The 144179-nt window shown below is 41.8% G+C and overlaps 1 protein-coding gene, 1 long non-coding RNA gene and 1 pseudogene across 7 annotated transcripts; 1 reads left to right on the forward strand and 2 right to left on the reverse strand.

The window, feature by feature from the left end:
- The first annotated feature begins 23420 nt into the window (after positions 1-23420).
- DCUN1D5 (defective in cullin neddylation 1 domain containing 5) lies at positions 23421-101650 on the forward strand. 4 transcript variants are annotated; one of them, XM_059708036.1, is made up of 8 exons: positions 23421-23634; positions 26944-27067; positions 30868-30928; positions 74295-74365; positions 74777-74868; positions 97663-97771; positions 97861-97965; positions 101304-101650. In XM_059708036.1, the coding sequence occupies exons 2-8, from the start codon at positions 27050-27052 to the stop codon at positions 101472-101474; spliced, it is 627 nt and encodes a 208-aa protein (XP_059564019.1). In that variant the 5' UTR covers positions 23421-23634; positions 26944-27049; the 3' UTR covers positions 101475-101650. The 4 variants fall into 4 exon arrangements, with proteins under 4 accessions (XP_059564019.1, XP_059564020.1, XP_059564017.1 ...); XM_059708035.1 differs by lacking the exons at positions 23421-23634; positions 26944-27067; positions 30868-30928 and adding exons at positions 64962-65337; positions 67381-67472; positions 99977-100079; XM_059708037.1 differs by lacking the exon at positions 23421-23634 and having other exon boundaries at positions 30865-30928.
- LOC132240617 (uncharacterized) lies at positions 52264-64870 on the reverse strand. Of its 3 annotated transcripts, none has more exons than XR_009454363.1 (4): positions 64741-64870; positions 61757-61860; positions 61475-61620; positions 52264-55350 (listed from the first exon to the last, which is right to left on the reverse strand). It is a non-coding gene; the product is annotated as an uncharacterized LOC132240617 (long non-coding RNA). The 3 variants fall into 3 exon arrangements; XR_009454361.1 differs by having other exon boundaries at positions 61475-61667; XR_009454362.1 differs by lacking the exon at positions 61757-61860 and having other exon boundaries at positions 61475-61667.
- Positions 101651-125556: 23906 nt separating the features above from the next.
- LOC132241733 (PAT complex subunit CCDC47-like) lies at positions 125557-127404 on the reverse strand (annotated as a pseudogene).
- Positions 127405-144179: the final 16775 nt, after the last annotated feature.

Raw genomic sequence — 144179 nt, forward strand, 5'->3', positions numbered from 1 at the left:
CGCAGCCTCCGCAGTGCTGCAGGACACACACAGTAACATGTGCATCGCAATTTCCATAGCTAATTTCCTGGCCCCTTGGCAATTCCAGACGGGTGCAAACCATTATTTTCTCTAGAAGCCTCAGTAAATGTTTTCTGTAAAGCGTCAGACAGAAAATGTTTTTGGTTTTGTGAGCTATTTGGTTTTGTGAGCTATTGTAACCACTCCACTCTGCAGTCTTAGTGCAAACATAGCCACAAACAAAATGTAAACAGAAGAGCATGGGTGTGTTCCAATAAAACTTTATGGGAACTGAAAGGTGATTGTCATATCATTTTCACCTGTCACAAAATATTCTTTTTTTTTTTCAGTTACTTACAAATATAAAAAGCATTCTCAGCTCATGGGCCCTAAAGGATGACGCTGGATTTGGCGTGCAGACCATAGTTTGACAAGCCTTGCTCTAGGATGTAAGAGGGGTACATATTTGCCCCTTGTGCCATGCCTCTTCAAGGATGATGGGTAATACGTCCTAGCCTCACCATGGGCTCCAGGGAGTGGTGGCGATGTGGCGGAGTTGTGTACTCAGCCCCACTTGCCATCAGAGCTCAGTAGCTGACAAGGTCTGCCCCATCCAGTGACAGAGTAGGAAGCTGCCTTTAGAATGAGATTTTGGAGGTCACCAAAAGTGTTACACTCCTCCTCCCCAGGCAGACACCCCAAGGAGCTGGACAAGAAAGTCCAGAAAACTGCTGTAAACTCCGCTAGAAAAAATGGTTGCAGAACTTAGCCAATCTCAGGTAAAGGTTGCACCCAGTTATGGCAAGCAAGCCTTTGCCCCCATCCCCTTCCACTCTGCAGACATCACCAGAGGATCCCTTCTCTACTGAACCCACAATGCTCTAAGCTAAATCCTGCAGGGTGGAGGCTGAACAGCATAAAGGCATTGATTTGTTTTCCACCTCCATCTCCACTGAGACCAAGATCAAATGACAACAAAACAGAGGTAGTCACACTCAACCCCAGGGGTGAGAGTGCCCAGACATTACTGGAGGCTATTTGTCATGCCTGCTGCTGGGAGTATGCTGACCCATCTGGTTTGCACACCAGACACAGGGCCACCCCAGACACAGGGCAGTTCCAGACACAGAGCAGTCTGAAAATGCCTTTCTCTGACTGTGAATCCTCTGAGGTTGTAGAATTTGCCTTTGCCTCCTCTGTGCACAAGGAGCAGGCAAAGTATGAGGTGGTGGAGAAGAGGGGTAAGAAGACACTGAAAGGGAGTTTAGAACCCTCTGTGGCCACATCATCCCTCCCACAGGTCCCTGCAAATTTTTTCTGTAAATAGTCAGAGAGTAAATATTTTTGGCTTTGTGGGCTATACAGTTGCTTTCACAACTATTCCTCTCTGCTCTTCAGGCCTGAAAGCATCCAGAGACAAGATGTCAATGACTGGGTGTGGCCATGTTCCAATAAAACTTTATTGACAAAAACAGACCATGGGTCAAATTTGGCTGACAGGAGTTTGCTGATTTCTGATTTAGGCTCCTCTCCTAAACAGATTTCATACCTCTTGCAGAGGAAATGCACAAGCAAAAGATTCTTTGCGGTTAACCCTGTGTGGCTCCAGCCGAGGAGAAAAATTAGCCAAGGATGGGGTTATCATTTCCACAGGGCCTGAATGTGACCTTGAGGATGAAGGGAGAAAAACCAGAACGCCCTCCATCACCAAATAATCTGCATGGTGTGGTCGAAAGAGGCACATTCTCTGGAGCCAGACTACCTGGGTTCCAACCCCACCATGCCAAGGATCAGCTGTGCAACCCTGGACCCTTTTCTTAAGCTTCCTGGGCCTTAGTTTCCTCCTCTGAGCAATGGGGGTGGTGATGGCAATGGCACCTGTCTGGGATAGCTGTGGTGAGGATTAAATGAATCAGGACACAGAGAGCATAGAAGTGGGTGTGACACACAGTGGCACTCAATACACGACACCTACCATTGCGCATGGAGCACTTGTCACATTAGATGGTTGGTGTATCTTCACATGAGTCCTCAGCGCATGATCCTGGCTGGGGTGCTGTTAACCCCATTCTACCGACCAGGAAGTGACCTGGAGAGGACAGGTCGCTTGGCCCCATGGCAGCGGCAGAGCTGAATGCAGTGATGTGAGCTTTTCTCTGAACCAGTGGTTCTCAGCCCGGGACAGTTGTGCCTCCAGAGGACGTTTGGTGACATCTAGAGACACTGCTGGTTGCCACAATTTGGCGGATTTGCTGCCTGGACTCTAGTAGGTGGAGACCAGGGATGCTGCTCAATATCTTACAACGGACAGGACAGCCCCGTCACAATGAGCTGCTGCATCTGAGAAGCCCTGTAATAAAGAAACAGGCTTAGCTGGGGTTCCTCAAAGGCAGACAAGGATTCCAGCGCATGGAGTCCATCTGGGAGGTGTTCCCAAGGAGCCCGAGGAGGGGAGAGCTGAAGTGAGAAGGGAAGGGGAGGCAGAGAGTAAAGGCTTAGTTATCACTCCTGTTACCACTATGGGCACCAAGGACTGGATCTCCTGGGGGACCTCTGGGAGACAAGCAGATGCACATTTCAGAGATTTCTCAACTGAGGGTGAGGGAGCTTGGTGCCTGTTCCCCACCACTTCCCAGTCACTGGTGAGGGCTGCTCCAGGGAGCACTGATTCCCTGACATTTCTCTTGTGCCCCACCCCTTGTCAGAGAGATCCTAGAGGCCAGATAAATCCCTCAGGAAAGAGACCCTGAATCTGGGAGCTGGCATTGGGGTGTTGTGCACAGAGCAGGGGAGGTAGGCACAGTCAGCGAGTGTTCCACTGGGACATGCTGGACCCCCAGAGGCTAACGTTGATATCCCACAAATAAGGGATGTCCGCACCCAGCCTGGCTTCCAGCAAGAGCCTACAGTAATGTGTTGGGGGATGAGCCCCTGTGGAGAGATCTGTCAGGGAAGGTGGCACAGGGCAGCTGGTCCTCGCTAATGAATCAGCTCTCTGGCGGGGCTGTATGCCATGGGCAGGCTGGGTGCCCCAGACCCTGATCCAGTTCAGGAATGGGCATGGCCATGAACACCTCAGGACACTCTGAGGCTCTTAATGACACAGGAACATGAGACTTGTCTCCCACCCGGCCATAAAGGACTATATGGGTGAAAACACACTAACCCCAGCCATGTAAGTCCTTACCACATAGCCTTCCCCACACAATGGTCAAACTCAGCGATGGACGAGAGGAGGAGCACTACGCCGCCGGGCATGGTTAGATCAACCTCACCAGGAAGGACATCTACTTCCAAAAGGGCCTCTCTCTGCCCAGCCGAGGTCACTTTAGCAGAGGGAGGCTCAGAGCAATTATCCCTCTGATGGTATCAGTGGGGCCACTGAGGGTGAAAGAAAATGAGGTTAACAAATGAACCTGTAACTAATACTGATCTGTTTAACAGACATTCATACTGTGCCTAAAAAATGCCAGGCCTCCTTCTAAGAACCTTTCAAATATTAATCCACTTAATCCTAACAATAGACCAGGGGAATGATGATCTTAACAGCAACAGCCTTCATTCACTAGCATCTGTCTCAGGGCAGTCACCAGGCAAATTACTAAACATATTATCACATCCTGTGTAAATGCCAAGTGCTTCCTTCCTCTCTGCTGCTTTGCCGACCACTGATTGAGTGTCGACCTGGTGCAAGGCCGTATTCTATGGGCTTCATATTGAACACGTCATTATCTCATTGAGTCCTTTCAACAATATCTTGAAGTGTAATAACAGCATAATACCAGCTAATAGTCGGGTGTTTTCTCTGTGTCAAATACCTTATCTCATTTAATCCTCACGAAAGCTCTATTAAATGGGTGCTATCAACATCCCCACTTACAGATAATGAAACCAAGTCACCAAGGTGAAAAGGTAGCTGGCCAAGTTCAATCAGGATTCCAGAGCCCATGTCACTGCCACTACCCCATGCCAGCTGCAGGCCAGCCAAGAAGATAGGGGTTACTTATTAGCTCAGAAAAGAGTGGTTGTTTCTCATTGGAGGAAAACTGAGGCCACAAAGATACACACTTCCTGATTCCAGGTCCCCTGCTAGTCCCCGAATCCAGACCTCTTGTCCTCTAGTTCCAAACTGCTGGGTCATATTGGGGATCAGGTGCACCAACAGGGCAGCTTACCAAATTCGGACTGCAGCCTGGGGAGAGGAGCCTGAACAGGTCATCCGCAGCCTGGTCCTCTTCCTTGTCTGAAGGTGTGGACTCGGTGAAACCCCAATGGCTTCCCGTGTGCAATTTGGGACGTACTTTGACCTGAAAAACATGTGTCAGCGGAGGCTCCCTGGGACCCACCTGTTCCCCAACCTGCACAGCCTGAGGCTCTCGATGGGCTGTCCATGAGCTCACAGAGCCACACAAGAGCCGGTTGGTAAGAATAACCCCTCCCCATGGCTGACACCACCATTAGACTCCTGGATCCCCTCAGTCACTCACCTTCCCCCACCGGAATGGTGGGTCCAGCTGCCCTAGAGGAGCAGCCTGTCCTGCAGAGAGGAGAGGAACTGCAGGAGGTGCCCTCCCCTGGGCAAGTGGAAGGGTGGCCTCTGGATCCAATCCTGCTGACGTGCACCACTGTCCCTCTGCTGTCCATTGCACTGTGACCCGGCCACAAAACACCCAACAGGAAGTCATTATAAACCAAGGCGATGGGGACCCTCCCGGACAACACATCCACCAGGCATGCCGAGCCAGACCCTGGACCTGCTCTAAAAGTCTGGGAAAGGCCTGGGCAGAAGGTCAGGGGCAGGTTTTACCTCTGCTGGTCCCTCTCATCCCACCTGGCATGGTTGTTGACTGGAAACTGTAGGACAGGAGCAAAAGGAATGTGATTGGTCTCCCATCAAAGGAAACGAAGGCTCCCAAACACCCCATGCCCCTCAAGCACCCTCTACAAATCAACCTCCCCTATTTCTGCATGGAGGCTGTTAGCCCTGCTCCTTCTCAAGGCAGTAGTTGACTCTCATTAGCATGTGTTGACCACTTGCTGTATATAAGCATGGCACATTACAGGTACCATGTAATTGTAGTACTCAAAACTAGGATATGTCTATTTTACAAATGATAAAACTGAGGCTCACAGATGTTATGTAACTTATCCAGGGTCACACAACTGGTTAGTTGCAGGACCTAGACCCGAACGCAGGTCTGTCTCATTAAATAAGCTCAATGTGCTGTGCCTCAGTGGGCCACGCGTCCCTTGCTTTCCACAGCAGGATGGCCCTCTGCTTGTGAATAGACCTTCTTGGAGCTTTAAAGGAGAACTCTAATCATCAATCCCAGATCTGCAGAGCACTGACGTGGGAACGACAAAGACCTGGATTCCAGTCCAGGCTCTGGAGATTATAGGGTGTGTGTCTTTGCGCCAAGCTGCTTCCTCACCTCTAAACTGGGACTGAGAGTGCCCCTGTCACTGGGTCATCGTGATGATTAAATAAAAGACATGTAGCCCCTGGCTGGGTAGCTCAGTTGGTTAGAGCATTGTCCTGATATTGATATGCCCAGGTTGCAGGTACAATCCCCCTTTTCAGGCACATACAGGAATCAGTCAATGAATGCTTCTCTCTCTCTCTCTCTCTCTCTCTCTCTCTCTCTCTCTCTCTCTCTCCCTCCCTCTCTTTTCCTACCACCCATTCCTCTCTATCTATCTATAATTAAATTTAAAAACAAGTAAATATTTAGAACCATGCTTGACACATCACGAACACTCAGTAAGTGGCAGCATCAAACACCATGAGTCTGATGTTGAGCCATTAACATAAGTCATTTGATCCTCACAATAACCTGATGAATAGGTGCTGTTATGGTCCCCAATGTGCAGATGGGAAAACTGAGGCTCAGAGAGATGAAGTCACTTGTATGAGTTGGCACAGGTAATAAGGGTGTGGAGACAGGAAGGGGATCAAGGAGGAACACCCCAGCCCTGTGCTACCCCCACAATCCTTACATTGTTCATGGCAGTGCAGGTAAGCAATCTCATCCTGGTAGATGGACATGGCATAGACACAGTAGATGCTGGAAGGGGAGGGAAGGTTAGACCTGCAGGATGTCTGCCCACCTCATTGTGAGAAAGGACACAGCAGGCCAGAGGAGCACACACCCATGGGCTCCTACAACCTTCTCAACAAGCCCCAGGCATTTCAACATTTGTACCACAGTCTTTCCAGACTCTATCTCCTATTCTTTGGTACCAGCACCCAATTTTTTAATTTCTTGTTGCCCCCACTCTATGTGTCTGAGGCTGACCACACCAACGTGTACCCCAGTATTCCAGGAACAGCCACCTGACTCAGGCCTGGCAAATAAGCACCTTCCATGGTTCCAGCCCCAGAGACTGGATCAGGGATGGTCCTATAGAGCAGGGATGGCCCTATAAACCAATAAAACACCATTATTGCATTGATGTTGGAAATACTGGGAAAGAAGCTTAGGAGAGTAATGGTAAGGATGCTACAAGTCTGGAAAACAGGAGGGCATGGCAAAAATGCCTGCCCTAGAACAGAGTCAACAGTCACGGGAGCAGAGCCAGGCGATGATAGCAAGTGTTCAGGGCTTCCTCATGTGAAACAGCCAAGCCTGATGCCACTGCCCCAACATGTTTCCAGTTCATGTGCACAAATGCTTAAGTCAGCTTGAGTATGGTTTTCTGTCACTGCTATCTGAGTCTTAACTAACTCTGACCCAAATTTCAGGCCACCATGTATGCAGGGACAGGAGTTTGAATAAGCACTCAAGAGCCTTGACTTCACAAGTCCCAGCAGTGAGACTTGAAGGCTTCTATGAGCCCCCGTTTCCTCCTCTGAAATTGGGGAGGATAATAATACCCACTGCGTAGTGTTGCTGAGAAGATGAAAAGGAATCACATATTTCAAAGGCTGAACACAACCCGACACATTTAAAAAGTACCTGGTTAATGGTCCCTGTAATGATTGATTTAAGACTTGCCATTTTCAGCTCAAAGCCTACCGCTCTCTTGAAATAGATTGCTTTTGCCCTCAGACCACAATGAGAACATGAGCCAACAGGAACGGGGGCTTGGTGGCACCACAGGAATGCATGATCAGGTCTCCTTCATGGGGCCTAGCTGTGGGGAGAACAGTTGAACATCAGCCTCTGAGGCCACCCCGCTGTATACACCACCGTGTTTGTGCCAGGACTGAGCACACAGGGGTGCTAGTGCCAGCCTCTTCCTGTGGGACAGGAGACTCCTGGAATGGTCACCTTTATCCTGGGGACTTGCAATTGATCAGGACAAACAGTCTTAGACCTGCACTGTCTGAGACCCTCCTGACAGCCCAGCTGGTCTCGGGGCTCTCATTGCCTCCCCTAGGTCCTCACCTTCCTCCTGCACATCTAATCCTGGCTTCTTGTCTGCTTCTTGGAAGACCCAATCTAACACAGGCTTCAAAGTCACACAGGGTTCAAATCCTACTTCTGACACCTACACTGAACCAGTCCCTCCTCCTCTCTGAGCCTCAGTTTCTCCAGCTGGGAAATGAGTAAGTTGGAACATAAGCTTTCTCAAGGCTTCCTGTCCTGGTCTCATCAGAGTCCATGGGGTGAATGTCCTTGGAGGACAATCAAGTCCAAAAGCATTTTTAGAGCCATAGCCTCTGCTGAGACCTTCCCATGCCCAGTCCTGGCCAGGCCCTCCCCTTTGCTCCAACTCTGCGCCCATCACGCAGGGTTGAAATTACCTGTTTTCTCTTCTGCTCCTCCAAGGGGTGCTGATGCCTGGAGAGGGACTGGGTTTGTTCACTTCTGCAAGATGCTCAGGCAATGTTCATGATCAGAGTGAGTGATGAATGCGAGGCCCTGGGAAGCTTGTAAACAAAGCAACTTAATAACTGCCACAAGCACCAGCAAAAAGAGCGCTGCAGCCACAGTCCGTTTGGATCCGTGTAAATCAACACCAACAGTCCCCATGGCAGAGAGGCATTTCCAGGTGCCAGGCTTCCTGCTAAGGGCTTTGCAGGCATGTTCCCACTGACTCCCCTCACGTGCCTTATCAAAGGTTCCATTGCCACATCCCACTTAATAGATGAACAACCTGAAGCTCAAGTTCATTTCCCAAAGTCACTCAACACAGATTAAGGAGCAAGAGCAAAGTTTTCTGGTTTTTGTTTTATATTTTTTTAACAGCTTTGTAGGGTGGAACTTCTGTGTTATATGGCAGTGGTATGTAATAAGAAAGCAGTTTCCCATCAGCAGTGTATGAGGGTTGCAGCTGCTCCACATGACAGGGCTCAGATTTGAGCCTGACCCCAGGACCCAAATAGCCACCTCTTAGGTGATTATGTTCTTTCAAACATTTGGAAACCCAGAAGGGAAGTTACTCTCCTGGTTGTGCAAGAGGGATTGTTGGGGAAAGAGAGAAGAGATCTTGAACTGATTCATGCAAGGACCATTCCTCTTACCTTCATTCTCCCCAAGGAGATGCTGGATAGTCTGGACACCTCTTTTCCACATGCTAACACCCACATTGCTGACCTCTGGCTGTTTCTCTTCTCTGAGCCCCAAGTGCAAGTAACAGGTAACAAGGAGAGTTGGGGCTCAAAACCCAGGACTGGGGGTGTCCCAGCATTGACAGTGACTTTCAGAGTGCAGATTCTGTTGGAAGTGAATATGGAGGTGCCCACAATGAGTGTGTTCACAGAGAAACAGTAATGCAGACACATGTGGCCCCTGTTGATTTGAGCTGGGAAGGGGTAGGTTGCTTGGAAATGATTAGTTCCAAAGTCTCTCCCAAAACATGATCATCAAAATTTCCATCTCACACACTCCTGGGCTTAAGTTCAACCAACAAACAGGGGCCTCAGGCTTTGATGAATGGATAGATGGCTGGCTTAATAGGTAGGTGGACAGATGTACTGGAAAATAAAAGGAGAGGTGGATGGAAGGATGGATGAATGGATATAAATACAGAAATGTGGATGAAGGAATGGTGGGAAATGCAGGAACAGGTGGATATAGAAACAGGAAGAGAAGTGACTGGCTGGCTGACCACAGATATTGACAGATGAATTCCATGGAAGGAAACATGGACATGTGGATGAAGGAGTGGAAGGAAGGAAATACTGGCATATAGATGAATGAATTGATTGTGGAAATACTGGCAGATGAATGAATAGGTGAGTGAGTAGGTGGATGGATTGAGCAGCATGGATTCAAAGACAATTTTTCTATGAGATGGAGCCTGGCCCCCGATGTAAGCTCTGGGCCCAAGATGAACTCTCACCAGCTGAAGGAGAATGTCATTCTTACCATACAGCAGGGACCATAAGTTCTTAGCATAAGTTCTGGTGCAGGGACTCCACATAGTGGTGGGCAGAGAGGGATGGGTGGACACCCATGCTGCCACTGCAATGCTTCTTCTGGAACTGACAGTGTGAGGACAGGTAGAGGATGAGGCCTGGTGTCACCTTTAAGGCCCCACTCCATCCCATTCCCCATCTTCAAGGCAGGAACAAAGTCTAACTCCCCCACAGCTCCCACTGCCCACCCCACTCACACAGAGGGCTGAATGCTTGGGGAGTGAGTCCTGGGGCAGGTGCTGTGGATTCAGTGCCTCTGGATGAGCTCATCAGCAGAGAGATGAATCCAGAAGGGATCCTCTTTCTCCATCGTGGTGTATTCCAGTGCACAGGGCTCACTGCAGAGCAGGTGGGGGCTGGCAATCCTTAGCCCTGGAAAGTGCACCCTCCCATCTACCACCAGATGGGCCACCCATTTCACTGGCCCTCCCCTCCAGCCAGCAGGATGTCCAGGGCCCTGCCAAGGAGAGGCCCACACAAGACCCTGGGTGCAAGAGACAGGGAACAGGTACGTTTGGATGGTGGAGAATGGAGGGATGTGAGAGAGAAGGTGCCCCATGAGCCAAGAACAAGAGAATTTCAGAGGAAGCTCAGAGCACCAGACCACTTACTTTACAAAGACACAAGCCTGAGGCCATCCCCAGGATCCATCAGGAGAGCTTCCTTTCCCAGGATTCACTAGCAAGAGAAAACACGTGCAAGTTAGGATGGTGACCAGCAGAGGGCACACGGTCCCCAATGACCTGGTGATTAAAAGCAGACAGACTGGTTTCAAGACCCTCTTGTCACCTGGCTACCTCTGTAAGCCTCAGCTGCCCCATCTGTAAACAGAAGATAATAATATATCTCAGAGAATTGCTGAAAAGATTTTTGAGGGAGACAACAGATGTAATGCTGGACACCAATTCCAGCATGACAGCAGGGCTACATCTGGGAATGGCTGAGGGCATTTCCCCAAACCTGAAAAGGGATTATTGCTTGGCTGCCAGACAACTAAAAGGCATCTTAATCTACATGTTGATTGCCTCCTACTGGCCAAATACCTAAACAGCCATAGGCTAATTCCCCCATTCTGACAATGGACTCTGTACTGAAACCCTGACCCTTTGAAGTGTATATCTCTGCCTTGCCTCAGGACAAATTGTGTTAATAAAAAGCATGGGTCCTGGGACAAGGAGACCTGAGAATTTAGATCTTGGATCTTAGATCCTTTAGCTAAGCTCCTCTGACCCCCAAATGCCTTTCAAAATTTTATTTCGTCTCTGGACTCTTATTTAAAATCTACACACAGCCTTCTCCAGGTTCCTGAACCCTTCTTGATGCTGGGACAAGAACCCCAGCATTTTAAGGTGCTAAATTTACCAGGGTGGAAGTTATAGGATTTAGAACCAGACAGACTGAATGGGACCCCACATTCTGTTGGAGGCCTGAATCTGGTTTTGCCTTTGAGACCAGTAAAGAAGGAGTAAGATAGTCACAAAAAGGAAAATCCAATGGGACCAAAATGCAAATAGGAAGAAGTTCAGCTTCTCTAGGAAAAAGAAGTAGCAACCAAAACAAACTTTTTGCTCCTGGAAAATGCATAAGAGTTAAAATAAAAGACACACAATAATACCAGTGAGTGTGAAGATGTGGTAAAATACAATTATATATATATTGTTGATGGGTAAGCCAGAATCTCATCTCATATTGATAGTATTCTATCACTCACTCACTCTATCTATGTATGTACCTATCTCTATTGGGAAGAAGTGTTGTCCAAGAAGAGTCTTGGATTATAAACTCCTGACTAACTTTCAGAAGCAAGCTTAACATGACAGGCAAGGCGTTCATGACCTTTTTCCCAATCACCACTCCATCCATCCCCTTATCACTGCCCTTTCTGACCCATGATCTAGTCACACAGAGAAATCTGCAGATCCCTGTGGCTGCTGGTCTTTCATCTCAGCAGTTTCCCTGAGCTGCTGCTCATTCCTGCTTTTCCTCCCACCCCATTCCAAGGCTTAACCCTTTTAACATTTGATTTCTCAACAAGGACACCCCTCCTGCAGGAAGCCCTCTCAGACCAGCCAGAGGTGGTGGAGGGGCCCCTCCTCTGTGCCCCATCCGACTCTGCAGTATAACATCCTGCTCACTTTTCTGACTTCCCCTCCACACTGTGACCTTAGAGACATGGACTAAGCAATTAAATGATTGTTTAAAAATATAATATTCCCTGAGAGTGCACCACAGGGCAAGAATGGTTCCTCTTCATGTCTGTATCTCCAGGGCTCAGCACAGTGCCCGGCATAAAGGACGTTCATAAATGAGGGGTTGCATGAATGAATGAATGGCTCTCATTTACCACTTAGCATGGGCATCTCTAAATTCTCCATTAACAAGGCACACCCAGGATTATGGAAGCCTATTAAAACCCATTCCTTTTAGAAGTTATCAGCAATACCTGGAAATTGAGCAGAGGCGGGTGAAGATCACGTGGCTGAGGATTCAGATACCGAAGGCCAAATCCAGAGCCCTGCCCATCATCTATTTCTGGCCAGCAGGCTAGGCAGGCAGGGCATAAAGGTCAAGGAAAAGGCCTTTTTTCCTCCAGGAAAGGGGAGTGATCACCCATGGCAGAGGTGGTAAACCCATGGCAGGCATGACGCTCTCCCTTCCCTTGCCTGGTGCAGACATGGCTAATCAATCCATGCACTCTTTCCCAAGAAGCCCAATCACAGCTGCAGAATCCTTCCCAACATGGTCCTCCTGGCAGCCAGCTACACCAACTGGAGTTGCAACTTGTTTCCATCCCTGACCAGCCTCTGGGTTGGAGGTGTGGCTGTGCAGTCAGAACTCTAGGGGTGACGCTGGCGGGAGGCTCTTCTGTACAAACACTCAGGCCGTGAGCCTCCCCCCAACACACACACGCAGCCACCAAGAGGAGCTTGTGAAGCCACTTCTCCCCTTTAGTGGTTGCCTCTATGTGAGTTGTAACTGGGTGCCCTTATGGGTCTATGAAATGTTGGTCTTGCTGCATTTAGAAGAGGGCTTGGCTCACAGAATGCACTGACCCACTCAACACTTGTTTTGCGGGCATTTACCTGATGCTAGGCTCTTCCAGACACTGGGTCCTTAATGGGGAATAACACAGATGTCCTTGCCTGTCCTCATGGAGTTCAGTCAAAACAGGAGACAGACAACAGTCAGTAAATGTTAATATAACAAATACATGAATAATTACAGCTGGTGATAACAGTTGTGAAGAAAATCAACAAGGTGATATGAAAGAGAAATTGGGTGAGGGTTGGAATTTACAATTAGCAAGGGGGAGACCTGAGTATTACAAGGAACCAGACATGGAAGATGAGGGATAAAGCCAGGGGTAGGATGTGCACAGGCCCTGGGGTGGAAAAGAGTCTGTGGGTCTGAGGAGCAGAAAGGAGAGCAGAGAGAGATTGCTGAGAGGCACGTGCTCTCACAGGGCACAGGGAGGAGCATGGACTACCTCAGTCTGTACCCCGTGCTCTGAACTCACGTGTTCAACTTCAGCTGCTCTGGGTCCTGGACCTTCAGGCTTGGACCCACAACAGGGCGGAAGCTCTTGCCCACCTTCATGAAGAGCCATGATCTTGTTGCCGAGCAGGAAGCCAGCCAAATCCATGCAGGATGCAGCTCCCACAGCCACTGCAGGGACAGAAGGGTTAGCAGGCCGTGTCCTGCCCATGTTCCCCAGCACCCCACTCAGTTAGAGTTTCACTCACACAGGCATCTGGGATTCCAGGGGCGCCCAGAATCACACAGTTGTGACAGCATCACAGGAATAACAAAGGGAAGCACTCTGAGCCTCTTGTCTATTGTCTTGAGGCCTCTGAACACAGGGATTGGACAATAGCCTCATTCCACCCATCTTTGGGGAAAACTGCAGGTCAGGGCTAGGCATGGGCTGTTGTATCAATGGGCACCCAGTTTGCTTCCAGGGGGCAGAGGTCAGGGCTAGAGTTCTACTGCCTGTGCAGGAGGATCAAACATGGTCCCGACTGGCCGACTGGGAAGAAGGTGGTGACAGGGTGATTCTGGAGGAGGCTGTGTTTTAGGCCAGCCTTTGTCTGTTCGACCTGAGGGGAGTGGAAGCCGAAAGGGAGGAAAATAAACCAGTTGATGGGCTATGGTTTTCTGTCCAACCAAGTCCTGGACAGTCGATGAGGGGCCCTGATGGCAAGGCTCTTCTCACTGTGCCCACCACAGAGGGGGAGCCGCTGGGGATGGAGTCAGGACAAACACCCCATTACAGGCAGCCCTTCCTGGCAGTGGTGCTGGGCCATTGAATGGAAATAAGGGAGCTCTGCTTCCCTGCGGCCTCAAAGGTGAGACATGGCGGGGGAGGGGGCAATAGTCCCTCCAAGCACCTGGGCGTTCTCAGTGCAGGGCCTCTGCTCACCTTTGGGGTGTCCTGGTGTGGGGGCTGCAGGCATGCAGACTTCAGCTTCTCTCATAGTGGCTGGCGCAGGGAACCCCACTTGTTTCCACTGTAGTGCTGAGGTCTCCAACTGTGCAGCAAACATCTGGGGTAGGGGCTCAGCTCCAAAGCCCACAGGTGCTGCTCAAACCCCAAACCGCAGGGCCAGAGCCAGTGCTGTCTGACCTTGAGCAGTGATGCCGCCCGAGGGCTCAGTACTGGTCACAGCACTGTGTTTCTCAGCAGCTGCAAGGCACCCTGCACAGCAGAGCTGTTTGTCTCAGGCAGGAAGTAGCCTGTGGTGGGTGAGCCATAAAGACCAGCTTCAACCTGTTTCAGCCCACATGGCAGGGAGCTGACCCCCAAAGGATCTCACCCCTCATTATAATCCAATCTCTGTGCTCCCTGACACACCCAGCAGCTCCAGGACCATTGGCAGTCAGCATGACAACGACCAAAGGGATCCATGAATGGAAAGAAAAGATGTGGATCCCTGATTCGGGGGGGAAACTGCCACCCCCTCCCCAGAAAGACCAGGAAGTGTCCTCCTTCTAATTTGCCTGGAGCACTGCTTCATTTCTAGCCTCCTCTTGAATATACAACAAGATTTCAGAGTTCCAACCCCCTCTTCTCCATTCTCTGGCCAGTGAACAAAGCCTGTGCCATGACCCTCTCAGTTTTCAGGATTGTCTCCAAGACACCTCTCAGCCCAAAGGCCCTGCTTTGGGGCTCAAACAAAGGGCTTAGTGCAGCCATGGGCAAACTACAGCCTGCGGGCCAGTTTGAAATGAATAAAACTAAAAAAAAAAAAAAAAAAAAAAAAAAGACAGTACCCTTTTATGTAACGATATTTACTTTGAATTTATATTAGTTCACACAAACACTCCATCCATGCTTTTGTTCTGGCGCTCGGTCTAGTTTAAGAATCCATTGTGGCCCTGGAGTCAAAAAGTTTGCCCACCCCTGGCTTAGTGCTTCAGTAAGAACTCCCTTGATGGCCCAACCATTTTGTGGCCAAGCCATAGCTGGCCCCTAACAGCAAGAATGTTCCTTGCTGTGCCCACAGCAGAGGGGCGTGCTGCTGGGGTGGGAGCCAACGGACGACCCACTAGGGGCCGCCCAGCTGGCCCTGGTGCTGGGCCCTGGGCTGGAAGACAGATGGCCCTGCTTGGGTGTATCTCTGAGGACAGGACTTCATGGGTTTCTTAGCTCTGGGGCCCTCGGTGTGGGTCCTCATGGCAGCATCCTGGTGAGAGCGCTTTCGGGTATTCCTGCCCAAAGCCCCGCCAGAGCTGAGAGTGGCAGGGCCAGAGGGGGTGCTGGGGCCCTTGGTGCTGGTCACTATGGCAGCATCCCTGTGAGAGTGCTTGCGCTTTCGGGTGTTCCTGCCCAAACTTCCCCCAGAGCTGACAGTGGCTGAGCCAGAGGGGCCTACACCTGGGGTGGAAGCAAAGGCTGGCCTGGTGCTGGCATGGGTACTCAAGGTGGAAGCTGTGGATACTGAGGCCCCAAAAGGGGCCTGCGTGGTGCTGCCCAAGGCTGGCTGGCCTGGAGCAGAGGTCAGGGCCTGGGCTGGGGCTGGGCCTGCCTGATTTCCACCAGGAGAGCCAGGGGGCGCCCTGGACACCTGAGCACAGATAGGTGGGGTGGTTTCCATGGGGGTGACCTCTGTGTCAGAGGCAGGCTGGCGAGCCAAGCCTGTGGATGTGCTGGTGGAGGAGCAGGCGCTGCCTGCAGAAGGCACTGGCAGGCTGGGGGAGCGAGGGGGACTGGCAATGGTGACAGGCGCAGTGCTGGCAGCAGGGAGGAGGGAAGGACACCCAGGGTCTGGAGCACAGCAGCCTGAGATGGCCTCAGTCTCACCCCACAGAGCAGCGTGGATTCTCTGGAGCACGGCTCTCTTCTCCGCGTCCAGGTCCTTGGCTGTGACCCGGAAGCTCAGGTGAGGAGGTGATGGCAGCCTCAGAGGCTCCCCCCGCCTGTGTGGCAGCAGAGCCACCTTGCGTAGGGGCGGCCTGGAACTGTCACGGGCCGGTGAGCGGTTCCTCAGGGATCCTTTCTGCCCGCTGCTGCCATCTGGGTGCTGTCCCTGCTGCCTCTCCCTCTGGGCCAGCAGGGGAGCTGAGTTGGGAACTTGCGGGCCCTGCTGGCTCCCTGCCTTTAAGGGCCCCGGGCGCCGTCTGGCGGGGCAGGTGGGCTTGTGGAAAGCAGAGCTGCGCTGTCTGCATGCGCAGGTGGACACCCTCCTGCTCTGCACCCAAGGGAAACCTCCGGTGGAGCTGTAGGAGCTGGTGATGGCATTTCTAGTGGTGCAGGAGCTCATCGCGAAGGCCTGGGGTCTCCTGCGCCTGGTGCCTGCTGGCACCTGAGAGAAGACGATTCTCCGCAGGGGCCCGGGCCTGGGTACCAGGGGAGGGACGCCCCGCTGAGCCCCCACGGGCCTAAAGGCAGACCTGGCTTCCCCAGAGCCATCAGGGCCCCAGAGCCAGGGAGGCATATGCACAGCTGGCCTGGGCACAGCTAAGGGCACTGGGAGGGCAGGCCCAGGCGCCCTGGGCGGGGGGCGGCGCCAGAGCCTGGCCAGGAAACCGCCCATTGGGCGCTTGGGACAGGTCTGGCCTCTAACAGAGAATCAGTGAGCAGCTTCAGCAGCCAAAACTGTCTAAAGCCAAGAGCTAACAGTTAAGCCTGTTGCTGGGGAACACTGGGAACATGCGACAGGGGCTCGAGGAAGGAGTGCGCACTACAATTCTGGGGGAGGGGCACGCGCATGGGACACGCGAGGACCCAGGCCAGTAAAGGTGCAGGTCGTCCAGGTCTCTCCTGTGGTTCTGGTCGGCTGCGGGCTGGGGTGTGGGCTTGATGGCCATGAGCACAGTGACAGGCAGAGGCCCCTGCTCCCTGGCGGCCCTGCAGGCCCAGGGGAAGCGCCTGTGCAGCGCTAAAGAGGGGAAGGGATCTGTCAAGGGGAGCAGGACCCAGCTGTCCACACACACGTGGCAGTTTTCCAGGATCCGCCTTGGGCTGCTCTCTACAGCGCAGGTGCCAAAGGAAGCGCTTTGGTTTCTGAAATCTTTGCTAGCGCTGGGCAGCTGTCAGGAGAGCAGCGCATGGGCAGAGCCCAGCTCTGCTTTCCAGGACCCTTAGAGATCCTGGGCAGGGGTGGACCCCTGCAAGTGCAGAGTGGAGCCCTGCATTCCTCAAACGCTCTGCATTCCGGAGTGGTGTCCCCAGGGCACGCAGAGAGGGGGGGCTCTTCTTTCCCAAAATACTTTGCGTTCCTGGGCAGGTGTCCACCAGAGCATGGGTAAACAAAGCATAGTTTTCTGAGTGGTTGACTATTATGGAACAATTTTCAAAAGTTGTTATATGTACAGCTGACCCTTGAAGAACATGGGGAAGGGGTCAAAAATACAAGTATAACTTTGATTCCCCCGAAGCTTTCCTAGGAGTAGCCTAGTGTTGACCAGAAGCCTTACTGATAACACAAACAGATGATTAAATTATTTTGTGCTTTATATACTGTATTCTTAAAATAAGGTAAGCTAGAGGAGATGTTAGTGAGAAAATCTACACTAATAAAAGAGAAACATGGTAGTGGTGTACAACCGCTACCCTTTTCATTGGCTGATCAGCGAGATATGCAAATTAACTGTCAGCCAAGATGGCAGCCAGCAGCCAGGCAGCTTTAAACTAACATGAGGCTTGCTTGCCTCAGTGACGGAGGATCGTTGGAGGAAACCAATGTTCCCAGCCTGCGGCTGCAGGCCTCTGAGCGGGCAGTTTAAGAAACATTGTAACAAATACCACCGGACTTCAGTTAGCAGATTCGCAACATTGTAAGCAAAGGCCAGAAACCTACTTTCAGCCGGAGGCCTAAGAGCTGGAGCCAAGCCTCAAGGTAAATCTGGCCCAGAATAAAAAAAAAAAAAAGAAAAAAAGGAGCGGTTGGGAGCTTCAGTCACCCCCAGCCTGAAAACAGCCCTCAGCCCCTCACCCAGACTGGCCAGGCACCCCAGTGGGGACCCCCACCTTGATCCAGGACACCCTTCAGGGCAAACCAGCCAGCCCCACCCATGCACCAGGCCTCTACCCTATATAGTAAAAAGGTAATATGCCTCCAGGCACCGGGATCAGTGTGACAGGGGGCAGCGGCCAAACCCCCTTATTGCCCTGCGGCTCTGTGTGTGACAAGGGGCGGGGCCCCAACCCCCTGAGCAGCCCTGCTCTGTGCCTGATAGGGGGGAGCTCCCCAATCCCACCCCCACCCCCCCCCCCACGGGCCCTGCTCTGTGTGTGACGGGGTAGAGCCATAACCTCCCCTGCCCTGAGTGTGAGAGTGGCGGCGCCCCAACCCCCTGATCGGCCCTGCTCTGTGCGTGACAGAGGGTGGTGCTGCAACCTCCCCATCGACCCTGCCTTGAGTGTAACAGGGGACGATGCCCGAACCCCCCAATTGGCCCTACCCTGAGCATGACTGAGGGTGGCATCACAACCTCCCAATCTGCCCTGCTCTGTGCATGACGGGGCGGCGCCCCAACTCCCCAATAGGCCCTGCTCTGAGCCCGACCAGGGGCTGCACCTAGGGATTGGGCCTGCCCTCTGCCACCCGGGAGCAGGCCTAAGCCAGCAGGTCGTTATCTCCCGAGGGGTCCCAGACTGTGAGAGGGCACTGGCAGGGCTGAGGGACCCCCCCCCCCCCGAGTGCACAAATTTTTGTGCACCAGGCCTCTAGTCATAAAATAAATACACTTAGAATACTGTACATATTTATTGAAAAAATCCATGTATAACTGGACCTACACACTTCAAACCCATGTTGGTCAAAGATTAACTACACATCAGCTACTAAGGAAAAGTCTCCACATTACATCTCAAAAGATTATTCGTGGTCTTGTGCCCTTTGGCCACAACCCATCAAGGACAGACCATATAAGATTATGTCATTTGAAATATTATTTTTCTTGTGTGGTTATGTCACCAACTTCACTTACTATTAGTTTCAAATGTTTCTATTTATTTTTTATTTCTTTTTAAATAAATTGCTTTAAAGTATGTAAAAAAATTACCTCATTCCAGAGTCAAAACTAGCAAAAAAGTTACATTTGGGGATAGGTAGCATCTTTCTCTGTCCCACCTCTGTATATATTAATATTTCTTCTTTTAACACAAAAAGGGACATGATATGCAGACTTTTTGCACTTTCTAATCTCCTGTTTTAACAAAGAGAAAGTAGGCCTTAGGCAGAATGCCACAGAATGGAATTAATCATGTTTCCATATTCTGTTTATTTGTATAGTTTTGTCTTATTTATGATAAGTCATATTGATTTTTCACTGATGGCAGGGATATACAATAACTTCTGAAGTAATTTATATAAGTGAGTTTATAAGTGATTCAAATTTTAAAGACAAATATTTAATAAATAATAGCAGAATAGTACACAGAACTGAAGTGCAAAATACCACCAGGTTTGGAAAATTTAGTACAAATAAAAAATAGAAAATATTGCATTAATAATTTTTATATTAATATATGCTGAAATGGTAATATATTTGGATATACTGTGTTAAATACTGTACATTATTAAAATTGATATCTCATTGATGAAATGATCTCACATGAGTAGATGCAAAAACTGGTGAAAAACCTAATAAAGTCTGTAATCTACTTAGTCCTGGTTTCATAATGCACTACAGTCCTACTCTTCCACTGGAGAAGGTCGGGTTATGGAGATACAGGACCTCTGTATTGTTTTTGCAACTTCTTGTGAACTTATAATTATTTCAAAATAGTAAGTATAAACATAGTAAGGGTGTCTGTGTCCATTCCCTTTCATAAATTTAACGAATAAAACATTTAATATTGCAGTGTGGTAGTAGCAGAACATTACTAATTACAGTGTAGTATATCTCAATGGAACAGCATAGAGAATCCAGAAATAGACCCACCCTCACATGCCCCAGTGATTTTTGACAAGGATGCACAAGCAATTCACTGGCGGAAGGAGAATCTTTTCAACAAATGGTGCGGGAGCAACTGCACAACAATAGGCAAAAAGTGAACCTCGAACCCGGACCTAAATAACACATTGTATACAAAAATGAACTCACATGGATCACAGATTAAAATGGAGAAAGTAAAACTATAAACATGTTAGGAAAAAATATAGGAGAATATCTTCAGGATCTAGGGCAAGAAATTCTTAGATTTGATGCCAAAAGACAATCCATAGATTAAAAGATGAGAAATTGAACCTCATCAAAATTATCTAAATTTGTTCTGCAAAAGACCCTGTTTAGAAGATTAAAAGACAAGGTACAGTGTGGAGAAAAGATTTGCAAAACACAAATTCTACAAAGAATTAATATGTATAAAGAACTCTCAAACTCAACAATAAAAAAACCTGTATTAGAAAATAGAGACAGTAGCTGGCATTTTACTGAAGAGACACAGATTCCAAGTAAATGTGCGAAGATGTTCAATGTCACTCGCCTTCGGAAGATTCACATTAAAACCACAATGAAACGCCATTGACACATGAGTCTGAGTTGATAAGTATAGTGACAACACCAAACCCCGGTGAGGAGGCAGGTGTGGGTCACAGTACATGGTGGTGGGAATATAAAGTGGTACAGCGACTGCAATAGTTTGGCAGTTTCTTATAAAGCTAAGCACTCATAAGTTTCTTATTAAACTAACCAGAGGACCCAGCAAGGACACTCTTGAGCATTTATCCCAGAGAAATGACAATTTATGTGCACATAAAAACCTGTACAGGAATGTTCATTGCACCTTTATTTGTAAGAGCCAAGAAACCTGGAAACAAACCCCTTTCCATAAGCCCACCGTGGGGCACTCATACCATGGAACACCATTCAGCCATAAAAAGAATCCACTGCTAATACCCACAACAACTTGGGTGGATTGCCAGAGAATTATGCTGAGTGAAAAGAGTCAGTCCCTAAAGGTTATATACTGTCTGATTCCATTGATACAATGTTCTTGAAATGACAGAATGATAGAAATGGGGAATACATTAGTGGTTTCCAGGAGTTGAGGGCAGGGGTGAGTGGGAAGCATGAGAACCTCATAGCACCATATGTTCACTATATTGACTGTGCTGGTGACACACAAACCTACATGTGTGATGGAACAGTCATGGACTAAATACACACCCGCACACACACACACACACACACACACACACACACACGTTCGAAAATGGCTTCAGTGTAGCCCAGGGATTTTCCTGTTTTGTTTTTCTTCTTTCCCATTATTTCCCAGTTCATGATGGTTTTCCTATATAGTTTCTCCAAGATTGAATTTGGGGTCAGCAGCCATTCCCTGGTAATTCTCTATCTTGGCAAAAACTGGAGGTGTGACATTAGAAGAAACTGTGAAACAGGTATCTCCTGGGACCATAGTTGCACCAGGACAAACCAAGATTCAAAATCTCCATTACAGTGCCTAGCTACCTGGCCTCCCTTCCCTATCATCAGCCGAAGGTCTCTGTGCTATCCTTTGCCTTCTTGCAATTGCATCCATTGATGCTTTTCCCTATGCAAATACCTAATTAGCTCTATCATGAAGCCTAAGGATTCTCATCAGTTAACCAAAGTGCATTTTTATAGTGGTTCTTGGAAGGCTGTCATGTTTCTTTATTTAATCCAAAGGAATAAGGCTTTGTAGGAAAGAAGTAGGAGGCTGTGGGAAGAAACATTTTAGACAAATAAAATCTTTCAATTTTCAAATTTCACTGTATAGAATCAAACATCCATATAATACTATAATTCTTATTAATGCTTATGGGCTAACAACAACAGTCATGTCAACTTTGCCCGTTTCAAGTCTAATGAGATAAAATGCACTTTATGATTTAGTACATCTGGGACCTTATGTAATACGGTCCTAGCATATTACCCCTTCAGCCCATCCTTGTACCTCCATTGTTACTGTTCAGTTGGAACATTTCCAGATTCTTCCCACCTCAAGATATTGAAACAGCTTTTTATTTACACTGATAAGGCTCTCCCCACATCTCATTCCCTGGCCTATTCCCACTGACTTATCAGCTCTCACCTTAAATATTACTTCCTATGGAAAATTTCTTACCCCCCATGCTACAGACTAGAGCAAGACCCCATGTTATATAACCTCAAAGCACACTGTACTTTCGTTTTAGAACATTTACCATAATTATGATTAACTAATGAAATGTATTGGGAAGAGGGGAATCCTATAAAAGCCTACGTGGCCCCATGCCCTCGTGAGATGCCCTCGCGTGATGTTGTAACAAGATGGCCACCACAAGATGGCTGCGGGTACAGCGGAGGCAGGGCCTGGTGGCTGCTCCACGCAGTGAGACCTGGTGGTCCTGCAGGTCTCCATGGCATGGAGGAGGCGGTTCCCAGCATAAGAGGCAAGTCATGGCAGGGGATGGCAGTTGGGGGCAATCAGGCCATCAGCAGAGGGCAATTGTGGGCTATCGGGCTGGCAGGGGAAGTCAGTTGTGGCCGATCGCGTAGGCAGGGGAGGTCAGTTGTGGGCGATTGGGCTGGCAGGGGAGCGGTTAGGGGGTGATCAGGCTGGCAGGGGAGCAGTTAGGGGGTGATCAGGCAGGCAGAAGTGGTTAGGGGCAATCAGGCAGGCAGGCAAGCAGTTAGGAGCCAGTGGTCCCATATTGGAGAGGGTGCAGGCCAGGCTGAGGGACACACTCCCCCTCCATGCATGAATTTCATGCACCGGGCCTCTAGTATTAAAATAACTGTACCTTTTCCTTGGGTCAGCATATGGAAGACTGGTGTGATTTGTAACCCTAACTCTAGCATTGCCTGAGTGACCTAGGAAGCTACCTTCATTCCTTGGGGCTTGATTTCTTGATCTTTTCTGGGTTACCAACACTTTTGGGAATCTGATAAAAGCTATAGTCCCAATGCCCGAGACAAACTCTAATAAGCAAAAATGTGCATACGTTTTAGGGGAAGGTTGAGGCTCAGAAGTCCAGTTGAGGATACAGATCCCTGCAATAAGAGATCTCTAGGGTCTCTTCAACGCTAACATTCTATTAATCTATAAGCAGCCACGCTGCTGTCAGAGTAACTCCTCGGAGACATCAAAATGTGAACGGATTTGTAACTAAATGAGGAAACAAAACGAAACAACAACAACAACAACAAAAAACACAACGAGCCTGTGAGCAATGCATTGCCCAGCCACAGTTCCCTGCCCCAGCCAAAAGTGGGACACAGCATAGTCACAGGTGAGCTTTTGGCGGGAAGGGCCGGCGTGGGCGGAGAACCCGGGAGCTGGGGTCGGAGACCGCAGGCCCGCGCCAGGTCCCGGCACCCCTCCGCTCCGCCCTCCAGGACTCGCTCTTGGCCTTCCTCTGGGAGGCTGAGGAACTGGGGACCCAAGGGGCACCCCTGCCCCTGGCAGCCGGAGAGCTGAGAGCGCCGAGCGGGGAAGGAAAGCTCTGCCCAGGCCCCGCCCATCTTCTCTCCTTCCCTCCCTCCTGCTACTCAAGTCGGCGCTGTCCCACGCTGACCAATCCAGTCCAGGCCCCGCCCCCAAGCCCTGACGTCGACGTACGTAAGCGACGGCGCGCGCTCGGCTGGCGGCATCCAACGGAGGAGCGAGCCGTGCTGCTGTCGCCAGAGCTCAGCCGCGACGCCCGCGCTCCAGTTCGCCGTGTGGGGACGCGGGGCCCCGGAGGTCGTGGCGGATGGCCCGAGGCACTTGCAGCCGGTCCGGTCCGGGCATGGAGGGCACGCTGGGCAAGGGCAAGTTCGCCGTGGTGAAGCTGGGGCGGCATCGGATCACCGAGACGCAGGTGCGGCCCGGCTCGGCGGCGGCGTACGAGGCGAGGGTTCGGGAGAGGAGCTGTTTTCCGAGAGGGGCGGCTGCAGCGGGGCCTGGGGAGATCCCAGAGGCCGGGTCACCAGCTGAGGCGAGTGGGCCTGGGACTGAGGACCCAGGAGGTGCAGGCGGTCGGTGAGCGCCAAGGGGGTCGGGGTTGGGGCCGGGTCACTTGGACCGAGTGTCGGCCCATTGGAAACCCGACCAGCCGGGGCCTAGCCTTCCCTGCGCCACCCGCGGTGGCCTCGCGGAACCTCGTCCAGAGGTGAGGGGCGCCGCCAGGCCCGAGGAGGGGACGCCCGCGCTCGGACTCCGGAGACGGGGCATCGCGCGTCCCCGTGACCTCGGCGTCCCCACGGCCCCGCGAGGAAGGGACCCCGGTGGCCGAGAATGCCCGGATGGCCGCTGTCATCTCTCCCTCCTGTTGCCCGACAGTGTCTCTGATTTGGTGGCAGGCTGGCTTTGATCTAGCGCTCCAGCCAGTGGTTCTCAACCTTCTGGCCCTTTAAATACAGTTCCTCATGTTGTGACCCAACCATAAAATTATTTTCGTTGCTACTTCATAGCTGTAATGTTGCTACTGTTATGAATCGTCATGTAAATATCTGCTATGCAGGATGGTCTTAGGCGACCCCTGTGAAAAGGTCGTTGGGCCGCCAAAGGGGTCACGACCCACAGGTTGAGAACCGCTGCTCCAGGCAGTGCAACTGGTGACAATGGTCACCTCCGCATTTGCACGGTTGGTGCCTGGGCCCTGCTTATCCCCGGCTGTCGCTCTACACGTGTGCCTCCTGGCTGTGCACACGCGTTCCCTGCGCCGCTGGACACTCCGCTCTGCACTTGCAAAGCCTCCGCTGCTTCCGGGCGGTGGATTCAACACGCGTCCCCCACCCCCCATTGCACATTCCAATGCACCGCACACATTTCCTCACAAGTCTCTGTTCTTACCTAACCGTCCCCTTCCTTCCAAGCTCCTGCGGCCTCAGGGTCTCTATTTCAAGGCATGCAAATTAAATACGTTAGAAAAAACGGTGGGAACAGACTGTTCTATAGAATAAAACCTGGTGTTTTTGCCCATGGTATTGTTCTGGAATCGCATTCTTTTTTTCAGTTTAGTTTTTTCCAGTTTCTATCCTTTTAAGTGTTTCCCCATATTAGGGTGGATGTACTAGAGTTTGAATATGGAATAACATAGGACCTTTTTATTTTTCAGAATGGCAGTGTAAGGTAAAGGGCATTGGAAAACCTAGGTGATTTTTCTTAGAAGTTGGCTTAACTGTGTTTTTTGCTTTGTTGATGTTGTTGTTGTTTGTTTTCGTATGGAGTCCATTTCCAAAAAGAAAGGGGTATATGTCATTGCATCCTCATCACTTTTTGCCCTCCCTTATGGATCCTGAAGTAACCCAAATATGACAATTTTTAGCATCAGGACCAAAGTCACAGATTTCTCTCTTAAAATTTCTGTTAGGCCCTAGCTGGTTTGGCTCGGTGGATAGAGCCTCGGCTTGCGGACTGAGGGGTTGCGGGTTTGATTCCCATCTGGGACGCATGCCCAGGTTTCGGGCTCGTTCCCCAGTAGGGGGCGTGCAGGAGGCGGCCAATCAATGATTCTCATCATTGATGTTTCCCTCTCCTTCCCTCTCCCTTCCTCTCTGAAATCAATAAAAATATATTTTAAAAAAATTTCTGTTAGCAATTTAGATTAAATTTGTAATGATAAATAATGTGACTAGAGTGAGATTGCTTAATCTACTCTGAGCTTTTTTTTCGCTCTTTAAATCCTTACTGGAGGAGTAAGGATATTTTTTCCCCATTGATTTTTAGAGAGAGTGGAAGGGAGGAGGTAAGGGGAATTTAGTAATCTGATTTCCCTTGGGAACTTGAGTTCGTGTATGGGTTACAAGTAATTCAAATCAGGAAACAAGCTGTGACAGTAAATTAGAAATACGTAGAAAGGTAAGAAGTAAACCTTGCAGTAGCGTTAATAGTAAAGGACAGAGTAGCTGGATGGAAAGAATGAACAACTCATTGTATAAACAGGAGTGTGAGGGAATTGACAAGCTGAGACCAATTTTCTTGGATACCTTTTACGGGTCTTGCACTGTTATAGCACATATATATTTTTAACAACTGGTATTAAAAATTACCCTGAAACAGCATAAAACTGAATTATGTTCAGAATACGTACATAGAATTATGAAGTACATTTTAGAGTTTTTTCAGAACTTATAATTGCATTTGGGTGCTAATTATCAGAAAATTTTACTTAAGTCAGAATGGCTTATTTCCTAACCAAATATTTACTAATTTTTAAAAATAGGTTTTTGGTTTTTTTGGTTACATGGGAAAAGTACATGATTGTTGACGTCTGATGTCTTAGCTATTCATCTTCAAATGCCGCTCCTTCAAATTATCAACCTTGGAGTGGTTTGGGTTCCTATTTAATTATGACAGGAAGAGATCACATTTTAAGAAAGCCAAAATTTAGTAACATTTGAGTTTTTGCACTTTGATTTTTAAAACAAAGTTTAATCAAATGAGCATGGTTTCATGGAGATGGATTTTGATACTTTATATTTAGCTTTTTGCTAGAAAGCCAGGTCTATAGTCTTTGGAACATATCACTTGCTTTTCTAGAAAATTTTTATTTCAATACAATAGAAATTGCCTTCTACTTGGCTGACCATTTATAAATGCTTTTTGGTGGAATGATAACTAGCTGAAACTGCTGAGATTTTATTTCTTTAATTTATAAATGGAGTATAAAGGCACTACATTTGTATTGAAAGAGAAAATTGTTTTATTAAAGTAACTTTGCTGGGTTATTCTTCATAGCACACTGAAGACACTCCCAAACAAAATCTACCACACTGTCTTACATGTGGTAGATGTTTAAGAAATATTTGTTGAATGAATGAGCATTGAATTTAATTTAGCTATCATCATTGTCATAGGAACAAACCTACAGGCAAAGTCTCAGATGTCATTTATTAAAAAGATTCTAATTGGAGCCCTAGCCGATTTGGCTCAGTGGATAGTGTCAGCCTGCAGACTGAAGGGTCCCAGGTTCTATTCTGGTCAAGGGCATATGCCCGGGTTGCGGTTGCAGGCTTGATCGCTAGTAGGGGGTGTGCAAAAGGCAGCCGATCTATGATTCTCTTTCATCTTTGATGTTTCTATCTCTCTCTCCCTCTCCCCTCCTCTCTAAAATCAATAAAAATAAAAAAGATTCTAACTGGAAAATGTTAACTATCCTATACTAATTGTATTTATTTTTATATAGGATGCAGGTGGCGATAAAAATTATAGATAAATCTCAGCTGGATGCAGTGAATCTTGAGAAAACCTACTGAGAAGCACAAATAATGATAATGTGATACCATCCTCACATGATCAGACTTTATCAGGTATGACTTAACCTTACAACTCTCCATGCTTCTCACATTCAGTTCTCTATATTGCATCATCATTTTTTTCTTTTATGTTAGTTTTTCAATGTAAACAAAAAGATAATGTTATACTCTTTATAATACTTTAAGCAATAAAACAATAAAAAATGGAATAAAAAGAAATTAATAAAGGTAAACCTTTGTAATACCCCCCCCCCAAAATAAAGAAAATATAGACTTGTTTGTCTAAACCAGAAAAAAAAAAAGATAATGTTATGCTTTTATTAAGCTGAGTACATCCATCTTTCTATACAGTGGGGCCTTGACTTACGAGTGTCCCGACTAATGAGTTTTTCAAGATACGAGCCGTCTCTCGGTTGATTTTTTGCTTTGAGTTGTGAGCTAAAATTCGGGTTACTAGCCAGCTTCAGATACCCCACCGCTAATTGGCTCAGCTAACATCACAGTGAACGCCACAACATCAGCCCAGCATCACGTGTCTCACTCGTTCACAATTGATTTGACATACAAGTAATTTGAGTTACGAGCTCCGTCACGGAATGAATTAAACTCGAAGGGTCAAGGCCCCACTGTATTCAAATAAAAAATTAAGAGAGTAAAAGCTAGTAGCTTAATTGAGTTGTATCTTAGACTGTAAGTTATTTATTTAAAAAGCTTATAGTTGTACATTTGTGATTGTGTGCTTAAACCTGTTGGATTTTGATGGTGGCACCATTAATGAAGACATTGGAGTTTTGCTTATTTAAAAAAATATACTGTTACTGTTTTATGAAATACAAAGGCTGAAAATAGTTTATTAGTTAGTGGCATACTTGGTGATACCTAGAGCCAAATCTTATTTTGTTTAGGTTTTTTTTTTATCAGATAAAGTCAATGAGCCATTTTTAAAAAAACACACCTGAAGATATAATTCTTCATAAAATGAAACTACCCATTTTAAGTATAAGCTATATTTTTTAAAAGGAAAATTTTTCTCAGATTTTTAAATAGTAATTCACGTTTAGGAATAGTGATGTAATACCAAATGCTTATAATATTTTTATTTATTAATTTGTAGAATTTTTTTATATTGGAAAACTAGTTTCAAACTAAAATGTTACAGTATGCTGGACTATGACTTTGATCTCCCAAGTATGATGTGTGTACTTAGTAGTATGCAATGCTCAGCTGTACTGGCCGGTGAGAGCTGATTGTTAAATTTTCAGAAATTTTGCAAATTAATATCATGTTAGTAGCTCAAAATCAGCAATGGTAGGAGTATATACATCACAGAAGTAGTCAGGACTTTTTTTCCCCCTCAGAGACCTGGGCTTAGCACACTACTGTGTGCAGTGAAATGGGTTAGCATAATTATCCATTGGGGTTTAAGATAATATCAGAAGTTCTAATTATGTGTATTTTGTAGATTTATCTTCTTGTGTGCATTTTCTTTTTTTTAAAATATATTTTTTTGATTTTTTACAGAGAGGAAGGGAGAGAGATAGAGAGTTAGAAACATCGATGAGAGAGAAACATCGATCAGCTGCCTCCTGCACATCTCCTACTGGGGATATGCCCGCAACCCAGGTACATGCCCTTGACCGGAATCAAACCTGGGACCTTTCAGTCCGCAGGCCGACGCTCTATCCACTGAGCCAAACCGGTTTTGGCTTGTGTGCATTTTCTAATGTACCTAAAGTATTTAGACAGTGGCATGAGTATGTAATTTGTATCTCTTTATGGATCTATAATAATAAAAGCATAATATGCTAATTAGACTGGGCAACCTTCTGGACGACCTTCCAGACTAAGCCACAGCACCACGGAGGCAGAGGCAGCCGTGGTGGTGGTGGAGGGCCAAGCCCCTTGCACAAATTTCGTGCATTGGGCCTCTAGTATATTCATAAATACACATACAGATTTTATGTATATATACATGTACATGCATATGTACATATATATCTGTATTTGGTAAAACAACTTTTTATTGGTAGAAATTTGCAGTTAAAGAGGTGTGGGGACCATTAGCATTATCATTAGCTAAAAATGAGAGACTGTGGTGTGCCACTCAAAACAATTCCTGAAGTTCTAAAACTATAGAGGACCTTTTAGGTCAAATGTATACCAGAATATTTCTCCCTTTGCTTTAAAAACAAAAATGTCTAAAGAGGATACTTATAAGAAAATAATCACATTCTTAGAAGTCTCTAATGGACCCAGGCCAAACTGAGGTTAAAATATGAGGCTTCACATGATAATTCTATGCTTATTTGAACTAAATGATTTGCTGTTTGATTTGTTTAGACCTAAATTGTAGGTAGCTTTTAGTCTTCTGGCCTATGAAGTCCTATTCCTACATGTTAGAGCAAATTTGCTTTAGCCTTTCAGTAGATAGCAGTTCAATTTTATGCTGTTAGCATGTGCCAGTCTATAAAACGGTAGATAGTTATGGGGATTCTTCAGCCGTGACCAGCAAGGCTAGAGAGTGAACGAGTCCTGAGTAGGGGCGATTGGGGATTGAGGAAAAGAGACAGGCACAGAGACAGTAAGTAAAGCTGGGACCAGGTGGGACACTGTTCTCGGATGGAGAGACAGTGACCCAGAGCTAGTTTATTATATACAGCATAATACCAGGAAGTTTTACTAGAGACAAAGGAAATTATGTGAAATCATGCTTAAAGATCAAGCTGCAGTTCTTCATTCTTGTGGCTTCTCGTAATTGTCAGGCTTGGCTGAGCTATAGGTCAGGACTGACAATATTCTTGCCTTTGGCCAGGTATGTTTCCAGGATGTGGTTTTGCCAATGCCCTGGACTCAGCCGACCACCTTTGCTCAGGTGCTCTCCCAGGCGCTCTCTACAGATTGTTACAGAGAAGCGATCTAAAACTCACTCCTTTGAATCTATAAATTCATTTCCTTTTGGTTCAGTATAGTTTGAAAAAATCAAGTTTATGACAATGACAGGCTTTTCTGAACCTAGAAAAACTAATTTAAATAAAAATGTATATAGCAGTGGAGTTATGAAGAGCTTTTGAGCAATGTTTTAAATTAATAATACTATGTTACAGTATTAAAGTATTGTAGGAGGAATATCACATTGTGCCAGGTTTGCTAGGTTACAGGTATAACTGAGCTGTATTTTATTCTCCTTTCCTTGATCAGAGAATACCATATAACACAGGGCTACAAAAGTCAGTGAGGAGGTGGTAAAAACTTAATCTTCAAAACTGTTACCTACGTTAGCATTTTTCAAACTTGAATGTGCATAATAATTACCTGGGGAGTTTGTTAAAAAGTGGATCTGGCCCTAACCGGTTCGGCTCAGTGGATGGAGTGTCGGCCTGCGGACTCAAGGGTCCCAGGTTCGATTCCCGTCAAGGACATGTACCTTGGTTGTGGGCACATTCCCAGTAGGGAGTGTGCAGGAGGCGGCTGATCGATGTTTCTCTCTCATTGATGTTTCTAACTCTCTATCCCTCTCCCTTCCTCTCTGTAAAAAATCAATAAAACATATTAAAAAAAAAAAAAAGTGGATCTGTGTCAGTAGGTCTGGGTGGAGCCTGAGATCCTACATTTCTAACAGACACCTGGGCAGTGCTGCTGATGCTGGTCCATGGACCATACTTGAAAGAGCAAAGGATCTAGATTTTTCACCAAAGTGTTAGCATAAAGATACTGTCTTTAGTAAACTTGGCCAGCTTCTGAATTGTTCATAACTTTGACATTTTTATTAGTAATTTTAAAGTAAGTAACTCCAGAATATTGTGGCAAATTGCAATTCTTTCCTGTCAGACTAATATGGAATTATTTATCAGTAGGTAATGGGGACCAAAAACATGTACCTTGTGACAGAATATGCCAAAAGTGGAGAAATTTTTGGTAAGTACTTTTCCTTAATTTTCTTAAATTTGAAAATGTCACTAATCTTCCGAATGGAGTATTTTCTATTCTGCTTGTTTAAAAGTTAGTAACGTGAATTTGAAATTTTTAAGCATTAGAATACAATAAAATATCCAGTAAGCTAAAAATATAGACAATAATTTATTCTCTTATATTTGTGATATTAAAGGCACTGCTTAATTTTTTCATCTTTGTTAGAAATTGGAGAATTGAAGTTAGGGAGAAATGTTCAGTCATATTGTAAGGGAGATTTTCTTGCCTTTTATCTTCCTTTTCACTCTCCATTTTAATAAATATTTATTGAGCTTTTACTATGTCCCACGCATCGTGCTAGGTATGAAGGGATACAGTGGTGACCTAAGTAATATAATCCTTACCATTATGGATCTTAAACAGTTTAGTAAGCCCTTAACTCTAGTTGTTACACGTTGGGCAAGTCACTATACTTTTCTGGGACTTCTTTTATTTCTAATAAGAAAGTATTTGAGTAGTTAGTTTCTCTAATCTATTCTAACCCTTAAAAACTATAGATATTTTATTCTAGCTTTCATCTTTTTTATTTTTACTCTGCGGAGCCAGAGCACTATAGGTAATCTAAATATTTCTGGTCTTTAACCTTATTTAAGTCCAGAATTGTTTTTTAAACAGATTTATTGAGGAATAGTTTATATACAATAAATTGCACATATTTTAATGTGTATAATTTTTTAAGTTTTACATATGTAAAAACCATCACTGCAATCTATCATTCTCAAGTTTCTTTGTGCCCTTTGTAATCTGTCTTTTCCACATCACCACCAGGCAACCATCAATCTGTTTTTTTGACTCTGTACATTAATTTGTGTCTTACAGAGTTTTATATAAATGTAATACCATATGTGCTGTTGTCTAGTTTTTTCCTCTCAGTATAATTTTTTAAAGATTTTTAAATATTTTTTTAATTGATTTCAGAGAGGAAGGGAGAGGGAGAGAGAGATAGAAACATCAATAATGAGAGAACTATCTATCGGCTGCCTCCTGCACACCCAACACTGAGGATCGAGCCCTCAAGCCAGGCATGTGCCCAGACCAGGAATTGAACCGTGACCTCCTGGTTCATAGGTCGATGCTCAACCACTGAACCATGCTGGCCGGGCTTAAGATTCTTTTTTTTGTTGTATGTATGAACATGTCATTTCTTTCTATTATTAGATCTTATTGTATAAATATATACCAGTTTGCTTATCCATTCATGTGTTGATAGACTGAGTTTGCTTCAGTATTTGGCTATTTCACATGAATTGCAGTGAATACCCATATGCAACTCTTTAACTTATAGTCTACCTTCAACTAATATTTAGCACTTCACATATAATATAAGAACCTCTATTTGTCTTGTTCTTTCTAGACTCACAGCTCTGTCTCTTTTTTTGTTGTTGTTTTTGTTATCCTCATCTGAGGATATTTTTCCATTGATAATTTCTTTAGAGAGAGTGGAAGGAAGAGAGGGAAGGAAGGAGGGAGGGAGGGGGAGAGAGAGAGAGACATAGATGTGAGAGAGACATATCCATCAATTGGTGACCTCTCGCACGCCCCTGCCTGAGGATCAAACCTGAAATCTTTAGGTGCACAGGCCGATGTTCTAACCCCTTAGGCACACCGGCCAGGGCTCAGCTCTGTTTCTTCAACTCAAGGTCTTTGCTGGGCTCAGCCTGGATTTTCCTTCATTATATTGTGGCCTAAACACTTTTTTAAACAATCACTCTCCTTGTTTGATTGATTAACCAGTTTCATTAACCAGTGTCTTCCATATTTTTCTCTTTTTGTTTGTTGGAAGGAGAGGGTTGCTTTAGGCAGGAGGATAAGTTCAGTTCCTGTTACTTCATCTTGATTGAAAGCAGAAGTCTCCAGTCCTTTCAAAATTATCTTTAATTTTAGTTATTTTTTAAAAGGAGGAATTATAAATACACTTCTGTCGTTTTGAAAAAATATTTGTAGTAAGTTCAATTATTTTCTAATAGTATTTCAGGGAATATAGTTGCCTTCCCTCTAGTCTCGATCCAGTCCATAACTTCCCAGAGCTTGACACTTTCTAGTTCTCTGCTGCTGCTGGCACTGGCTGCCCTAACTGTGCTCCGCTCATTCAAGAAGGGCCTTCCATGCTCTTCAGCTGCTCTTTCTTTGCATAGAGAGGTTTCCTGTGCCATCTGGTTTTCTTGCCCCATCTGACTAGGTTTACAGCAAAAGAGTGATTTTTGGTGGCATGCTGGGACTGCATCTGCATGATTCATTACGAGGCTGTTGTGTTTATGCTGTGTATTTTTGTTTGGTTAGTTAGATTGTATCTTATTCCATAAATGGCTGAAGTAGCTTTAAAGGACAATACTACAAAAACAATAATTCTAAAATACTAATAAGAATAAAGAAGTGATTCAGAAAATACATAGACCAGTAGAACACAATCATGAGAGGCAGGGGAAGAAAACACAAATGTGCAGGCAGTAAGGGCCCAAGAGCTTCAGATATGGCTTTAAGCTTTCTGGCTGTCACAGTGAAAAGAGTATGTAGTCATTTACATAATATTATCTAAGAGAAAGACAGGTGAATATCCCTCAAAGAAAGCAAAACTTTCCTTGGTAGTAAATTTTTCCTTTGGGGTTTCTTATAAGAAGTACTGAGCGTTATTTCAAAAACAAAATCTGATTAAAACAATTTCAAGGGCATCTGTTTTTTTTAAAGTTAGTTTTTTTTAGCTTCATTGTTGACAACACTATTAGAGATGTCCCGATTTTCCCCTCCTTTGCCCACCTCCACCCAACCCCTGTCTCTGCTTCTCCTCTGGCTATCACCACATTGTTTTCTGTGTCTGTGGGTTATGCATATATGTTTTCTGGCTAATGTCTTTAACTTCTTTCATCCAGTCCCCCCAACCTCCTCCTGTCTGACAGGTGCACAGTCTGTTCCATGTATCCATGCCTTCTGTTTCTATTTTGTTCATCAGTTTATTTTGTTCATTATATTCCACATATAAGTGAGATCTTATGGTATTTGTCTTTCTCTGACTGGCTTATTTCACAGTAATCTCCAGGTCCATCCATACCATTACAAAAGATAAGAGTTCCTTCTTTTTCATGGCTGCACTAGTGGCCTGGTGCACGAATCCGTGCACATTGAAAGGAAATTAATTAGAAGAAATATTTTAATATCGCTATTCACCCTTTCTCTATAATAGAACTGTCAAGCAAATTATGATCGACAATGACAGATGAAAATACACACGTGATTGGCGCCAGTGAGAGCTTTACATGTAATGCACATGCATGAATCAACTTAGCCATATATATATATATGGCTAATAGTCTATATATAAAATAAACTTGCTTAATTAGACCTGCTTTCTGATTTAGCTAAACGTTTTCCAGCCCAGTGAAGCACCCCAACTTCTCTTTCAGGTAATTGTCAGCAACACAGCAGTAAATATCAACACGAAGCAGATTATTATTGTAGATCATACAGGGAAAATATTTAACTGCAGCAGTGTTTGACTATATTCTGCACAGTGAGAAAACCTGAAGTCATTTTCAAGGTCCACCATTCCTTCTTTTTAGTCGGGTCAAGTTTCTAAGCTTTTTAAAGCTCTGTTTTCTGGCTAATGAAAAGAAAATAGGATTCCACTGAATCTTTTATCTACCTTCTCCAGGACTTCTGTGAAGATCAAATGAGATGAGGCACAGGAAAATGCTTAACAGACATTTGGTTAAAGTGTAAAATGTTTCCACCTGGCTATGAAGCAAGTCCTCTTCCTGGGCTGAAGAAACTCCAAGGAGGCTAGTCGCTAGGGAGAGGAAGCCGGGCGCTGCTACATGAAGTCATTACCTGGCACCCACAGCAACCGTTTCCAGGCTGGGCTGTGGGCTGCATTTTGCACCATGGGGTTTTGGGAGCGTCGTCTGCGATTTGGTGGGGTGTCGCTCTGGGGTGATGGCAGGGCCTATGTCCCACTTGGGGAAAGCCAAGTGTTGGTTTGTGGGCTCTAGGTCCTCAGTGCCGTTTCTCTGTAAATGGCCAGTATGCATCACGGCAGCTCCTGTGTTGAGCGTCTGCCCACTGGTGGTCAGTGTGTGTTATCGTGACCGGTCGGACATTTAGCATATTAGCCTTTTATATATACTAGTTTAGACTAGTGGCCTGGTACACAAATTTGTGCACATTGAAAGGGAATTAATTAGAAGAAATATTTTAATATCGCTATTTGCCCTTTCTCTATAATAGAAGTGTCAGAGATTAAAGAAAATTAGTAAAATGTATATGAAAATAATATTTAAATTTATTAATAAATAAACAATAACAACATGATATAACAACAAAGACATGATATGAAAACAACAAAAACATATAAAAACTATAAAAAACATGATATAAAAACAAAAAGATGATATAAAAACAACATTGATACAAACAATGACAGATAAATGATTAAACTTATTCCAATATCTCCCTGTATACCACATTTAGAGTAAAAACACTTTCAGAGTGCTTGACTAATTTCCTTTGTGATGAAGTATTTACAACTTTAACGTCACACTCTCTTTGAACTCAAGAGAAAGCAACATATAACTGACCATGTCTGAAAACGGGTTCAGGTAGGAATATTCCTACTCTGTCTAAAGTTTGTCTTTGTGATTTATTGTCATCGCAAATGCTAGCATCACGGGAAACTAATTAATTTAAATGGGAGGCCAGTGTCAGACAGGGACAAATAAATTCTTAGAATCAGAACAACCTCTCCTTCTGCAGATCCTGTTAATACCTGCTGTCAGGGTCCAGGTTGCAGGTGAACAGGATTCTGGGCTGTCAGGGCGCGGACAGCAAGATGACCAATGGCAGATTTATGCAAAGAATGGTTCTCCTGCCTCCCAGCTGTCAGGTTCCGGGGTGCAGGTGAATGGGATTCGGGGATGTCAGGGTGCTGACAGCAAGGTTAGGTCAGTGCTTGTCATAGCTACTGGTGGTTGGGTCAGTGCTTATCATAGCTACTGGCTGGTTGTCTGATCCTTGGTCATTCTGGTTGTTATGTGGTAACAGTCACTGGGCTTTTATTGTATACTAGAGGCCCAGTGCACAAAAATTTGTGTACTTGGGGGGTGGTCCCTCAGCCTGGCCTATGCCTTCTTGCAGTCTGGGACCCCTCGGAGGATGTCCATCTGCTGGCTTAGGCCCACTCCCTGGGGGATCGGGCCCAAGCTGGCAGTGAGACATCCTTCTGGCAGCCCGGCAGCCCTTGGGGGATGTCCAGTTACCAGCAGGGAGCAGACCTAAGCTGCAATTGGACATCCTTAGTGCTGCTGAGGAGGTGGGAGAGGCTCCCGACACCACCACTATGCTGGCAGCCATCAGCCTGGCTTGTGGCTAAGCAGAGCTCCCCCTGTGGGAGCGCACTGACCACCAGAGGGCAGCTCCTGCATTGAGTATCTGCCCCCTGGTCGTCAGTGTGTGTCATAGTGACCAGTCATTCCCAGTCCTTATGCTGTTAGGGGCAATTTGCATATTACCCTTTTATTATATAGGACTAGTGGCCCGGTGCACGAAATTCATGCACATTGAAAGGGAATGAGAGGAAATATTTGAATATTGCTATTTGCCCTTTCTCTATAATAAAAGTGTGAGAGATAAAAGGAAATGAGTACAATGTATATGAAAATAATACATAATTTTATTAATAAACTAGAGGCCCGGTACACAAAAATTTGTGTACTCGGGCGGAAGGGGGGGGGCCCTCAGCCTGGCCTGTGCCCTCATGCAGTCTGGGACCCCTCGGGAGATAACGCCCTGCTGGCTTAGGCCTGCTCCCGGGTGGCAGAGGGCAGGCCCCATCCCTAGGTGCAGCCCCTGGTGGGGCTCAGAGGAGGGCCTATTGGGGAGTTGGAGCGCCGCCCCCTGTCATGCACAGAGCAGGGCAGATAGGGAGGTTGCGATGCCACCCTCAGTCACGCTCAGGGTAGGGCCGATTGGGGGATTGGGGCACCGCCCCCTGTCACACTCAAGACAGGGTCGATGGGGAGGTTGCGGTGCCACCCCCTGTCATGCACAGAGCAGGGCCAATCCGGGGGTTGGGGCGCTGCCCCCTGTCACGCACAGAGCAGGGCCCATCAGGGGGTTGAGGAGCTCCTCCCTGTCACTCAGAGAGTAGGGCCGATAGGGGAGTTGGGGCACTGCCCCCTGTCACACACAGAGCAGGGCGGGTCAGGGGGTTGGGGCGCCGCCCTCTATCACCCACAGGGCAGGGCCGATCAGGGGGTTGGGATGCCACCACTCTCACACTCAGGGCAGGGCCGATCGGAGGTTATGGCTCTACCCCATCACACACAGAGCAGGGCCTGTGGGAGGGCTGGGGGTTGTGGCACCGCCCTCTATCACCCACAGAGCAGGGCCGATCAGGGGGTTGGGGTGCCGTCACTCTCACACTCAGGGCAGGGCCGATGGGGAGGTTATGGCTCTACCCTGTCACACAGAGAGCAGGGCCCATGGGTGGGGGGTGGGGTTGGGGCGCCGCACCCTGTCACACACAGAGCAGGGCCAATCAGGAGGTTGGGGCACCGCACCCTGTCACACACAGAGCCTCAGGGCAATCAGAGGTTGGGGAGCTCCCCTGTATCAGGCACAGAGCAGGGCTGATCAGGAGGTTGGGGCACCTTCCCCTGTCACGAACAGAGCAGGGCGGATGAGGAGGTTGTGGCCCCACCCCCGTCACACACAGAGCCGCAGGGCGATCAGGGGGTTTGGGCGCTTTCCCCTGTCACGCTGATCCCGGTGCCGGGAGGCCTCTCGGCTCCGTTGATCCTGGTGCTGGGAGGCATATTACCCTTTTACTATATAGGATAGAGGCCTGGTGCAGGGGTGGGGCTGGCTGGTTTGCCCTGATGGTGTTCTGGATCAGGGTGGGGGTCCCCACTGGGGTGCCTGGCCAGCCTGGGTGAGGGGATGATGGCTGTTTGCAGTTGGTCACACACCATTCAGGGTGGGGGTCCCCACTGGGGTGCTTGGCCAGCCTGGGTGAGGGGCTGAGGGCTGTTTGCAGCTGGTCACATACCCTTCAGGGTTGGGGTCCCCACTGGGGTGCCTGGCCAGTCTGGGTGAGGGGCTGAGGGCTGTTTTCAGGCTGGCGGGTGACGGAAGCTCCCAACCGCTCCTTTTTTTCTTTTTTTTAATTCTGGGCCAGCTTTAGCTCTGAGGCTCCAGCTCTTAGGCCTCCGCTCCTGAAAGTAGGTAATCGAAACAATGTATAACTCCAGCTCTGAGATCCCAGCTCGCTGAAAGCTGGTTTCTGGGGTTTTGTTTAGCTTCTATATTTGTTAAAATGTTTCAAACTGCCAGCTCAGAGGCCTGCAAGGCAGGCGGGGAACGTTCGAATCCTCCATCACTGAAGCAAGCAAGCCTCATGGTAGTTTCAAGCTGCCTGGCTGCCGGCCGCCATCTTGGCTGACAGTTAATTTGCATATCTCTGATTAGCCAATGGGAAGGGTAGCGGTCGTACGCCAAGTACCATGTTTCTCTTTTATTAGATTAGATAAACAATAATAAAATGATATAACAACAACAAACTCATGATATAAAAACAACACTGATGCAGATAATGACTGATAAAGTGATTAAACTTATTCTAATATCTCCCTGTATACCACATTAAGAGTAAAAACACTTTCAGAGTGCTTGACTAATTTCCCTTGGGATAAAGTATTTACAACTTTAACATCACACGCTCTTTGAACTTGAGAGAAAGCAACATATAACTGACTTTGTGCGAAAACGGGTTCAGGTAGGAATATTCCTACTCTGTCTAGAGTTTGTCCTTGTGATTTATTAATAATCATTGCAAATACTGGCATCACGGGAAACTCGTCGAATTAATTTAATTGGGAGACCAGTGTCAGATGGGGACAAATCAATTCTTGGAATCAGAACAACCTCTCATTCTTCTCATCTGGTTAATACTTCAGCTTTGATAACGTTAGGTAGTAATCTTTTTTTTTAAATTAAATCTTTATTGTTCAGATTATTACAGTTCCTCTTATTTCCCCCCATAGCTCTCCTCCACCCAGTTCCCACCCCACCCTCTGCCCTTACCCCTCCCACTGTCCTCATCCATAGGTGTACGATTTTTGTCCAGTCTCTTCCTGCACCCCCACACCTCTTTCCCCCCAAGAATTGTCAGTCCACACCCTTTCTATGCCACTGGTTCTATTATATTCACCAGTTTACGCTGTTCATCAGATTTTTTATTCACTTGATTTTTAGATTCACTTGTAGATAGATATGTATTTGTTGATCATAATTTGTATATTTACCTTTTTCTTCTTCTTCCTCTTCTTAAAGAACAACTTTAAGCATTTCATATAATACTGGTTTGGTGGTGATGAACTCCTTTAGCTTTTTCTTACCTGTGAAGCTCTTTATCTGACCTTTAATTCTGAATGATAGCTTTGCTGGATAAAGTAATCTTGGTTGTAGGTTCTTGGTAATCATCACTTTGAATATTTCTTGCCACTCCCTTCTGGCCCGCAAAGTTTCTGTTGAGAAATCAGCTGACAGTCATATGGGTATCCCCTTGTACGTAACTGACAGTCTTTCTGTTGCTGCTTTTAAGATTCTCTCTTTGCCTTTTGCTCTTGGCATTTTATTTTATTTTTTATTTATTTTAAATATATTTTTTATTGATTAAGATATTACGTATGTGTCCTTATCCCACGTTACCCCCTACCTACCCCCCCTCCCCCCGCTCATGCCCTCACCCCCCCCGTTGTCCGTGTCCATTGGTTAGACCTATATTCTTGCATGTAAGTCCTTTGGTTAATCTTTCCCCCTTACCCCTATCGTCCCCTACCTTCCCTCTAAGGCCTGACAGTCCATTCAATGCCTCTCTGTCTCTGGATCAGTCCTTGTTCATCAGTTTATGTTGTTCATTATATTCCACAAATGATTGAGATCATGTGGTATTTATCCTTCTCTGACTGGCTTATTTCACTTAGCATAATGCTCTCTAGTTCCATCCATGCTGTGGCAAATGGTAAGAGTTCCTTTTTCTTCTTCCTCTTCTTAAAGAATACCTTTCAGCATTTCATATAATGCTGGTTTGGTGGTGATGAACTCCTTTAGCTTTTTCTTACCTGTGAAGCTGTTTATCTGACCTTCAATTCTGAATGACATTTTAATTATGATGTGTCTTGGCGTGGTCCTCTTTGGATTCCTTTTGTTTGGGGTTCTCTGTGCTTCCTGGACTTGTAAGTCTATTTCTTTCACCAAGTAGGGGAAGTTTTCTGTCATTATTTCTTCAAATAGGTTTTCAATATCTTGCCCTCTCTCTTCTTCTGGCACCCCTATAATTCGGATGTTGGTGTGCTTGAAGCTGTCCCAGAGGCTCCTTACACTGTCTTCATATTTTTGGATTCCTTTTGCTTTTTGCTCTTTTGGTTGGGTATTTTTTGTTTCTTCGTATTTCAAATCTTTGACTTGATTCTTGGGATTCTCTTGTCTGCTGTTGGATCTCTGTATATTATTCTTTATTTCAGTCAGTGTATGCTTAATTTCTAGTTGGTCTTTTTTCATATCCTCCAGGGTCTCACTAAATTTATTGGCTGTTTCCAGAAAATTCTTGAAAAACCTTATAAACGTGGTTTTGAACTCTATATCCAGTCGTTTGCTTTCCTCCATTTCTGTCATTTGTTACCTGTTTCTTTGTCTCTGCATTTTGCCTGCTTCCCTGTGTTGGTAGCGTGGTTTTGTGTGCTAGGTGTCCTATAGGGCCCAGTGGCTCAGCCTCCCCAGTTACCTGAGGTGGATACTCTTGGTGTACCCCCTTGTGGGCTTTGTGCACAGTCTTGTTGTAGTTAAGCCTTGATTGTTGTAGGTATCACTGGGAGGAATTGACCTCCAGGCCAATTGGCAGTGAGAATCAGCTGTGTCTGCAGTGGGAGAACTTCTGTGTTGAAGACACCCGTCTGGGGCAAGACTTTCTTCAGTGGGGCTTTGGTGCTCACTGCGTCTGCCCCCTGAGTGTATCCCTTACATCTGAGGAGTTGTAATCTGGATGGTTCCACTCTGACCACTGGGTACACTGGCTCCTGGATCTAAGGAGGTGCTAGTTTAGCCTCTTCCTGATGCTACCCAGCAGGAGCTATGAAGAGATCTGCAGATTCCCCTTCCTTTTTTGGGGTTTGGAGGTGCCCAGATGAGGCCCAGCTGTGAAGCAGTGCAAGCTGCTGTGGGGCCTTGGGCCTTCTCTTGGAAGTTCTGGGTCTGTCTGGCCCAGCTGCAATTTGTTAGGTAATTTTCAGGTTGCAAAGGGCCAGGGCATTCATATGCAAAAGCCTCTGCCACAGCCTGCGTGGGGTGGGGTCTCGGAATCAACAGGGTGGAGCAAACAGCTATGGCTGATCCTCAGCCCTGCCCTAAGGGGCCCTGCGTCTCAGTGTCCCGGTAATTGCTGCAAGCTCCTCTGAGGGAAAGCTGCCCTCAAGTTCCCAGTTCTGCCCACTGCCAGTCAGTCCTGTTTCTCCCCATATGAGTCTGGGTCCCCAGAGACTCACCCGGAACTGGAGTTCAGAGCAGTCGGGACCTTGTGACTCCCTCCCGATTCAAAAAGACAACCGTGTCCTCAGCAGCCAGCCCTTGCCGTGTGCACCTCCATACCTCTGCACTTTACTTCCACACCGCACCTTCTCTACTAGTTGTAGAATTTCCACTCAGCCAGCCTTTCTATAGTTCTGGATGATGTTCATTTTGTCTTTTAGTTGTATTTTTAAAAAAATATGTTTTATTGATTTCTTACAGAGAGGAAGGGAGAGGGATAGAGAATTAGAAACATCGATGAGAGGGAAACATCGATCAGCTGCCTCCTGCACACTCCCTACTGGGTATGTGCCTGCAACCAAGGTACATGCCCTTGACCGGAATCAAACCTGGGACCCTTGAGTCCCTAGGCCGATGCTCTATCCATTGATCCAAACCAGTTAGGGTTAGTTGTATTTTTGAAGTTGTTGTGGGAGGCAGCAATTTCCGGTGTTTACCTATGCTGCCTTCTTGGTTCTCCGGTAGTAATCTTTTGATAATAAATCTGGTACCATTACAAAGATCCCATTTACTATTGAGATTTCTCAATAGCATGATGATTGCACCCACTTTCAATTTTAATTTATGACACGGCATTCCTGAAGGAGTAATACTATTAAGAAATTCAATGGGAAAATTTTCCTTTCAGCATCATCTGTGGAGTCAACGGAATCATCACTCAAATATGTGTGAAACTCTGCATCATGTATATCCAAAAATTTTTCATTTAATTTTTGAACATGCTCATTTTTTGGACAAAGAATTGCACGTTTAGATATATTTTTAATATTATCTATAGATATACTATTTCCAAAGGTGGCTTCAATAATAGATCTGTTACAAATCATTTCATGGGGGATTTCAATAATATCTGTTTTTAAATGAAAACTGCTATCAAACTTGCCACACCCAAGTTTTACTAACCATTCACTATAAGCAGAATCCTCTGATCTCATATTTGTTTTAAGAGACAACTTTCTGAATCATCCTCAAACATTGCAGTACTTTAAACTCATTTCTACTATGGCTGATCGCATAGCATGTGGTACAATACTGAGACATTGTCGAAAATCTCCTCCGAGGAGAACTTTCCCACCAAATGCAACATTCAAATTCATAATTTCTCTTAGTAATCTATCTATAGCGTTAATAGCATGACTGGATGCCATGGTGCATTCATCAAAAATAAGTTGGGCCTTTTTAATGATTTTAGCAACTTTGCTCTTTATATCGAGTCTAGAAATTGAAGTTTCACTTAATGGGATTGGTAATTTATATTGGGAATGAAAGGTTCTTCCACCAAGAAGTAAATTTGCAGCAGTTCCTGTAGATGCTGTGGGTAAAACAGTACCACCACGACCTCTGATATAATGTGTTAAAACTTTATACAGATATGTTTTTCCACTACCACCTGGACCATCCAAGAAAAAGCATTTGGGGTGTACAGTTTGATCTTCAGTGGCTGAAATTATAGTCTGAAAGGCTGCCAACTGTTCATCATTCAGAGAATTTATCAAAACCTCTGCCCTTTGTTGCTCATACAATTGATCACATGTATTTGCATTCATTAATAAAGGATAGTCCGGAAGTTTGAAATGTGAACATTTCATTCCATGCAATGTGAATACCTCCTGAATTTCGTTAAGGGCATGCGTTTCACAGTTTACACAGGCACTTTCTCTTCGGTGCAATTTCCAACAGAAATCTTCAATAAAATGAGATTTATTCTCATCCCATAATTTGTCTGCAAGCAGAAGGATATCCAAACACACACATATATATATGCAAAAAGTTGCCATAGTTGTTTGGGCATATTAAGGATGATTGCATCGTCAATCGTATCTTTCCAGATAGTGTCATCAAGTAATAATCCCCGGTGTTTAGCAGCTTCACGAAATGTATTATAAGTTATACCTCCTACAGTTCACAGATCCTCAAAACCTACCGCACCTTTTACATGCAGAAGCAAAAGTCAAAGGTAATATCATTCTGGTTCTCTAAAGCTCACAGTGAACAGTCTACCTAATACATACTTTATTCACACCCTTTCGGCGTTTTGTCCACAAAGAATTATTAAACACATAATGCTGTGGAATGTCCCAATAATAATAATTACATGCATCAGAGTCATCTCTATTCAATAAGAACCAAGCTATCAAAATCGAGTTATGCCTTTTAGCCCTACCTAAAACTTCAGCAAAATCATCTGAATGAAAATATAAATTCTGATCATTTGGCAAATGAATAGCTAATCTTGTGATTGCATGAGATTGGTCATGCATTCACATTCCAAAAAGTCTCCAAACAGCCTCAGGAGCGCTCACATACCTTGAGTCAATGATGTCCTGTACTTTGTCATGATTGATAATATTTTTTTCAGAAATTTGAATATTTGCACAGTCGTGCCCTTTATAGATGTATTTAAATAGATATTTGACACTTCTAATTGATGCACAGACTTCAACATTTATATGACAGTTATACTTGAGGCACAAATATGGGTTATAAGGGACAATCCAAATATTATCGACAATTTTATTTCCAGTAAAAATGGTGCTACCAGATCTTCGTTTGTATTTGGGATATCCATCAATATTTCCAGTGGTCGCATTTTGAAATTCTTTTGGATATCCCTTTGAACATTTTCCATTTTCCATACATGGACTACTTGGATTTTGCATTCCACGTGGTCCATGTACCATATTTGATTTTATAATTTGAAAAAGTCGAAGACACTAGTTCTCATCTGGAATTTCTGCCTTAACTATATGGTCAATGTCATCTGAACGTAATTTGGACTCATTATCTAATATCAATAATATGTGAGCGTGAGGCAGTCCGCGTTTCTGAAATTCAATGACATGAATCTTAGCTATTACTTTACCAAATAAATGGAATTTATATATATCATTTGAAAGAGCATTCCGCTTAATATTAATAACTCTGGCTACCAGGTCAGGTCTGTTTTCAACTTTTTGCCAGCGTTGTAAATTGTTTGTAATATCTGCCCATTTGGGGTTGCATGTCATGGTTATAAATAAATCGGGCTTGTCATACTTCATTACAATTGCCATAGCATCCTAATATTGCTGCTGCATATTTCTGGGAACTACCCTCAAAAGATGATGGAAGTATTATCATTTTACCAATCGGCACATTGTCATTTTCAGATCTAGATTTGAGATAATCCATCAAACCACTATATTTTTCAACTCTCAACTTAGATTGGTTTGCTTTGATGAAATTTATCTGATTGACCTCTATTTTTGAATACGAATCCACAATAAACTGTTGAGTTAATTTTCCTGCATTTAAAGTAGGATTGAACGTGTCCCTTACAGAGAGATGAAATCCATAATACTGCATTTGGGTGACTTGTGTCCTTACATTTTGTTTAGTATTATTGTCGACTACACTGTTGTCTCTGAGTCTTAATGCGATATCTGTTCCCCAGCCTTTTTCACCATGTGGAAAAAGAATATGTCATTGCATCTAATGTAGGAAACAGGATACTGATTTGTTTCATTTGAGTGGCATTTGGATTATTTGGATCTGGTTTACAATGAATGAGCAAGTCCCTTTCAAAAGGAGGTTCTCCATCTTCGTTTCTGAATATGACAACTTAGGTTACACAGGGAGAATTATATCTACCTGGGTCACTGTTACGATCGTATTTAATCGCCACTGTTACCTCTGTGGGAGCAATACCTTTTGCTGCTGCTTTAGATTGAGCTTCCTTTTCTACCTCATGTAGCATCTTGTACGATTTTGTTAATTCATTGATTTCATGCATGAGGTTGTTGATGTTGATCATGAGTCTTTCTGAGCAGCCCTGGTTTTCTGGCATTGCTAATCTTTTACTTGTAGCTTCAGCTGTATCCAAAATATAGAGTTGAGCAAACTTCTGAGAAACACCATCTGAAGGATATAAAGTTCCAGTACGGTGATAAACTTGTCCATGTATTCTAAAACAGCATGGCCTATATCCTGATGGCGATGCAATATTAGCACCCATGGGAGCAAAAGCAAAAGAACTATTTATGGATCGAATATTTTCCATGAAATTTTTACTGTCAGAATCTTCGTTTGTCATTAATCTTTTTATGCCAGGTAATCTGGAAAATGTATATCATTTGGACAGACTTTCTCTTTGCTACAACATCGAGTAAATTTCCCATCGGATCGTTTTTCATCCGAGAAATTTAGGGATAGGCAAAATTCACATCGAACAGTCATTTCACCACAACTATGTTCGAGAATTGCATCCTTATGTACTCCATTTTCGCTGAGAAGGCAGTTCCTACCTGTATTGGTAGTACTTGTTGATGACTGTTCTCTAGACATATTCTGTTGTCGCCACTGCCTTCTTTCAACTTCAAAGGCACGTTTGTTTTTATACATTTTCTGCCGAAGACACCTCTGTTTTTCAGCTTCAGAGCGACGTTTTTCCAGTAGCTGCTCTTCAGATACATTCTGTTGCAGGCGCCGCCTTCTTTCAAGATCAGACACACGTTGCTCTGCAGACATTTTCTGTCAATAACGCCGGCATCTTTCGGCTACAGAGCTACCTTGTATCAACCGTTTTTCTTTGGACATAGTCCTACCTTTCTACTGATATGGTCTGAGATGCAGGTGAATGAGAGTCCTGCCTGTCAGGCCACTGAGAGCTGTGTGACTAATGGCTGATCTGGATGATTCTGTGGGGGTGGGATTTCCTCCCTGCTGTCAGTTTCCACAGCTGTGATGAGAAAGCTGGGGTGACAGAGGAGCCACGCTGTCCCCGGCCGCCTGGGTCGAATGCGGGAGGGCCGGATGGCGGCCGGGCGGGTGGCGGATAGCCGCAGTCGCACCCGGCCTCCCCGGGTCGGGTCGCACATGGGATGCCTGCCGCCCCAGGTCGCAGATAGCAGGCCCTGATGGCGGCGGGACAGGATGGCGCTGTACTGCCCTGCCCGCAGTATGCAAATTAGCCGCCATCTTTGTTGGCGGTTAATTTGCATATTGTGCTGATTAGCCAATGGGAGATGTAGCGAAGGTATGATCAATTACCATGTTTGTCTGTTATTAGATAGGCTAGAGGCCTGGTGCACGGGTGGGGGCCGGCTGGTTTGTCCTGAAGGGTGTCCCAGATCAGGGTGGGGGTCCCGCTGGGGTGCCTGGCCAGCCTGGGTGAGTGGCTGATGGCTGTTTGCAGCTGGTCACATCCCCTTCAGGGTGGGGGTCCCCACTGGAGTGCCTGCCCAGCTTGGGTGAGGGGCTGATGGCTGTTTTCAGGCTGGTCAAGCTCCCCCCAGTGGGGACCCTCACCCCATGGAGGTTTGGCCTGGGTGAGGGGCTGATGGCTGTTTTCAGGCTGGCCACACCCCCTTTAGGGTGAGGGGTCCCCACTGGGGTGCCTGGCCAGTCTGGGTGAGGTGCTGAGGGCCGTTTTCAGGCAGGCCAAGCCCCCCGGTGATGGAAGCTCCCAGCCTCTCCTTTTTTTTTTTATTCTGGGATTTATTTACCTTTTATAATTGAAACTTTGTAGCCTTGAGTGGAGCTCAGAGCCAGCCAGGGCGGGCGGGAAGCTTGGCTTCCTCTATCGCCGGGGCAAAAACCCAAGCCTCCTGCTTTCTCCAGCTCTATAGCTGCTGGCCGCCATCTTGGTTGGGTTAATTTGCATATAGTCGCTCTGATTGGCTGGTGGGCGTGGCTTAAGGCATAGGGAAGGTATGGTCAGTTTGCATATTTGTCTTTTATTAGTGTAGACTAGAGGCCCGGTGCATGAAATTCATGCACTGGAGGGGTGTCCCTCAGCTCAGCCTGCACCCTCTCCAATCTGGGACCCTCAGTGGATGTCCCACTGTCAGTTTAGGCTCCATTCCGCTTGCCTGCCTGCCTGCCTAATTGCCCCTAACCACTTCTGCCTGCCAGCCTGATCACCCCCTAACCACTCCCCTGCCAGCCCAATCAACGCCTAACTGCTCCCCTGCCAGCGCCATCTTTGAGGGCGTGGCAGTCAATTAGCATATTCCCTCCCTATTGGCTGTGGGCACTGCCATTTTTGAGGGCGGGGTACTCATTTAGCATATTCCCTCCTTATTGGCTGTGGGCGCTGCCATCTTTGAGGGCAGGGCAGTCAATTAGCATATTCCCTCCTTGATGGCTATGGGCACCACCATCTTTGGGGGCGGGTGGGGCAGTCAATTAACATATTCCCTCCTTATTGGCTGTGGGCGCTGCCATCTTTGTGATGGCATGGGGGTCAATTAGCATATTTCCTCTTTATTAGATAGGACTAGTGACCCGGTGTATGAAATTGCGTGAGATCTGGGACCCCGGGGGTCCTTGATGGATTGCCCCAAAGAGGTAGGCTGGAGCCACTGGCCCCCAGGCCTCTTCCTCTGCTTCCTCCTCCTCCTGCTCCTCACATTCTCCTTCACCTCCTCCTCGTCATCTTCCACTATGTTAATGGCCTCTTCCTTCCCCTGTAGACTGGCTGACACCTGGTACTCCCGTCCCCCTATGCTACAGGTATCTAGGGCCTCTCCACCAAAGCCGCTCGGCTCCAGCTTGGGCTCCGGCTCGGTAACCTGAATGATGATCTCCAGGCTTCCCCTAGGCACCTCCTGAGGAGAGAATGTTTCCAGGCTCTCCATGGAAGGGGACGCCTTCCCATACCCAGACTCGAAATCAGGATCCCAGTAGGAACACCTGGCATCCAGGGTGAAGTACGCGTGCACTCCCCCCTCTTCCAGAATGACATAGGGGGGAGACGGGGCAGAGTGGGACCCAATCCCATGCCCCTCATGTCAGCCAGCACCTGTGCCACCTCCATTTCCTCCCAGAGCCTCAGTCACTGCTCCGGTGGAGGCAGGAGCAGTTGCATGAGCGGTGGTGGTGGCTGAGGTGGCAGCGGTGGTGGTGCATCGTCTTCAGAGGGCTCCGAGCTGCTCAGGCGGCGGCCCTTGGCAGGAGGCCCCTCATCTGGGCGGTCCATGGTAGCTGTGCTCAGAGCACCATGCTCACCCCTTCCCTCTCAGCCAGGCTGCTGCAGCCTGTCACACCTGAAGAGGAGCCGACAGGCCTGAGCGCGACCAGCTCTGCTTGCAGCTCCACTCTGTATTCCCTCCCAAGGAGCCTGTGCTATTCCCTCCACACCAAGTGCTCAGGTCCCGCCCCTCCCTGATTTCAAGGGCCTATTCTGCCTTGTCGCACATGCAGGCCTGCCCACCAGCGTGTGCCTGCTGCGCACACAGCCTCCTACTGATGGATTATGACAACGTGAGGGCATCACGGCGTGACGACCACCTAGGCCAGTGATGGTGAACCTTTTGAGCTCGGCGTGTCAGCATTTTGAAAAACCCTAACTTAACTCTGGTGCCGTGTCACATATAGAAATTTTTTGATATTTGCAACCATAGTAAAACACTTATATTTTTGATATTTACTTTATATATTTAAATGCCATTTAACAAAGAAAAATCAACCAAAAAAATGAGTTCATGTGTCACCTCTGACATGCATGTTATAGGTTTGCCATCATTGACCTAGGCTATTATCAGTATAGACTAGGGGCCCAGTGCATGAATTGGTGCACCTTGAAAGGAACTGGGGGCCATGAGGCTGTGGTGGGCACAGGGGCGGGTCTCTGCCCAGCCTCCACACCCTGCCTGGCCCCGCCCGGCAGCCCTGTTCCTGTTGCCGCCGCTCCCACATGCTGATGGCTCCGGCCCTGCTTGAACCCACTGATGATGCAGAGCAATTGGGGCCAGTACAGGCAGTGGGTACATGTGACGGCTGCTGCCCAGATTGCCCCTCAGGAGCAGGGGGAGGTGGAGAAGCCCTGAGGGGTGATCTGGACCGGCAACCACCACTCTTGCACCTGCTGACAGTGCCGAGTGATCAGGACAGGTTCTGGGTACCAGCAGTGGGTGTAAGCAGCAGCTTCGGCACTGCAGTGGGTGAGAGGTGGCTGCCGGCCACAATTGCCCCTCAGGAGCCAGGGGGAGGTGGAGAAATCCTAAGGGGCGATCGAGGCCGGCAGCCACCACTTGCACCCGCTGATGGAGCTGAGCCATCGGGACCAGCAGCGGGAGTGAGCGGGGCCGGTGCTGGCCGCAGGTGCAAACGTCCTGTGGGACCGTGACGCACAGGAGCAAAGAATTTTCAGTAACCACCAGAGAGACTCGCCCTGATAACAGCAACTGGTGCCCCACCTTGATCTGGCACCCCCGCTCACCTGCTCCACCATCCCGCCATGGCTGATACCCGCCATGTTTCGTGCTCTGCCTCCTGCTGCCGACGCCTGCCATGTTCCATACGCACCCACTGTTGGTCCGCACATGTCATAGTGACTGGTTGTTCCCCCGTTCGGTCTATTTGCATATTAGGATTTTATATATATAGATATATTAAGATGCCCCTAAAAGAATGCTCATAATAGTATTGTTTTTAATAGTCCAAAACTGTAAACACCTAAATGTCCACCAACAGAATAGAAAAGTCCTATTAATAAAGAGGTAATATGCAAATTAACCCTCACTCCATGACGCCATCACAAGATGGCGGTGCACGCAGCGGGGGTGATGCAGCGGGGGTGGGTCTGGTGGCTACTTTGTGCGGCTTCTGCCAGGGTTCTTGTGGCCCCATCGGGGCGTGGGGGTCCTGACGTCCGCTTTGCACGGCTTCCAGGGTTTCCATGGCCTGCGTGACCAGAGGCAGAGCATTGGGGTGGCACTCCAGGACTGGGGCCGTCCCATGACATACTGGCCACGCAGGGCGGGACTCCGGGACTCAGACCAGAGGGGCAGAGCCTGGAACCGGGGGAAGGAGCACAGGCACTGGCCCTGTGGGTAAGGGCGTGGCCTTGGCCTAGCCCAGAGATTGCAGGAGGGGTAAACTCAGGCACAGGAATTACTAGAGTTAAAAGCAGCGACATGGGCACAAGGGACAGATGTGGAGTCAGCAGAATGAAGGTGAACACCAGTAGACAGTAGGGGCCACGGAGTAGTGTACGCAAGGATGTACCCTGAACGTGAGGGTGCGCCCGGTCCGGTCCGTAGGGCGTAGCTTTGTTGCCCTCAGAGGCATCTTGAAGAAAGTCCTCCTAGAACAGCGGTTCTCAACCTGTGGGTCGCGAACAATGAAAAGACATCCTGCATATCAGATATTTACATTACGATTCATAACAGTAGCAAAATGAGTTATGAAGTAGCAATGAAATTAATTTTATGGTTGGGGGTCACCACAACATGAGGAACTGTATTAAAGGGTCGCGGTGTTAGAAAGGTTGAGAACCACTGTCCTAGAAGGAGGTTTGAAACCAGGTGGAGGGCAGTGGCGGGGCCAAGTTAGTGTGCAGGTGCTCGACTGAACAAAGCCCAGGTGCCCTTAGGGGGCGTGGCCAGGGTGTGGCTTAAGGTGTTGGGCGGACAGGGCTGTAATGTGAATAAGCAAAATGATGTGACCTTGGTGACCTAGCACCTAGCGAGGTGTAAGGGGGTGTAGCCAAGATGGCCGCTCGCATGAACCTCATCCCAGTAGCAAGTGCAGGGGTTTGTGTTCAGAGCGTTTGGGTAAGGTCCCATGGAAGGCGGGGGTGGGGGGGGGGGTCCCAGACCTCGTGCAGTTTTGCGCGATGGGTCACTAGTACACTTATGTTTTTGAAGAGTGGTGCTATATGAATCCCCTTTTATTTCAGATGAGTGAAAGCAGTGTATTCCCCAGGAGAGTGCACTAGTTTGTATTAACTCTTTTACACCCTACAACTGTGCAATCTTGTTCGAGTTATTTAAACTCTCCAAATCTCAGTTTCCCTTTCTGTATAATGAAGATGATAATATGCATTTATCTCATAGCCTGTTTACAAAGATTAAATTTTACATTTTATGGATAACGAGCATAAGAGCTTATTAATATAAGGTGGTACTTGTTTCCTATTTAATTCATTATTTTGAACAGGCCACTTTTAATGCAAATATCAGTTTGTAAAATGCCCTACACAGCTGCTCCTGGAGTTGTGCAGTGTGAGAGTGGAATCTCTTTTTCCTCTGCCGTAGTAACCAGTAATGTTCTACAAAGTGGCTGCTCTAAGGACAAAGAGTAGAGTTCCCAGCTGATCCTTGACCACATGTAGCTTGAGCAAGTAAACAAATTTTGTCTTCAACAACTAAGCTATTGTCTTCTTTGTTGTTCTGGCCTAACCTAGCCCATCTAGACTGCTATAGATAGAACATGCACTCATCAACCCCACTGTCTCACACCCAGGCCATTTCACTAATTTACATAACCTACCAGACCCTGTGGGCATGTGAGTTTGTAAAGGTGCTTTATAGAATGCTGTCTTAATGAGGTTTATTGCACCTATACCAAATTATGTGATAATCATTTGATGTAATGCTTTTAATTATGCCTTTCAGTGTGATGAAGTATGCTAGGTTTTTAGTAGAAAAAAAATGAAAAAACATATTAATAGGTAATCTTTCCCTGCATAGCAATTCTTTTAGATGCTTTGATGCTTTCTTTACTGTGTGCATGATCTAGCTTACCTTTAATTTGCAGGAAATAATGTTGCTCAGACTTGTAACTGAATGTTTTTTAATAGTATTTTTTAAAAAATACTAACCACTGATAAAAAGTGCTGAAGGGAAAGCTTTTTTTTATATACTATGGCAATTAATAAAAATGTTCACATAAGCTTGCTATTTTGAGTCTTTTATTTTTGATCTGGTTCCATTTTTATTTACATAACATGATATTTTAATAACATGCAACAATCAGAGCTTTCTGCTTCACAGCCTAGCATATTTTTTTTTATCAATTTTGTGATAACCCTCTGACATCACAGCCTATTGCTATGAGAATAGAACATTAAAAAATTGGCAGCACAAATTTATTTAACAAGGTAGCTCAGCATAAATTTAAAGGAAAAGAGGCCATGTTACAATTCCCATTTTTCAAGTATTGACTTGGCCCCTTTAATCCCTAAAGATAACAAATATGAAATTTGAAAATTTACACCATTAAGAAACATTCACTGAAACCAATGAAAGTTATTCCTATCATGGGTCTAGTGTACTTGTCAGGGATAGGGTTGTGAAGTCAATGAATCAAAGCTTCATGTGATGCACAGGCCTTTCCATCAGGTTCAAATGTGGGTCCTCAGGGTACAACCTATAAACCAAAAAGATAAGTTATCTGGGCTTTCTGCTGGGGACACTCTGGGAGCTTGATGGTTGCTCCAAGTCTTTTTAAGTCCAGGCACATGGTTTCATTAACAATACAATTCCCTTAAAAACTTAGTAGGCTGATATATTTGCTTTTAATTTCATATTCTAAATTTCACATTCTAGTTCTTTTCTGTATGTAATTATCAAGAATGATTTATTTCTTTGCAAATGCCCCTCTTGAGGCTATCTGAAGCAATAGGCTTGGATAGCAAAGTTAAAACCCTTAATCTGATTTTTGCAAAATGATTTTCACTTCACACCATTACCCTCCCTCTATCTACTTCCCATACAGTTAAGAGTCTCATTAGGCTCATGGCCTACCTTCTACTTCTCACGGAGGACAGTTTTACTAAATATTTTATCAAGGCGCACTAGAGCTCTCCAGCTAACCAGCCTGTACTAATGTTTTTTTGCTGCCTACTTATTCTATACAACATATTTTAACTTTCTGTATGGCAGCACTCTCCTTCCAAAAACCAATGTCTATAACCATGTGGGATTCAGGACTGTCATTTCCAAAATATGTCTGGATTCCCCCTTTTGGCACATGGGATTATACTTCTTTGCTCTTTAAAAAAATTTTATTTTCATTTATTTTTACAGAGAGAAAGGGAGAGGGAGAGATAGAAACATCAATGAGAAACATCATCCATGGGCTGCCTCCTGCATGCCCCCTACATGTGCCCTGACCAGGAATTAAACTGTGACCTCTTGGTTCCTAGGTCAATGCTCAACGACTGAGCCCTATCGGCTGGGCTTCTTTGCTCTTTTTAAAGATAGGCGTGGCCATTTGACTTATGGTCTTTGATGTGTAAGTAGAAATGATGTATTATATACCAGTATGCACAAAAACCTTACAATGTATAATCATGATTTTTTTCCACTGCTGTGATGATCATGGAAGCATAAGTCATGGTGAAGTTTCATCAGCTTAGTTCCCTGAGTAGCTATGATAAGTATAATCTTCTGGATGGCATATCATAAATAAGAAATAAATTTTTGTTATAAGATATTGAGATTTTGGTGTCATTTTTTATTTTAACATAGGTTACTCCTGACATAGTCAAGGTATGTCAAACATTACAATAAACCACAAAATTTCACTGGTTTTATTTCTCCTTCATTTGACAGTTCAATGTAGTATTTAGCAGGCAGTCTTCCATATGATGATTCAGGAATCTAGACCTCTTCTATTTTGTGGCTTCACTATTCTCTGAAATGACAGAATTCTCTCCTGAATTACTTTTAATCTGTCTGAGTTGCAGATAAAGAGTGAGGCCTTACATAGAACCTTCTCATGGCAATTCCTGATTGCAAGATAGGGTGGAATATATAATGTCTCTCTAAAATAAGAATGCGTTTAGAACACATAGCACTTCCTGCCACAGAAACATAGAGCTCCATTGAATGAAAAGTGTGGGTCACTCAGGCTTGACTTGCTTTTAAGGTGTGTGCAGGGGTGGCTTCATGAGCATGTCCCTGCCCTGGGTTTAATGGTCTGCTCTTACAGATCAATAATTTTTGAACAAAACTCTGCATTTCATTTTGCTCAGGGCCCTACAAGTTATGTTACTGGTTGTAGGTATAGGTTATATCAGAAGGATGTGCAAATGGAAGCTTTAGCTATATAGTATAGAATGTGGAAGAGTTCAATGAAGATTGCCTGAGAATGCTCTTATTGTTTAGCCCATAGGGAAAAATATCTTAAAAACATTTGTGTGGTTTTCTTTTCTGCACATAATTCTTACTCATGATCTTTAAAGTCAGTGTGATTCTCATTACCTCAAGCACTGACTACAAAATCAGAAATGAAAAATAGTTGCTAATTTTTTGTTCTGTTTTGTTTTGTTTACTGTGAAACTATACTTTGAAACCCCATGATATTTAAAAAATGCAATTGAAAGCCAAAATTTTTGATTCTGATGAGCCACATTTTCTTTGGAGACCAGAAGGCTCTTGCAAGTTAAATTGCAGGCCTTGCGCTTTGGCTCAGTGGATAGAGCGTCAGCCTGCGGACCAAAGGGTCCAGGTTCGATTCTGGTCAAAGGGCACGTACCTCGGTTTCAGGCTTCTCCCTGGCCCGGGCCCTGGTCAGGGCGCATGTAGGAGGCAACCAATCAATTTGTTTCTCTCACATCAATGTTTCCCTCTGTCTTTCCCTTTCTCTTCTACTCTTTTCTAAAAATGGAAAAATATCCTCTGGTGAGGACTAAAAAAAAAAAAAAATACTTAAGCCTGTCTGGCATGGCTCAGTGGTTGAGTGTCAACCTATGAACCAGGAGGTCATGTTTCAATTCCCAGTCAATGCACATGCCCAGGTTTCAGGCTGGATCCCCAATAGGAGGTGTGCCAGGGGGCAGCTGATGAGTGATTCTCTCTCATCATTGATGTTTCTATCTCTCTCCCACTCCCTTCTTCTCTGAAATAAATAAAAATATATTAAAAAAAAGAAAGTACAGGACCTGAAAGCAGAGCATACCTTTATGCCCTAACAACTGAATGTTATCTTGGCTAGGAAGGGCTTCAAGAGTTGGATAGGGCTCAAACTTGGCTCAAACTCTCTCTCAAACTTGAGATCTCTGTGAAACTATAGATGAGGGAGTAGATCTGCAAAAGAACACATGGAAAAGAACAAACTCAGCATTAAGAAATGTCAACGTTGCAACTGCCAGTGACCACAGCCATATATGGGTAGGTGCTGAGTAAATAAGACAGTTTGCAGATCATTTACTGTCTTTCTAGGAATCATTGCTTCTGCTACAGTCCAGTGAACTAATCTGCTTTGTGCTGCATTGCGAGAGATTTCAGTAACTACCCACATGTCACCTTTGGATTTTCCAAAGAAGTAATGCCTAACCATGACCTAAAAATTTGCTGAGTCTCATTCAAACTGGCCTGTGTAGACAATCCTATTTTCAATGGTGGAGAACTTGGTTAAGATCCCTGGAAACAAAGACAGGGCCATTGACATTTAATAAAGGTAATAGTGATAGGAAAGGAAAGCCCCATTACTAGAACTTGAGTGGGAATGGAAAACAGAGTAAGTCACCTCTTTTCCATGTCCCCTTCTTTGCAGTTCCATCCTTTGATTCTGTGAACAACCTTAAATAAACTCTTTCTAGACTAGAAGAACTTGATTTTTGTAGGGTGTACCCTATGGATTCCAGCTGATACATAATTATATACCCCTTAGCAGTTAGTTTTGATAACACATTCACATTTATTTTATTATTTTTCAACAGTACAGTACTGTGATATCTAGCTAAGGCATATATTTTATTACACAGATGGTAAAACATTTTATTCAAGGTTGCAAAACTTTAAAGGGCAAATCCATCAATCTTAAAGTTTTCACTTTAAGAAACCTTTTCCACAATGCCATCATTCCAATGTTATTTGGAAAGTGTGACAAAACAACACTCATCTTAGTCTAAGACTATGAAAATGCTTATAAAAACACACCTGACCTAGCCAGTTTGGCTCCGTGGATACAGCGTCATCAGCCTGCGGACTAAAGGGTCCCAGGTTCGATTCCGGTCAAGGGCACATGCCTGGGTTGTGGGCTTGATCCCCAGTGGGGGGCGTGCAGGAGGCAGCCAGTCAATGTTTTTCTCTCATCATTGATGTTTCTCTCCCTTCCTCTTCCTTTCTCTCTGAAATCAATAAAAATATATTTTAAAAAACACACACCTAAACCCAAACTGCCGGCACTCACTTGGTCCTACCACTCATCTAAAAACAGTTTTCCTCTGCAGCAAGTCATCAACACACCGTCCTCTCTGCCAGTAGTAATTTGATTCTGTGAACCACTTTTCTTCATTTGTGGTGTATATTCATATGCTGCAAGGCAAATCAGGTGTCCAGCAGTAATTCTTAGTCCTCCTGGTAAGGGTTCAGCTTTGTTGTTGGGCACTTGATATACAAGACAATGCTTCCTACCTATGATCCCACATCTAGAATTTATGAATTCTGACCTTTCAAAGCACCCAGCAGAGGTGGTTTTCTTGAGTTATTACTCTTTCTTCCTGCACTCTATTTTTTAATTATTTATTTCTGTTCACTTTGACTTTTTAAAAACAAACTATTTTAGAATACTTTGAGGTTTACAGAAAAGTTGCAATAATACAGAATGTTTCCATATATTTCTCACCCAGCTTCCTCAATTAACATCTTACATTTGTATGGTATAGGACTCAATGAACAAACATTGATGATAAAGGATGATGATGACTATTATTAACAAGACTTCATTTACTGAGAGGGAGTGGTAAAGTTCTAGAACAAGAGGATTGACAGATCATTGTGACCATCTTTGGAAAATACAATGTGTCAATGTGAAGTATAAACAGACACCAATCTTATAATTTTCTCTACTATCCCTTTAAAACTGCTCTGTGAACTCATTCTTCCCTGGATCTTCAATAAAATTGCGTTCCAATCCCATACTATTGTGGACTGTATTTATCTTTATTTGGTGCCTCTCTCTGCAAAAGGATTATACATTCCTATCTTGATTGGATGTAGAATTGGTATGTGTCATTTCAGCACAGAACTTTTAACAGCCAGCATGGGATTCACCATGTTTTCCTTGCCCTTCATCACGATAACAAGCAATGTTCCAGAGAGTAGTCACTCCTCAGTCTGGGTCCCAGAGTGAGCCACAGCCACCGTCAGGCTGCAATAAGTGTCCTCCAGCACACTGCTTAAGATGTAAAGGGCACATGGCATGTGTTCCACAGTTCTGCACTTTTGAGCTTCTCTAAAACACTAGGAATTCCTGTGGACTTCACTAATGCTCCAACACATCCCATTTCTACTGTTCTCTTGGTCTTCGTTTTCAGGGTTTATGTGTATGGGAATATTTTACAAAATTTTCACCAGGGTTAATATATAGAAAGTATTTATATAAATTCAGGACCATATAACATGGCATTCCATAAATTACTGAAATTCTGTGTTGCCTGTTTTTCTGGCAAGTGGAAATGCCATATTTTAAAGAGGTATTAAGAAAATACAAGCTATGTATAGAATATATAAATTAATAAATTTTAGGGCACTATATTTGTTGGCTGCTTTGATACAGATACAATTATTTTAAAAGATCTTTCTCATTATTTTCATTCTATAACCCCCCAAAAGCTAAGGGATATCCAATATATCAAATAGATGACAAAACTATGTTCAGTCTCAGTTCTTCCACCTCCTGCCCTATCTGGCATAAATATATGTCCACTGTCTTTATAGATGGATATTTATTTTTTCCACATCCTTCTCTGTAACAGTAGGATAAAACGAGGGATAAAAGTTATGTATCCTACCTAAAATCACTGAGTATCTTCTTTGGATATGAAACTAGAACACCTGAGTTTCTGCTTTAACCCTTTGAGTGCCAACCAATATCCTAGGAACTATGCTAAAATTGCCAAGGCATTTTTGCTGATTTTACAGCAGTTTAGGAAAAAAATTACAAATCGCAAGTAAATGAAGTTACATATTCAAACACTTAAGGAAACCTTTACTACATTTGTTTTCATCTTTGACATACCTTGTTTGCTGATTGTATTATAAACTAGTAGAAAAAAAATTTTGAACAAAACATAATGTTAAAATAAAATTAATGTTGACTGAATACATGAATGAAGATATTGTTTAACTTTTAATAAGATTTTGATAAAAAATCTAAAATATTTAGTATATTCTTTGAATGCACAAAAAAAATAACCCTTCTAGGTTCATAAATAATTGCAGAACAAACATTTCAATCTTTTTACAAAAAAATACTTTGAGTAGGGAGACTGTTTCTGGAATCACTAACAGCTGTGCTTTCCTACACATAGTCCATGAAGCCCTTTCCCACACTTAGCACACACGGTGTTGGATCGTTTTACAGGTCCTCCATCTTTGTTGCTGCATACTACACACCTTCTTAGATTTCTGTCAGGCAATTTTCGCAATAATGCATCATCTGCTTGTTTCATTGGTACCTATGAGATTGAGTTACTAATCTTTTCTGCCAGCCATTCTTTCTCAATTGCCTGTATAATGGATGAAGTGAACTGGATATGGGACATAATTCTGCCTGACGTGTTCCCTTTGTATATTATATAAGAATTTAACACCATCCTAGCAAAGATACTGAAAACCACCTTTTTCCAGTACTTCAAAGTTCTTCTTTCATCTAGGCAGGTGTAAAGCATCATATCTGTACATCTACTCCTCCCATGAATTTGTTGTACTGGTTTATTATTGCTGGTTTGGATATTTCTCTTTCTTGGGAATATCATCTTCTATGCAATGTTTCATTCTCAGCAACAGCATGGGGTTGAAAGAAGCAACACCGGTTTCTTTTTACATTTTTTTCCTCTAAATCCACACAAAAGAATCTCATCACTGTGGAAATATTTGACCTGCCCTATATCATAATCTGCTGTAACATCCTTTGGCAGGTCCCTCCTGTTAGATCTTATTGTTCCAGTGAGGTAAGTTGCATTTTCAAACAGATACTTTGCTAGAGTAATACTGGTAAAGAAGCTGTCAGTCACTACATGATATCACTTATTTAGGTAGTTCCCAAGTTGGAGCAACTTGGTCACTACTACATGACCAAGGCCTTTCTTTTTGATCTCAGCCTTTTCTTCACATTTTGCACCTTCGTAGCAGAAAAAACCTAAACAATAATGTACAACAGAGTCACACAACATCCAACACTTTATTCCCCACTTGTGGTGCTTCTTATTTCGAAGATACTGTATTAGGGACACATCAATGGATAAGTGCTGGTGGGGTGAGTAATGAAATCTGAACAACGTATTTGCATGCTCAACAAGGGGGATAAATTTAGAGCAGGGTCATAATTCTGATGACCTGGTGGAAACAGTTTTTCATTGTCAACAAGATGAAAAAATTTTAGTATCAGTTGAAATCTATTTTTTTTTAATATATTTTATTGATTTTTTACAGAGAGGAAGGGAGAGAGATAGAGAGCTGGAAACATCGATGAGAGAGAAACATCGACCAGCCGCCCCCTGCACACCTCCCACTGGGGATGCGCCCGCAACCCAGGCACATGCCCTTGACCGGAACCGAACCCAGGACCCCTCAGTCCGCAGGCCGACGCTCCATCCACTGAGCCAAACCGGTTTCGGCGAAATCTATTTCTTGAGAACATGTTCCCAAACCATGGAATGGCTCTACTATTCCTATCCCAGTATGAGAATATGGTAGGCCTTCGTGTAATTCCCATTTCCAACAGCACAGCCACAAATGCTTTCATTTCAAGGACGTTTACAGGCCTCCATTGTCTGACTCTAGAACTGGGTGATATTTGCTGCTGAGAACGCAAAAACTGATTTCCATACCTATTAGTTTCAGCCACCATTAGATTCCACAAAGCCAAAGTGAAAAACATGTCAAAATATTCTATAGGTTTGGCATCCTGGGGAGGAGCATGCTTCGGACCCGGTGATTCTAGGAAAGAAAGACTAGACTGCACATATAAATCTTGGCCAGGTTGTGTTTCAATAAACACAGGAAAACTAGAATTGTGTAAATCTTCAACATTTTCACATGTGCTGTAACTGTCTGAACTTTCAATTATTACTGGGACTCGTTTATGTTTCAGAGGGACAAACACGTCCCTGCAATCACTTTCCGATTCTGATTTGATGGGACATTCTTGATCACTTCCAGAGGGACACCCTTCTCCAATATCTTCCACAAAATTGTCATCTTCACAGCAAGAATTGACATATTTAGCAATATCATCACTAATAAAAGCAGACTTAGAACTGGATGCCATTTCAAAGCTTTAGGGCTACAAAATCTGAGTAAACTTCATAAAATCGTAGTACCTGTAAAAAATTAGGCAGATAAATGCCAGTGGTCAATTTTAGAACTACAAACATTCGGCATCATAAGTAATCTGCACTTAGGTGCCATCTGTCAGTAAAGAGTGAACTACTAGCATCTAATAGTGACACTGCAGGAGGAGGCACTTTTGGCAAAAGACAGGAGGAACGCGATTGTGCTCCCCGGCACTCTAGGGGTTAAATAAATGCTTTATCCCTCCCTTCTCATTACTTTCATTAAAAAATTCTTCTACACAACAAAGAACTATAGTACTCTGTCATAGTTTATTTCCCCATTATAGGTGCCTTCTTGGTGAAAAATAATATCCTATTTGTATGCTGATGAGCAGCAGATAAGATTAAAACCACATAACTAAACATTTCTATACTATTCACAGGCAGTGATGCTACCAATAGGTCCCTTAGTTATAGAATGAAGTTATGAAAAGGATCTTTTAAAATAGTTGTATCTGTATCAAAGCAGCCAAATATAGTGCCCTAAAATTTATTAATTTATATATTCTATACATAGTTTGTATTGAGCATAATTAGGGTAATGGAATGCTCCATTTTGAGAATGAAGGTATGGTGGTGACAGTAGGTATTGATCAGGGAAAACAGTAAAGAAAATTATCTATATGACTGAAAACACCATCCCTTTATAATCATTGACAAGCACAGATTATTGACCCTATTCTTTGTTCTCAAATGCATATGGGCTGCATATACTTCCCTTTCCAGACTGTAAACTTTATGAATGCAAGAGTCATACCTGCCTTTTATATACCTAAACCAAAAACATTTCCTAATTTTAAGTGATCATTAGACATTATTTGAATAATAGACTGAAAGAATGAATACCATACAAAGAACCAGTCTTTTACCTTTTTTCCAGAGAGTTCTATAGGTGCAAGTAGGCTCCCATCCAGTCATTGCATTCAGTTGAATCTCTAGAGTCTCCAGGTGTGGTTGGGTCTTCTTTCTAGTCTAGAAGTGGTTCTTCCTAGTCTAGAATTGGCCTCTCCACTCTCTTATAATAACAGTGGAGAAGGGACACAATAATCACAATAAATATTCCTACTGAGAAAAGAATGGAGGATATACATAGTCACTGGGCCACAGCAATGCTGGTATCCTGCTAGACAGGCTTTGTAAAGGTTCCTTACCTCTTGATTCAACCTTAATTCTGCTCTCTGGAAGGTTATCCCTTGAACATTGTCCTCTCAGGTCTTTGTCTTCATCATTTAGATTTTTATTCCATTTCTCTTTTCTATTTGTGAAAAGGGATATTTAGATTTTATAGCTCACTTCTTGAAATAAGCTTTGTTAATGTCTAATAGTGTCATTATTTGGGGTATATTTGTTTGCTCTTTAAAAATATTCTTATTGATTTTTAAAGGGAGAGGAACATTGAATAGTATGACATTTATAGGACAACTAGAGGCCCAGTGCACAAAATTCTTGCAGGGGGGAGGGGGGTCCCTCAGCCCAGTCTACGCCCACTCGCAATCCAGGACCCCTCGTGGGATGTCCAACAACTGGCAGACATCCCTCTTGCAATCCAGGATGCTGCATGCACCAGTGACCATACTTTTCATACAGGTGAAAGGCATCTTGCTGTTGTATGGGCAGCTACCTTTTTTTGCCCTGATTATAAAAAGTAGTGCATAACATGATCCTTCTGAGGCAGTAGTACTATTTTTCCCATCTTATGGGTGGAAAAACGGAAGCAGAGAGAAGTTAAGTAATGGGCTGTGTCAAACAGTTTAAGTGTTAGAATCAGGGCTGACCACAAAATGTGCAAGCCAGAGTCCATGCATGTCATCACTGCATCATCCTGTTTTTTCAGTGTTAGAGTAGCCTTGCCAGGTTTTAATTTTTAAATCTGAGACTGTTCCCAATATATAGGGTAGGGTTGCCTGGTCAGCGATCAGGGCTGATCTGTTGGGCGGCCGGCGGGTGGGGCGATCCGGGAGCCCCCGCTGGCACCTGCCTTGGCTGGTGGCCTGGTAGTGCCTGCTGGCAGCCTCCCCCCCCCCCCCCCCCCCGCTGGTTGCCTCCCTCTCAGGGGGCAGAAGCTCAACACAGAACCAGGGACAGCTCCTGCATTGAGCGTCTGCCCCATGGTGGTCAGTGCACACCATAGCGACCAGCCTTCGTTTAGCTGTTCGGTCAATTTGCATATTAGGGTTTTATTATAAAGGATTGGAAATTTGAAGATAGAAACATTGATGAGAGAGAATCATCAATCAGCTGCTTCCTTCACACCCCCTACTGGGGATTGAGCCCACAACCTGGGCATGTGCCCTGACCAGGAATTGAACCTGTGACCTCTTGGTTCCTGGGTCAACACTCAGCCACTAAGCCACACTGGCTGGGCTATTTGCACTTTTTATTTCAACTTATTGAGGAATAAATTCATATAAGGGCATATATCTTTAATTGTACAGTTCAATGAGCTTTGACAAGTATATACACCATTACCTCAACAAGACATAGAATATGCCTATTATCCAATATAGTTCCCTTTGCCTCTTTACAGTCAGACTTTTCCGTCTATCACCACCCTATCCTAGTCCCCAAGCATTATTGATATACTGCCCTGTAAGTTTTGCTTGTTCTAGAACAGTGGTTCTCAACCTTGGCTGCACATTAGAATCACCTGGAAATCTTTTTAAAATCCTATTTCCCAGGTGATTCTAATGTGCAGCCAAGGTTGAGAACCACTGTTCTAGAATTTCATCAAATATTCAGCTAGTTTTCAAATTTCCAATTGTCCTATTATTCAACATTGTTTTAACTCAAGATTCAAATATGGAAAATTATTAATATATCCTTGAAAATTTCCTTCTCTAATACCTTGTTGCAGAATCTGGGTCATTTTTTCTTGTAGAATTTCTGACAGGATCTTGCTGATTGCATTGAGTGTTAACATGTTCCACTGTCCCTACATACAGATGGTATTTTTTTTAGAGACTGGATTTTATTCAGATTTGATGTTTTGGTCTCATGCATTTTTTTAAAAATACATTTTATTGATTTTTTACAGAGAGGAAGGGAGAGGGATAGTTAGAAACATCAATGAGAGAGAAACATCAATCAGCTGCCTCCTGCACACCCCCCACCGGGGATGTGCATGCAACCAAGGTACATGCCCTTGACCAGAATCGAACCTGGGACCTTTGAGTCCACAGGCCAAACACTCTATCCACTGAGCCAAACCAGTCAGGGCTGGTCTCATGCATTTTTAATTGAGTTGAAGGATTACAGTAGCATTCGGAACAACCTTCTTTTGGTTGTAAATAAGAGTATTGCATAAGCAAAACGGTGAGTTTTAATGGCTCATGTAACTCATATTTTCAGGGCATATCATGGAGTCAGGCCTTATACCAGAAAATCATTTGTTTTTGTTTTTTATTTTTCTCCTCGATTCTGGTCTTTTCTGAGTTTTGGCTTATTCTTGCATCCTCTCAGGTCAAGTCCATAGGAAATAAATTGATTCCTGATGGTTCAGTTTCATATTAGCACTGATGGGCCTGGTTTGGATCAGATGTCCTTCTGAGCCAATTAATGGCCTAAGGAAATAGGATATTCTGATTGTCCAAATGAGTGCCCAGGTGGAAGTCATCTCACTAGAACCACATGGGCTGTTACTGAATTTAAAGACACTTTCTTTCTCTATAAACTCACTTTGGTTTACAGATGTTAACTTATTTTACATATATATTGACCTAAGCGACTTTCTACTATATAATCTTTATATGCAACAACCTTTATTTATAAACAATATTTTCACTGAAGTGATGGTGGAGTCATTACAGGTGTTTGGGGTAAAAGTTTGAGGGAAGGCCCCTTAGAAATGCTCCCCAAATTCCTCTTTACTACGTCTACCTACTGTTTCTTATGTGACAGGTGAGAAATGTAAAGCTAAGTTTTAACAAGGCACAGGGGTGAGGGACAATGAACGGGTGTGAGAGTGGGCGGCTGCCGGCCAGCCAGCCCAGAAAGAAAACGTGCATTTAAATAACAATGAACGTGAGGTTACCGAGTGAATGGAAGAGCTCAGAAGTGAAATTTGGTTTACTTTACCAAGTTATTTTAAGGCCAAAGTATTAGTGGTTTCATAAAACATTTCTTGGAGGTGACTTACCAGCATTAGGGGTGGGTAGAAGTTTCCCGAGAAAGGCCAGCGAGGCGGTCAAAGGGCCCACCAAGCCCATTTCTCCCCTCGGGCCGGTACTCGGCGTCCTGCAGCCGGAAGCCGCTAAAGCATAGCAACCAGAGCTCCGCCCCTCCCGGCGACCCGCTCGGCGCTGCGTCACGTCCGGCCCTCGGCGAGGCGCATCCGGGTCAGGCTGAGCCTCTTGCTTTCGGAGTCTGTGACTGGTGGCGGTGCCGGCCAGTCCGCGTCCTCCCTGCCCGGAGGGGCCCAGCCGCAGTGTCCACCGGTGAGCAGTGACCCGCTGCCCCGAGCACAGGAAGACCGGGAGGAGGCGTGGGGGCGGCCCGCGGCCGGGCTGGGCAGCTGCGGTGCGGGCTGGAGACTTGGCTCCTACGCTTGCTGCTGTCTCTGGGACCCGGGGGGCAGCACTGAGGGGCCTTCCGCGGACCGCGACCCCCTCCCCCGGCTCCCCTGCCCGCCCTGCCGGGGAGGGCGGAAGATGCCGGTGAAGAAGAAGAGAAAATCGTCTGGCGTGGCAGCGGCAGTAGCGGAAGACGGAGGCCTCAAAAAGTGTAAAATCTCCAGGTACCACCGCCCCCCACCCTTGAGTCTTTCCTCCTCTGCTGGGCGGCCAGAGGAGGAGGAGGCGAGTCGGGTCTCCCAGGCTCGAGCTGGGGAGTGGCGCCCCCTCCCCCCCACCCCCCAATTAAACCTACGTGGTGGGGGTCGATCGCCGCGAGTCTGCGCCGGACCCACCGCGTGTTGGGTGCGTGCGCTGCGGCGCCCGGAGGGACCGGCGGAGTCCCCCGCGGCCGTCTACGTGCCCTGGAGGGTGGGGAGACGAGTGCTTACGGCAATCGCGCTCCTCTCACCCCTACGGCCCCAACCCCTCCACCTTCTTGCCAAACAGATCGCGCAGGGTCGCGTCTAGAGTTCCTTCGTAGAGTGAAGAAAGGAGCAAAACAGGACAAATCTTGACCTGCCAACTGCCCTGGGAATGATAGGAAGGAAAGCTCCCAGGTTGCAGTTGGCCTCCACCTTTAGCGGTCTAACCCAGAGGACCCCGGCAGGAGCCCCCTTTTCTGGAAGCGTAGAGCCTCCACCTGCGCCAAGTCCCGGGTGCCGAATGGGGAAGCCCCTGCCTGCGTTTGTTTTGTGGCATCCAGGATGCTGTTCGCTCTCAATCTAAATATTAATAATTGAGAGCTATTGTACTCTATCCTCTGGAAGAAAAAGAAAACAGAGCAGAGCTGTAGTTGTAGCTCTTTGATCCCATTGTAGCATGTCATTGAGGCATCACCGCAACATTATATAATGCAAAAGATTATTGCCATTTAGGTGTGAGGAGCGGGTTAATTCTTATGGAGTGTCTGATTTGTATCTGTGGTTGGCACTTAGTGTGACAACTTCAGATGCTATCGTTTAAAGAAGACTGTAGCCAGCATTATAAAGGCGAGAGATAATAACAGAACTCTACTTAGTTATGCTTAAAATGTGAGGTAGGTAACTTACTTAGTCCGCATCTTTCTTTTTGTGATTGGTTCAGTTGCTTTTTTCCTTCATTAAGCTGTTTGGGAAAACAGAGCCTAAGTATATTTCTTGGGCGATTCCTGTGAAAGATGTTTTTTTATACCTCTTGGTAACTCATACTAGAATTTGACATGGTTACTCCACTAGCTCAATTTTTATGGAACATGCAAATTAGTTCTGTATTACTCTTAACTTGTAAGTATCTTAAGTATATAATGTATCAAAATGATTTAAAGTAATTACTTAAAAAAGCTAAGCAGTCATTAAAACTCAAGTGACACTTTGCTCTATCAACTTTAAACTTTTAAATATGGTACCCTTATTTTACATTACTCAGTTGCAGAAATTATAGCATTTCTATGTCATTGTGGTAGTGTAACTATTTGAGCTTCTCAAGAAAAGGTTCTCTGAAGTTCATTATATCCTAGAGGCCACTTATGAACTTACTAACTTTAAATGACTTTGTGGAAAAAGAAAACAGAATCAGATTAAATAGCTTTGGCCCAATTATTTGTATTAATGTTATCCTTAGGGATTTTTTGGTTGTTTTTTAATCTGTAGAATTTAATTAATATCCTTAGAAACTAAATCGTCTTTTATCTTTAAATATCTACTTAAACTTGATAGATGATAAACAACTCTATATAGTTTTATTTTGAAATATTGATAAATTAACTATCAAAATATACTTTGTAAGATTTTGTTTTCAAATGTATACCTATTATACACAAGTACGATTTCCATGCAATTCAGAAGAAGAACTATAAAGATTTATACTTTCCAACTACCAGTCCCGCATTGAGACCATTAGGTTGAACTTCTGTGTGGTCTTGAAATCTGGGGAATTAGTTTTTGTTGATATTTTTGGAATTTGATAGTGAGCAAAGTAGCATTTGGGTTTTGTTAGCCACACATTTTTATGTATAGACTACTGTATCAAATTGCAAATACTTAACTCTATTTTCCCCCATTACACCAGCTGTAAAAAATAAAATAAAAATACTTTGTTTAGTTTGAATTGACATAGATGGTATTGAACTTAGCTTTTCACTAAAAGTTGAGACTATAAAATTCTTAGGCATTTGTGTGTTTTCTAAGCTATTGCAGATCCCAACCCCCTGCTAGACTAATAAGTGGAGAGGAACATTTTTCAAGCAAGAAGTGCCTGGCTTGGTTTTATGAGTATGCAGGTAATGAAATTAATATAAGAAGATATCAGTCACATGCTTTACAACTTTTTGGGGGGATTCATTCATTTAACAAACTATTTATTTCAGGCCTGCTGTGTGTTGGTGCTGTGTGCTGGGATCAGGTCAAGACTGAGGATTGTGGGTAGGCTAAGAATTTGGGATCAGGGTCAAGACTAAGGATTGTGGGTAGGCTAATAATTTCAGGCTATGTCTTTAAATATATACTTCAGTATATATTTAGTGAGGGGGTGAAACTCATTTTCTATAAATACAATTTGTAAACAGACAGATTTACTTACTTTACTGGCTTACATCCATTAGCGAAAATAGAGTTGATATTCTGGAAAACAAAGTATGTGATAAAACATATTATACATAGTTTCTGTTTTTCTTTTCAATATTCTTTTGAAATTTTTTTGAACCAGAGACTGACATTTTCTGAAACTTCTGGGAGACATAGTAAAAGATTTTAAAACTCAGACATGTCATCGCACAACACACTTTTTAATAATTGCTATTTAGCCACTAACTTCTAGGAAAGATGCAAAAATGAATAAAAATAAACAGAAAGATATTAATACAGTGTGATAAAGGTCATATTAGAAAGATGCACTGTGAAACTTTATAAGAGGAATATGTAACCCAGCCTTGAAATATCGGGGAAGGCTTCTTGAGGAAGCTAACTCAAACTAAATCCTGTAGTGGTGGATATAAGGCTTTTGGCCTAGGGTGGTGTGAAAGTCAAAGCCAGTGATAAAGCTGAAGGGTTAAGCAAATATATAAAAAACAACACTTGTTTCCCATTTATTACTAAATTTTTTTAAAAAAGACTTTTTTTTTATTTTATTGATTTCAGAGAGGATGGGAGAGGGAGAGAGATAGAAACATCAATGATGAGAGAGAATCACTGCTCAGCTGCCTCCTGCATGCCCACTACTGGGAATGGAGCCTGCAACCCAAGCATGTGACCTGGTTCATAGGTCAACACTCAACCACTGAGCCCTATCAGCTGGGCTATTCTAACTTCCTTATAAGCATATATGAAAATTTTTTCCCATTAGGATTTTTTCATCTTTTGAAATTACTGGTTTTAAAGCTCCCCTTCCCCCTTTTTCCTTTCTCTTTCCTGCCTCCCTGTTTCCCCCCTCCTCTTATCATTATCATTCTCAGAGTGTTTGTTTAAAATAAAACAGTGTATATGCAGTCATTGTATTATATGTAGTGTAATCAAGTTAAGGTTTCAAGTGAACTCTGAACTTAAGATATAAGTTTAAGCTGAGGGTGGGGGACAGTAACTTCACTCTTAGGATCAGCTGAGTGATCTCAAAAGCATAATTTAAAAATTGTTTAGTAACAGAGCAGATTCTTTCTAGACCAGAAAAACTGCTATTACTGGCATCCCAAGACAACCACTAACCCAAATTAAATGAAGGAAATTCATTTTATTACTGACCTCCATTTAAAATGTTGACCCATTATTCAAAATGCCATTTTATTAAGCATGATATAGAATCAAAAGGTCACTCATTTTACTTATAAAGGTTACTAGATGTAAAATTATTTGGTAATTTTTTTCTTTCATGCTTGCTTGTTTTACCTCTTGTAGGGACTTTACTAGGTAGCATAAAACTCTAGTTAAACATTTATTTCCTGTACTAGCATTTTGGTAATAGCATAATAATTGCTATCTTTATTTCAAAAATTATGCTAATTATGTAGCTTTTCCTAGTGACCATTTTGTTAAATACTCATTGTTAGCCCTGTTTTATAGATGAGAAAACTGATGCTTAGATTAAGTAATCTGCTTAAGATAATGCAATGATAAGCCAAAATGCAAACCTAGGTCATTTTGATTGTAGATCCTATGCTTTTAACTACTACTATCTCATGGTTTTTGTTTGTTTTTTAAATATGTATGTGGCAACTAATTTTCCTGTTGCAAAGAAAATATTAATAAGTACACTTGAGGTTAACTTATCTTCTGTCATTCATGGGATGATTCATTCAAAAAATATTTTTTGAGCACTTGTGTATCAGCCCCTCTCTAAGTGTTGGGAATATAATAGTGAACAAGTAAAAATAGGCCCTTGTCCTTGGGGGACTTGCCTTCTAATTGGAAGTCAGAGAGTAAATAGGTAAGTAGGCAAGGTAATTACAGATTTCAGAGGGTTATAAAGGTAATATGGTGAGGTTCAGGGATAGAAAGTAGGAAGTTTGGATTTTCAAGTAGAGTGATTAGGAAAGGCCTCTCTGGAGGTTACAATGGGCAGAGAACCAATTGACAAGGAGGAACGAGTTATTAGCCAAGTAAACAGTTACTGTTCCATCATAAAATGGGAGTGTTGCTTATTAGAATAGGAACAATAAATGTGCCTACTGAGGTAACGCATGTAAAACTCTTAGCCCAGTAACTGGTACATAATTAGAATTCAGTAGATGTTATTTATTATTAAAAGAGTAAGTATTACAGCATCAGATTTACTGGTTATATATGTTTGCAATATAGTTCCAAAATTACTAGTATAGCTCCTATGTAGCTCATGTACAAGGTGCTGTGCCATTCATTTAGCATAGATTTTTTTCCTGATCTGCTGTGGCTGACATGGTTTTTTATCTACATACATAGCCAGGAACATTTCTATATGGTTATTAAAATATTTTACCAGTAACCTTATTAACATAATATTAATACATTATATGTGATAAGCCTGATGGTTTTGCCCTTTCACAAGACCTCTCATCTTGACTAATATTTAAATTAGCAAGGATTCAGTAATATACTGGGCCTGTTACAAAACAAAAAGCATGGAAAGTAAAAGGCATGTTTAAAGTCTTACAAAGAATCAAAATTAGGGATAGAATTACATAATCCTAATAAAGTATCTAGCTGGTTCATTTCCATAGCTTTTAAAATTGATTAGAAATCTGGTTTTTGTTTGAAAGTTAGTTAAATTCAGCTCCCTGGAGTAGTTTTATTAGAAGAGTATGTTTTAAGAAGAATAATTAACATTATGCAATCTGATAAAAGAACATTGGTATAGACCAGGGGTGGGCACTTTTTGACTCGAGGGCCACAATGGGTTCTTAAACTGGACCGGAGGGCCGGAACAAAAGCATGGATGGAGTGTTTGTGTGAACTAATATAAATTCAAAGTAAACATCATTACATAAAAGGGTACAGTCTTTTTTTTTTTTTTAGTTTTAGTCATTTCAAACGGGCCGGATCCGGCCCGTGGGCTGTAGTTTGCCCACGGCTGGTATAGACCTTACTTTAGATTAGATCTGTTACTACTTGTGTTACTTTGGGAAAGCCTTGTACATTTGCAGAAAGGTCTTATCTGTATCTTATATATCTTGGTATAACATAATTTAACTTGATTTTAATAAAATTTCATCACTAATTTCACAGTATCTAGGGAGGCTATATTTTATAACAGTAACTGGTATTTTTTGACAAACTCTTCAGTTTTCTCTTCTAATTACTAAAGATGGCAGCTTCAAGAGCAAGTCAGCTTTTGCTGCATAGAAAAATTTAGAATATATTCCTACCATGCCTTAAAAAATACCTTTGTTTTCTTCTATTACATTTTTTATCTGATATTTACTTTCAAACCACATGTAAGGATGTATATTCAGATACATATATACACACACACACACATATATATATATATATATATCTTCAAATATATGTTTATATTTAAAACTGTACATACAAAGAGATAAAAACATTAATGATGACAGAGAATCACTGATTGGCTACCTCCTGCATGCCCCCCCTGCTCCCCCTACTAGGTATTGAGCCTGCAACCCAGGCATGTGCCCTGATCAGGAATCCAACTGCAACCTTCTAGTTCATAGGTCAATGCTCAATCACTGAGTCACACTTTTGTTAATCTACACCCAAGGATATTTTTTTCATTGACTATTAGAATGGAAGGGAGAGAGAGAGAGAGAGAGAGAGAGAGAGAGAGAGAGAGAAAGAGAGAAAGAGAAAGAAACATCGATTGTGAGAGAGACATATCAATTGGTTGCCTCATACATGTCCCCACGAGGCCAGGGATCAAGCCTGCAACCGAGGTACCTGCCCGACCAGAATTGAATCTGTGACCCTTTAGTCCAAGGGCTGATGCTCTAACCACTGTACAATTGGCTAGGGCCAGATACATTTTTTATAGCTTTATTGTATACTAGTGGCCTGGTGCATGAAATTTGTGTATTAGCGGTGGGAGGGGGGTGTCCCTCAGCTCTCTAGCAGTCTGGGAGCCCTCAGGGGGATGTCTGACTGCTTAGGCCCGCTTCCTGCGGGGAGCCGGCCTAAGCCATCAGTCGGACATCGTTAGCACTCCTGCAGAGGCAGGAAAGGCTCCTGCCACCGCCGCTTTGCTCGCCAGCCATGAGCCCGGCTTCTGGCTGAGTGGCACTCCCCCTGTGGGAGTGCCTGACCACCAGAGGGCAGCTCCTGCGTTGAGCGTCTGCCCCCGGGTGGTCAGTGCGCCTCATAGTGACAGGTCGTTCTGCGGTTCGGTTGATATGCATATTTGCCTTTTATTATATAGGATATGTGCTTTTTGAATTACTTAACACATCTTGTTAAAAAAATCCTCCAGGTATATATTAGGAAGTGAAAGTTTCCTATAATTGTCACCCTCTTTGTCTTTTAACACCTTACTGCATAAAAAAGTGCATTCCTTTTTTAAAATCCTTACCTGAGGGTATTTTTCCTGTTGATTTTTAGAGAGAGTGGAAGGAAGAGGGAGAGATAGAGAGAAACACCGATATGAGAGACACATCGATTGGTTGCCTCCTGCATGCCCCTGACCAGGGCCAGGAGCCTGCAACCAAGGTACGTGCCCTTGACCAGAATTGAACCTCGGACCCTTCAGTTAGCAAGCCGACGCTCTCTCCGCTGATCCAAACCTGCTAGGGCTGTGCAGTAAAAAAAATTTAGACCAAAAAATTTGAAAGTGTTTTGATTAAGATCACATCATCTTAGCAGCATGGATCCCATCTGAAACAGCAAGAGTATATTGCCACATACTGGATGACTACATTCTTCTACTAAGAGACAAACTTAAAGACATTAGCTTCACATTGCGCTTGTGAAATAAATATGGCTATATAAAATGCCACCTGAGCTGCCTTGGTTTAGTCCATGATTTATAAAGCTGGAGTATTTTTAGTCCTTAAGAAAGTTTCCCTTGGCTAATTTAATATTTCAGGTCTATCTTTTCAAAAGTCAAGTGTGGTAAACATATTTCTATCATACTTCATATTGTTTTAGCCTTGTAAAATTGAGATATAACATTACTTTCCGGTGTGCAACATAACGATTGGAGATATATATATATATTGCAAAATAATTACCAAAATAAGTCTAGTTAACATCTATCACCACATAGTTACCAAAAAATTTATTTGTGGTGAGAACTTGTAGATCTACACTTTTAGTGACTTTCAAGTATACAATACAGTATTATTAACCTTAGTCACTATGCTGTACATTACATCCCAGGGCTTATTTTTTATAACTGCAAGTTTGTATCTTTGACTGCTTTCACCCATTTTGCCTACCTTTGGCAACCACCAATTTGTTCTCTGTATTTATGAGGGTTTTTTTGTTTTTTCTGTTTGGTCTGTTGTTTTTTGTTTTTTTAATGTATATCCACATATCAGTTAATCAGTCATACAGTATTTATCTTTTTCTGTGTGACTTATTTTATTTTTTTTAAAATAATTTTTAAAAATATATTTTATTGATTTTTTTACAGAGAGGAAGGGAGAGAGATAGAGAGTTAGAAACATCGATGAGAGAGAAACATCAATTAGCTGCCTCCTGCCCATCTCCCACTGGGAATGTGCCCGCAACCAAGGTACATGCCCTTGACCGGAATCGAACCTGGGACCTTTCAGTCTGCAGGCCGACGCTCTCTCCACTGAGCCAAACCGGTTTCGGCTGTGTGACTTATTTCACTTAGCCCTCACAGTCCAGCCATGTTGTCACAGATTTGTTTTAATCTTATCCAATAATAAAAAAAGACCTAACAATGATATAATTATTATATTTTGGGGATCTGATAACATGAAAGAATATGGGAATTGGTGTATTGACTTAACATTTAGTGTTACTAAGAGAGAAAAATAAGCGTATCGTTAACTTTTGAACAAATGATAGACAAACTAATTAAAGGATTAAACTTTTGTTTTTACATAACTAATGCTTTACTGTTTATTCAAGAACCAAGATGATAAGAAAATGTTCTGGAGTTGGAATGTAGTAATTCCCTTACGTCATATTTTTATAATATGTATATCTTTTTATTAAAGTGTTAAATTTTATTTGGGAATATTTCAAAAGGATAATGAATGATCTTCTGTTTTAGTAACTAACAGACATTCTCTTCTGATTATTATCTAAAATCGTGGATTGGTACTTGCACATTCTAGTAGAGTAAGAAGCTTAAACCTTATTATGTTACTTTATATCTATGCACAACAGTTTTCTTTAGAGCTCTCAGTAAATATTTTTTAAATGGATAGATTCAAGTTATTGTACAAACTAGTGATTGATATTAATGCTGCTTCATTTTTAATTTTTTAATTTTATTTTGTAATGTATTTTAAGAGCATTTCAAAAATTTAAAATGTTAAATTCTATAGCAAATGTTGATACTACTTTATCAAAGATATGTCAAAATTCAAAATCATTTATTTGTGAAAATGTTATGGTATATTTATAGATGCCTTTAGCATAATTGTTTATATTTTATGTTGCTATTAAATTATAACAATAAAATATATAAATTATTTTTGTCTTTGAAGGTCCTGATGAAGTTGTAGGGCCAGAAGGAATGGAAAAGTTTTGTGAAGACATTGGTGTTGAACCTGAAAATGTATGTTTTATTTCTAAGTAGAATGAAATATAAGTGGGGTATAGCATATTCATAAATTTCTAAAAATTTGGACACCTAATCTTATGTGAAGATTTTGTTTCTTCATGTTTATTGTAAATTTTTACTTAGGATATTTTTAATCAATTTAAATTGGGCCCAAGTTCTCTTTCTTGATACAAATGTCAATTGTAATAGAGTGAGGGTGATTCTACCTTCAGAAACTGTTAGAACTTTTTACTTTTATGAAATTGGTCCCATCTAAGTTTCTTTATAGATAATAAATCCAAAGGTTGTACTCTTTAATATTTGAACGAAGGAAATAGTTGTATAAAAATGCTCTCCATGATAAATATAGACATGATTATCTCTATGCTGACTTTTCCCCTATCCTTTATGTTCTGTTCTTTCCAGATTATTATGTTAGTTTTAGCGTGGAAATTGGAGGCTGAAAGCATGGGATTTTTTACCAAGGAAGAATGGTTAAAGGGCATGACTTCGTTACAGTAAGATATTTTTTTAAAAAACAAATTTGATGGGCTATTTGAAGATCTTAATATATATTTTGTGCTTTGCAATTTTCAGGAGTAAAGTTTCACATTATATAATCAAATTGATTTAATCTATAACAATCAGTTTAGGATTGATAAAATTTATACTGTGGTTTGGCAAAATATGAACAGTTACCCCATTTTTCATATTGTCTTTTAAAGAATTTTAGTACAGTCATATTTAAATCCATTGACTCTTTTGGTGGGTGAATTAGGGTCCATGATGAAATTTATTTACTCACAGGTTGTTTGAGCAATAAAAGATTTCCTTCTCTGAATATAGAAATCTGTGTAAGGAGTTTGTTCCTTTGGTGATTCTAAGCTCTGAGGCCTCCTCTCTTCAGTTTTATACTTGATGTAAAGACGAAATTTGAAGATAGAATTGTATAGCACTCTCAATTCTTTTTTGCCAAATGAATCTCATGAAGAACAAAAGTAGAAATGCTGTATGGCTCCCCTACAGCCTGTAGCCATTGTACAGTAGTATTAGGATGATGCCTTTGAACACTGTCATAAGCTTGTCATAGAATTGCTTCTTTATACAAATAATTTGATTTTTGTCCTTCCAGAGTAAAGTAGACTTAGTTTCAGAATCAGTTAGCAATTATGTGGCAATTTTATATCATGCTTCTAATGTTCATGCAGATGTTACTAATTATCAACATTCTAAAATAGATGAATCATCTATACTAATAATTGAGGAATATGCAAATTGTCTAGAACGCCATCACATAATGACCAATCAGGACGGGGCCGGGGCCACGGTGGAGAGCTCTCAGCACGCCTGTGCTGGGGGTCCGAAGGGTGTGGAGAGGAAGGTAGAGCAGATAGGCAGTTAGGGCAATCAGGCCAGGAAGGGAGAGCAGATAGGCAGTTAGGGGGATCAGGCCAGGAGGGGAATGCAGATAGGCAGTTAGGGCGATCAGGCCAGGAGGGGAGTGCAGTTAGGCAGTTAGGGGGATCAGGCCAGGAGGAGAGAGCATATAGGCAGGGCAATCAGGCCAGGAAGGGAGAGCAGATAGGCAGTTAGGGGGATCAGGCAGGCAGGGGAGAGCAGTTAGGGCCATCAGGCTGGCAGGGGAGCAGTTAGGGGCATCTGGCAGGCAGGCAGGTGAGCGGTTAGGAACCAGTGGTTCCAATTACGAGAGGGATCCCGGATTGGAGAGTGTGCAGCCCTGGCTGATGTACGTCCCCCCTCCCCCCGCATGAATTTTGTGCACTGGGCCTCTAGTGAATTTATAATATCTTTGAGCCACAAACTGGGGTACTTGTTTGCTGTATGATTTCCTGTTCCGATTATGCTTTTATTAACACATTTAACTATTCTTCTTGTTTGACTGTCTTTAACTTTCAAAATATATGATTAATATTTAATTGTATTTGTTCATATAGGACTTAAATTTTCCTATTTGAATTTTTAGTGTCTAATATTTTATAATTCTCTTAATTAAGCAGTATTAATATACAGATTATATTTAGGTAAAAAACCTTGCTCATATGAACCAAATACTAATTTCTAGAATCTATAATAATAAAAGCATAATATGTTAATTAGACCGGACAGCCCCACATCATTCTGGACAAAGCCGTGGCGGCTGCGAGGGATGAGAGCGGTGCCTTCCCCTGATTGGCCCGGTCGCCTCCCACAGAGGGAGGCCAGACTGCGGCTTAGTCCCATTCCCTGTGGGGAGCAGGCCTAACCTGTCAGTAGGACATCCCCTGAGGGATCCCAGACTGTGAGATGGGGCAGACCGTGCTGAGCGCTGAGGCAACTCCCACCACCACCCAGTGCACGAATTTTTGTGCACCGGGCCTCTAGTAGAACATAAAATCAACCACTCAGAGAGGTAAATATTTGCTAAAGTTTAAATAGTTCATTTGTGGCAGAGTGAGGACCTAGAATTTAAATTTCCGGATTACCAGTCTACCATACTGTACTTTCATTTGGACATTCTTTTGAATATGTGTTAGCATTCTTTATAAAACAGAAGGCCATTATTAACTTTTTAAATCATAGTATTTACAACCAAGACTAAATTCTGCAATTTATCTAGGTGTCATAACATGCCATATTAAAATAATGTTGGAATATGAAATGCTTTGGCTTATTTCCCACCTTTAATTAGCTTTGTAGAGAAAGATAAAATACGTATACAAAACAGTATGCAAAGAACATAAACTAGTTTTTACGTAGCTCAGCCTGTTTTATTGAAATGTCTATCAGTTGAAACATGGCTTATTAATTATAAGACATTTTATTTAGCATTATAACTGCTTTTTGTACTACTCTTATTGCTTTTTTGTACTGCTTCTTTGAATATATTTTTAAAACAAAGAGTTTTTAATTCATTTTTGCATTGTTTGATATATATTGCCTTTGTATAAAACAAATGTGTAAACACAAAGTATTTCTAATATATATTCTTGAATAATTAACAACATATGGCCTTGAGTCCAAGGATAGAAATTGACTAACCTATGAACATATTCTTTTATTAGCACATCTTTCTTATAGGCAGTTCACAAGCTATCTTCTATACATATAAAAGGCTAATATGCAAATTGTCCCCTTGGGAGTTCAACCAGGAGAGCAAGGAGTTCGATCGCTCTCTATGATATGTGCTGACTACCAGGGGGTAGCACAGAACATGATAGGCGACCAGCGGAGTTGGCGGGGCGCTGAGGGAGCAAGGGAAGAGGGAGATGGGGAGGCCAGGCCTAAGGACCCTACCCTGCACAAATTTTGTGCATCAGGCCTCTAATCTATCTATATGTAAAAGGCTAATATGCAAATTGTCCACTCGGGAGTTCTACCAGGACAGCAGGAGTTCGATCGCTCGCAATGATGTGTGCTGACCACCAGGGAGCAGCATGGAACATGGCAAGTGAACAGCAACATTGGCAGGTGCTGAGGGAGCCGAAGGAAGGGGGAGGCGGTGAGGCCAGGCCTAAGGACCCTACCCTACACAAATTTCTTGCCCCAGGCCTCTAAACAAAATAAAAGCTATTATTTAGCACTTAAAATTGAATTAGATGTTTCTGTTTCACTCATGATTTCCTGTCCATCAGTCTAGAACCCTTTGCTGTATAGTCTTGAAGCTATTCAAATTAGGCAAGCACACTTGACTGTGAGAATAGGGTTTTCTGCCATTGACCCTTGAACAGCACGGGGGTTAGGGGCATCAGTCCCTGTGCAGTAAAAAAATCTGTGTTTAACTTTTGACTCTCCAAAAACTTTACTAATAGCCTACTTTTTGACTGGAAGCTTTATTCATAACAAACATTTTACGATTAATACATATTTTGTAGGTTAAATTTATATAATTCTTACAATAAAGTAAGCTAGAGAAAAGAAAATGCTATGAAAATTATAAGGAAGAGAAAATACATTTACTGTTCTTTATTTCTCCATACCATATGCTTATGTCATTAGTTTACAAGATTGTCTATCAGTATCTACATTAATACTGTCTTACATGGTATATAACACTGATGTTATGCATATTTAACATACTTATTGATAAAATTTTGCATGTAAGTGGACCTGCACAGTTCAAAGGTCAACTATACAAAGCATCTTTTCTCAATTGGCTAAGTCCTATTATTCCCTGAATCTTGTAAAAATCTTGCAAGGAATAAAATAGTTCAAAATTTAAACCAAGAGATTCAAAGGAATCTGTATGTATAAGTCTAAAATTTAAATTTATACTTATCTAGTATATTTGGTTTTATATAATAATCACACAATGTAAAACTTAACAGATTTGGTTCTCTTTATAGATATTTCATATTTTTAATATTTAATTTAACCTGGGTATAGTTACTTCGTGGTTCCTAAATTATCTGAATATAGTTATCAGTTGTTTCAAATTAATTAATTTTAACCCTAGAAAACTTTAGTAGAGCTCTGGTAAAGAATAAAATAGTCTAGTAGTTAAAATATATACAGTGGTCAAGGATAGTGGACTATAATAATCTTGATTAATTAAAATCTATAATTATATAATGCTTAATAGTTTAAATATTAGCACTTTATATTTATTTTAAGGCTGTTTATTCATGCAGACTTTTCAAAACTACATTGTCTTTTTGTGTAAAAGAATTTATGGGTATGAATTGGTATTTGATTATATTAGAACTAGAGGCCCGATGCATGAAATTCGTGCAAGGGTAGGCCTTTGCAGCCCTCACTGCGGGGGCCCTCGCAGCCTCCCGGCCCCAGCTGCCTTTCGCCCTTCTCCTACCCTCCTGGCACTGACTGCCTCCCACCTGCCTCCCACCCTCCCAGCCTTCTGGATAGTCATTCTGCTATTCGGTCGATTTGCATAGTATGCATTTATTGTTATACTAGAGGACAAATGCACAAAATTTGTGCTTGAGTAGCCCTCCCTTCCCCCAACTGCCGGCACCGACTTTCCTCTGGCACCCAGGACTCAGGCTTCCCTCTGGCCGCCGGCAGGCACCCGGGACCCGGGCTTCTCTCACAGCCCCGGCTTCATCCAGAAGGTCATCTGGAAGGATGTCTGGTCTAATTAACATATTATGCTTTTATTATTATAGATATTAGAATGGCCATTTTGTAAGTTTTAGGGGATGTAATTGCCATATTCTTTCTAGGTATTTTGCTCTATGTAGTTTTTATCATTATTTAATGATATTTAAATTTCTCCAGATTGGATGTAATTTAGTAGATGTTTAAACATCTATATTATGTAAGGTACTGTACCACTTACTGATGATTTCTGTGAGGCATAAGACATGGCTCTTGCCTGCTAGTTAGATTCTAATAGGGTAGGGAAGACATTATAATACTATAATCATAAATCTAGGTAGAATGTGACAAGTGCTAGATTAAAAACACAAAATACTGTGGAAGCACAGCTGCTCATAAGGTTAATTTTAGCTGAACAGACAGGAAAATTTTTATAGGTGTGGCATTTGAACTGGACCCTGAAGAATGATTAGGATTTTGATGGTTGAGGATTTATGAAAATGTTTCTGAAGAGGAAATTGTGATCAGAGCTTTGAGTAAGCAAAGTATATTTTTGAGGGGGAAATAATCTGGTTAGTTATAGTCAAATGGTACATGAAGAAAATGGACAGAATAGGCTTAAATTCCAGATAGTTGGGATAATAATGGCTACATTTTGGAGAGCTTTGGCTAACATGTTGAGAGTTTAAAGCATATATTATAGATATTGGGAAACCATTAGAAATTTTTGAGCACAGGAATCATCAGAGATTTTTGGGATAGTTTTCAATAGAGCAGTTAGTTGTTCTAATGTTTTAAGATCATTGACTCTTGAACTTTATGAAAACTGTGGACCTTTCCCCATTAAGATGCACATATGCTGCTACACCCAAAACATTGCATATGGGTCTTCCTCTTTCTTGCATTCTTGGATTCAAGATTCCAAGGATACTTGCAAATTTTTGTCCTGGCATACCTTACTAGAGTGGAGAACTTTTCTCATATTTGCTAGTTTTGGTGGTGGAGCAAGGGTGAAATACCATGATGATGGAGAAAACAGCATAGAACTTGGAAAAGACTACTTGATTTGATAATGAAAAAAAAGAGGCAAGAAGATAGCATCTGACAAGAATGGTAGTAACTAAGCTGCCTGCCAGTAGGTTTAAGTTGTATACCATGTGGTCTCCCATATTGAGCCTGGAAATTGAGGATCAAAGGCAATGGTCTAACTTGATTTTCTTTAGGGAAGAGAGGTATGGGGAGCATTTATATGATTTTTGGTGGGTTTGAAAGAATGTGGGGTATATGGAATGCTATTGTGTGTATAGTGTGTGACTATTTGTTGAGCGTTTGGGGCTAACTACTAATTACCATTGGTAACCTTTCTTTCTACTCTCTCCTAAAGTCATATAAGAATTTTAAAATGCTCCCCTCCACATTTCCAAATACCCCCAGAGGTGGATTGTATTGTTCTGGTCAATAGACCTGATTCAGAGAAAGTTCTAAATCCAGAACATTGTGAATAAAATTTTTCCTATTCCATATCACTCCATCAGAGCATATTTATTGGGACTCACTGACGAAGCAAGAGAACCTCATTTAGGTCTAATACATAAGTGGGAATTTCTTTTAAAGGTTTTTAATGAAGCAGAAATTTGATAGCCTCCCTTGTTAATACAGGTTTACTCCACTATCCAAAAGTAGACCATTCCTGTGTAAACTTTTGTAAGCCAAAGTGGCATAAGCCAAAGAAGGAATTCACTATTAATTTATATGAAAACTTTTTGAGGGTTTCCAATCCCCCCAAAAAACCTACCAAACCATACCAAATACACTTATTTATGTTGAGTTTTAGGATAAGCATGAACCCCCTTATGAGCTCTCTTAGGCTTTTCTTGATACCTTAGGACACATCTTGCCTAATGGGTGCACAAATTAAGTCAGTATAAAGCACAGATGCTCACATATACAGTTCTAAACTGTGACCATCTCATGCTGACATGCTAAGTGTAGTTCCTGGGGGAGGAGCTTGGCAGGCCTGTTTGGGGTGGAGTGGACACTGCCTCTACAAAGAATCTCTGCAAAGCAAACCCTGGCTGATTCTTTTTTCTTTTTTAATTGTTTTATTGCTTAAAGTATTACAAAGAGTATTACATATGTCTCCTTTTTTCCCCACCCTTGACAATCCCCTGGCCTCCCCTACCCCCCAGTGTCTTATGTCCATTGGTTATGCTTATATGCATGCATACAAGTCCTTCGGTTGATCTCTTAACCTCCCCCTCCTGCCCCCCAACCCTCCCCGGCCTTTCCGCTGTAGTTTGACAGTCTGTTCGAGGCAGCTCTGCCTCTGTATCTATTTTTGTTCATAAGTTCATAATGGTCTTTATTATCCATAAATGAGTGAGATCATGTGATATTTTTCCTTCATTGACTGGCTTATTTCACTTAGCATAATGCTCTCCAGTTCCATCCATGCTGTTGCAAATGGTAAGAGTTCCTTCTTTTTTACAGCAGCATAGTATTCTATTGTGTAGATGTGCCACAGTTTTCTAATGCACTCATCTACTGATGGGCACTTAGGCTGTTTCCAGATCTTAGCTATGGTGAATTGTGCTGCTATGAACATAGGGGTGCATATATCCTTTCTGACTGGTGTTTCTGGTTTCTTGGGATATATTCCTAGAAGTTGGATCACAGGGTCAAATGGGAGTTCCATTTTCAGTTTTTTGAGGAAACTCCATACTGTCTTCCATAGTGGCTGCACCAGTCTGCATTCCCACCAGCAGTGCACGAGTGTTCCTTTTTCTCCACATCCTCTCCAGCACTTGTTGTTTGTGAATTTGTTGATGATAGCCAGTCTGACAGGTGTGAGATGGTACCTCATTGTTGTTTTGATTTGCATCTCTCGGATGATTAGTGACTTTGAGCATGTTTTCATATGTCTCTTGGCTTTCTGAATGTCCTCTTTTGAAAGGTGTCTATTTAGGTCCTTTGCCCATTTTTTGATTGGATTGTTTATCTTCCTTTTATTAAAGAAAGGAATTCCCTATAAATGTTGGAGATTAAACCCTTATCAGTGATAACATTGGCAAATATGTTCCCCCATGCAGTGGGCTTTCTTGTTGTTTTGTTGATGGTTTCTTTTGCTGTGCAGAAGCTTTTTATTTTGATGTAGTCCCATTTGTTCATTTTCTCTTTAGTTTCCAATGCCCTAGGAGCTGTATCGGTGAAGAAATTGCTTCGGCATATGTCTGAGATTTTGTTGCCTTTGGATTCTTCTAGAATTTTTATGGTTTCCTGTCGTACATTTAAGTCCTTTATCCATTTTGAGTTTATTTTTGTGTATGGTGTAAGTTGGTGGTCTAGTTTCATTTTCTTGCATGTATCTGTCCAATTTTCCCAACACCATTTATTGAACAGACTATCTTGACTCCATTGTATGTTCTGCCTCCTTTGTCAAATACTAATTGAGCATATTGGTTCGGGCTGATTTCTGGGCTCTTTATTCTGTTCCATTGATCTATATGTCCTTGTGCCAGTACCAGGCAGTTTTGAGAACAGTGGCTTTGTAATACAGCTTGATATCTGGTATTGAGATCCCACCTACTTTGTTCATTCTCAGGATTGCTGTAGGTATTCGGGGTCTTTTTTTATTCCAGATGAATTTTTGGAGAGTTCGTTCTAGGTCTGTGAAATATACCGTTGGTATTTTAATGGGAAGTGCGTTGAATTTATAGATTGCTTTGGGTAATATGGACATTTTAATGATGTTGATTCTACCAATCGAAGAACATGGTATGTTCTTCCATCTTTTTATGTCCCCCTCTATCTCTTTTTTCAACGTCCTGTAGTTTTCTGAGTAGAGGTCTTTTACCTCTTTAGTTAAGTTATTCCTAGGTAGCTTAATTTTTTTGGTGTGATGGTATGGCTGATTCTTAAAAGCAAAAATTCTCTTTAGATTTATTTCTATTATTGAAAACAGGTATTACTATGTAGTTCTCTCAAAAAAGCAAAGTGGCATATGAAAACTTTTGAAAAGCAAGATACCTGTACTCAGGAAGTCAATTTTCAACTCCTAATGTTGAAATTTAAACCCATTTCCACTCATTCTAACTGCAGTAGTTTTGGAGAGTGGTAACATATTATGCCAGTGTTCCTTAAAATCTGTGTTTTTTTTGTTACTCAAAAAACTATCTTTTGCTTTCCCATGACATATGTATGCGTTGTTTCTTTTTAGTGCAGGGGAAGTATTTTTTCTAAACTTTCCAAGTTATGAGGTATGATATTAACTCTACTGATTGTGTTTTTGGACTAGATTAAATGTAAGGATTGTGTTAGTGAGTGCTTGAGTATGTTCCTGGTTTACAGTGTCTATGATGTTGATAACTAATGTGGAAGCTTGTGCTCTTATTCTTTTCACTCTTCAAATAGAAAACATTAATTACCAGTTATTATATTAGACTAGAGGCCTGGTGCACAAAAATTTGTGTACTGGGTGGGGGGTGGTCCCTCAGCCCGGCCTGTGCCCTCTCGCAGTCTGGGGCCCCTTGGGGGATGTCCACATGCTGGCTTAGGCCTGCTCCCCGGGGGGATTGGGCCTAAGATGGCAGTCAGCCATCCCTCTGGCAGCCCGGGAGCCCTCGGGGGATATCCACTTATCAGCAGGGAGCAGGCCTAAGCTGCAGTTGGACAGCCTTAGCCTCTCCCGCCACCACCGCTGTGCTGGCAGCGTCAGCCTGGCTTGTGGCTAAGCAGAGCTCCCCCTGTGGGAGCACACTGACCACCAGGGTGCAGCTCCTGCATTGAGCATCTGCCCCCTGGTGGTCAGTGTGTGTCATAGTGACCAGTCATTCCCAGTCTCTCTGCTGTTAGGGTCAATTTGCATATTGCCCTTTTATTATATAGGATAGAGGCCTGGTGCACGGGTGTGGACCGGCTGGTTTGACCTTAAGGGTGTCCCAGATCAGGGTGGGGGTCCCACTAGGGTGCCTGGCCAGATTGGGTGAGGGGCTGATGGCCATTTTCAGGCTGGCCACGCCCTCCAGTGACCCAAGTCCCAGCCTCTCCTTTTTTTTTTCTTCTGGGATTTATTTATCTTCTGTAATTGAAACTTTGTAGCCTTGAGCGGAGCCCAGGTCCTGAGCTGGCAACCCAGGCTCCCAGCCCCTCCTTGAGCAGAGGCCACTGCCGGCTGGAAGCAGGTATCTGGGATTTATTTATCTTCTATAATTGAAACTTTGTAACCTTGAGTGGAGTCCATTGCCAGCCTGCGGCCAGGGTAGGCGGGAAGCTTGGCTTCTTCCATCGCTGTGGGCAACCCAAGCCTCCTGCTCACTCCAGATCCGTGGTTATCGCTATCTTTGTGATGGAGTGATGGTTAATTTGCATATTACTCTTTTATTAGATAGGATAGGATCCTTTCTCTGCGCAAGATTTAGATCGACCATTGGGAATGGTATGAAATAGTCTGGAGAGAGAGCCACCGTGTGTAGGTGATTTTTGCCTCAAAAGGAGCATATCGTGCTCAGAACTGTGTTAGGCATTTAACACATATATGCTCATTTAGTCTGTGGATTGTCTATTAGTGTTACTGTTTTAAAATGAGGAAATAGACTGAAAAAGGTTAAGTAAGTTGCCTAAAGCCACATGAGAGAATTTGGGATTTTAACCACACTCTCTTTGACTTGAACCTTTGATCTTCACTTTATCTCTGTCTTAAGCTTATTGCAATCACATCCTAACTATCACTGTTTCCTTGTATCCCTCTGGAATATAAAACATTTGGTTAAGAGGGTAATTTCTTGGATTCTTACCTGCTTGGTGACTTGTCAGCTACTATTATATGAACTTTACAATTTTGTTTGAACTACAGTTATTCACTAACCTTTCCCTAAATAGGACATTTTGAAACTTTATATAATCAAATAAATATATTATCTACTTTGTGTTTTATTTTTGGTATTCATATTTTTATTTAACAAATAGTTTTTGAATGCTTCTCTATGCCAGGCCCTGTGTTGTGCTAGGAGAATTTTTTTCAAACACTGATGCTAGTGAGAGGAAGAACTTCTAAATGGAGGGAGGTGTCTTTTATCTTTTTGCCCTCCTGAATTTCAAATATAGTAAAATTATGCTTGATATTTTGTGTGAAACTGTGAGTCACATTACTAAAAAATGTGAAAGGCACTGCTTCCAGAAGCTACGAATATTTAGAAAATGACACTCTCACTTAAGATGTATCATGACAGGGAAAGGAGTACATGTTACTAGTTGCTTAAAAGTAATATCCTCTGTACATTTTCAACTGATAATTCTGGAGATCTAGGAGACTTCATGTGAAAATTTTCAAACAGCGTTATAGTAGCATATAGTCAGAATTTGTTTCTTTTGCATATCCTTCTGGTAGAGGTGAACTGCATTTTCAACTTTCATTAAAGTTTTTTTTTCCTTAATAATTTTTGCACTAGTAGAAGCCACTAAATGAAATATACATTTTCAATAAGTAAGAATAATATTTTTCTTGTTTTTGCATGAAATTTGCTGTACCTTCATTAATATGTAAAGAACTAGGCCCCACACAAAGGTTAACTAATCCAAATTTTGATTTATATTTCTGGTAGTATGGCAGACTAAATGTGCAAAGAGACCTTTTCTCATGTAAAACACTTAACATGTTGGAAAAAAATATGAAAACATCTTTTAAAAAGCATACCTGAACTTGACTATAAATGAAGGAAAATAATCAGGCCATAAATGACCAGGGATGGTGATTCCATAGAGATCTATGGAACTGGCATTTTCCCTGAGGATACCTACCTACTCCTAGTCAGCATCTGGCTATTTACCTGTCATGGGTGTTGAGAACAGGAGACAAATTGCATGTCCTGAGTTGTGTTGGAATCAGATAAAAAATTCCGTTAGGTCATAGATGCCAAACCCACCCAGTTGATGGAGACTTGATTGCTTTGGCTTGGTTCTGCATAGAATTGGAGGTGAAGGGCTTCCACTTGAGAGAATTCCTAGTCAAAAGCTTTTTGTCTTGCAGATTTAAGGATGAAATTCATTATTTATATGACACAAGTAAAGATGTATTTTAGAATTGTCCCAGGTAAGTAGTGCTCCCATAGGTGTAATGGAACCAATTCTGTACTAGAATTCATTTTAAACAGAAGCCTCAATTTTTGCAGAAAAAGATTTAGTGATTATTATTTAACAATAAAAAAAATCACTAAACATATTGGGAAACATCTTAAACTTCAGACTCTTTAAGACTAGTATTTTGAACTGTCACAATGTCAGTATAAAATAACTACATTTAATGTGTTTAAAAAGAGGAATGGTCTCAGATGATCAGATATCAAATACATTTATAAAAGTGTAAAATATAAAAGATTTAAAACTCAGTAGATGAGCTACAAAGGAATAGGTGTAGAGGAAGTAGGAATCAGTTACTACAGTATCTGAGGAAAATATTAGAGAGAGGCCAAGAGACTGTAGATAAATGTTTTTATTGACGAGTTTTGTAAGTTTTCTCTGTATTCAAAATACAATTCCTTCATTGAATATGTGGTTTGCAAATAATTTCTCCTACTCTGTAGCTTATGTTTTGATCCTCTTACAAGGACTTCTGCAGAGCAAATGGTCCTTAATTTGGTGAAGTCCAATTTATCAGTTTTCTTTTATGGATTGTGTTTTTGGTGTCAAGTCTAAGATTTATTTGCCTAGAGCCCCAGGACCTGAGAATTTTCTCTTGTGTTTTTTTCTAGGAGGCTTATATTTTTACATTTTACATTTAAATTAATGGTGCATTTTGAGTTAATTTTTTTTTTAGAGGTGTGAGACTCCAGTTTTGTTTTGTTTTTTATAGTTAGCATATAATATTTTACTAATTCTAGGTGTGCAGTGTAGTGATTATAAACATTTATATACTTTACAATGTGATTATCACAATAAGTCTAGTAATCATCTGTCACTACAGTTATTTCCATATCATTGATTATATTCCCCATGCTGTATATGTGAATATATATTCCCTATATGCATTATATCCCCATGACTTATTTTATAACTGGAATTTTGTGCCTCTTTTTCTCCTTCATCTATCTCCTCACACTTCTCTTTGGCAGCCGTCAGTTCTCTGTATCCATGAGACTCTGTTTAGTTTTGTTTTGTCTTCTATATTCCACATATAAGTGAAGTCATACAGTATTTATCTTTCACTGCCTGACTTATTTTACTTAGCTTAATACCCTCTTATGCTAATACCCAGTGGTTCTCAACCTTCCTAATGCCGCAACCCTTTAATACAGTTCCTCATGTTGTGGTGACCCCCAACCATAAAATTGTTTTCTTTGCTACTTCATAACTAATTTTGCTACTGTTATGAATTGTAATGTAAATATCTGATATGCAGGATGTATTTTCATTGTTACAAATTGAGCATAATTAAAGCATAGTGATTAATCACAAAAACAATATGTAATTATATATGTGTTTTCTGATGGTCTTAGGCGATCCCTGTGAAAGGGTCGTTCGACCCCCAAAGGGGTCGCGACCCACAGGTTGAGAACCGGTGTTCTAGGCCCATCCATGTTGTCACAAATAGCAAGATTCCATTTTTTTTATGACAGGATAATATTCCATTATATATATATACTAGAGGCCCAGTGCATGAAAATTCATGCACTGGACGGGGGGTTGTCAGCCTGGCCTGCCCCCTCTCACATTCTGGGAGCCCTCAGGGGCAGGAGGCAACCTGGCGATCAGGGGAAGGCGACACCCCATCACACCTCTGCTGCTGCCACTGCTGGCAGCGCAAGCTTCAGCCAACCCTGCTTACTTGAGTCTCGGGCGGCCCTGGTTGGCCAGCCGCCATCTGAGGCTTGCCTGCACCTCGGGCTTGTCTTGGGCAGCTGGGCAGGTGCCATCCGAGGCTTGCCTGTGCCTCAGGCCGGCCCTGGGCGGCTGGGGGGCTGAGGGGACTGAGAGTCTCCGGAAGCAGGCATCTAGATTGCTTCTATACCTTAGCTATGTAAATAATGCTGCAGTGATCAAAAGATTGCATAAATCTTTTAAACAAATCAGTGTTTTCTTTGGATAAATACCCAGAAGTGGAATTGCTGGGTCCAATGGTAGTTCTGTTTTGAACCAAGGTACGTGCCCTTGACTGATAATTGAACCTGAGAACATTTGTTTCGATCCCCGGCCCTGGTTAGGGCATGTGTGGGAGGCAACCAATTGATGTGTCTCTCTCACTTCCATGTGTTTCTCTCCCCCGGCCCCTTTCTCCCTTCCTTTCACTCTGTCTGAAAATCAATGGAAAAAATATACTTGGATGAGGATTTAAAAACATTTTTTTAAATTAAATTTATTGGAGTGACATCTCTTTATATAAAAGGCTAATATGCAAAATGCACCCCGGAGTTCAATCACGCGCTATAATGTGCACTGACCACCAGGGGGCGGCACAGAATGAAGAAAGGCTGCAGCCGGCAGCCGGCAGCTGGGGGAAGGAAGGCCCTGGCCAGCAGCTGGTACCCAGAAGGAAGGCCCCAGCTGACAGCTGGAAGGCCCCAATCGGCACTGATCGCTGGCTAGGACCCTACCCATGCACGAATTTCGTGCACCAGGCCTCTAGTTGGTTAATATAATAATAGAGGTTTTAAGTGTACAATTCCATAATACATAATCTGTATCTTGAATTGTGTATTTACCACCCAAAGTTAAATCTTTTTCAGTTGCCATATATTTGACCTCCTTTACCCTTTACTATTCCCCCCCACCCCCCAATTCCCTTTCCCTCTGGTAATTACCATAATGTTGTCTGTCGTGTTCATTTTTTGCTTTCAGACTTATATATCACTTTTTCACTTGGTGTAATATTCTCAAGATCCATCATGTTGTCACAAATGGCAGTAATTTCATCTTTTCTTAATGGCTGAGTAATATTCCAGTTTATATATGTATCACATGTTCTGGCTCTCCTCCTCCCTTCCACGCTGTCTAAAAATTAATGGAAAAGTGTCTTTGGGTGAGGATTAACAAAAATAGATATATTGCTAAGACTGATGTTGACTGCCTACATTTTCTTTTAGGAGTTTTATGATTTTTCAGGTTTTAGAGTAGAAGGGAGGGGAGAGACAGAGAAAGAGAAACATCGATGTGAGAGAGACATATCTGACCGGAATCAAACCTGGGACCATTCAGTCTACCGGCCAACCACTGAGCCAGAGCAGCTGTGTTTGTTGTTTGGTTAGCATGTGTCTCTTCGGTTTTCCTAGCATTTATTGAGGAGACTGTCTTTTCGCATTGTATATTCTTGTGTATACTAAATCTTGAAATCACTTACACCAATTCATCTTTTCTTAAAACCGTTATAGCTATTCCAGCTCCTTTATATCTACAAAGACATTTTACCAAGATTTTGATTAAACAGCATATGAATTTGGGGAGAATTGACATCTTTACTATTTGAATCTTCTAATGCATAGAAAATAGATATGGTTCCTTTTTTTAGGTGTTTGATTTCTTTCATCAGTCTTCTGTAGTTTAGAGCAGTGATGGCGAACCTTTTGAGCTCGGCGTGTCAGCATTTTGTAAAACCCCAACTTAACTCTGGTGCCGTGCCACATATAGAAATATTTTGATATTTGCAACCATAGTAAAACAAAGACTTATATTTTTGATATATATTTTATATATTTAAATGCCATTTAACAAAGAAAAATGAACCAAAAAAATGAGTTCGTGTGTCACCTCTGACACGCATGTCATAGGTTCGCCATCACTGGTTTAGAGCATTCAAGTCCTGTACATGTTTTCTTAGAATTGCATCTAAATATTTTATTTGTATTTTGAGCCACTGTAAGTAGTAGTATTTTTTTAATTTCAGCATTTACATGTTTATTACTAACTAGAGGCCTGGTGCACGACATTCGTGCACGGGGGAAAGGGGGAGGTCCCTCATCCTGGCCTGTGCCCTCTCATGGTCCAGGACCCCTTCGGGTCCTTAGCACTGCCGTGGAAGGGGGAGAGGCTCCTGCTACCGCCACTGTGCTCACCAGCTGCCAGCTGTGAGCCCGGCTTCTGGCTGAGTGGAGCTCCCCCTGTGGGAACGCCCTGACCACCAGGGGGCAGCTCCTGTGTTGAGTGTCTACCCCCTGGTGGTCAGTGCACATCATAGTGACCGATTTTTCTGCCGTTCAGTTGATTTGCATATTAGGGTTTTATTATATAGGATATATAGAAGTACAATGGATTTTTTTGTATGTTTGTCTTGTATCCTGTGGCCTTGCTGAACACACTTTTTCTAAGTTTTTTTGTGTATTCCCTAGATTTTCTACACAATCATGTCATATGGTTATGTCATAAAATAGGGAAATAGAGAGTTTTATTTATGTATTTATTTTTGACTGTGTGTCTTTTCTTCCCTTCCCTTCACATATTAGATGGGCTAGAACTTCTACCACTATGTTGAGTAGTGTGGCGAGAGTGGACATCCTTTCTAGCTCCCCATCTTAGAGGGAAAACATTTAGTGTATCACTATTAAGTGTGTTAGCTACAGGTTGTTTGTAGATGTTCTTTATCAGGTTGAGGGAGTTATCTTCTATTTCTGTTTTTCTTTTGTAATTTTGGAATGGATGTTAAATATTTTAAATGCTTTTTTGCATTAATCAAATGTAGTTTTTCTTTTTTATCTTGTTAATATGTGGTTACATTGATTTTTGAATATTGAATCAACCTTGCATACCTGGAATAAATGCCACTTTTTCATGGTGTATAATTATTTTTATATAGCTAAATTATAGTTGCTGACATTTTGTTAAGGATTCATAGGAGATAAGGGTCTGTAATGTTCTTTTTCTTTATTTTTCCTACTTATTTATTTAGATATAATTGACATGTATCAGTTTCAGTATACACCATAGAGATTCAATATTTGTATATATTGCAAGAGCAGAGGCCTGGTGGGGTCCCTCAACCTGGCCTGCGCTCTCTTCCAGCACAATCCCTGCAGGCCAGGCTGAGGGACCCCAACGGTGCACAAATCCATGCACTGTGCCTCTAGTATTCATATAAGATCTTTGGTTAACCTCTTCCCGCCCTCCTCCTTCCTTCCCTCTGAGATTGATCAGTCTGTTCCATGTTTCCATGCCTGTGCATTGAGTGTCTGCTCCCTGGTGGTCAGTGCATGTCATAGCTACCTGTCAAATGGTCACTTAGGCTTTAACATATATATAGATGATCACCACTATAAGTCTAGTTTACATCCATCATGCTATATAATAAAAGCCTAACATGCTAAGTGTCCAATCGACCATTCAACCAATCAAAGTGTAATATGCTAATGATATGCAAAGGCTTCTCAACTGCTTGCTCTGACGTGCACTGACCACCAGGGGCAGATGCTCTGACTGGTAGGTTAGCTTGCTGCTGGGGTCAGGCTGATCGGGACTGAGCGAGATGAGCCAGAGAAGCCCTGGAGCCCTCCCACAAAACCTCCCCAGCTGGCCAACCTCCCACTTCTCTTCCCAGCCCCAATTGTGCACTGGTGGGGTCCCTCAGCCTGGCCTGCTCTCGCAATACGGGACCCCTTGGGGGATGTCAGACAGCCGGTTTTGGCCTGATTCTGCAGGCCAGGCTGAGGGACCCCACTGGTACACGAATTTGTGCACCGGGCCTCTAATCATACATAATTACATAGTTTTTTTTCTAGTGATAATTTCTCTTTCTTTAATATTGTCTTTGTCTGGTTTTGATGTCAAGGTAATACTGGCTTTATTGGCTCAGTAGTTACAGCATTGACCCATGGACCAAAGAGTCTCAGGTTTGATTTCAGTCAAGAGCAGCATGTACCTCGGTTGCAGGCTCTTATCTGTTCCCTGGCCCCAGCTGGGGAGGGTGTGAGAGGCAATCAGTTGATGTCTCTCTCTCACATTGATTTCTTTTTTAGAAGTTTTAAAAATTTGAACTAAATTTCTTTATTAATTATAGTGCTACTCAAATTATTTACTTCATATTGTGTATGTTGTGATAGTTTTGTTTCTTAAGGAATTGCTCCATTTCATCTATGTCATCAAATGTATATTCTTTTTATATCTGCAAGTCTATAATGATACTCTTTGTTTCATTCATGTTGGTAATTTTTATCTTCTCTTTTTTTCTTTGTCATTCATGCTAGATAATATTGATCTTTTCCAAAAAACTCAATTCTTTGTTTCATTGATTTTTCTCTCTTATTTTTCTGTTTCAATTTTATCAAGTTCTGCTCTTAATTATTTACTTTCTTCTGCTTGCTTTAGGTTTATTTTGCTCTTCTTTTAGGTTCTAAAGTTGGTAGCTATTTATTAATTGAGGCTTTTTCTCTTTTCTAATGTTTGTATTTAGTACTATAAATATTCCCCTTGGTACTGCTTTGTGTCTCACAAAATTTGATGTGTCGTGTTTTTGCTTTCATTCACTTTAACATATTTTTTGGTTTTCATTGAGACATGCTCTCATCTGTGGATTATTTGGAACTTTGCTGTTTATTTTCTAAGTGTTTAGAGGTTTTGTTTTATCTTTGTTATTTCTACTTTAATTTCATTTTGGTGAGAGAATATATTCTGTATGATTCAACTCTTTCCTATCTGTTTATGTTTGCTTTATGTCTCAGGATATGATCTATCTTGGCTTATGTTCTGGGACACTTGGAAAGAATATTTTGTTGTCATTGAGTGAAGTGTTCTATTATTGTCAATTAGGTCCTGTTGGTTGATAGTGTTGCTGAATTCTTCTTTATGTTTGCTGATGTACTGTCAGTTGCTGAGATAGGGGTATTGAAATCTCTAGCTATAATTATGGGTTTGTTTATTTCTCCTTTCAATTCTAAAAGTTCAAGTTTCATATATTTTGCAACTCTTGTTTGGTGTATACACATTTAAGATTGTTATGTCTTGACAGATTAACCCTTTTTATTTATCTTTTAAAATTTTTTAATTGATTTTTTGGTGAGAGAAATATTTGAGAGAGAAATATCGATGGGCCGCTTCCTGCATGGGCCCTGACCAGAATCGAACCCACTACTTCTTGAGTGTCCTGGACAGCACTCCATCAGCTGAGTCACATTGGCCAGGACTTAACCTTTTTTAAATCATTATGTAATGTTCCACTTTGTTCTGATAATTTGTTGTTCTGAACTCTGCATTAGCTGGTATTAATATAATCACTCCTTCTTTCTTTTGACTGTTTTCACAATGTCATTTTCTTTTTTTTTTTTTTTTTTTTTAATCCTCACCTGAGGATATTTCTTCCCATTGATCTTTAGAGAGAGTGGAAAGGGGGAAGGAGGGGCGGGGAGAGAGAAACATTAATGTGAGAGAGATAAATTGACTGATTGCCTCCCTCATGGGCTTCATCCGGGGTGGGGATCAAACCTGCAACCGAGGTATGTGCCCTTGACTGGGAATAGAACCCGTGACCCTTTGGTCTGAGGGGCCAATGCTCTCTAACCATTGAGAAAAACCAGCCAGAGCTCATTTTCCATTCTTTCACTTTCAGTCTGCCTATGTTGTTATATTTGAAGTCAGTTTCTTTTTTCTAGATAGCATATAGTTGGGTTTTTTTTGTGTGTGTGTGTGTGTGTGTGTGTGTGTGTGTGTGTGTGTGTTTTTAATGCACTCTGTCCATCTCTGTCTTCTAATTTTAATATTTAGGCTACTTACATTTAATGTAAAGGACTTAAGTCTGTCCTGTATTTTACAATTTAAAAATTACCATTTGCTTTTTTACATAATTTTTTTTTCAGACTTTATATTTCTTTGCTGAGGCTTTCTATTTTCAATTGTCTTATTGTGTTCATAATTGATTATTGAAGCATTTTTATTTTATTTTTTTATTGAAACCTGGAAATTTTGACTATTATACTCATGAAACTCTGGATTTTATTTAAACTCTCTGTTTTAGCTAGCTTCCTTTAACACACTTTGGCAGAAGTGGGGACCACTGCCTCATTACTTCCAGGTGCAGATAGAAATTGAAGTTCCTTATTCTTCCTCCATTGACTCTGAGGAGGGAGGTCCTCATTAGTGTTAGCAGGCGTGAGAGTTCCAGGTCACCAACTAGGCCTTCACTGATACCTTCTTGTACCCCACCAAGTCCCTGGTAACACTGCTAGGGCGGTGACCTTGTTCCTGCAGTGATGGTGAAAGCCCTGGCTCTGACCCAAGGGCAGAGGAGGATTGGCGGCTCCTTATTACCTGGCAGGAGTAGAAGTCCATGTTCCCCATGTGGTTTCCATTGGCACTGCTGGAGTTGAGAGGACAGCATCCTTATATACTGGTGAGAGTGGACCTTTCAGTCTTTGCTGGCATTGGTGGGGCTTGAGCCACTCTTTTCTGTGATGTTTGACTGAAAAAGAATGTGTTGGTTTTGGGGTTTTTTCTCCCTAAAACTTTTCTGCCTTGCTAAGCTCCTTTTTGTTTGGCTAGAGGGAAAGCTGGTGTATGTGTTTTTCGTTTGTTTATTTGTTGTTTTTTTGTCTGCCCATTGGCATTTTTGGTTTGCTGACTCTAGTTCCAAGTCTGGGATACATGAGACAGAAAGGGAACTCACTATTGTCATGTTCCTCAAAAATCTTCTTATGCCGAAACCGGTTTGGCTCAGTGGATAGAGCGTCGGCCTGCGGACTGAGGGGTCCCGGGTTCGATTCCGGTCAAGGGCATGTACCTGGGTTGCGGGCACATCCCCAGTGGGAGATGTGCAGGAGGCGGCTGATCGATGTTTCTCTCCCATCGATGTTTCTAACTCTCTATCTCTCTCCCTTCCTCTCTGTAAAAAATCAATAAAATATATTTTTAAAAAAATCTTCTTATGCTTGTTTTATATATAATTGTTACTTTTGGTTAAATTTGTAGGATAGATAGGGAAAAGTACATTTCACCTTGCTGGAAGCCGAAGTTTTTTCCTTTATCTATTTTTTTTTAAAGCAAAACTTTATGCTTCCCTTTCCCCTCTCCTCCCAACCCCTCAATCCCACTCTAGTTGGTTCTTCTTTTCTCAGTCCCCCCTTTAGGACCAAACTCTTTGAAAGCATTTGTCTATACTTACTTTCTTCAGTTCTTCTCTTATTCTCTCTTAAACCTATTCTAATAAGACTTTTATATCACTTTTCTGAAATCACGCAGCAAGGTGTCATTTACAAATGAATAATCAAAGCAATGATACTTATCAAAACTGTGGCTGAGGCTAAATTTATACTTAGAGGGAAATTTATAGCCTTAAGAGAGAAAAAGCCTGAAACCAAATGAGCTCATTTCTAATTTAAGAATTTAGAAAAAGAACTCAAAGAAAGAGGCAAAGAGGGATGAGAAGATGTCCAGACATTAGTAAAATAAAAAGCAACGCTAAAATTGAGAGAATTAAGAAATTCTTGAAAGATGGTCTGGAAAATCAAAGAGAAGGCAAATTATAATATATATTATAAATTTTTGTAAATAAGTTTAATTGACATATTAAATAAAATTGTACGAAATAAACAAGTTATCAGAAATATAAATAAGTCGCCAAAAGTGATTGAAAAAGAAATAGAAAATCTGAATGGTCCTATAACCATTAAAGATGCCGATTTACTGGTTAAAAGTCCTTTCTTCAGTGAAAATGCCCAGGTTGTTTTCACCTGAGTTTGAATAAATGCTCTTTCCAGTGTGTTCAGTAAACTTTTTCAGAAAACAAAATAAAGGGTAGTAATACTCATTTTATTTTCTGAGGCTTAAGTTGTAAGCTTGTTATCAAAACTAGCAAGAAGAATGTGATAAAATGAAATTTATAAGCTAGCTTCACTTAGGAACATAGAAAAAAATTAGCAATGTATTAACTGGTAATACGACCAACTTTGGCTTATTCTAGGAATGCAAGATTTAAGTAACATACAAATTTATTTAAAATATATATACCTTAACAGAATTATAAGTTACCATATCACATTATTGATTTACTATAGTGAAAGTCTCAGTTAAATCTCAGAATGCTAGGTATCTATCCTATATGATGAGTACTAAAATTTCAGTTTTGAATGGGTCACAATAGATAGCACAACTAATTTGATTGAAGGGAGTCAGGTCTCTCAGATATGGCAAAATGTGAGTGGGGTTTTGATGAATAATATTTAGTGAAGATGTTGGAACAATATTTCAAGTATAGGGAAATAATATGTACTGAAGCATAGTTGTGGCATTTGGGAATGATAAATGAAATATATCTAGAGCACATGAAAGGTACTGGGACCTGCCGGGAGATGTAACAGGAAATTTGGGCCAATTGTGAAAGGCTTTGTCTCCTTGCTTCTTGCTAAACAGTGGGATATATCAACCCAGTAAAAATCAAAAAATTTATTTAGCTTCTTATATTTAATGTCTTATCTCTAGAAATGACATATATAACTTTTTGCATTCGTTTGCATAAGTATGGACTGCATTTGAAAGCAGGTGCTGCCACTGATGTTCCTCTATTTTTTGTTGACTAAAAATTTAGGAATCTGAATTTATGACTGAACCACTAACATAATGTATTAATTTTAATTTTCTCAGTGTAATATCTTCAACTTTTGAAACCACTCATGGCTAATCTCTCACCAAGTTGGTGCCTAAGAACTTTCCACTGAAATATGTGACAGAGGCCTGATTAATTTCATTTTTTCTGGCATTTGCTAACATTATGTGGTAAAAGCACATTTTAATACATCTCTCTTTAAGAGACAATTGTAATTTTATTAAGATTTTTTTATTGAGTTTGTTGTTTTTCTTTTTTTAAAGAAATGTCATTTGAATTGAACTGTTGTTGGTTTCCGTGTGTGTGTGTGTGTGTGTGTGTGTGTGTGAGTGTTTTTTATTGCATTGGTAGATACAAGGCAACAGGGTTGTTTATTTGTTATAGTAAATTTTGAATCAGAATTGTAAACCTAATAACTTCATATTCTATTGCTCTTACTTTTTTTCTTAATGCATCCTTTTAGACCAATGGTTCTCAACCTTTCTAAAGCCGAGACCCTTTAATACAGTTCCTCATGTTGTGGTGACCCCCAATTTCATTGTTAAAAATTGAACATAATTAAAGCATAGTGATTAATCACAAAAACAATATGTAATTATATATGGTCCTAGGCGACCCCTGTGAAAGGGTCGTTCGACCCCCCAACAGGGTCGCGACCCACAGGTTGAGAACCGCTGTTTTAGGCCCTCTAAAGGTGCTTTTTATTAACTTTTCTTTATTACATAATCTGTTTAATTTTTTTAAATTTAAGGTGTGACTGCACAGAAAAATTACAGAACAAATTTGACTTTTTGCGCTCACAGTTGAACGATATTTCTTCGTTTAAGAATATCTACAGATATGCCTTTGATTTTGCAAGGGTAAGTGGAATATCCATGTTTTGTGACTTTAATATTTTTTCGATCTTGACGCCACACTTAGGAAAAAATTTTTGACTTATATATTTTAGGATAAAGATCAGAGAAGCCTTGACATTGATACTGCTAAATCTATGTTAGCTCTTCTTCTTGGGAGGACATGGCCACTGTTTTCAGTATTTTACCAGTACCTGGAGGTATGTATGTTTTTTTTATTTTTAAAATATTATTTTAAAATTTAATCTGATTGAAAACATACCTTTAATTGAGGAAAAGCAAATAGATTTTTAATATTATACCTTTAAAAATATTTGCTTTAGTAGAAAATTTGTTAAAATGTTTACATACCTACTTTCATTTTTAGACCCAAGTTCATGTTAAATAATATATTCTGTACATATTTATTTTACTCCTGCCCTCCATTAAAAAAATAAACCTTCAAGAAATAATTTTAGCGCAGTCTTCAGACAAAATAGTTTCTTGGGCTTTTGGCAGGAGAAAATTGATATTAGTGTATAAATCTCAAGCTTCTAAATCAGGTTTCTTTCTGTTACACAGGGTCTTAGGCTGAAATCCACATAAGAACCAAGTATAGTAATACAACTTTTCACTTGGACTCAATTTAAAAAGTTCAAATAAAGCTTTTAATATTTGATGTCCATAAATATGACAGTGGCTATAATGGTGTACTGAATTGTACTGATTACTGAAAACATATGCTGAATTTATGAAGAAAGTATTCTTTTAGAAGGCTTATCATAGCACCTACTATAGGCAGTGGTTTTAAGAAGATACTATTCTTTTTTTTCATGCTTTTTTTTTTTTTGCTTTTCTGTTTTTGTGCCTTTTCAATTTCAGTTTTTTTGATATGGTTCTCACCATTCCTTGAATTACAGATCCTTCTGCTTTTGCTTTGAAAATAATTTCTCAAAAAGTTAATTGTTTATCATAGCAAGTTCCCCAAAGTAGTTTTGTTTAAAGCTTGTGTTAAACAATGGTATGAAAAGGCCTTATGTGAATCGGTTTTGTACACACTTAAATATTTAAGCTTAATAAAGTTGATGTTTTTGGTGGATATTATCAATCTTCCTCCTGTCAGTAGTTTTGACAAAAATAAAAATGACTGAATATAAAAATACTCACCCCTAAAGGGAACTGAAAGAACTAAATATTTTCAAACACTTGTTATCCAGCAGAGGGTGCTTCCCATACTATCTTTTTAAATCTTTTTATTTATTGTTGTTTTTGGTTTTTTTTTAATTTGAGAGAAAAGGAGAGAAACATTGATCCATTGCCTCCTGAACACACTCTGACCAGGGATGGAACCCACAACCCAGGCATGACTGGGAATCAAACCCACCACCTTTTGGTATATGGGATGATGCTCCAACCAACTTGAGCCACACCAGCGAGGGCTCTTTTAAAATCTTTATAATACCATTTTGAATTATATTTTATCCCCATTAACAAATGAGGAGATGGCTTCTATTGGTACATAACTTCCTAAGGTCACTTATAAGGGGCAGAAGTGAGATTTGAACCCATGCCTATAGTCTTTCCAATGCCGCCAAAGAAGCCAACTTCAGAAAGTGGCTAAATAATAAATCTCATGCAAAGAAATGAGTTACTGGGAAAAGTCACACGAGGGAACTTACTGGTTGCAGAGAATGTTGTATATCTTGATCTCATGTGTGGTTACACAAGTATATGCATAGATAAAAAATAGTACCCTGATGTGCTTGTATTCTTGAAAAATGAAAGAAAAATAAGGAAAAAATAAGTTGGTGCTCTTTTTTTTTTTTTTTGGTAAATCCTCACCCAAGGATATTTTTTCCATTGATTTTTATAGAGAGTGGGAGGGAGGGAGGGAAGAATGAAGGGAAGGAGAGAAAGAAAAGAAAACATCGAAGTGAGAGGGACACATTGATTGGCTACCTCCTGCATATGCCTGACCGGGGCCAGGGATCAAATGTGCAACCCAGGTATGTGCCCTTGACTGGAAATCAAACCTGTAACTCTGTGATGCTCAGGCCGATGCTCTAACCACCTAGCAACATAGGCCAGGGCCCTGAGGATTTAAAAACACAATTTAAAAAACAATAGATGTTTAGAAAAACCAAATTATAAAACATAACTAGATTTATTGAAGTCAAGCCCTAATAAATAATGCATGTTCTATAATCCAAATATTTATATCATTTTCTTCAGCAATCAAAGTATCGTGTTATGAATAAAGATCAGTGGTACAATGTATTAGAATTCAGCAGAACAGTCCATGCTGATCTTAGTAACTATGATGAAGATGGTGCTTGTAAGTATAATGTTTTCCTGTGAAAATAAAATTTTTAAACTACTAAATGAGAATACGCATTTGTGTAGCATTACCATAAACGATTTTAACTTTGTAGCAGTAATTTTTAGTATTTAATCATGTGGGAGGAGGCAGGTGTAGAAGGTAGGGAGAGAGCTTAGATTGAGCAGTATTACAAAATCTATGCTGATAAATGAAATATTTTTAATTTCTCAGTAACAGCATTATAAAGCTTAATTTAAATTACAATTTTTGTATCTAGAAGCTAAAATTCTTCATTTCTGCCTTTCCTGGCATTTTTCTATGGAAGAAAAGTACAGTGATTTAAAAAACTAGGGAAGAAAAACCATCAGCTATAATAGAAAAACCTTATGATACTTACTTGAAAGCTTTTTCTAAAATCTGACAAAACTTTCATAGGAATTAGTAGCTAGAGCCAAGTAGTGGCTCATGTTGGACTTGCTTTCCAGTTTTCTTGCTATGCCAACAACTAGGGTGCTTTTCAGTTGCCATTTATGATTGTGTTTGTTTGCTATTTATCTTACAGTCTTTCAAAAGCATGAGAAAAATAGAGACTACCATAGGGTTGTGCATTTTCAGAAAAATAGGGCAATCATGTTTCTTCGTGGCAGTGTTTTCCTGCATTTAATAAAGTAAACACTGAGCTTGTTTACTTTGCCTCCCTGGTTGGCTTTTATAGGTAAATGAGTTTGAACCCCCTGTATTATAAAAATGTCTTTTTAGAATAGTTCTTAGATCGGGTATTTATTAGGCACTTACTTTGTATGCAGATTTTTACTAGGTCCTGATACTGGAACCATATAAATCTGTATTATGGCTACCCCTTCAACAAGCTTATATACTTATTGGTGAGGTAGCATAGAAATACTACATTTAACACTTTTCAGATTTTTAAATAATTTAATGGCAAATTCTATGGGCAGTTGGAAAAAGGGCTAGGTTAACATTGATTTAGTTATTGTAGAGTTTGCGAAACACAATCCTTGAGAAGGAAGTGCTACAGATACCAATTGTGAAAAAAGTCCCTTATGTAAAAAGAGAAAAAGCTAAGGCAGCACTAAGTAGAAGAGGGCAGTTGGAAACAAAACACTTGAAAAAGGGAAGGATCAGTTCCTTGTTATCACAGAGCTTGTGGGGAGTTTGTTTTATAGTTAGAGAGAAGAGTTCACTGAATTCTAACAGAAAATGTTCCTTTATTTCTAGGGCCTGTTCTTCTTGATGAATTTGTTGAGTGGCAGAAAGTCCGTCAAATATCATAGCAAGAACTATTGTGAAGAAAATGCAAACCTTTTGATTCCTACGTGCATACAAGCTAATGAGCTGAGGAAAAAAATCCAAGGGTGCATTTTTATTCATATGAAAGACTTCTCATAGTATTTTTTTTTCTTTTCTTTTTCTTTTTTTAAAGGAAGTTTTCTTGTTACATGTGATGGGCCTTGTGCCACACCTCTTCTAAGACTGAATATTGGAGTTTTTGTTTTGAGTTATGTTGATAACATTTATTTCAGAACAATAAAGATTCAGATTTGTGATAAAGGCCTTAAAATGAAGATGTCCCTTGAGTGTCAGAGTGGTATTTATTTTTGTAAATTTTAATTCTTGAAATTTAGAGGTTCTATTCACCATGAATTTGTGGAATTATAAAGATTTTAAATAACCTTAATATTTGGCAATGTAATCTGATGGTATGGCTTAATGTATTCATCTCTGCACAACTAAGAAGAATATTTCTTGGCCTTGACTTCTGGGATAATGATTTTCTGATGCAGCTAATACGTTTTTGGATATTGGAAGTGCTCCAACTTTCAGCTCTGGTTTTCTGTGAAAGCTGCCATGGTCCTATGCACATACTTTATCTGAAAAGTTTGGAATTGGAAAGATGATGTCCAGTTACTTTGTTTTCCAACCATTAGCTAGTATTGTCAATAAGCGTATCAGCATTGCCTGTCTATTCTTAATGTGAATTTTAAGTTTTCTGTATTCTGTCAGTTTAAAAGTACCATTTATATTTGAAAGAGCAAGGCTCATATATTAATGATCTCAGAATCAGACAAATGAGATAGCCTTATGAGAGAATTAAGATGAATATTTAAGTCTTATCATTATTGTTGCTATTAATGGCATATGTATGATCTCTTTAACTGTCATTTTGTGTTATTGGGAGTTGTATTGAGGGCCCTTTCTGTTTCTCTTTAAGAGAACCGTAGTTCTGATGTTGTAGACTTAGTGAAGATATATATAGGAAAAGAAGATAACAGAATAAGGAATTATGAGAGAGCATAATTGTACACAACTCAAGGATGCCATTTACATTAGTACAGTCACAGTTTTCTGACTTTTGGCAATGAAGTATCTTGACAAAAGGACAGTCTTTTCTAATTCACATAAAAGGCATTGTTTTGTACTAGTAGCAGAACAGAGGTACATTCCATTTCAAACCACCCGATAGCTCAGTGATATGAAAATTGTTCACAGTTCAGTCACAATTTCAATAACATTTCTAGTTTCTTTGTATGAGTGGAGAAAGTAAACAATATTTTTTCATAAGGCCATTTCTATTGGGATTTAAGCTGAAGGTTTATTTTTGGTGGTGAATTTATTTAATGAGTGATTTTTAGTATTGATTACTTAAGGGAAAATAATAGCATTTTAAAGGTTTTTATGGTTGGTTTGTGTTTTTGTTAATAAGCTGGGAGAAACTGCTGTTTTACTTCTTAATGAAATTACTTAGTCAAACACTGATGTAATAATGGGAAAAAAAACATTGATGTTTAAAAAAAAATTTTTTTTAGAGAGAGAAAGGGAAAGAGAAAGTGAAACACTGATGTGAGAGTGAAACATCAATCAGCTGCCTCCTGCGCACCCCCTACCCAGGATTGAGGCTGCAACTTGGGCATGTGCCCTGGCCGGGAATCAAACTGGCAACCTTTTGGTACATGGGATGTACCATGTACCAAATTGACTGAGCCACACCGGCAGGGCCGGAAAACAATTTTTAAGTATTAGAATCACGCACTAGAACTGAACATACCAACAGTATTATGATTTAACATAAGTGATATTTTAATACCAGGTTTATTATAAGTAAATAATTTAGATTGTTGGACATTTGAGTCTTTATAATTTGACTCTTATCTCCAAGGCACAATTGCTGAACTTGAAGGATATTGCCCATTTTTGCTGAGTTCCAAAATATATAATTTAAGTGAAATCATACCAGTTGTCATGTTTTTTTAAGATATATTTTATTGATATTTTTGAGAGGAAGGGAGAGGGATAGAGAGTTAGAAACATCGATGAGAGAGAAACATCGATCAGCTGCCTCCTGCACACTCCCTACTGGGGATGTGCCCGCAACCAAGGTACATGCCCTTGACTAGAATCGAACCTGCGACCCTTTAGTCCGTAGGCCAATGCTCTATCCACTGAGCCAAACCGCTCAGGGCTCCAGTTGTCATTTTATAGCCGGAACTAATGGTAATGTCTTTGTCATCTTCACTCTTTGAGTAAAGAAACACTTAAAAGTTATAGATGACATTTTAAAAAATGCATATATATGAAACTGTTTACTTTGCTGACTTACCCAAAGATACCTTGAATACTTTTTGAATCTGAAAACTAAAATGAAACTTGGTTCCCTTAAGTCAAGAGCCCAATCCTACCCAGGCCATGCCTGCTTTACTCTCTGCTCCTTCTAGTTCTCTTACCTCCTTAGAGTCATAACGTTCACTTACTTTGGAGGCAAATTTACTCTGCCTCATGTATCAGTCAGGCTGTAGGCTGTCCCCTCTTGTCTTAACTTTCTTAATTTACATTTGAACATCATTTGATCTATTGGGAAACATGAGGGCAGTGTTAAGGAACCTGCATTATAAAAAAGAGGTCTAAATATTGTGGTTCTTTAATTAGTTAGCTTTAAGTGCCTTCCCAGGAATCCTCCTGTAAAATTTGCAGGATTATTTCCTGTGTATGGGATGAAATACTCAATGGTGCTTATATTGGAAATGACTTGCTTCTTATAGAATAGCATTTAAATGTAATAATACTACTTGAAGAAAGTAGAACCAGGTGTTGATTCTCAACTGTGAGAGGATAGAGAAGTTGTTGCGAGGAATACAGGTAACATAGTGTTAATGTCCTGAATCGGACATTAAAAAATGGTGTATTGTGTGCTGACCTGTCTCTGTGTTACAATGTTTGTCTTTCATTGTCTAATGATTTCTTGTTTTTTTAAATGCTGTCAGTAAAATTCTTGATAAAACATTTTTGACAGTAGCAGTATTTTTGTGTATAATGTACAGATAGAGTTTATCGATTTGGGTTTTACTCTGAAATACTCAGGACTAGTGTTTCTTAAACTGAAATTTGAGGGTCTTCCGTGGGATGTTAGATTGACTCAGAGGATTATTTCTCTTAAGCACTAATGCCTTTTCATCTAGTAAACCAAAAATTTATCTTTAACAAATTTGTCATGATGAGGGGAGGAAGAAAGAATTTAAAGATAACTAGAGTTCTTAAAGCATACAAATTATGTAGCACTAGAGGCTTGATGCACAAAATTTGTGGAAGAGTAGGCTTTCGTTCCCCTGGCTGCCGGCAACGGCTTCCTTCTGGCACCTGGGACCTGGGCTTCCCTCGCAGCCCCGGCTTCGTCTGGAAGGACGTTCAGAAGGATGTCCGGTCTAATTAGTGTATTACACTTATATTATTATAGACTAGTGGCCCAGTGCACAAAATCCGTGCATGTTAAAAGGGAATTAACTAGAGGAAATTTTTTTTAAAAAAAATATATATTTTATTGATTTTTTACAGAGAGGAAGGGAGAGAGAGTTAGAAACATCGATGAGAGAGAAACATCGACCAGCTGCCTCCTGCACATCTCCCACTGGGGATATGCCCGCAACCCAGGTACATGCCCTTGACCGGAATTGAACCTGGGACCTTTCAGCCCGCAGGCTGACGCTCTATCCACTGAGCCAAACCGGTTTCGGCAAGAGGAAATATTTTTAATATTGCTATTTGCCCTTTGCCGGGGGCAGGGACATGAGCCTCATGTCCTGGGCCCGTTGCCGGGGGCAGGGATGCGAGCCTCACATCCGGGGCCCGTTGCCATTGCCAGGGGCAGGGACGCGAGCCTCATATCCCAGGCCCATTGCCAGGGGCAGGGACGTGAATGTCACGTCCCTGGGCCGGCACAGGTGGCCCACCCACCGATGCTGCAAGTCCCTGCCTATCCGCTCCTGCTGAGCACACAGCCTCCTGATTGGCCGTTATGTGACGGCGTCCCAGCCAGTTTTCATATTACCCTATTATTAGATAGCTTGGATTCAGAACATGAAATGTATTAGCAATCAAACATTTAGCTTGAACTATGAATTTCTTCAACAGAACGTGTTCTTTCTGCCTAATGGTTAATGTAAAATTATGAAAGGATTTATTGAAATTATGTGCTCTGCTTGAGAAGGAAGTAGAATGTTCACTTAATTTTACTTAGTCTTATAGAAGTGTACTTAAAACTCTTGTGGTATTTCATATTCTGATAAAAGTTTTTGGGGGGCTTTTAAAGCTCCTATAGGCTAAAATTTTATAGCATACCATGTGCTTACCAAATGTCTAAAACATCATATAAATTGGGAACATTTTAATGATTTAAGTGCATTTTGTTAGACTAAGAGAAAGGCAAAATAATATCTTAATCTTATTTCCATAGCAGAATTCTTATTCTTAAAGAGGACTTCTCCCTTCTTGAGGAAGTGTTAACTTCTTGAGTGATACTGGGAATTATTACAAGGAAACATTTCCAAGAAGGATTCATTTTCTCTTCAGGGGAAAAGAGAAATAACAGCAAAATCTCATTGATTTCCTTAATAGGAAAGGCTAGTCTGAATTATTAAATACTCTAGATCATAATTTTTAAATGAATGTAGTTTTATTACTTTCATAAATATTTGGTAACTACCAGACAAAAAAGATTGCTTAATATATTCTTTTTGCTTAACAAGACCTAGTTACCTCTCTGAATAGTACTGTGGAAACCAAAAAGGCAGTCTAATTATGGTAAATTTACATAGATTATAGATTGTAAAACGGTGAATTTCTGCCCAAGCCTTAGGTGAATTATCACTAATTCACTCATTAATTGTTCCAGTGAACTTTTACTTCTACCAGAACAAATCTTTAAGTTTTTAAAGCACCATTTATCTTTTTCCAAACACTAATCTATATCTAAATCTATCTATACACACACACACACACACATTTTTATTGGTTTCAGAGAGGAAGGGAATAGGGAAAGAGGAAAAAACATCAATGATGAGAGAGAAACATTGATTGGCTGCCTCCAGCCAGTCCCCCACTGTGGATAGAGCCCAGAAACCCAAGCATGTGTTCTGATAGGTGGTCGCTCAACCACTGAGTACACTGGCTGAGGTCCAGTTGCCAATCTGAATAAAAATCATACATTTGCTATTGCCACCTATAATCTTTAGTATCCTATATAGTGCTTCCTTTGTTCCTTTTCTAGTTGTTACTGTTTTGACCTCTTTTTTCCCAAATGCAAACAAAAGCCTATTTAGAAAATCACAGGGGTAGAAGTGAGCCTGTGGAACAAGTGAACCTGCGGGGGCTGCATGGACTCAGGAAACAAGTTGCAGAGGCAAAAGAAGGGCCCTTGGAGCTTAAGGGAAAGAAAGGCAAAGAACATGCCTTGGGGGGTGGGGTGGGGGGGGCGAGGAAGGTACAGACTGCTCCAAGACGGCACACACCCCATTTTTTAGACTTGTGTAGTTTTTTTACAATTTATTAGAACCTTTTATAATAAAAATGTTAGATTTTAATATGAATATAGAATCTTGTTTTACGATGCTGATATTATTGCAGTTTTGCTGTATTTTATGGAAATATGGTCCATAAATGGTTGAATTATAATAAAATATTTTTATTTTTTAGTTCCCCCCCCCCCCCCCCAAAAAAAAAAACTTCTTTCATTTTAAAGAAGTTTTATCCTGCATTTTGGCTTTCACAGCTTTAAAATATAAAAATTGTTCTATATACTTCATGGATTGTTCTAAGTATTAAGATAAATACTTAGGTGCACAACCGGGGTGGCTCTGGTTGTGCATCGACCTGTGAACCAGGAAGTCACAGTTCAGTTCGCAGGGCACCTGCCTGGGTTGCGGGCTTGGACCCCAGTTGAAGGCGGGTAGGAAGCAGCTGATCAATTATTCTCATCATTGATGTTTCTATCTCTCCCTCTCCCTCTCTGAAATCAATAAAAATATATTTAAAAAATAAAAGTTAAAGTAGACAATATGAAATATTCAATAACGATCTTATAATTATTTTTAAAAGCTAACAAAAATAAGCCAAGCCAGATTTACCCATAACTCGTGTGTGTGTGTATACATTGACTATTACTGATTATTACCCATAACTTACTTTTCCATGTAGAAAATAGATTGTGGCTAAATTTTTTAAGGTGAGAAGAAAATTTGCTTTTATATTATTGTTACCAATTGCATTTGAACCATGAAAGAAGGAAGACTAATACCTACTTGAACAATTTATTTGAGATACAGTATTTTAACTTACTAAACTTAGAAAATTAAATTTTGTGAATATTGAATTAAATAACGTTTATTTACTTAGTACTTCACCTGCATTTTCCTATCATACAAAGGAAATGGCTTATAGCAAATTCATAGATAATATTTTTTATCTACAGATGTAGAACTCTTACCTATTTTGGATTTATATCATTCCATGAAACTACTTTGAATATTGAGAGTTTATAAGAGTAATATCAAAGAAACCTGAGTTTGTTTATTTTTTGCAGTATCCTTGCTATGTGACTTTCAGATATATCACTTGACTGCTGTCATTTTCAGTTTCATCATCTGTAAAATAGTGACACCTACCAGACTTGTTAGGAAGTTCAGACAGAACTATCTACAACACCTAGTAAATGTTAAATGAACACACCTCGATATTTGAATAAAAACAATAGCTAAAATTCCCTTTTTTTCAAAAGAACTTTTTATATAAACTGAAATGTCTTGCATTTCCTGTTTTATCCTACCACTTATTTTTATAATCAGACTTATTCCTCTTGGACTAAATATTTCAATAAGTCTCAAGCATGTATTATATGCCAGGAAGTGTTACAGGTTTGAGTATATAGGGCACAGAATAGGTAATTCTAATCCCTATGGGATTTTCATTTTATTTTTTTTTATTATTTTTTTAATATATTTTTATTGATTTTTTACAGAGAGGAAGGGAGAGTGATAGAGAGTTAGAAACATCGATGAGAGAGAAACATTGATCAGCTGCCTCCTGCACATCTCCCACTGGGGATGTGCCCGCAACCCAGGCACATGCCCTTGACCGGAATCGAACCTGGGACCTTTCAGTCCGCAGGCTGACGCTCTATCCACTGAGCCAAACCGGTTTTGGCTTTTCATTTTAATTGATAAGTAAAATACATAGTTTATCATATGGTAACATGGTTATTTTTTAAAAATATATGTTTTACTGATTTTTTTACAGAGAGGAAGGGAGAGGGATAGAGAGAAACATCGATCAGCTGCCTCCTGCACACTCCCCACTGGATATGTGCCTGCAACCAAGGTACATGCCCTTGACTGGAATCGAACCTGGGACCCTTGAGTCTGCAGGTTGACGCTCTATCCACTGAGCCAAACCAGTCAGGGCGGTAACATGGTTATTAAGAAAAGTCAGAAAGTGTCTGGGGTGTGGTGTTGCTATTTTAAGTAGAGTGAACACTGATAAAGTAACATAGAGCAGAGATCTGATGAAGTGAACAAATAGCCATATGCGTATCTGCGAGAAGGGCTTTTCAGGCAGAAGGACTATTTACATGTAGGGCCCTAAGTTAGAAGTGTGCTTGGTGTTCTCAAGAAACAGCGAGGCTGTCACTGTGACTATAATGAACCAGAAGAATATTGCCAGAATTAGAAAGTAAGTTAGAGAGATAAGGGATAATGATTGTGCCTAATTGTAGGTAATTATATAGGGCATTGTAGGCCTTTCTAAAGGCTTAGACTTTCTTCATTGAGTGAGGTGGGAAGCTGTCAGGTTTTTTTTTTGTTTTTACAGGTTAGCGATTTAATGACGACTTCCCAGCTTCACGGGCCAGCGACACGTCTCGGGGAGACTGACCGTGGCCTGCACATGCCACCAGCAGTGGCGGAATGCTCTCAGGACGAGCCACCGCCCGGCCAGGCTGGCACAGCAGGTCCCTGCAGAGCCGCGCCAGGCCCCAAACTGTCCTTGTCTCCAGGACCCACGGGTGGGACAGGCACTGGGCCGACTCCCCACGCGGCCCGCCTGCCCTCTGCCGCCTCGCCCAGAGTTCCTGCCGCCTGGCCAGGGCCCCGAGCACCCACAGGCGACCTGCAGGGCTCTCCAGGCGCCCGGCCCAGCAGGACCTGGGGCTGAGGGCCCCCCGGAGGCGCTCTCTCCTGGGGGTAGATGTGAGCGCGGCTGCCCACTGCAGTGAGGCTCAGGCCCAGCACCGTCGCTGTCACCACGGGCGGGCCAGGTGCCCTGGCCCGGACCCCAGGGGAGGTGCTAGAGCCCCGTCAGGTCCACAATGGCCTTGATGAAGATGGTGTCGTCATGCAAAGCAGGGCTAGACGTGGATAGTATTATTAGAGTAGCCCAGTGGTCCAGAGGAGAAATGGTATAGTTTGAATGAGGCTGAGGGCAATGGAAATGGGTAGTAATATTCTAAATGTATTTTGATAGAGCCAATAGTATATGCCAGTGGTCAGCAAACTCAGTCAACAGAGCCAAATATCAACAGTACAACGATTGAAATTTCTTTTGAGAGCCAAATTTTTTAAACTTAAACTATATAGGTAGGTACATTGTTATTAATTAAGGTACTCCTAAGCTGGCCTTTCCTAAAAACGTCCTCAATCTGAGGGGTCGACCTCAGCGAACGTACCCCCACTTCTTCTAATGCCACTTCTTCAAAATAGACTTGCCCAGGCCAAAAACCGACTTCCGGGCATGGGCCACGAAGTTTCAATCGCACTGTACGTGTGCACCCGCACGTGGTACTTTGTGGAAGAGCCACACTCAAGGGGCCAAAGAGCTGCATGTGGCTTGCGAGCCGCGGTTTGCCGACCACTGGTATATGCTGATGGATTGGATGTGGGGCATGAGAAAGAAGGATCAAGAATGATTCCAAGATTTTTTGGTTTGAACGCCAAGAAAGAGGTGGCATTGATTAAGATGGGGAAGACTCAATGGAGCAGGTTTGTGGGGGTGAAGATTGAGAACTTAGTTCTGGACAGGTATGGTAAATAGGCCTAGTAGATGTCCCAAAGGAAATGTAGAGTATGCAGTTGGATATTTGGAGTTCAGGGGAGATGGGTGTGTGTGTGTGTGTGTGTGTAAGTCATCGGTGTGTAGCCCTATTTTAAGTCAGGAAATAGAACTAAATTGAAGATATGTTATTAGTATAATTTAGGACTAATGTGGTTTTTCAAGAACAAATGCAATTTAACATTCTCTACAAAAAATTATTTTCTATAATGTTATGATTGCTTTTAAAAAACAGGATTGATAATATAAGCATATGACAAATTTAAAGGTGCAATGCCATTTTGTTTTGAGATCATACATTAAGAATATCTGATATGCATATATGCATAACCCATAGACAATATTGTGATGAGGGCCTTGCGCAGGGGGATGGGTGCTGGTTGGAGAGTCAGTGGCGGGTGGGGGGGGGGGAAGGAGACATTTCAAATACTTTCAACAATAAAGATAATTTTTTAAGTAAATTAAATTAAAGAGGTGGCAAAAATATATCTGAAGTGCTAGGTCTTTTTTTTAGTAGTTGGAAATTGCTATTCTGGTTCCATTAGACAGTTTTAGCACTAGAGGGCAGGCTTGCTTCTAGAAGCAAGAGCAGTGAATGGATTTATAGCCAAACAGCACCTATATTTAATCCCAATTAATGAATACACTTGTTTGTCAAGTGACAAGTTTTCTATTGTATTTTCCTATTGCTAGGCAAGCATAAAATAAGGCTGGTGGTTGACTTTAGTATACTAGTCTCTAGAACTGGTGGTTGATATTAATATACATTTGCATATGAAGTCCAGGGAAACTCAAGTGTAACACTACAATTATATTAAGATCTGATACAGAGATATGCACATAAGAACATTTAAAGCCTGTCAGAAGAAATCTTGGACATGAAAACACTTATTTAGGAAATGTATTGGGTTGTTAACTTTGAACTGTCAGTTACAATAAGAATTGTGCTACAAAAATGAGTAAAATATAAGCTTTGGTATAGTACCTTACAGCACTTAATATTTTGTGCTTTATCTATTTAAATGTCTTTTATTCCTTCAATATTAGAAATCCTAACTCATATCTTTGGTACCTCTAAGTGCTTATCACAGTACCCGGTACTTAAGTTAGTTTATAGTGTATGAATAAATGACTGAAAAAGAAAAAAAGGAAAAATGTAATTACATAGCTAGGGAATTGGGGCCTTTGCAAACATCTTTTTACACTTTTTCCCTTGCAGGAAGTTTCTTCTATTAACAAACATGAAAACATTTAAAAAGTTTATAGTAATTTAAAAATGGTTATGGAGATAATTACAACTCTCCTTCTTCGTTCCCACTGCTCTTTTCAATAGTCTTTACACGCCACAATTAAGAGCATTTAGTAGAGATAACCTATTAGCATCCAGAAATGTTGGGTGATCTACCTTTTCTGGTCACTGAAGTGGAGAAGAAAGAGGAGTGTAGAAGACGGACACCTTTCCTGTCTTGCTTGCAGCAATTTGAGAAGTTTGAAGTGAAATGGAGCTTTTTGGAATGAAGGCGCCCTTCCTTTTCCCCCCACTTCACCTCGAAAGTTTGCCTGCACATGGTTTTTCTGTTCCCTTAGTCATTTTAGGGTCCCTACTTCTACATGATAGTTCTTTAGTTTCCTTATCTATAACATAAGAATAATTGTCCTTACATCGTAAGATTGAGGACAACATGAAATAATGTATGCAGTAAATAATAGCTACACTGCAGTCTGGAAAAACAACTGGGCTTTGTAGGATGGATTTGTGCTAAGTGTTCTTACATAGTAAAATCAAACAAATGACAAAAGAGTGGTTCACTAAATCAGATACATTTAGAATTGCAGATCTCTTAGGAAATTAGTCTCCAATGTCAATTATATAAACTGATTTGTTTTATTCACTCTATTACTATGGAGAAATATAATGAAATAGTTCTTTAAAAGGATATTAAATATAAATGAGGTGATCAATTTAGAGTGCACTTGCGCTAAATAATAATTGCTCAATAACATTAGCTGCTATAACTGTCTTTAAAAGTGGGTCAATTTGACCTCATACAAAGATTTTTATTGTTTTAAAAAGACAAATATTTTAAAAATGATAAAGCCAAATTATTATAATGTTTTATTACATTGTTTGATTCTTTTAAACCAGTTGTTAATTTTTTTTTAAGTAGCAGGACTCTTTTCCAAAAGGAGTTTTACCTAGAAGTGCAATATTTAACACAGAAAGATAACTGACACGCCCGGGTTAGAGTAGGACGCTCTAATTCCTCCCTACTCACCACCCTCACTGCTACTGTCAGTTCTGAGACTCCTCAGAGGAACCCCTAGCTCTCTGGCACATTTTGAAAACCACTGCTTCCGAATTTGCACCTTGGCCTATCAAACATGTGGACAAAGTAATAGAGGGAGAAAATTCGAAATCTCTTTCAAAATATATTTTACTCTATAAAAGCCAAAACAACCCGCCCTGGTATTTTAGTATGGAATAAGATGAGATGAATATTGTTATCATTCTAAATTTTTATTCTAGAACTATAAAGAATTAGAATTAGTAATTCTGTTTTAGGTTTATTATCTAGAGTTGGCCTAAAAAAAGATAGTATGAAAGAACTGCCAAGAGAGATTTGGAATAGTTATAAGAATGAATGAATGAATGAATGAAGTCTATGGATGGAGTCTTCACTTACTACATAGGATAAATAAAAATACTCTAGTTTCTCGTATCAACCATTGAGATATAATCCTTAAAACAGAAGCAGCTCTGTGAGCAGGGATCATGCTAGTCATGTGTTCCCTACCACATTATAAGGATTTAACATGTTTATTGAATGAATGAAAACTTGTACAAGTCTGTCATCTCTCCTAAACTTCAAGTTCCTTGAAAGACAGGGAGCATGTTTCATTTACTTTTTTGTGCCCACATGGCCAGTGAATTAGAGTTTTCTTACTGAATTAATCAACAAATGAAGAAAAACACGCACATATGTTCATCAAAAATGTATATACAGGGAGGGGCAGAAGTTTACAGTGAGTACAAAAGACAGGAGTTTATCCTTATATTATTATTCATTAATACGTTGTTTTCCATGTGAAGAAGTACAAACATACTTGTGCCTCATTCTGTATCTACATTCCCATTAGACTAAGTTTGGTGGAGGAAAAAACCATGTCTTCAGCTCTTAGCAGAGTGTCTGACTCATAGTAGGTTGTCATAAATGTTTGTGGGGCTGCATAGAACTTAAGTTTGCATAGTACCAGAGTAGTCTCATATATTAGTAACCTGGCACAGTGTTGTCTTTATTTTCTAATTTTATTTTTTAAATTTATAATAATTACAACTATCTACACTAATAAAAGAGAAAAATGGTAATTGGCGTACGACGATACCCTTTTCATTGGCTAATCAGGGCTATATGCAAATTAACTGCCAACTAAGATTGGCAGTTAACTGCCAACAAGATGGCGGTTAATTTGCATATGTAGGCACAATGCAGGGAGGCGAAAGGGAAAGCAGGAAGAAGCCCCCTGCCACTGACAGTGATCGGAAACCCAGGGGGGAGCTAAGAGCTGGGGGGCAGGGCAAAGGCGGCCCTAGGGCCATGATCGGAGAATCAGGCGCCTTTGCCGCCCTGGCCAGTGATAGCAGGAAGTAGGGGTGGAGCCAGCGATGGGAGCTGGACACGGTTGAAGCTGGCAGTCCCGGGAGCTAGGGGTCCCTTGCCTGGGCCTAAAGCGGAGCCCACGATCACGGGGCCACTGCCACTGTTGGTCCCCGCTGCCCGGGCCGGACGCCTAGGCCAGAGGCGTTAGGCCTGGGCAGGGGCGGAGCCTGCAACTGCGGGGAGCTGGGGGTCCCCTGCCCAGGCCTGACACCTCTGCCGGAGGCCTCAGGCCTGGTCAAGGGGCCGATCCGGTGATTGGTGATCGGAGGGTGATGAGGGTCAACTCCTCTGGCCGAGGCATCAGGCCCGGGCTGGGGGCTGAGCCGGGGATTGGGGGGATATGATGGTCCCCTTGCCCAGGCCTGAAGCCTGGGTTAGAGGCGTCAGGCTTGGGCGGGGGGTGGAGCAAGCGATCAGAGGGAGATGGGGGTCCCCTGCCCAGGCATGATTCCTGGGCTAGAGGCCTCAGGCCTGGGTGGGGGCCAGAGCCAGTGATCGGGGGGAGATGGGGGTCCCCTGTCCAAGCCTGACACCTCTGGCGGAGGCGTCAGGCCTGGGCAAGGGGCTGATCAGGTGATCAGAGGGTGATGGGGGTCTACGCCTCTGGCTGAGGCATCAGGCCTGGGCAAGGGGCAGAGCCAGCAATCGGAGGGGTCTGGGGGTCCCCTGCCCAGGCCTGATGCCTGGGCCAGAGGCATCAGGCCTTGGCTGGGGGCAGAACCAGTGATGGGGAGAAATGAGGGTCCCCTGCCCAGGCCTGACGCCTCTGGCAAGGGGCCAATCCTGCGATTGGAGGGTGATGGGGGTCAATGCCTGAGGGCTCCCAGTATGTGAGAGGGGGCAGGCTGGGCTAAGGGACACTCCCCCACACACACCCAGTGCACGAATTTCGTGCACCGGGCCCCTAGTGTAATATAAATGTAATAGGGGAGGACATAAGAATAACATCAACAACGCACTCAAGAATAGATTGACCATGTTCTTGTACTTCTGTAGCAATAGGTGATCTTCATGAAATGACAGTGTTCCAAGGAGTGTCCCAAAGTAAATACATTTCTAGGTACAATCCCAATACAGAGACATATAGGGGTGGGCAAAAGTACATTTACAGTTGTGAGTATGCAAAAGCCGTTTATTCCTCTAATATTTTTTGCTCTGCTTGTTTATTTTGTTTCAATTGTTGATGGTATTTATTGCTACGTTATTGTTCATTTTTTAAATCTTCTTCTTAAAGACGACCCTTTAACATTTCTTGTAATATTGGTTTGGTGTTGGTGAACTCCTTTAGCTTTTTCTTGTCTGGGAAGTTCTTTATAAGTCCTTCAATTCTAAATAATAGTTTTGCTGGGTAGAGTAATCTTGGTTGCAGGTCCTTCCTTTTCATCACTTTGAATATTTCTTGCCACTCCCTCTGGCCTGCACAGTTTCTGTTGAAAATCAGCTGACAGTCTATGGGAGCTCTCTTGTAGGTAACTAACTGCTTTTCTCCTGCTGCTTTAAGATTCTCTCTTTGTCATTAATTTTTGGCATTTTAATTATGGTGAGTCTTGGTTTGGACCTCTTTGGGTTCATCTTGTTTGGGACTCTCTATGCTTCCTGGACTTGTATATCTATTTCCTGCACCAGTTTAGGGAAGTTTTCTGTCATTATTTTTTCAAATAGGTTTTTAATTTCTTTCTCTCTTTTCCACTGGAACCCCCATGATGTGAATGATGGCATGCTTGAAGTTGTCCTAGAGGCTCCTTACACTTATCTTCACTTTTCTGGATTCCTTTTTTCTTTTGCTGTTATAATTGGATGTTTTTTGCTTCATCTTCCAAATCTCTGATTTGATTATCTGCTTCATCTACTCCACTGTTGATTCCCAGTAATCTACTCTTCAGTTCATATATTCTTCACTTCTGACTAGTTCTTTTTCAGGTTTTCTAGTTTTGTTTTGATGTTTCCTATCTCTCTGCTAAAGTTCTCACTGAGATCACTGAGCATCCTTATAACCAGTGTTTTGAACTTTGCATCTGGTAGTTTTCTTGTCTTCCTTTTGTTTAATACTTTTTCTGGAGTTTTGATCTGTTCTTTCATTTGGGACATGTTTCTTTGTATTCTCATTTTGGCTGTCTCTCTGTGTTTGTTTCTATGTATTAGTTACAGCTGCTGGGCTTTGTAGAGTGGCCTAATGTCGTAGGTGCTCTGTGGGGTCCAGTGGCAAAGCCTCCCTGATAACCACAGCTGGGCACTCCAGGTATGACCTTGTGAGGGCTGCATGCACTCTCCTGTTGTCATTGAGCCTTGATTGCTGTTGGCACCTAAATGGGAGGGATTTACCCCCAGGCCGATTAGCCTCAAGACTGGCTGCAACCGCTGACCACTGACCTCCGACTACAGTGGAGGGCTGGCTGTGCAGAGGCCCACCCCATAGAGCGGGACTTACATTTACAGGGCTCTGTTGCCCACTGATTCTTCCTCTTGAGTGTGTCACTTGTGGAGGAGGTGGGGTGATGCTTGCACATGGTCTGAAGCTGTCCACTGGGTGTGCTGTATCTGAGGCCTCCTAGGAAGTGCAATCCTAAGTTCAGCCACTGCCTGTGTTCTGTCTGGGGCCACCCAATACGAGCTACAAAGCAATCTGTAGATGGCTGCTACTTATACTGGGCTTGGAAGTATCCAGGTGAGGTCAAGCTGTGAACCAAGGCTAGCCTGGGGCCATCGAGCGAGATGCTGCTTGTTCAAGAGATTTGAAGAAAGTCTGCCTGTGTCTTTTAAATAGACACAAATTTATTTCATGATTGATGACAAATTCCACTAAGCATTTTCTGAGTTAGCGCCAGTTGAATAACATGCGCAACATATTCTGAGGACTGCAATGGTCAAGGTGGCCTCTCAGAGCTGGTAAGACTTGATGAAGGAGGAGGGCACTTTGATGTTTTAGGAACATGAATTACACAACAGCAGAGGAAGAAGCTGGAGATGGACTGCCCAGTACGGAAGGCACAGTGTAGAGAAAGCTCTGGGCTTGGAGTGTAAAGATCTCTATTCTGAGTTCTTGTTGCTGCTTACTGGCTATGTGGCCTTGAGATTACTATAGCTGCCTTTTCTTCTATGAAGGAGAGATAAGACTGATGTGCATATTGATACGATACTTCGAAGTGTTTGTAAAATGCTAAGAAAAACCAACTGATATCCTTTGAATGCAGTGGGTTCCAAATGTCTTCTGAATGGCAAAGAATAAATGATATTTACTAATGAGAAGAATGGAGTCTTTGTAATGTTAGCTCTTACATCTGCCAGTAAACTTGTTAATTCTTATGGAAAGAAAAGTAAGTACGTGAAGCCACCAAATCTCATGATCAGAAGGAAGACTTTTTGGATCAGTTGGAAACTCCTATGAGACTCTATGTCAGAGATGAATAAGTCATGAGCTCTTCATGCTGATGTTATGTCTAATGATGCTGCCTTATTTATTGAAAAAGGCAAACCACACGATTAACCATGCAGAAGAGCTTTAAAAAAGCTTCCTGAAGGATGGATGCTTCATTTGTTTAAACTATTTGCATCTTTATTTACAAATGAGTCTTTTTTTTTCCCTTAACTGGTAATTTGTTTTAAATTTGGTCATAAGATTGTTACATTGACTGTCTATGTTACACAATAATTGCAAAAATGTTGACAGTCCTCCAGCTGAGTAAGGGAAATATGATTCTTTTTTTAACTTTAATGTATGAATTGGTTGTAAGCTTGGTCTTTAACATCATGATTTAAGGTTGTATTTATTGGCACTTCTCCTTTATATCCAAAACTGTAGCACCTCTCTTTGCTTCTGAAATACCCTGTATCTCTGCTGCCTACCATAGACATAAGGGTTGGCCTCCTTACTCTGTATCTGATTAATTTTAAGAAACATTCCTTCCTGCTCATCTTTGAGCATTACCAATTTTGCATATACTTTTACTAGAGTGTTGATAACACTGTATCATAATGTGTAATTTACATACTTTTTAAAAACTGTCATCTCCTTAAGTATTTTTGCCTTTTATTTCTCCAGCGTTCAGTCCCATAGGGAGAGCACTTAATACCTAGAATAGATGAATAAATGAAGACTAACAGAGACTTATCTGTTAAATGATTTTGCTTGTGTAAGATGTCTGTCTTTTGTGTATTTTTTCCACTGAGTGGCTAACATTCCACAGCCCTATTTTTAATGTTGATCCACAATTGAAGTTATTTTAAAAAATGAAAGCAAGAACTGCATATTGAAATAAATATGACCTTTTTGCCTCCCAAATAGGCAGAATTTTTTAAATTGGTAATACCCATTGTCAATAAGAGTGTAAGGAAACAGGAATTCTTCTATTTTTCTGAAGGGAATATAAATTGGCAGACACTTCTTTGGGAGGCATTTACCAAGATATATTTTAAGGCCTTAATTATGTTTATATCCTCTCTCTTAGCAATTCAATGCCTAACAAATTATCCTAAATAATAAATTAGAAATTTTCAAAAGATTTTAACATAACATAGTTCATAAATCGGCAAAAAGGAAATAACCAAAATGCTTAAGCATAGGCGATTGGCTGTATAAGCTATAGTATGTATATTCATGCAATGGAGTGCCCTGCCTTTAAAAACTCATGCTATATTATCAAAGGGGGAAGGGACAGGTTTTAAAATAGAATGTACAATTGCTTACTCCAGTGTATATGTAAATGTATAGGAATCTCAACTCTAATTGAAAAATAAAAAAATATTATTTGAAAAAAAGTATAGGAAAAAGACTGAAAGGCTCTATCCCAAAATAGGAAACATGGTAGCTTCTTGCTGATAGAATTACCCAGCACTTTTGATTTTTACTTCATTCCCTATTTCTGTAATACAATGAGTATTACTTTCATAATTTAAAAAAAGTAAATGAAGGTTATATAAGGAAGCATATTTTGTTATTTTGTCCTTTGCTGATTATACACATCCCCTCAGTAAAGGAAAAAGGACCAACCTTGCCCTAGCCAGTTTGGCTCAGTGGATAGAACGTTGGCTTGCAGACTGAAGGGTTCTGGGTTTGATTCTGGTCAAGGGCATGTACCTTGGTTGCAGGTTCCCTGGCCCTGGTTGGGGTGCGTGCAGGAGGCAACCAATCAATGTGTCTCTCTCACATTGATGTTTCTCTGTCTCTCCCTCTCCCTTCCACTCTCTCTAAAAATCAATGAGAAAAATATCCTCAGGTGAGGCTTAACAAAAAAAAAAAAAAAAAGAAGAAAGAAAGAAAGAAAGAAAGAAAGAAAGAAAGAAAGAAAGAAAGAAAGAAAGAAAGGAAGAAAGAAAAGAAAGAGAGAGGGAGAGAGAGAGGGAGGGAGGGAGGGAGGGAGGAAGGAAGGAAGAAAGAAATGAAGGAAGGAAGGAAGGAAGAAAGAAAAAGAAGGAGGAGAACCAACTTTCAAATAGGAATTTTCACCTGGACCCAGTGCAGCAGACCTTTTTCCCTAAACTGTTCCACCCTGGTTCCCATGGTAGTCATAGGATACAGTGGAGCATTAGAAGTAGCACTGATTCGTTCATTCTGGAAATACATACTGAGACCCTACAGTGGCTTAGGAACTTGAGATATAAGGATAAGCATCAAATTCTTGAAGGCCAAATTGTATTTTTTAAACTAAGAATTTAAGTATCTAGTCCAAACCTCTCTCTTTGGAGTCAGAGAAACTGGGTCCCAAAGATTTGCCCAAGATTAAATGAATAATAAATAACATGTCTAAACCTGAATTCAGAAATTCACTTTCTAGTCCAGTACTTTTTCTGGTCACTTGAGCCTCTCATTTTGTAAAACTATCATCTATACAACTATAGATTCTCAAAGTAAAAAGAAATCTTCATGCTTGTATCTCCTACAATATCTTTAATGAGTAGCCTTGTTTTACTTTGCCTCATAGAATTTGTAGTTAAGGAAAACTTTACTAGTATATCCACGAATCTTTAACTATGTTAGTCATTGTTAAGCTATTTTGTCCTCAAATTATACATTTGCTTTATTTTAATCTTACAAATAAAAATAGAAAAAGCCAATTGACCCTCTCCCCCATCTATTAGTATATCAAATTGTTGCTTCTTACTTTTAGGGAGGGGCCTTTTAGCCAGTCAGTAATTTATCCTACTTAATGTATTTACATTATGTATGAAGATTATTATGTAGATTATATCAACTGCTGAAATACAGGTACAGTATGATAAGAGCACAGCACTATACTACCTGCAGTTGATCAGAGCAACAGTGTACTATGGTGGAGTGATTACCACACAGGGAGTTGAAGGGGTGATTAATCCAAATGTAGCTACTGATTTGCTTGGCGACCTCAGCCATTTCTCATTCCAAGCCTTCCATTTTCTCATCTGTAGAATAAAAGCATTGGCTTCATTCATCAAGGTCTCATTCCTCCCCAGGATTCTACTGTGCTCTCTGAACACTGCGACATGATCTTAGCTCTCAACGATACTGAACATTTGGACTGAACAATTAGACTAGATTTAAAGGTCAGTGCTCAGCCCAGTAGGGGAGTTGGCTCTGGAGACCTATGATTTGTTCAACCTCTGCTTGAATATTTTCTGTCATTCAATCTTACTTCCACAAAAGGCCTCTCATTCCATATGAAACAATTCTCATTGCAAGCTTTTCTGACATTGACTCTAGATGTATTTATTTCTCTCAGGCTTCTATGGGTTGCTTCTGGTTTTGCCCTATGGAATGGAATTGCTCTTTTACATGTGACATACCTCCAGATATTTGAAGACAATAATAATACCCCAGCCACAAGCCTCTTATTTTCCAGGTTAAAAATCTAGTTTCTTTAACAATTTCTCATATGACCAAATTGCTCCTCATTCCTGCTGCAGCCTGATTGTATGTTTGCACCTCAGTGACTTTGCCGTTCTTTGCTGGCGGTGGTACCCTTCCTCCCTTTCTCCATACACTGATTTACTCGTTCTTCAAGGCCCAAGTTAAAACTTTTCCTCTTCTAGACATATCCTGTCTTCTGTCCTCTGTGTTTTATAAAGGCTTTACTATGTCTTACATACTCTTTAATACAGTGATTTGTATACTGTATTTTAAGTTTTCTTTAACATATCCAGGTGTTCCGTGATTGCAGGGACCTTAACTGACTTGTTCAATTCCTGGAACATGATAGACATGCATGAGTGAGTAAGTGAATGAATGAATGAATGAATCTATCTTCTAACATATACTATGAGTTACAGTATAAAGTAGGTGCTCAGGAAGTGTTTATAGAAGAATTAATGAATACATGGATGAACAAATGAATACACTATTGCTTTGGTATATTTTATCCTTTGAATCCTCTTAAAATATTGAACCTAGAAAGAAACATAAAACTCCAGATGCCATTCAGCCAGTACAGGGTATGGAGGATTGGCTACTCACCTTTTTCTTGAAATTATCCTCTTTTAATTTCAGATTCACATTCCCATGAACGGAGAATAGAGAAGCTAAGTTAAGACCTCTTATTTTGTTTTACCTTCTGGCCTACTCTTAGCTCTCAAAGACATTCTTTTGTTTTTCACTTTTTTTCTTCCTCCGGTCTTTCATGCTTGTCTATGTCAACATGCTTGCCTCTTTTGTCCTTATTATGACTATTGTGCTTATGGTATGGTAACTTCATTTTCAAGGTCCATCTAACAATCATGAAATATCTTTCCTGAACATAAAAAAGTTAGTTACTGCCCAGCCAGTGTTGCCAAGGGGTTGAGTGCTGATCTATGAACCAGGAGGTCATGGTTGATTCCTGGTCAGAGCACATTCCTTGGGCTTCAGGTGTGATGCCCAGTAGTGTGCGCGCAGGAGGCAGCCAATCAGTGATTCTCTCTCATCATTGACATTTCTCTCTTTCCTTCTTCCTTCCTCTCTGAAATCAATAAAAACATATTAAAAAATAATTAATTTTTAAAAGTTAATTACCTGCAAGACTTCAGAAAAAATGATTATTTAGAAGCTCTCGGTTGCGTTTTAAAGTGATATAAGCTTTTATAAAAATAAAAGCTATAATTTAATGCAATCCTAGTATAGGTTTATGTGCAATTTGCTCAGAACTACTTAGAATGTTATTTCCTCCAATTATTAAAATACGAATGCCTTCCATAACTTCCACATCTTATCTAAGCAAATGCCTATAGATACAGGCACTGAATGGCTCATATACAGGTGAAACAAATACAGAGTATAGCTTTGAGTGTGGGAATAATGGAAAATGCAAAATGAAATGACACCAACTATTGCTGTAAGTGCTATGAGCTGTCTATCCTGTTTATTTGACTGGGAGAAGGGCATGAAAAAAAGACAGTAGGGCTAAGGGAAAACAAGCAAACTCTTCAGACTTTTTGTATATGCATAATATAAAGAATGGAAAAACAAAACCAGAAATACTTCAGAAGTATAAACAAGCACTTATTGCCTTACTTTATTGGAAAATTATATATTCTCTAGGTTAGGGTGACCTACTCTTAATCTCTCCTGATTGGACATGTTTTCTGAAATATATGTTCTTACTAGAGGCCCGGTGCATGAAATTTGTGCATGGGCGGGGGGGGGGTGTCCCTCAGCCCAGCCTGCACCCTCTCTAATCTGAGACCCCTTGGGGGATGTCCAACTGCTGGTTTAGGCCCGATCTGTGTAGGATCAAGCCTAAACCAGCAGTCAGGCATTTGTCTCACAATCTGAGACTGCTGGCTCCTAACCACTTGCCTGCCTGCCTATCTAATGCCCCCAACTGCTTCTGCCTGCCAGCCTGATCACCCGCTAACCACTCCCCTGCCTGCATGATGGCCCCCAACTGCTCTTCCCTGCTGGCCATCTTGTGACAATGTGGGGCGGCCATCTTGTGATGCGAGGGTGTGAAGGTCAATTTGCATATTACCTCTTTATTATATAGGGTAAGCCTTTTCCCATAGCTTGGGGTTGATGGCCTGCACCTGCAGCAGCAAGATAAGATGAATCCCACTGTCCTCCCTTGACCCCCTTGACTGACTCATGCCCACCCCTCTGTTTGACCAACAGGTGCAACCCACATCCTGACCCTACCTTGCATACTTTTACTCTATACATGAGAACCTAACCACCCCCTCAGGAATGATACCAACACACCCCCTCGGAGCTGACACCAACACACTAGTCTCAGCCCACTGTGAGAGAATGCAATAACATTTCTTAAATTCTCACCGTGTTTCTCGGCCTGTCTCCTGTCGGTGCCAACCTAACACTCTACAATCCAGTTTCCAGAGAATAATTAAATGAAAAAAATAGCAACTAGGAAGAGAAAAGTACAATGCGCCATATTCTAGCAATGATATGGCCTTCAACTTAAAATCTAAATTTAGAAAATTACTCCACTACTTACAAAATAGAAATGGTCAACAGAATCCCCATAAATATGTTAAAGTAAATGAGAGATCAGCAGAAATCAATATTTCAATGAACAGCAACTTCTTTTAAATATTAAACTCTATATACTTCTGAGAAGATGATCTGTTCATGTTTTTATCCTGGATGAGAAAAATATAGCAGGGGAATTTGTATGTCCACTTTGTGGGTCTGACCCTTCCAAAAGTCAGGCTGGGGAAGAACAGTTCACTATAAACTAGAAAATCTGTTCATTAGTAATTGAGAGTCCACTGTTCTCTTTGCCTTCTCATAACCCTTATTAATTAGCTGTAGGAAAAGCTCTGGATTCGAAGCCAGATGATTTACCTGGGTGAATTCCAGGGTTTGTCATAAAGTCCTAATAAGATAAGGCATGGCAAAGCCTGTCATAGAATCTTAAAATGCTGCTCAGTACTTTTAAATGGTATTAACATCAATACTGCAATGATTAACGTTGTGAAATGCATAACTGAATTCATGGGATTCCAAATTTATTGATTGTTAGACGTGATTGGAAACTAGTCTAATGCATGTGTCACCTTAAAATTTCTACAACTATGATTCACACATAACTGACCATTTAATGAAATTTTAAAGCCAATTGGCAGTTTGAACCTCTTCAGTCGATGAAGAAACAACTTGCTTGGTATATACGTGGGGAAACCAATGTTCCAAGAAGACATTCTTGCTAATGTTAGTGGGAAACTTGTAATTACAAAACAAGGGTGGAATTGACATTTAAGTCATTAATTTTTGCTTAGTAAATTTGGGGGAAGATCAGAAATGTTTGGAATTTGTTAATATTATCCAAAAGAATCACCCAAAAATTCCACTGCAAAAATCTGTTGTTGTTTTAGTGTGTGTGTGTGTGTGTGTGTGTGTGTGTGTGTGTGGTGTGTATTTAACTGCTGGGAAGTTTAATAATAGAAGCTATAACTCCTGAACCCACTTGGCTTGTTATTGATAGATCTGGTCTATTACCTTTGAAATGTGTGATTGCAATAGATACATTTTTACATTAGGTCACTAGTTTACCATGTTTGGCCTTGCTTGTTCAATTCGTAAGTGGCTTTCTTCTGATATTGCTCTCTGTGTTTCCTCTGTTCCACATTACTTGACTTCTCTTTCTCTGAGACTGAAATATAAGTTTATATACTTTGCTCCTCATCAACAGTAATAATTTTAAAATGTATACATACGGCATATATATGTGAAGTTTGTATTGAACATTCAATGGGAATTTCCTGATTGTAACTCTTCAAATTTACATTTCAACTGATTGAATACACTGTTCATGAAAAATAGTTATTTTCTTGCCTTTTTTAAAAAAAAGAAACACTAAGCAATGTTTATTGTGCAATTCCAACAGTTATTTGTGGAATCTTTGTTTAGAGTTATTTTTATAGCCAGCCATTTCAACTGCCTAGTTTTAAACTCTAAAAGCACAGATGATTCATGTTGTAATTTTAAAAATATTTTAAGACTACTCATAATTCATATATCATTTCTTTCATGAAACAATCAAAATAACTTTATTACCTAGAAGAAAATTACTGAAACAGCATCTTTCCAATGTATCTACATATAACCTCAGTAAAACTTCAAACAAAAAATAGCAGATGAGGAAATAGGATTTCTCAATCGCTGGGAGTGTTTGAATTTTTTGTTGTTAATCCTCACGAGAGGATATATATATATATTTTTTTTCATTTATTTTTAGAGAGAATGGAGTGAAGGGGAAAGAGAGAGAGAAACCTTGATGTAAAGGAGATGCACTGATTGGTTGCCTCCCGCATGTGTCCCAACCAGGGCCTGGATCAAACCTGCAACCCCGGTATGTGCCCTTGATCAGGAATTGAACCCATGACCCTTTGGTATGGGGACCTACACTAACCACTGAGAACACTGGCCAGGGCAAGTGTTTGAACTTTAAGATGGGAAATGGACTGGTGTTTTTTTGTTATTTTTTACATTTCCTATGAATTTAGAGCTTACATGTGGCATCTGGACTCAGATCTCTGGGGAGGCTTTACATGGCTTCCACCTCAATTTGTTTCATTTTCATTTGCTTCTTTTCCAATTGCTTTTGCTCACACCTCACTCAAGACAGCTTCCTCTAGCCTGAGCAGTTTCTCATCTATGATTTGCTTTTCTCTGCTCTTTTCTTCTCCTCACACTGAGACTGTGCCACTTCTGGGCTTTGCACTTGCTTCAGCTTCTAGATGATCTCTTGGACTTTAGCTCTGTTCTTACCTGATTTTTGTTTGCCTCCCCTGTTGAGTCAGAAGTCTTGGGCTTTGTCACTGGAATACATCACCATGTTCATCGGAGGTAGCAAAGCCCCCATATCCTTTGGGTAAATATCGCCTGAGCCAGGCACATGAAATGCAAACAGCAACCCTCTTTGTGTCAGGTAGTTTTAAAGGGTGACCTTCCTCTTGCATAATTTCTGGACCCAAGAACCGATTGAAAAATGAATGGATTCAATCTTGTCAGCATACTGTGTTAGCAAGTGAACCTTTGTGTCTGGAATTCCCTGTGACTTCTCCAACCTGACAGCATGGCCAAGGAGTCTGGCAGTCCATACTTTGCTCCAGACGTAGGTTTGTCACAATACCCACTCCTGCATCTCGTTCTGCAGTCTCACCAAGGCTTTCTGAGTGCCAACAGCAAACACTTAGTAGGTATCCAGGGCCTCATCATTCATGGTCACTTTTGTTTGCACTTGATCACTCACGGGTGTCACCATCTGGGCCAGGACATTCAGTAAGTCCTGTCTCCTGAGGAGCCTGAGCTGACAGGAATCCCTTCACAGCACACTTGACCAGAAGGCCCCAGGGTTCAACTTTCTCGTTCCCCTGGTTCAGCTTTCCTGTGCTTGATGCTTCTACTAAGGCTAAGCTCCTCTCTGAAAGCTCTGTCTGAGTGTCAAACCAGGCCCGAGCAAGGGGACTGCTTTTATTCTTCCCAATGAAGCAGACCAGTCACCATCAAAATCCTATATAATAAAAGCGAAATATGCTAAGTGTCCCACCGATAGGTCGACCAATAGGTCAACCGTTCGGTTGACTGCTTGACCAGTCGCTATGACATGCACTGACCACCAGGGGGCAGATGCTTTGACCGGTAGGTTAGCTTGCTGCTGGGGTCCAGCTGATGGGGACTGGGCAAGAGGGCCAGACATGCCCTGGAACCCTCCCCTGGTCCCTCCCCAGCCAGCCAATCGATTGGGACTGGGCAAGATGGCCCCCATTGGCCCCAATTGCTGGCCAGTCTGAGGGACCTACCCGTGCATGCATTCGTGCACCGGACCTCTAGTTTCTAGATAATATTTTCCCAACTGTTCTGGAGGTGTGCAGGAGCATCAACAATTGTTATTGGGTCTTTATTTTTCTAGAAGTCTCTATTTGTCTTCATAACCTTCAAATTCTTCATTGTCGGATGACTCACTCTCAGTATCTCCCTCCTGGGTATCTGCATCTTCAAAATCTCTTTGGTTTTCATCCGACCTTCCCAACTCCACAGCTGCTCTGTCTTCATCATCTTCAGTGGCCATCACCCATTGAGGAGCTTCAGTAAGAGCATCTGCTGTGATGTCCTCATGTTCAGCAAAGTCACTATCATTCTCAGCTAGGTGTTCTTTAGCCTCGACACCTCAAACTTGGCTTCAGAGAAACACCCTCCCCTCACCCCGAATACCAAAAGGATGAAGCAGCGTGGAAGATCTTGCTGCACCTGTAGCCAGGGCTAGAAACCGGCCAGTGCTCCTGCGGCCACCACCTCTGCCCCTCTTGACTCTCAGCTGCACCCTGTGTGGTCACCACAGTCTTACTGCCCTCAGATAAGCTGTGCCAGGCAGCTCAATCAGCCACACCATACTTCACGTAGCTTCTACCATCCTTTCAGGTCTAGTTTGCTAAAGTAAACTTCTTTGATGCACAAAAATAGGAAGTACTGAAAATGCATAAATGAAATTAATCTTTGATTTAAAATCTCTAGTTTTAGAGAGTCGTGGGCTATTAGGAACCGTGATGATATGGTGGGAAGAGTTCCCACCTCACAGTATTCTCACAGCATGTAAGTGCTTGGAATAATATCGTGTCTGACATGTGCTCAATAAATGTTTGCTATTTTCTTCTGATTATTAATTTAAATAAACCCAGGGGTATTCAGTGAGGAAATGTTTTGTCTGCCTACCTGCAGAAATTCTTTATGGAAATTTATTTTCCCCTTTATTTTTTTATATCTTATTCTCCTTGCTCTCTCCTCCTTTGTTTACTTGTTTTCACTGTTGAAAAAGTAAAGCTGTGGTTTGGTAACCCCAAAACAGCAATTCAATTCAACCTAGCCGCTTAGCAGCCTGGGAGACAAAATAGTGTGCTGGGCTTTTGCTAATACTGTTTTCCTCTTGTCTCTAACCATGCAAATTCTATTCTTCAGGTTCCAACTCTTGTTCTTTTCCTAGATCAATCCAGAGCACATTAAGGTCTGTTAAACTAATCCAATGCCTACTATCTACAGCAGTGATGGCGAACCTATGACACGTGTGTCAGAGGTGACACGCGAACTCATTTTTTTGGTTGATTTTTCTTTGTTAAATGGCATTTAAATATATGAAACAAATATCAAAAATATAAATCTTTGTTTTACTATGGTTGCAAATATCAAAAAATTTCTATATGTGACACAGCACCAGAGTTAAGTTAGGGTTTTTTAAAATGCTGACACGCCGAGCTCAAAAGGTTTGCCATCACTGATCTATAGCATACATTTATTGTTTCCTATGCACCTGTTTTATGTGTTTTCTCTAAGGCAATGATTGAGGTTCCTCAATGCCTTAGACCTCACTCAGGCAATCACCCCATCTCCTTTCCCCACCCCCATCAAGTATCTACCATAGGGTTATATACATAATAGATTCTCCTTAGAAAATATTCGGTAAGTAGAATCACCTTACCTCACTCAAATGGTTGTTTTGATATCATGTAGTTATAACCTAATTATACCAGAAAAAAAATATTCTCTTTTTTAATAATGTATTCCACCATCCAGATTATGCTCTTGTCAGAAAGTTTCTCTTAGAAATTATCCCAATTCATCACTTTTGCAGTTAATGTTAGCAACTAGATAAAATGAAAGGAGGAAATGTGATAATTATCATGGCTAGTTATTTTGATTTTTAAAAACAGTTATTTCATAAATATTTAAACATTTTTTAAAAATATTTTTATTTATTGCAGAGAGAAGAGAGAGAGAGAGAGGAGAGGGAGAGAGAGAGAGAGAGAGAGAGAGAGAGAGAGAGAGAGAGAAATATCAGTGATGAGAGAGAATCATTGATTGGCTGCCTGCTGCATACCCCACACTGGGGATCGAGCCTGAAACCTGGGCATGTACCCTGACTGGGAATCGAATCGTGATCTCCTGGTTCATAGGTCGATGTTCAACCACTGCACCATGCTGGCTGGGTTTCATAGAGATTTTTATTAGAATTTATATTGTTTGTTCAAGGAATTTTAAGACTTTGGAGTCTGTGATTGAAGAAGTATGTTCCCAGGTAAATCCTAGGTATTTGAAAGTTGAGAATTGTTGTTTTGATTCTTAATATGTTCGAAAGTGAATTTATGTTTTGCATTTCTTGTTAAACTTTGCATTATATGGTTTTTAAGTTATTTGGCGAGGTTATTGCTTGGCTCAATAAGACAGCTTTTTCTGAAAGCTGGAAACTTCTGTGTGTGTGTGTGTGTGTGTGTGTGTGTGTATACACAGACACACAATTTTATCTTGTCATAGCCTATAGTCCTCTAGTCCTAAACTTTAGCAAAACCCATCTTACATTATACTGTTAAAAGCAAGTTTGTCTATATCTAACACCCTCCACTTCCATCAGACTATAGTTTCTCAAGCCAATATAGGTGTCTATGTTATATAATGGGTGAGGTACAGAGTAAATGTTTATTGTTTTAAACATCAAATATATTTTTATTGCTCTTTAATACATATGAAATATTGTGTATATTAAATATATATTTTTACCATGGGAAAAACATCTAAGCATATATTTACTTACATTTCTTTGGTATCTTTTACCCTTCTGGGTACAAAGTAGGAGATGAATGTGAGTAAACCAGGCTGTATTCAATAAGAATTCAGTTTTTGTTAATGATTTAAAGTGAGAAGTAGGCAAATATTTAATTTATATGTTAAAGCAAAACAGGAAAAAAAATAAAGCCTTCACCTGGTCTTATTTCTGGAAGAGTAGCTCAGCAAGGCTGGACAAGTCTTTTTTTCAAACTGGTTTCTGTAGCTGAGTGAGCTTATGTATCAACCCAGAGTCTTTCACAACCAGCTGAGCTATTGTCTCCTGATGTCTTCTTATTTCTGGCCAGAACATGAAGTTGGCAAAATTATCCAAAACATTGCATCCTAAGCCGCTCTAGATATAGCCAAGAATTTTGATTTTCAAAACAGAAATGTGCAACTGGTTAATCTACTAAGTGGAAAATTCATCATTTTTCAGCAAATGATTTATTTTTCTCTGATTATAAGCATGTTTAGATGGATAATGTTTTGGATGCATAAATCATTATAAAGCAAACCCCCGTGTCCGTTTTATTTATAAGAACATCCAACTGACAGATATCACTTTTCCTCCAATACTGTCTAAGAATAAGAAGCTAGTAAAATTTGCTCAACTATGTACAAACATCAATGAAAAGACATCAATCTGAGATTGAGAATTCAAGCTCAGATAAAGTTTCGGAGCATGTTGTACTCTAGGCTTCTGTATATTCTTACACAGTTGAGCCAGTGTGGTCACCATCAGACCAGCTAAGTCACATGAACACCAAGAGGTGTTCTGCTTGCCCTCCACCTTCTCTGTGTCCAGGTCCTGTCTTATTGCCGTATTCAATTCATGCAAACTCTCTCCAAGGAACTTTAGGTACCTCTCATACTTAAAGGGGGGAAATAAACTAATATTTATTGAGCTCCTACTATGTGCTTACTACTTTAGAAATATTATCTCACCCAATTCTTACAATTCCTGAGGTGGATTTTATAACCCTCAGTTGACATATGGGAAGATTTATACTAAAAACAAAGCACATAGATAATAATTGAGAGAACTAATACTTAACACCAAGGTTTCTATGTTCAAATCTTGTATACTTATCACTATTTCAGGATCTAGTACCACATAGTGAGAGGTCAGTGAATCTTGGCTGAATGAATGGATTCCATGGACCAGTTGAATCTTTTAAAACCAACCTTCTTTCCTTCTTTCTTTCCTCCCTTCCTTCTTTCCTCCTGTCCTTCCTCCCTCCCTTCCTTCCATTTCTCCCTCCTTCCTTTTCTCCTTCCTTTATTTCCTCCTTCTTGCCTTCCTTTCTTTTCCCATGGTAAATATTTATTGGAATGAATTTAGGGAACTACCTCACCTATGTGCTATGGCCTTTGGGGCTAGGTTCAGGATCTGAAGGAGGGGCCAACACACAAATGAAATGCTATGTAAGAAATATGAATGTAGAAGGCACACACTTCTTCTGGCCTGGTCTGCTTTTTATTTACTTGAATACACATTTTCCCTTTAGCAATGCATACAGGAAGATCAAAGGTAAAGTTTGGTATACAATGTAAAGATTATCAGGTCGGGAAATCGCCTTGAGCCATTGCAGTCACAGCTGATTCATCCCTGCTGAATATCAAAGTCCATTCGCCTTCCAATGTTAACTGTTGTTTGCTTCAGCCTCCAGCACCTATGAATGAAAACATGCTCAAAGTCACTAATTATCTGAGAGATGTAAATCAAAATGACAATGCAGTACCATCTCATACCTGTCAGAATGGCTATCATCAACAAATCCACAAACGACAAGTGCTGGAGAGGATGTGGAGAAAAAGGAACCCTCATGCACTGCTGGTGGGAATGCAGACTGGTGCAGCCACTGTGGGGAACAGTATGGAGTTTCCTCAAAAAACTAAAAATGGAACTCCCATTTTACCTAGTCGTCTCACTTCTAGGAATATATCCCAAGAAACTAGAAACACCAATCAGAAAGGATATATGCATCCCTTTGTTCATAGCAGCACAATTTACCATAGCTAAGATTTGGTAACAGCCTAAGTGTCCATCAGCAGATGAGTGGATTAAAAAACTGTGGTACATCTACACAATGGAATACTATGCTGCTGTAAAAAAGAAGGAATTCTTACCTTTTGCAACAGCATGGATGGAACTGGAGAGCATTATGCTAAGTGAAATAAGCCAGTCAGAGAAAGATAAATATCCATGATTTCACTCATTTATGGAATATAATGAACAACATAAACTGATGAACAAAAACAGATCCAGAGACAGAGAAGCATCAATCAGACCTGCCAAACCTCAGAGGGTAGGTAGGGAGTGTGGGGGTAAGGCGGAGAGATAAACCAAAGGACTTGTATGCATGCATATAAGCCTAACCAATGGACACAGACAACAGGGGGGTGAGGGTGGCAATGGGGGGATAAGGACACATATGTAATACCTTAATCAATAAAGAAATTTTTTAAAAAAAGAAATCACCTCCAAAATGTCCTAGACACAAAGTCCTCCAGCCCTTGTTTGCCTTTTTCTGGGAAAGGGAGATCGTTAATTTGTGAGATAGTCTGTTTTTCAATTCTGTGGCCCATATTATTAGAAAAGCTTTCCTTATACTGAGATGAAATGTGCTTCTGGGTGGAAGGACATTATGGTATTATGTGAAAAGCACAGGTCTGGGATTAGAAAACTGGAATTTGGATCCCAGTGTGCTCCCTTTAGGCAAGCCCCAACCTTTCTGAACCTCTTTCCTCACCTATAAAATAGCAATTGGTTGTGCCTCCATGGCCTAACTCAGGGTCATAATGAGAACCAAATTATAATGTACTAGAGGCCCGGTGCACAAAAATTTGAACACTCGGGGGGGGGGAGGGGGGGGTCCCTCAGCCCGGCCTGTGCCCTCTCGCAGTCTGGGACCCCTCAGGAGATGACCTGCTGGCTTAGGCCTGCTCCCGGGTGGCAGAGGGCAGGCCCAATCCCTAGGTGCAGCCACTGATCGGGCTCAGAGCAGGGCCGATTGGGGAGTTGGGGCGCCGCCCCTGTCATGCACAGAGCAGGGCAGATCGGGAGGTTGCGATGCCACCCTCAGTCACGCTTAGGGTAGGGCCGATTGGGGGGTTGGGACACCGCCCCCTGTCACACTCAAGGCAGGGTCGATGGGGAGGTTGTGGCGCCACCCCCTGTCACGCACAGAGCAGGGCCGATCAGGGGGTTGGGGCGCTGCCCCCTGTCACTCACAGAGCAGGGCCCATCAGGGGGGTTGGGGCTCCGTACCCTGTCACGCACAGAGCAGGGTCAATCAGGGTGTTGGGGAGCTCTCCCCTGTCATGCACAGAGCAGGGCCCATCAGGGGGTTGGGGAGCTCCCCCCTGTCACTCACAGAGTAGGGCCAATAGGGGAGTTGGGGCACCATCTCCTGTCACACACAGAGCATGGCGGATCAGGGGGTTGGGGCGCCGCCCTCTATCACCCACAGAGCAGGGCCGATCAGGGGGTTGGGGTGCTGCCACTGTCACACTCAGGGCAGGGCCGATGGGGAGGTTATGGCTCTACCCCGCCACACACAGAGCAGGGCCCATGGAGGGTGGAGGGGTTGGGGTGCTGCACCCTGTCACACACAGAGCCGCAGGGCGATCAGGGGGTTGGGGAGCTCCCCCCTATCAGGCATAGAGCAGGGCTGATCAGGGGGTTTGGGCGCTGCCCCCTGTCACGCTGATCCCGGTGCCAGGAGGCCCCTCAGCTCCGCTGATCCCGGTGCTGGGAGGCCTCGCGGCTCCGCTGATCCCGGTGCTGGGAGGCATATTACCCTTTTACTATATAGGATAGAGGCCTGGTGCATGGGTGGGGGCCTGCTGGTTTGCCCTGAAGGGTGTCCTGGATCAGGGTGGGGGTCCCCACTGGGGTGCCTGGCCAGCCTGGATGAGGAGATGATGGCTGTTTGCAGCTGGTCACACCCCCTTCAGGGTGGGGGTCCCCACTGGGGTGCCTGGCCAGTCTGGGTGAGTGGCTGAGGGATGTATTCAGGCTGACGGGTGACTGAAGCTCCCAACTGCTCCTTTTTTCTTTCTTTCTTTCTTTTTTTTTATTCTGGGCCAGCTTTAACTCTGAGGCTGCAGAAAGCAGGTATCTGGTTTGTTTGGGTTCTATAATCGAAACACTGTATCAACTCCAGCTCTGAGATCCCGGCTGGCTGAAAGCAGGTTTCTGGGGTTTTGTTTAGCTTCTATATTTGTAACAATGTTTCAAACTGAAAGCTCAGAGGCCGGCAGCCGCAGGCGGGGAACGTTGGTTTCCTCCGTCACTGAAGCAAGCAAGCCTCATGTTAGCTTCAATCTGCCTGGCTGCCGGCCGCCATCTTGGCTGGCAGTTAATTTGTATATCACCCTGATTAGCCAATGGGAAGGGTAGCAGATGTACGGCTAATTACCATGTTTCTCTTTTATTAGATAGGATAAGCAGTTCTTTTTTTTTTATCTACATATTTTTTTTATTTATTGCTTAAAGTATTACAAAGGGTATTACATATGTGTCCATTTTATCCCCCCGCCCTAGACAGTCCCCTAGCCTCCCCTATCCCCCAGTGTCTTATGTCCATTGGTTATGCTTATATGCATGCATACAAGTCCTTTAGTTGATCTCTTACCCCCCTACCTCCTGCCCCCCAACCCTCCCCGGCCTTCCCGCTGCAGTTTGACAATCTGTTTGAGGCAGCTCTGCCTCTGTATCTATTATTGTTCAAAAGTTTATAATGGTCTCTATTATCCATGAATGAGTGAGATCATGTGGTATTTTTCCTTCATTGACTGGCTTATTTCACTTAGCATAATGCTCTCCAGTTCTATCCATGACGTTGCAAATGGTAAGAGTTCCTTCCTTTTTAGAGCAGCATAGTATTCCATCGTGTAGATGTACCACAGTTTTCTAATCCATTCATCTACTGATGGGCACTTAGGCTGTTTCCAGATCTTAGCTATGGTGAATTGTGCTGCTATGAACATAGGGGTGCATATATCCTTTCTGATTGGTGTTTCTGGTTTCTTGGGATATATTCCTAGAAGTGGGATCAGAGGGTCAAATGGGAGTTCCATTTTCAGTTTTTTGAGGAAACTCCATACTGTCTTCCATAGTGGCTGCACCAGTCTGCATTCCCACCAGCAGTGCACAAGTGTTCCTTTTTCTCCACATCCTCTCCAGCACTTGTCGTTTGTTGATTTGTTGATGATAGCCAGTCTGACAGGTGTGAGATGGTACCTCATTGTTGTTTTGATTTGCATCTCTCGGATGATTAGTGACTTTGAGCATGTTTTCATATGTTTCTTGGCTTTCTGAATGTCCTCTTTTGAAAGGTGTCTATTTAGGTCCTTTGCCCATTTTTTGATTGGATTGTTTATCTTTCTTTTGTTAAGTTGTATGAGTTCCCTATAAATTTTGGAGATTAGGCCCTTATCAGATATGACATTGGCAAATATGTTCTCCCACACAGTGGGTTTTCTCGTTGTTTTGTTGATGGTTTTTTTTTTTGCTGTGCAGAAGCTTTTTATTTTGATGTAGTCCCATTTGTTCATTTTCTCTTTAGTTTCAAGTGCCCTAGGAGCTGTATCAGTGAAGAAATTGCTTCGGCATATGTCTGAGATTTTGTTGCCTTTGGAATCTTCTAGAATTTTTATGGTTTCCTGTTGTACATTTAAGTCCTTTATCCATTTTGAGTTTATTTTTGTGTATGGTGTAAGTTGGTGGTCTAGTTTCATTTTCTTGCATATATCCGTCCAATTTTCCCAGCACCATTTATTGAACAGACTATCTTGGCTCCATTGTATGTTCTTGCCTCCTTTGTCAAATATTAATTGAGCATATTGGTTCGGGCCGATTTCTGGGCTCTCTATTCTATTCCATTGATCTATATGCCTATCCTTGTGCCAGTACCAGGCAGTTTTGAGAACAGTGGCTTTGTAATACAACTTGATATCTGGTATTGAGATCCCACCTACTTTGTTCTTTTTCAGGATTGCTGCAGCTATTCGGGGTCTTTTTTTTATTCCAGATGAATTTTTGGAGAGTTCGTTCTAGATCTCTGAAGTATGCCGTTGGTATTTTAATGGGAAGTGCATTGAATTTATAGATTGCTTTGGGTAGTATGGACATTTTAATGATGTTGATTCTACCAATCCATGAACACGGTATGTTCTTCCATCTGTTTATGTCTTCCTCTATATCTTTTTTCAACGTCCTGTAGTTTTCTGAGTAGAGGTCTTTTACCTCTTTAGTTAAGTTTATTCCTAGGTAGCTTAATTTTTTTTGGTGCGATGGTAAACAGGATTGTTTTTATAATCTCTCTTTCTGAAAGTTCACTATTGGTGTATAGAAATGCCTCAGATTTCTTGGGGTTAATTTTGTATCCTGCTACATTGCCAAATTCATGTATTAAGTCTAGTAGCTTTTTGATGGAGTCTCTAGGGTTTTGTATGTATAATATCATGTCGTCTGCAAATAAGGACAGTTTTACTTCCTCTTTTCCAATTTGGATGCCTTTTATTTCTTCTTCTTGCCGAATTGCAATGGCTAACACTTCCAGTACTATGTTGAACAGGAGTGGTGAGAGGGGGCATCCCTGTCTTGTTCCTGTTCTTAGGGGAGATAAGCAGTTCTTTGCAAAGAACAAATCCCAACAGAAAAGTGAGTTGTTCCCATTTCATCCTCTGGGATTTCATTGAACCATTATATTTATTATTAAAGAAAACAATTACATGTCTCATTACATCTTCTTTTCTGTAGACACTAGAGCTCCATTTCCTTACATATTTTTAAAAATATAAAATGAATGGGTTTCATATAAAAACTCCTCCTGGTTGCCTCCTGTGGAATCCTCTCTAATATGTCACACGGCAGAATCATTTTTGCCAGTGCATAGTGTAGTATGATAATGCTCCTTGGCTTGGCTGCACTGCTTTGATAATACAGCCTCAAATTACACAAGTGTTTTCACCCATTACATTTTACACTAAGTTATGTCGACTTTGTGTTTGACTAAGAGTTACGTTCCTTTCACATGAATTGCTGTCAAGTTGGGTCTTCCAGGTCCTATATTTATCTGGTTATAGTTTTTAACCTAAATGTAGGCCACTGAATTTATTTCTATTTAATGCATCATGGTTTTAGGTCTTCATTCCAACCACTGCAATTTATTTGATTTCTTACTTTTATCTACCAATGTTCAGTTATCTCTGTTAAGTTTTTTATGACATCTACAAAAGTGATAAGTCCTTTCTGGCTTTAGATCTATTACTGGTAAAAGTGTTGAATAAACTAAGGCTTGCAAAGAACACTGTGTCTTCTCACTAAAGATTTTCCTCGAATGCTGATTACTCTCATAGTTGTGGAGCAGTTTTTTTGTGTGATAGTACTGCTTCTCCTTTCATAGATTGTGAGACCACAGCTTGGTCTTAGAATCTCTAAGGCTTAACGTAGTAGCTACTCAATAAGAGTTTCTAATTGGAGAATGGATGAATGGATTGACATTAATCTGTTAAGTAATATGCTTTGGGTATGGTTATTCAACTGTGTACCCACCCACCTACTGTGGCCAACATCCAACTTAAATTTTTGCTTTTTAATTCATAAAAGTATTAGGAGAGAGTTGGTCAGATATATCCCAAATCAATGGAAGTATTCCCTTGATGTATTGATTTAATAACCCTGTTATAGAAGGAAATTAGATGCACTAAAATGGCATGATTCTAGTGAAACTCATCCATGCTTATTTATAGTTAACACCTATTTATTTCCTAAGTATTTAGATCCTTCTGCTTAATTGCTGTTTTTGGACTTTTGCTTCATCCTGTCCTTACCCCATTACCATGTGTACCTCCCTGTGAGATGTACATCCATGCAAGTATTTCTCCTCTAACACCTTCCTTGCTCCCCATTTTTGCTCCTTTCTCAACTCAATCTTTTAAAGTTAAACAGTTTTCCTTAAATGCACTATTGAGAATAGGTTCCTTTTTAGCTTTAATTCTCTCATTTTTATCCCTCTCCTTTCCTACCTGAATTCGTCCCTTCTTTGGACCAAAGCTGAATAAATACAGTGTTAAATAAATTTTTGTGTGTCCCCCCTAACCCCATTTTATCTACACTAATAAAAGAGAAACATGGTAATTGGCGTACGACCGCTACCCTTCCCATTGGCTAATCAGCGAGATATGCAAATTAACTGTCAGCCAAGATGGCGGCCGGCAGCCATGCAGCTGAGAACAGGAGGCTTGGTTTCCCCAGTGATGGAGGAAGCCAAGGTTCCCCGTCTGCAGCTGCGGGGCTCTGAGCTCCTGAAGCAACAACTCTAAAAGATACAATGTTTCAATTATAGAAGCTAAAAGATGGCGGTTAATTTGCATACTCAGGCTCCAAGCAGAGCGAAGCCAAACAGCCCTGAAGCGGCAGGGCAGAGAGGCCTCAGGGCCCCGGGATCAGCGGAGCCGCGAGGCCTCCCGGCCAGGGATCAGAGGAGCTGAGAGGTGTCCTGGCCCCTGGATCAGCGGAGCCGAGAGGCGTTCTGGCCCCGGGATCAGCGGAGCAGCGAGGCCTCCCAGCCCCAGGATCAGTGTGACAGGGGGTAGCGACCAAACCCCTGATCGCCCTGCAGGCTCTGGGTGTGACAATGTGCGGAGCCCCAACCCTCTGATCAGCCCTGCTCTGTGTGTGACAGGGGAGAGCTCCCCAACCCCCTGATGGGCCCTGCTCTGTGTGTGACAGGGGGTGGCGCTGCAACCTCTCTATCGACCCTGCCTTGAGTGTGACAGGGGGCGGTGCCCCAACCCCCCAATCGGCCCTACCCTGAGCGTGACTGAGGGTGGCATCACAACCTCCCGATCTGCCCTGCTCTGTGCATGACAGGGGCGGCGCCCCAACTCCCCAATCGGCCCTGCTCTGAGCCCGACCAGTGGCTGCACCTAGGGATTAGGCCTGCCCTCTGCCACCCGGGAACAGGCCTAAGCCAGCAGGTCATTATCTCCCAAGGGGTCCCAGACTGTGAGAGGGCACAGGCCTGGCTGAGGGACCTCCTCTCCCCACCCCGAGTGCACAAATTTTTGTGCACCGGGCCTCTAGTTTTTTATAAAAAGATGAAACATATTTCTCTTCACCTCAACAAAACTAAAATACCTGCAACAAATGCAATTACATTTTGTTTAAATTCTGTGGACAGACAAGTGGGTAGTCCTCAGGTGGAGAGCCTTTTCTTTCTAGAGGACTTACTGCAATCTGGGTGATCAACCAAGATCCAAGGAGAAACCTTTTGAATAATTATGATTTGTGATATTGTGTAAGGCTAGTTCTGTTTCCCTCAGAAAGCTAGAATATTCTGCTAAATCATGGTGAACTCTGTTTTATTTACCGTCATCATTTAGCTCTTGAGTCACAGTTTAGGTTTTGTCCTAAGAGAAGGCAGGTTTGCCTTAAGGCTGGTTGTCTGGCAGTAGAGTTCAATGAGGCCATTGATTGGCATTCCTGTTTAGCTTCAGGAAATCTCTTGTTTACTGAAACTGGACACATAGTCCTCTGCTATTTCCTGTTTTTTGATAAATAGCGATATTTTCTGGGATGGAAAATACATGTCATTCTCTTAAAGGCTTCATGTGATTTTAATCTGAAAGTACTGTAATTAGTAGCTACATTTCTTTATATATAGTCATACATTTTACTAATAGTCTTTACTGGGAATTCCATGGGTACCATTAATAGTATATTAAATTTTGAGCCACATGCCAGCTTTTCGGAAAGTTTGTCCATTATGATAACATGTTTTATATTTGAGTTATTTTGAGTGCTGCTTTTTATTTTTCATTTAAGAATTATATGAATTTGCTCTTAGAATATTGGCTAACCCCATCTGGAAGTTGTCATATGACAGGATATAATCTCTGAATCTTCAATTAGTAGAAAAAATACATGAATCAGACAGCCCAAAAAGCAATGCAAAGGAAGTCTTAAAATGCAGTTTAAAAAAAAAAATGCAGTTTTACCCGGCTGGGTGTGGCTTGGAGGTTGAGCATCAACCTATGAACCCAGAGGTTACCATTTGATTTCCAGTTAGGGCACATGCTCAGATTGTGGGCTCAATCCTCAGTGCGGGGTGTGCAGGAAGCAGCCAATCAATGATTCTCTCTTATCACTGAGGTTTCTATCTCTCTCTCTCTAACAGTCCCCCTCTGAAATCAATTTTTTTTCAAAAGTTAAAAAAAAATGCAGTCATATCACTTCTGCCTTAATCAAGAATTAAATTAACATGTGATGTTGAGACTTCATCTACTACTAGGCACACTCTTAGAATCTCAGCTAGTACTGACCTGACCACACCGCAGATGTTAAGTACTTTCTCTCGGCTACCACTGAAGCTTTATTAATTTCATTTATTTGTCTGGATTTTCTGATTAAACTGTGAGCTCTTTGAGTGCTGTGTCTGTAAAAAGTATTTATAAGAGAACCAGAGTACGTAAGAGTCTAGTAAAAGAAGCATGTGTCTATCATTTCACTTTTTATCCAATCCCAGAGTTACCCCTCCTACTTTACTTTCTCCCACCTCCCTAATCTGTCACCAATGGATTTCATGTAACGTCTCCTCCACTTACATTACCTCTTTTGATGGAAATTGATAAAACTAGGTTAAAAATCACCATTCTTTGGAGCATTATCTTAATTCGTTGAGATTTTGCTTCCCGGCAATAGTTGACAGTTGGGTTCAAATAAACTCACAAAAATTCCTTACAGTTTGAATGTTAACCCTGAGTAAACAGTTAAATTTTACTGAGTATTACTGTGGGTGTATTACTTTCCACTCTTTCTCTTGGGCAAAGCTCCTTCCACCTTTTTTTCATGTACTTGGTCCTTTGCCTTCAAAGAGTACAGTAATCTATGCAAACTTTCAAAATGCCAGAAAAAAACAGACAGAATATAATAAGATTAATGAGAAGTTGTATAACCTAAAATGACATTTCTGCCCAGCCTGATTCTTTCCCCAGGCCTGTGGGCCTGTGGGGTAGCAGTGGTTGGGTGTAATGTTAAAGGAGAAAGGAGGTGAGTCAAGAGGGAAGCAGGGATGGCTACCTTGGGTAAACCTGAGGTTAGGATAGGAGAAAGCTTCAAAAAAAGTTACCCTCTCCCGCCCCTCCCTGTAGGCCCAAGGACATTGGTTCATCTGCTATCCCCGAGCAAAACCCTAGAAGAAGCTTGCCTAAGGATACCAGGTTTATTAAAATATTTCTCACCTCTTCAAACTGCTCATCCGTATGTATTTCTTATAATCTGTGCTAGGAAACTTCCAGTCAAATTGACTCTCTCCTGAGGCTCAACTATCCAATTAGGCATCACATGCTGCCATTTTTACTTCTAAGGCTTCTATTGTATGTTTCATGTATCCATTTATCCATCCATCCGTCCATCCATCCATCCATCCATCCATCCATCCATCCATCCATCCATCCATTTTGTGTGTGTGTGTGTGTGTGTGTGTGTGTGTATTGTGTTCTAGATTTTGTATGAGGTGTTGGGGATTCAGACATGATTAAGACATGGACCTTGTTTTTGCTTTCAAAAAGCTCATAGTAAGTCTCAAAACACAAGCCAAATCCCACTACCTACAAAATTAAGCTTAGACACTTCAGTGTGGTGGCACTCAGGGCCCTCCCTCCAGAGCCTCTCCTGCCACCTATCCCACACTGCTCTCCACTCATGCAGTATTCACACCTGACTGCTCTTTGACTTTCGGCATCTCCACCCTTCGCTCACGCCCAGACTATGCGTTCCCTGCTGCTTGACCTAGTGAAAACCCTGCTCATCCTCCAAAGCTCAGCTCCAAGGCCCGCTCCTCCTTGAAGTTCGCTGCACCATGCACTCAGGATTGCTCATTTTTCTTGCTATGATTTCACAGTGCTGACGCCTCAAGAATAGGACTTATCTTGTCAGCCTGGGATACATGTTCATTATTCGTCATTGTTGCTCTGCCATTAGACGACAGGCACCTCTAAGACAATAATGATTCATGCATCTTTTTATTCCCTCTACCTCCTTACAGGGTGAGAGCTTGGCAAATCTCACATTGAATTATCTGATATCACCACACGCAGTACCCTTTTTACTTAATAATACTTTAGAGTAATTATATATTTCAAAAGTATAAACTATTTTCCCTACCTCACTTTTCTCCTGACCCTTACATCTTCCACTTTTGGTGAATAAAATTCTTCCCACCAAATGAATCTACTCACAGGGAGAGATGGTCTGACTGCCATTATTACTATGAAGGAGAGGTGCCACATAACCCAGGAAAGGCAGACTCAGCTTTGATTCAAATCCAGACCTGTCGTGTGACCTTGAACCAGTTAAATTATTTTAATTATTTTCTCTGTGCCTCATTTCCTTAATTATGTATGAAAAAGGCGTTTAATAAGGTTTATCTCATAGGATGGTTGTATCAACTAACTGAAACACGTGTGGAGCACATAGAATAGTGTGTAGAATATGGCAAGCACCCAGTAAATGTTAGCTCTAAAACCACTTCCAAAAAGAATGCTGTGATGAAATTTATTTCTTTGTTAATCCTCACCTGAGAATATTTTCCCATTAATTTTTTAAAAAATATATTTTATTGATTTTTTTTTTACAGAGAGGAAGGGAGAGGGATAGGGAATTAGAAACATTGATGAGAGAGAAACATCGATCAGTTGCCTCCTGCACACCTCCTACTGGGGATGTGCCCGCAAACAAAGTACATGCCCTTGACCGGAATCAACCTGGGACCCTTCAGTCCTCAGGCCGATGCTCTATCCACTGAGCCAAACCAGTTAGGGCTTTTCCATTAATTTTTATTTAATTTTTATTTTTAGAGAGAGTGGAAGGGTGGGGGAGAGATAGACACATTGATTGGTTGCCTCTATCACATGCCCTTACCGGGACTGGGATTGAGCCTGCAACCCAGATATGTGCCCTTGACTGGAATTGAATCTGGGACCCTGCAAGTCCATGGGCCAATGCTCTAATTACTGAGCCAAATGGGCTAGGGCCTGTGATTTTATAAGAACACAAGGCAGAAAAATAGAGATTTAGTAAGTTTCTCTGAATATATCAGAACATTTCTTAGATTGTGCCATTTAGTTAGTGAATTAGTTTTGGATTAATTTTCTCAGTATGTTGCACTTTAAATGAAATGTTCACAAGAATCATGATATAAAGTTTAAAACATGAAGTCATTCATTTTCAGGCTTTTTAAAGAAAACTTAACCTATGTTCTACTTGTCCCCTTCAGCCCACTCCCTCACTTGGCTTTCTCATTACATCTGTATGCTTTTGCCTGGTGAGAAGATCTTTACTTCCTTTGCTTAAATCTATATTCACCACCTTTTAAAACAACTTGTTCAGAAGCTTGCTGTTCTAAGTTTTTTTCTGATTCCACCTAGTGGTAACAGCCCAAGGGGTAGAAGCCCTTTCACCATTTAGAATTTGTTCATCATACTATTCATAAATATTTTAAATCTACCTCATATTTTCTCTTTATGCATCCTGGGTCATTTTCCCCTCAGGATTTTTCACCTGACTTGATAAGATTCCAGTTAAGAACAGAAAATCCTATAATAACAACATTAAAAAAAAAGCAGGAATTGGAGAATAGTGTCACACAACTATGGTTGGTTGGATACTAAGAACGTTTCTCGCCAAACACATTTGGCTTATGTACAACACTGAAATAGAGGATATTAACTAAATTGAAGATGGGAAATAAAAAGTAGCTGAACTCTTGGGAGCCAATTGTCTAGTGTATCCATAATTTACTCATTCATTCAGAATATTTTAAGAACATATTATATTGGGTGCTAGGAAAATTCAAAATGAATAAGTCATTGTATTCACCTTTGAGAAACTTGCAGTTGAGTGATGATGGATAAGAGGAAGATTACCTAAGGATCCATTTGGCAGAATGAAATAAATGCTATAAGCAATGTGTAACATGACAATAGCTTTAAGGCTACTAAAATGATAAACCTGCCCCCAACCTGCATTCCCTGTCCGTCCATATTCTTTAACTTACATCCTAGCACTATGAATAAATTATCCACATTTCTATCTCTAAGCCACAGCCTTGCAGGTATGTAGTATATCTCATCTTTTCTTGCATACCCAAGGATGGAACTCCACAATTTTCCCCTTTCTTTTCTGCATAATTAATTTTAAAACAGCTTTATTGAGGTATATAATCCACATACGATACAATTCACTCATTTAGAGTGTATGAATCAATTGTTTTTGGCATATTGCAGTATTAATTTTTTAAATTGTGGTAAATATATATAGCCATATTGGCCATGTTAACCATTCAATTCAGTGGCATTAATTATATCCACAATGTTTTACAACCATTACCATTATCTTGTTCTGTAACTTTTATTAATCCAAACAGAAACTCTAACCATGAAGCAATAACTCTCCATTCTCCTCAACATTTAACCCCTGGTAACTTCTAATCTACTTTCCGTCTCTATGGATTTGACATCTATTCTAGATGTTTCATAAAAAATGAATCATATAACATT

The sequence above is a fragment of the Myotis daubentonii genome, chromosome 9 (genome assembly GCF_963259705.1).
Source record: "Myotis daubentonii chromosome 9, mMyoDau2.1, whole genome shotgun sequence".
Taxonomy (NCBI): domain Eukaryota; kingdom Metazoa; phylum Chordata; class Mammalia; order Chiroptera; family Vespertilionidae; genus Myotis; species Myotis daubentonii.

Excerpts from the sequence above, each read along its gene's own strand:
- DCUN1D5 (XM_059708034.1), top strand. The coding sequence starts at position 65,252 with ATGCCGGTGAAGAAGAAGAGAAAATCGTCTGGCGTGGCAGCGGCAGTA. Across the intron at positions 65,338-67,380 it reads AAAAAGTGTAAAATCTCCAG|CTATTGCAGATCCCAACCCC; the intron begins GTACCACCGCCC and ends GTGTTTTCTAAG. Across the intron at positions 97,966-101,303 it reads TATTTTACCAGTACCTGGAG|GGCCTGTTCTTCTTGATGAA; the intron begins GTATGTATGTTT and ends CTTTATTTCTAG.